The sequence below is a fragment of the Larus michahellis genome, chromosome 1 (genome assembly GCF_964199755.1).
Source record: "Larus michahellis chromosome 1, bLarMic1.1, whole genome shotgun sequence".
Taxonomy (NCBI): Eukaryota; Metazoa; Chordata; class Aves; order Charadriiformes; family Laridae; genus Larus; species Larus michahellis.
Genome location: NC_133896.1, coordinates 24524530 through 24668708, shown reverse-complemented (window position 1 = coordinate 24668708; position 144179 = coordinate 24524530). Strand labels below are relative to the sequence as shown.

At 41.5% G+C, this 144179-nt stretch overlaps 2 protein-coding genes, 1 long non-coding RNA gene and 1 pseudogene across 5 annotated transcripts; 3 read left to right on the top strand and 1 right to left on the bottom strand.

Annotated features, from left to right (window-relative positions):
- The first annotated feature begins 5725 nt into the window (after window positions 1–5725).
- LOC141740873 (hyaluronidase-4-like) lies at window positions 5726–10288 on the top strand (annotated as a pseudogene).
- A 37319-nt stretch (window positions 10289–47607) lies between these two features.
- Window positions 47608–67027, bottom strand: LOC141746154 (uncharacterized). Of its 2 annotated transcripts, XR_012588247.1 has the most exons (8): window positions 66989–67022; window positions 66314–66434; window positions 58096–58146; window positions 57896–57986; window positions 55518–55933; window positions 54750–54848; window positions 51648–51760; window positions 47608–51533 (listed from the first exon to the last, which is right to left on the bottom strand). It is a non-coding gene; the product is annotated as an uncharacterized LOC141746154 (long non-coding RNA). The 2 variants fall into 2 exon arrangements; XR_012588255.1 differs by lacking the exons at window positions 51648–51760; window positions 54750–54848 and having other exon boundaries at window positions 47608–49815; window positions 66989–67027.
- On the top strand, window positions 55474–62639 carry LOC141746026 (hyaluronidase PH-20-like). Its single transcript, XM_074593735.1, has 3 exons — window positions 55474–56442; window positions 57928–58017; window positions 59892–62639. The coding sequence occupies exons 1-3, from the start codon at window positions 55474–55476 to the stop codon at window positions 60549–60551; spliced, it is 1719 nt and encodes a 572-aa protein (XP_074449836.1). The 3' UTR covers window positions 60552–62639.
- A 173-nt stretch (window positions 67028–67200) lies between the features above and the next one.
- LOC141746072 (ADP-ribosylation factor-like protein 8B) lies at window positions 67201–96065 on the top strand. 2 transcript variants are annotated; one of them, XM_074593870.1, is made up of 7 exons: window positions 67201–67389; window positions 71823–71903; window positions 86366–86439; window positions 86796–86889; window positions 89066–89133; window positions 92748–92818; window positions 95669–96065. In XM_074593870.1, the coding sequence occupies exons 1-7, from the start codon at window positions 67201–67203 to the stop codon at window positions 95716–95718; spliced, it is 627 nt and encodes a 208-aa protein (XP_074449971.1). In that variant the 3' UTR covers window positions 95719–96065. The 2 variants fall into 2 exon arrangements, with proteins under 2 accessions (XP_074449971.1, XP_074450055.1); XM_074593954.1 differs by lacking the exon at window positions 92748–92818.
- Window positions 96066–144179: the final 48114 nt, after the last annotated feature.

Below are 144179 nucleotides of genomic sequence, written 5' to 3'. Positions count from 1 at the left end.
CATTATGCTGATTCTATAGCATAAGCACTCAAAATATAGTTCCTAGTGCAAAGACTAGCCTCTTTGGAAAAGGGAGATACTGGAAAATATTTGGGCTTAAAACAGGAGGAAAATCATGGTATGGACCACTGAGAACCTTGCCAGGCTTCACATAGGCCAAAGAAGCTTTGTGATTATTTCAATGTATGCCCGAACATGACGCAGTCACTGGCATTCAGAGCATCAGGGAAGTACGAGCTAAGCATAAAGGCTGATTTTACAGATGTTTCAGTGAGCCATTAACTCGATCCATCAAACTGTCTGCCTTTTTGCTAGGGCTAAGCATAAGTCTAATCTCCCAGGCTGGACAACTGTCAGGTGTAATTGTCTACAGATGAGAGGCAACTCTGAAGCACGGAGCAGAAGTAAATAGCATAAGGACACTTGAGCAATTTGCTTCATTTTCCACATTCAGGAGGTCAGAATGCAAGTGGTCTCACGTACATAATGAAAAAGTCCACGATGGTGGCACAAGGAGCTGAGATGGTGGAGGCCAGATGACTGTCCTGATGAGCCCCATGCAGACGTGTAGCTCATCTGCTAAAATCTGCTCTCCTTCGTCCAGCAGTGCCAATCTTTCACCATAATACGTTAAGTTTTACTAAAATATTGCTGTCGGTACCTTCCTCCCAACCTGCCATACGTGTGTTAAAATGCTGAATTTTAGCTTGTGATGCTTTATTCCACTTATTCCTTACAGGTGCTGCGGGAAATAGCTCTGCTGCAACAGATTAATACTTTAATTTGTAGCATTTCGAGGGTGCCCTAAATTTGAGGGTGCCCTGCCCTAAATTTGAAACACTATAAAATGCCCCTTGGCAGCTCATGCACTCCTAGCACCTTCATCAGGATCAGTGAAGCTCTGTATTAAAGGGGTTTGAATCTCAGCTATAATCAGCCATCAGTGTTACCGGGTCAGTCGGATAATTGTGAGGTGAGGTCCTGCTCCATTTTTATTATTCTTTATGCTGCACATTCCGTCCCTTGAATTCACTAACATGGCAGAGATACTCCGCTGAATCTTATCGAGGCAAATCACTAAAGGATGCCCTGGTCTAATAAGCCCCCACCCACATGAGGGAAGATGGAGGACGGCAGCGATGCATCCTCCCACACTGTCCTCCCTGAGGCTGCTGCAATCTCTGCAGCTCTCAGGGTCGCCTCCTCTGTCACCAGCCCCTGAGAATGTTGCCTCCAAACCCAGATCCGGCACGGAGAGCAAGATTCGCTGCTGACAGCATGACTTCAACCGGGCAAACCTGGTTCCAGCCCGTCAGACTTCTGAGTGCATCAGCTTTAGCTTTGCTGATAAAAAGTCAACAAAAGGATTATTCTGTAAAAATCCAGGGATTTTATTGGATCTCTGTGGGTGTGAAAATTCTCTTTTCAAAACCCATGCACGTCTTTGATAAGGGTATGTGGCGATCAACTTGCCCGTTGAGACAGTCTGGTTAAAGCCCATACAGGTTGTGCTATGTCAATATCATGTTGTTGCAATAATGTTAACTAGAAAGGAGAAAAGAGGATTGTCTTTATTGATCATTTGCCATTTTTATAATCCCTTACTATGAACAGTGTAACGTCACGGGAGAAAGATTTTTGTTACAAGATAAATGCCAAAGCTTGAAAGTACATTCCTCAGCTCTAGATTAATTGGGGAGAGGGATACAGGGTTGTATAATCTGATGAATGCTTAGTCTTTTTCTTATCATTTAGCCAGCTTTTTTTTTCCAGCAGTATCCTACGATCTCATTCAAGTACTCTCCATTCAGTTCAGAACTTGTTGATTTTGCTTAGTTTTAGAGCTGTTGGCTAATAAAGACATACAGTTTCTACTTTCTCTCTGTTGGGAATTGCTGCCCACTGTGGATTTTCACTGTCAGCTGGACACCAAGATGGGCAGCCTCCGTGTTGCTTTGGTTTATGGATTAAACTATAATTAGCAGAAGGGGTATAACTGGATACATTCATCCTGGGTTTTGTCAGCTATGACAGATACAAACGAAGGAAATACCTAGCAAAAAGAGGAAGGGAACTTTTCAACATGTTGTAATCTTGCACAACTAGAAGTAAATATGAAAAGCCTGGATAAATGGAAAAATACTGATCAGAGTTTGGGCATAGGGCATCCTTTCTGCATGCTGCAAACGAGTGACTTCAGAGCCTGCCCTTAGCTGGAGCACGTGTGTGCTTCTGTCATGGCTAAATGCATCAAATGGAATAAAATCGTGAGTGAACCTCAGTGATTCACCCTCACACCGAATATAAAATGGCAACTGTTTCCTCCTTAATAACAGAGTGAGTACAAATATCTTCCTGTGTTAAATCCCTGTTATGGTTTGAAGAACCCACAACAGTTTATTATAGTTTAGACAATTATTATATCACTCAATGACCCCTCCGTACCCGGGAAGAGGAATTGGGAAAAAATAAGGAAACCCAAGGGTGGAAATATAAACAGATTTAATAGAATAGTACTAAATAATTAACATTAATAATACTAAAGAACCAATATTGATCCCGATACCAATATAAAATACACGTGGATTATACTCAGCCTATTCTACCAGCAGGAAGCTGTGCACTCCCAGCAGGGAACAGCAAATGTGGGACACTGTGAGCGCTGTGGCTTTGGGAGGAAGGGAAGGGCTCAGGGGTCCAGCACTGCGGCAAGGAGTTCTCAGGATCACAGCCATCAAGGAGGAAAAAAACTCCTCAGGAAACTTTCTAATTTATATTGAATGTGACGTTCATTGTATGAAATAATCCTGTTGGCCAGCTTGGGTCAAGTGCCAGGGTCTTGCCCTTCCTCATCCCCACACCTGGTGAGCTCAAAAACACTGAGACCTTGAAACCCACATATCACAGCTGGCTATAAAGTCAATATTTTCTCAAATTCAGACACTAGGGTCTTCTAAAAATGTAGCTTTCCCTAGCATTAGGAGACACCTTACTGAAAAGTAAAATTACTGAAGGAGAAATTAATACTGTGTTGATCAAACCAGGACAGTCCCCCATGACAGAGAGATCTGTCTGGGGGCTACACCTCCCTGCAGCCTTCAATAACCTATAGTGGTATTATTACTGTTATTGTTATTATTATCATTATTATTGTTATTAGGAGCAGTAGCAGCAACAGCAGGAGCTTGAGGTTACTGTCTTTCCCATGTGTCATCTCCGAGGGCCTTAGGGCAGCAAATCATTACATCCAGCACGCAGTAAAGCATAGGGCTAATTACACTCCAGTCCTCCCCACTTCCCACCAGTGGGTAGACCCCAGGGAGAGCAGCCCCCTGCGAGCCACCTGGGTTGTGGCGCAGCCTGGCTGGGCAGCGCTGGCCCTGCCTGCCCCAGGGTTTGCGGGGCTCTGGGCGATGCCACGAGATGCCCCAGGGCACGGGTGGCCGCCACGCAGGCTGCTGGTGCGTTGTGCCAAATGACACGGGTCCTGCGTGGGAAGCGCTCCCTGGGGTACAACACCCGAGGGATGGGTCCAGCCCAGCTGGGGACACCTCCCGATCCCGTGACAGGCGTGGGAGGAGAGGGGCAGGATGGTGGTACAGCTCTCACAGGGGGAACTCAACATGCTGCAATTTAGAATCACAGGCTGCAATTTAAAAAAAAAAAAAAAAATGTAGGGATTTGCTGCCCTCTGGCAGGATTTTCTTACAGCTCTGATTCTCTGTGAACTGCGAGAACAGTGCTCAGCGATGGTGCTCCAGCACAGCAAGGCCTCTGTATTTCCCAGCTGGTTGTAGGCGAAGCAGAGGGAACTGCTGGGCACCACCGGCCTCCCTGCAGCCCTCCTGGAAAGCCCATGCTGATCCCAAGCAGGGGCTGGTAAAAGCTGTTGGACTGGCAGGAGTCCCCTGTCCCTTCTCTCCATCGCTCTGGGGGAGATGGGGCAGCAAGCCTGGCTAAAGCTGGTCCTTTGGTTGGTTGTCTCCTCACAAGAGCAAGACCACCATCTTCCAGCTTTGGCTCTACGTCCTTCTAGCAAGAAACTTCAGTTTGGCCTCTGATGCTGACAAGCCCTGAGTGGCTTTGCTGAATTTGATTTATTGGTACGGTATGCGCTTTCTCGGAGATACTCAGCAAATTGGGGTAATTTTCATTAACATCATTTTCCAAAAGGCCCATTAATGCTGATATGACACTTATGGATATATGGATAGTGGTTTTGAAAACCCGGGCCTCCTCTTCACTAAACACAAAGTGTTGTGTGTCTCATGGGGTGCGATTTCTCTGTTGAAACATTGAGTTCTGCAGTGTCTACACCGTACCGCATTGGTCCTGCAGACTGCCTGCCTGGTCCGCAGGAGGAACAGGCACATCTTGGACGCTTCAGAGCGTTCTGATGTCTCACGCTGTCGGATGGCTGTATTCTAAAAGCATCCATGGCTTACTAAAAGTACCTAGGCTGGCTATCTTGAATGTTGATATTTTTGCTGTGGGTACCTGAAATTAGGTTATGCCCGTCATAACCTAAAATAGCAAAGAAATGGGGGAGTGGGGAGGTCCAGAAAAGTACCCCAGGTACATGGCTATAACTGGTTGTTTTTCTGTTTTGAGATAAAGAAGGATAACATAGATGAGCCGTATCTATCAGTATATGTAACAGTCTGGCTGCCCTTATGAAACCCATGACACCCCTGCTCACCTCCAGCAGGTCACAAACCCAGGAGAGACAAGCAGGTAGGCACGGGCTGAGGAAGAAGAACAAGTAGGACTCAAATACAAATCCATGATCATCCCTGAGGGCTGATTGTACAGCTGTATGGGATTTCCGCAGGGTTTTGAATGCAGTGGGGAGCCTGGGGCTGGAGGGTGGATAAGACTCTCTCTCTTACATATAAGTATCTAGGTTTTTGCAGTATATCTGGTTTCTTTTCTGCTTAATACACACATAATCAGCAGGGACCTTGTGACTAATGATTCTGCTCGTAGCACTGGCCACAGGCCTTAGCATCAAAGCCCACATTGCACAATGCAGTGCTGTGCAGAGCTATCGTAGCCGGTCTGGGAGGCGCTAGCTCCGTGTGATAGAGCAGCCAGGCCAATAAATAGCTCAGAGCAAGCATTCATGTATCTATCTGCTTTATAGATGTCAGGGGGTTGAACTTGTATCCCTTTATGGTACTGCATGATGGCAGTGAAATATGTATGCTTGTTTAGAGCTATTTGGAGTATCTCTGGCTGGCTCTGTACTAGACAGGTCAGGGATGTTCACAAAGCTGTGAAGATGGTGATAAAAGCCAAGGTTTGATTTTATAGTTACCTTTGTCATTACTGAGACAGCTTGAAGAATAAGGAAACCATTTCTTCATCAACCTTTCCAGCAGCAACAGCCACAGTCGCTAAGACATCCTGGGGCCCACTGAAGTGATGGCAACATCCACGGTGATTTTAGTAAGACCTGAATTGATGAGACAAGCAACTGGGGGTGCACTGACTTCCACAGACCTACGCTGATTTACTTCAGCTGGGAATCTGCCCCTTTATTTGAATTAGATTGCACCTACTTTTTTTCTTTAGTGTCAGCATGGTAGATACTTTAGAAGTGACTGGTACCAATTCATATAGCTATATATGGAATAAGTACTAATGCCTATTCTGTTGTATTCTACAGACAAACTGGGAGATCTGTCTGGTGTTGTTGCTCAAGTCATGAAAATACTGCCTGAAAATGGGGTACCGTTACACATCATTCACCTTTCAGCCCCTGGCATGGCTGTGCATAGCACTCATCTGGACTTCCCTTGCTATGAAACCAGCTGGTTTGGGAGAGGAAGATTTTCATAGCGACCTGACAGACCTCTGCTCCCTGAGGTATGATGTTGTACTGAACCTGGAAATGTTCCGTATGATGGGAAGCCCGTTAGCTAAAGCAAGAGGGCAGAACATGACCATATTTTATTTTAATAGTATCGGCTATTTTCCTTGGTACACACCAGAGGAAGTCCCTGTTAATGGTGGCCTACCCCACAACTTCAGTTTGCAAACTCATCTGGAAAAAGCTGTCCGTGACATTGACTGTCACATCCCGGCTAAGGACTTAACGAATTAGCTGTCATAGACTGGGAGCGCTGAAGACCTTAGTGGGCCTGCAACCGGGATGCAAAAGATGTCTACAGAAGAACATCCAGGAAACTCATAACTGAAATGGAAGGGAATATTTCAGCAAATGATGTTGAACATTTAGCCAGATTTTCCTTTGAAGACAGTGCAAGAGCTTTTATGAAGGAAACAATTGCATTAGGAATGAAAAGCAGACCAAAGGTCCTGTGGGGATGCTATTTATACCCTAACTGTCACAATTACAGTTTCCGTGATCAGAACTACACTGGTTCCTGCCAAAAAAGTGAAGTTTTGAGGAACAATGAACTTTCCTGGCTCTGGGATAGCATTGCAGGCCTGTATCCTTCCATTGGCATTAAGAAATCCCTTGAAAATAGTCAAAACTTTTTGCATTTTTCTTGGTTTAGGGTGAATGAACCCGTAAGGATTACCTCCATGACAACATAACGTTATGCTTTGCCTGTATTTGTGTATCCTTGACTAGGTTATAGAGATGAACCTTCATTATTTCTCTCTATGGTAAGCTGTTCCTGGAACAATGTGGGCTGCATTTATGCTTTAACCGTTCTTGCAGATGGTGCATCAGAATGGAAATCCTCCTCCTTGTGCCAGCTCTGCTGGTTCATGTTAATTGTCCACATGCTTTAAAGACCTCAATGTTCTGAAGAAAAAATGCAGCCTCAAATACCTCTTTTTTTTTTGCTTTAATTCATCACTATGCTATACTCAGACATGCATTTGAATGGATTAAAAGGGTTTCAGCAATTTGATGTAGTCCGTAGGAGGCAGTTAATGTATTAATCCTCCCAGATGTACTTTCTTCTGCGCAGGTATGCAATCGCTAACTAATCCCCAGATAGCTTCCCCTTTTATAGAAGGGAAACTGAGGCAGAGATGTTAACAACTTTCTCAGTGTTACATCAGAACGGGAAATTGAAACCAGAAGTCTTTCTGCATGCCTACATCTCAAAAACATTAATTTAGTCCCATACCTACCTTGGAGCAGGCAAATGGTGCACCAGAACCAAGGAGCACTGCTCACGTCAGCTGGACACACACACAAGTATTTTCAAGGTAAGTGCCTTACCCTAGTCCCTCTTTATGTGATTCTGGACACCCTTCCAGAAACTGAAGACAGTAGATTTCCTGTGAAAATGCCTCATAACCCACCTGTCACAGCCCTGGCTTCCTTCTCCCCTACAGACAGTGGCTGCACTACGAGCAGGTCCCAATTTCTGTGTTTCAGAGTTTAGCAAGTGAGCTGTATGCACTTTTTGAAGGCTATGTTCAGTCTTTCAGCCCAGGTACAGAGTCTGAAGTTCTTTCTTGTCTGGGAAGGGGCATTAACTCTCTCTCCTATTAGGTCCTGCTGCTCACCTAGCACTGCCATCGACACCACACTTCCCAGTAAGACACTGTGCTTCTCTCCATCTTGAAGGCTAATGCGTATTCTTAGGCATTAAAGGAGGTGCAGACACCTGCTTTGGTGGTTTTATCCAGCTTGCCCTTCCTTAGCTTTGCAAGAAGAGGACAGATGGACATCAGTAACTGCTGCAGGCTGGTGTGCATGCCCTTTGCCATTTTATGCCCAGTTTCTCCCTCTTTTCCCCTTCAGTCAACTAATTCCTGTGAAGTTTTTCTGCTTCGATTGTTGATGTGCTGTGGCCCTCAATCCCCCTTAAATTGATGATGTTGTCTAGAGAGTCACTTGCACATCAGTGGCCTTTCATCTCCAGTGCTTGTGGCATTGTAAGTCACTTGTTGTTGATCCTTAATCGCTGTTCAAATTAAGGATAAACATCTGAGCACCACATCCCAGCTCTTACATCCCTGCAGCCTGTGATATGAGGAGAAGGTACAGTGAAAGACATCTCTCTGAAACAAACTTAGAAAGAGCACGGAAATGGGAATTGAAGATTTGCCAAGTGTTGCATTTTCCCTTTCATTTAAGGTTGCACAGTGCCCACATTCTCCCTCCTATAGTGTGTGCCTATTTACAGTCACCTTTTCTAAGGTTTTTATAAGAATCTGAGCGAGTTCCTAGGGAAAGCAGCAAGAACAATGCACGCCTTTGGAATCACAGTTTTCAAATTGGAGAGGGAGTGGAAAACGGCTGATTGACATAGCAGAATAGCTCTCTCCTTCCCCTTATCAGCAAAAACAGAACTGAGGGAATGCTTTGGGGAATTCTCATGTTAAAAAAATCCCACTTTCATGAAAAGATTTCAGTTGCTTCTACTAATTGATGAGATACCAAATAATTATAATTAAATTTTGCATGAAAGTAAATTAAAATGCATTTTTTCCCAGTGTTTGTTCACTTGCTTGTTGCCAACATCTCAGCCAGTACCTAAATTTGCAACTTTTGTTTAATAATCTTTGTACTGTAGACAGCAAACCTTTAGCCACAATAAAATGTAGTTCACAGGGACTAGAATGAAAAGAAAATGTAGTCTGAGGGACAGACACATAACAAACAATTGGATTACTTTAGGAAGGCTGTGAAATGCTGAATTAGCCTGACAGTGATATCTTTACTCTTTTCACTGCAGCAAGATCTTATTAACACTAATGGAGAGAGCGCCCTGGGAGCTGCAGGCGTTGTTATTTAGTGAGATATGAATTTAACTTCTTCGGAGGTAAGCCGGTGCCTGATTTAAATGCAATGTGTAAGATCCTCATTTTATTCTATTAATAGACTCTGTCTGACTGCACCAGTTCTTAGTACTCGGCACCACAAAGCCGACTGCTTAACGAGCCTTTGCTGTCCCCCAGTCAGCATGACCGTGGAACATGGTAAATCCTTCCTGGCTCAACAAGGTCTTGTGAGGCTCACGGGCAACCAGTGGTAGGAAAGGAAGCCAATGGCTAACACCAGGCATTTTGCAATAGTTCCTCAACAGTTATCATCCTGCTCAGATTCCTTTCCAGCTGGATAAAACACTAGGAAATCATCTAGAGCCTGATTAGCACATCAGTCAGACCAGATTAGGTGTACCAGTGGTGCCCAGCAATTTGTCAGGTTACGGGAACTCTATTTGTGCCTGTGTGTGGGCAAGTGAAATGAAGCACGCTGATGGGATCTGATGGAGAGGCTTTGTATTACGTGGTATCAGACCTAGCCACATTAAAATCAAAGAGTGATTTCTGAGGCTGCGTCACATCCTGGAGCTTTCAGACAGCCACACATCAAACTTTGTCATGAGAAAAGACTTTGTCCTTAAAGCTGTGTGAAATGGGTGTTCTGGGCTGCTTTTCTCCTGGCAGATAGTATAGAAAACGCAGCCAGCATGAGAATGAATGGCTGAAAATAAGTGTTCAGTTGTCCTCAGCAAATTCAATTACTTCAGCCAATTTTTGTAAATATTCAGCTGTGGTTTCTGTCAGAGTCAATGTGAATAGGAGGGTGAAATTCCTTCCAACTTGGTCAAGTGACAAAGGCAAGCCCCTGGAGAGCTTCATCAGCTCCAGACCCCCACAGTTGTGCCACGCAGCCATGCTGTTGTCACCCACGTTTCTAGCATACATCATGGTTTCTTTGTAGATTTACAGATTCTAGAGCTTTCTGTGGAGTGCAAGTTGCTAAAGCCCTTTGCACCTCCATTAGGTTGTATTTTCTGTATAAAACTTCCTAATAATAATCTTTAAATTAGTCAAATTTAAGTTATCCTGAATAAATTCATTAATGCAGGCTGCTTACATATTGCATATTTTTCAGAATGTAAAATGAAAAAACAGAAGGGTTAGTTTCACATCAGCTAAAATTTCTTTTTTTACCATCTACAGAGCAACCGTGCAGAAGTGCAAAAACGCATTGGTTTCAAAATAGGTCCCTATATTATCAGTGTCACAGCAGCATCTTTGTCAGGACAATGGATGATGCCCGTGAAGAACCTGGAGAGCCTCGACATATCTACATTCGAATCATAATTGCTGCAGGATAGATGCCTTGGAGGACCAAGGACTTATTGTGAGAGGAAAAGCATCAAATGAAGATCTGGAAATAATGGCAAAGACATTTGTCTGCCACTGTTAGCAGGGCTATGAAGGAACTGACTGTGGGGAAGTTAAAGCTGCTGATGACCGTTCAGGGAGCTCTGCAGACTCTGTCTCACGCAGAAGATTTGCAGCGACCTGCCTGCTTCCTTTGCCTTTGATGTGTCTTCTCTAGCTGCTGTTTAGTCAAAGGGCCGGTTTCAGTCAGTTGAGAGGGGTGGTAGAGTGGATCCAACGAAAAGTCTCACATGCTCTGGAGCTGGGGACTGGAATGTCATGGTCTCAGATGTAATCCACACCCTTCACCTGTGCCTTGAGGTTTAACAAGGCATGGAGACAGTGGGGCACCTTGAAGACAGGTCATAGGAATATGTCTGGCCCTCGATCCCGTCTCCTGAGATTAGGCTGTTTAGGAGGCTAGAAGCCAGGTTTCTGCCAAGCTGGCAGCCACAACCAGCACAGCAGAAGCCTGCTACTACTGGAAAAAAGTAGCGCAAGCTTCACCTTTTCCCTTTGTAAGCAGAGGAAGAGTCTACCTGTATCTACCTCTTACTTGATGGCATACTGGGAAGAACATCCTCCCAGAAAATGAAAGATGAGGGGAGCTTTCCAGTTTCTTTTCCATTTGAGTGAATTCAAGCCCATGTTTTCCTCTTTCATGTCCCACGTGGTGGTGATGTTCATACTTTGAGACCTCCACAAGGTAGAAAGGAATGAGAGAGTCAGGAGATTAGTGAGAAAAAGGACAAGCCACACTCTGTTGATTAGTATATTTACTAAGAAAGGAATGTATATATCCTAGTCCAACAACAAAGGGTCTTCCTGTGTTTTTTTTAATGCCATGACTATTTAAAATATAATTAATTAGTGGTGCTGGGAGCAGCTGCTCCATCTCAGCCAGGTCTACTTCCATCCTGAATCTATGACAATACTCCAATGGCTTTTAAATTTAAAGCTAATGAAAGCACCCCACGGTGCAATCAACAAGGATCAGGCACGTTTATCATCTTTGACAAGAAATTTATTTATGACACAACTGCCATTATAAGATCCGTCCTCTGGGGGGGATGGAAAGCTCCCAGGGCTCTACTTCCCATCAGCAGGGAGAAGAATGTCTTCTAGAGGTGACCAAGAGCAGAAAGCATACCTGGCGTGTCTCCAAAGTACTCTGTGAACCTCCAGCTTCTCAGCTTCCCAGCTTCTCAGAGGTTAGGTAGTCTTGAAAGAGAATTTACTTCAATGAAACAATTACAAACCATCTGGTTATTAACAATATACACTAAAGATGCATATGCACGCGTATAATACATATCTGAAATAATTGTGTCTTTATATTAGAATATCTGTAACTGGAAAAAGAACAGACAAATAGCTATAAAACAAATATGGGATATATGAGACCTATGCTGAGTTACCTGCTTTTTTCTATTTGACACAGGCAAACATTTGAAACACACCATCCAGCTCCCACTGGCCTCCATTACTCCTTTTGTCTCAGACCTGTAAGGATCCCATCAAGCTTAGACCTTTGTGATTTTGCACCTCTTAGCAGCTTTTCATTCTCCAAACATATGCTATTATCCTCATATCTAACCTCAGTGAGTTATTGCCATAATAACTACGTTAAACGAATGATTGTAAGGTGAACAAACAGTATGTTAATAGAGCTCTTAGCGAAGCTCTATTAATAGAGAAAAACTCTCATTAATTTTTTTGACAGAACTCCATTGTAGAAAGAAATATTTTAAATTCCATTTAAGTTACGGGAGACTGTGACTAAACCACAGCCAATCAATAAGAAACAAATTGAGTTTAGAATGATCCTTCTTTAAAAGAAAAAAAAAAGAGAAATTCAGGCTATTTCTTTCAAAAAAAAACAAATGCAGGAGATCCACTAAAAATTTCTAAAGCATATTTTTATAGTGAAGAAAATCAGAGATATTTTGGTTGATTTTTTTTTTGATGGCTTTCTCAGAAAAATGCAGTTTGTTAAAATCCAAGTGCTGATTGTGGTGGATTTTTCAAGGGAAAGGTGTAAAAATGATTCATTTGACATTCTGCTTGTGCTGCAGGACTGAAGTACATGCTAATAGGAAAGAAAATGTCTCTTACTGTTTTCTGAGCAGCATTGAATTAGATGTTAGTTTTGAGTCTTCTTGCTATCTTCGTTAAGGTCACATCTTACTGCTCATAGTAACAAACAATGGGAAAGAGAACCAGCATTTTATAAAATCATATTTCATACTCTTCTGTGACTGTCTTAAATTAGCAACTGTTTGTAATACGTTAATGCATCTTATACAAATGTTATGATGTTCCTTGGTATCCAAACATGCGTCCAGGTATGCAGGCCCAGATTCCTCCCACTCAATAAACACATTGAAGTGGGACAATTAAATCAGAAGCTAACCCATTGGGAGGGAGGGCAGCTCCTGAGGACCACTTCAGGTGCGGTGTGGGGTTTAGCAGGTTTTGAGGCAAGTAGCCCTTGGGCAGATGTTGTTGGAGGTGGCACTTTTGGTTGGAGGGCCCTATATGCCACCTCAGTATCAATCCAGGTACATAAGCCTTGATTTGGATCTAGGCCACATTTCTTCTTTAGGCAGAGGTGCAACGCCTATTTACCAAAGCACAAATCAACTCTGTCATATCGCTTCCTTCCATTGAGAGACAGAGGGTTGGTGGGTTGGTGGGTTTTTTTGCAGTGACTCAATTTTTTTCAAGTGCTCTCCTGCCATTCTGCATTCAGAGAAATGCCTCAAAATCCAGGCAAAGAACGAAGTGCAGGCCAGTACAATGAAACTGGGCCGTCAGATATTTCAGGAGTACCTATCAAGTTTCAAACTCTCTCTCAAGAGCATTGGCAGGCCGGATGATTTTGTGAGGTTCAAGTAGCCAAGATCTGCAGTGTGACGGTGATGACCTGCAGGATGGTACCGTGAGGAGATGCTTCCCCAACCACAGCAGGGTACCCCGCATGCAGAGCCTTCTCATGGGGAAAGCTGAACCAGGTGCTCCTTCCGACTCCTCTGCCAGCATCCCTCTCCTCTGGAGGCTGGACACTCAGGCTGAGGGAGATCTGGTATGAATTTGTATCAGCTGCGCCTCCCAGATCAAACCATCTCTCTCTTCTGTTCTCCTGTGAGGAGCATTTCTGATTTCCAGTTTCAGAACTCTTTGGATTTCTGTTTTCTTCTTTTTGTGTTTCCAATTGCCTACATTTCGCGATCCTCAACTGATGTGTTGGCATTTGCGAATTTCTTTCCCAGGATTCAACTGTCATAGAGCACCCTGTAAAACTGCTGAAACTTCAGACTGTGGGTTCCTCTCGGTGTCCATATCCTTAAGACTTAGGCATGCCAAAACTGAGCACTGTGGTGACTAAATTATTTTATGGATTTCAGCAGGTGTTAGACACCTAAACAGGCTTCAAAATCTGCAGCTGGGCTCTCAGCAGCTGCATGGTTAAAACTGTCACACGTGGTATGTAGAATGTAATGCAGCATGTCATAATAAAACTGATGGTGGGAAAAATTATTCTAGCTGTAGGCTTTTTCCCTGCAGAGGATTAAAGTTCAATTTATGTTGTTATACCTACTAAATGGCAGTGATAAAATTAGCTAATCTCTGTACATCTACAAGAATGGATACTTTTAAATATAACGAACACACTTTCTCTTGTTATAGTACAAATTGTGATTCTTCCTTTTGTGTTTTGTGAGGCTAAACATTTCTTAGTAATTTCATGTGAAACTAATAATATATGAAACTAAAAATCAGAGGACAGATGATAAGCACAGAAATATTTCAGTCAGTGCTTTTGATGGTTTGACCCAAAGTCATACGAAGCCAACGGCAAGCTTCCCTTGGTTTCAACAGGCCTCTCATCCAGCTGGGGTTCCGCCCAGGGAATTACACCACAAGGGTCTCGAGACCTTGATAGGTGCCTCTTCCATGCTAGAACATTCCTAAAATAGATCAGAAAAAACAAGTTTTGGAGAAGCTTGTGCAGGCACCTAAAACCAAAAAATATCAAAAAGCATCTAAAAGAGCTTATTATCTAAGTTGTTAACGTTTTTGATAAGCTACTAAGCATTTAGATAACCAATAAATGTTCTATGTGATTTGGTATTTAACAATATTTATTAGTATAAGGAACAGGAATAGCCTTAAATGTTCCTTCACCTAACCAAAAGATTAACAGTCAGCTAAAAATCTGCAGGTATCTCACAAATAATTGAAACCGTGTACAATTTTCAGTACGTCTAGTCTTTTAGCAGAGGCAATCAAGGTTATTGAAATGGGTTGCGGTTGTGAATGAGAACAGGATATAAGGAAAACTGCTGTAACATTATTACCTGCTGATGACCCTCCCAGGCTCTTCTATGAGTCTTTTAGAAATGGGGAATCTGATACTAATCCTGAATTTCAGGTTATTTGGAACTTCCATTTGTAGTAATTCTCTGGTATTGACATGTTGTACCACGTTTCCCACTGGCTTTATGTTGACAAAGATAGCTTCTCTTTCTGCTTCTATTTACTGTCATTCTGGCAAAGGACAAAGATGCTTGAAGCTGGCACCTGGTTGCAGGCATACCGTGAAGCGGACGTAAAATTCATGGCCTTGTTCCTTCATCTAGATCCAATCAGGCAAACCCCATCTGGATGCGTAGCCAGTTAGGAGGTACGGATCCAAGTGACAGCAAGGTTAAGTTAGTGTTTTAAATTAAATCAGAAATTCTGATCTGGTGTAGGCAGCCCTTGTCCCAGTCACCCTAATTTATTCAGTACTAAACTCTTTTCCTCCCATTAGCCTGGAGGCAGCTGAAGGGTAATGCTGCACCTTCTTGCCCATTTCTGCTGCTTGATCTTACAGACAGGAATTTTTCTTTATCACTCAATGAGTTCCAGATGTCTGGATGTTGATCTTAATCCCAGGCTGCGGCTTTGCTGCAAATCAGTTTGACCGTCAAGTGCAAAATAGATTTGCCTTGGCATAATTCAGGTGCCTGACTCCCTGAAATGATGGTTAAACTCAGCAATAACGCTGTTAAATACAGCATTTTAAACACTGTACATTCATTTTTAATTGTATTCTGTATTGAAATTGATGGGAATAGGCCTCCTAAGTACACTTAACGAGTCAGATTAATAGTTAGGAGTTTGTTTTTATGATTCGCATTTTCATGTAGAGGGGACTAAAGAGTAACTACCTATCTGAGCCCTAGTACTCTCAGTTATAACAGATTATTTTATGTTTATATTGAATAATTTAATCACCACTGTCATTGTATTAAGAATAGTGGATCAAATTATGGATCTCTTGTATCTTTTTGCATCTACTTCCACCTTGTCCTCCACTGGTGGAAGTCTGAGCTACGTCATTTTCTGAAAATTACAAAATTACATTTAAATCTTAATTTATCTTGAACCCTAACCCGCTGAATTAGTACCTGAATTTTGTACTGGGCTCCCACTTTAATGCAGGATTTTCTGAAAAGGCCTGCCTTAAAAAAAAAGAAAAATAAAAAGAAAAAGAAAAAAAGAAAAAGAAAAAGAAAAAGAAAAAGGAAAAGAAAAAGAAAAAGAAAAAGAAAGAATACAGAGGTATTGTGGCTTTCCTCTGCTACGTGAACTTAGCCAACAGGGTTGCTTACTCAGATCACTTTTCAGACTGATATATCCTAGGAACTCCCTACAGAAATTGAAGTCTCAGCTACACGTGACTTTCTCAGTATTTAGAAGCAAAATATTAACTGTTGTTACAGACTTCTGTTCTTCTGATTCTTTGGGAATTTGTGTATGTGTTTTGCCTACAAACATGTTTTGAGAGAGCAGGAAAGGAGAAATACAGTATGAATGAGAACAGCTGATAATCACCCATTAACACACGTGGCAGGAGATTCGGACTGAAATTCTTTCCTTGTTTTGACAGAAGTGTCACACCACCATCCTACCCAAAAAAAGATGTTTCAGATCCTTATTCAAACAAGATTTGTAGTTCAGCCCATGCCTCTCTATAAAGTAAAGGTAAGCCTTCTGAACAGAAAGTCAACACTCTGCTACTCCAAGGATAGTAAAACCATATATCTTAATGATGGCAATGAATTTATTTTCTGCTAGGATTCTGGGTAAACAGTAATTCTTGAAAGCTGGAGCTTATTAGCCCTTCCTGAAATCCGTGTTTCTGTAAGTATTCTCTCTCCGCAGACAAGCAGGATTATGTTGAAATCTGCCTGGGCTGGCTGCAGTTACACCTTAGATGTGACTGTAGAAAACCTGGCTCTTTCTTTAACCCTCACTGGATGTGGTTGGCGAAGGCTTGAGCGCTGATTCTCTGAGATTTGTTTAGAGCTGGAGCAGCTCTACAGTTTCCTGCTGGACGGGGAGTTTGCTCTTCAGCAAAGAAAAGCCTAGCCTTTCTCCAAATCTTTGGGCACAGGTTGTTGAAATGATCACAGTACTGAAGACAAAGGCTTTCCCAGCCATCGCTGCATCTGTCAGAGCCATTGACATTAAACAAATGGGATACTGGCTTGTTTCTCCCAGAGAGTGGGAGGAGGGATGGCAGCGGAGCATTTAGGGAAAGGTCCTTAGTTTAAAAGCCTGGGTTTCTGAAATAAAGACTACTACACGCTTCTGCTACCAAGAAAATCACTCTTTATTAGAAAACAACACAGACTCAACTAGCATTCAGATAAGGCAACATGAATACAAAAGACTTACTTGTAACTCCTGGGAGGGAAGAAGTGGGTGTTTGTATAAGCAGTAAAATAGTTTTCTCCACTTTCTGAGTATACTGTTTTTATTTTAATAATACACATTTTCTCACACTTTTTCATATTCTACACTGTGATTTATAGTACTTGAAATATAAAAAAGGATCTGATTCTATTAAAGTCAGAGAAGGCCTTGGTTATTTTTTAAATGAATACAGGATAAAAGAAAATGTGTAATTTACAGCCTGGTCCTGCCTTTATCTAAATGATTATTAGAGGTTCTGGCTGGTACAATGAAATATCACCAGTCTATATCATTATCTTATCTTGATTGCAGAACGTTGTGGAGCAGATGGAGAAAACTTAGTATGGCTGAACCTCTGTCCAGAAATAAGATGTGTACACCGAAGAGCAGCAGCCCCAAACCAGTTCTGCTTCATTAGGCAACTGAAGGAAACCTAGAAAAAATTGCAGTCAGAACTACCACATTTACAAAAGTTCCTTAAAATATATAGATGTTAGAGGCAGGCAGATATTAGGCTTCCCAGAAGTTATGAAACAAGTCCAGGCAACGTTTGTTTATCTCCCAAGACAAAGTCTTTGTCTGTTACCAGAGAAAAGGCAGATTCTGGACCTTTCCTGGCCTTCCTTCACCACCCTAACTCTCCCAAGGCCGATCAGTTCCCGGGGCTTCAGTTTTATTAGAACATTTGTCTGGGACAGCAACGTGCTGAACGTTTTGAGAAGCAGAACCGAAAAGAGAAAGGAAACAAAAGTGCAACAACTGTGCTATGCACAGAGGCGATACCCACACCTGCTGGGGAACTGGGCTTCGCGAGGGATGCAGTCGGCTCCCACCGAGAGCTAGCAAAATCCTTCCAGTCACTGTGACAACAGTGGCAAACTTCCATCCAAGAGCAGTGCAAGACTCTCAAAATCTAATTTTGATTCATTATGATAACTAACACACATCTATAAAGGCTCAAAATGTAAAATTTGGTTCCACGTTTTGACTTTTATTCCTAAAACTTATGTTGAGCAGGTCCACGGCTTTTTATTTGAGTCATTTTTATTTTTTTTTAAACCTTCAAAATGTTTGCTCTAGCACTTGTATTGATTATATCTGGTCCATAAGGAACACTTAGTGTCAAAGGGCATTACAGAAAATGTGCTATCTTTCTGAATTTGAGACAGCTGCTTGATGTATAACATCGCAGTTTAAAGCTCCTGCTGAATTTTTAAACAATTTGGAAAATAAATCAGAGACTTCAGTGGGACTTCTCTGATTTACACCAGCTGGGAATTTGACCCTGAGTGTTTTAGAACAGGCTAATTGCCAATCAATAGGAAAAACTTTCAGTCGGTATGTGAAAAATAGCATTCAACTGCCAGTTCAGTCCCTGGCTTTTCTGGTGGAATTTTTGCAAGGAAAATTGTCTCAATGTTTTTAGTGGCGGCCCAGGTAGCAGTGACAGGTTCTGCTCAAAGCAGCCGCTATGGCCTCACATGCTTTTGGGGCAAGGGGGGGAAGGAGGTGAACGGGGGAGAAATGGGAATACAGCCACAAGGAACTTGTGTGCCGGGATCATTCCTCTCAGCAGGTGGGTAGGGAAAGGCAAAGGATTGACTATCAACACAGAGCCAAAGGAAGGAGCCCGGATGACTGTGACAAACTGATATCCCACACACATCATCCTGGGAGCTGCTGTGAGTCGAAACAGGTCTAACTTAGCATAACAGCGTGCCTAAAAGTAGCACCAGCTCCCTGGTGCTAACCAGATTCCTAAACAAGTGCGGGAAGAAGGGCAGTGCCAGTGAAGGACGATCTGTGTAGGGTGTTGAGGCATTGGTACTCAGTGTGCGGACCAAGTATACAGCAAATAAACAGCAAAAGTCAAATACCCAACCTCAACAAGTGCTCAGCACAAGTCTGGCCACCATCTGCCCCCACTGGGGGCCCACAGTGTCCCCCGAGTACGGTCTCCTACTGGAGGAGCTGACAACCATAGTTTGGGTAACAGCCTCAAAAGCATTTATAGAATTTGCTGTAAATGGTTATAGCATTTGCCCAGGGGCTGGAGCCGATCTCAGCACCAAGCCGTAGAATTCAGCTTTTTTCTTGCTTCTGCTGTCTATAGTCATAACAATTTATCTTGCTGACTTGATAGATTAGGCCTATGATTGCATGGTATTTTGGATAAAGCAGAATGTTCAAGGCCAAACAGAAGACCTCAAATAATCTTAGGCCTGGTTTTCCACTTTTCCCCAACGTCCGTGTATCTGAGGCTGCTGATGAGCTGCTCTCATCAGACACCCCAAAACTGATATAGTAACCCAGTAATATCATTCTTTTCATCTGTTCTTGCTAGTATTTTTTTTTAGTCATGTGGAGGATGGGTGGAAAAGGCTGTTTGAAAGATGGCATCTCCCCATCTTGGATTCCTACTTCTCAGCAGCTTGGCTTGTGCAGAAGGTCTCCTGTTCTTGGCTGGGTCTGGAGCAGCAGGCACACAAATGGCCCAGGTGGAATTACCGATTTTTAAACTGTTTTCTGCATCAGCAGAAACTGGAAACTGATCTGTAACTCCAAAAGAGCATCAAATCTCTCTCACACCCACTCCCACACTGCGCTCACATCCCATTTCCCTGAAGTTAAAGCTTTACTCAGAGAAATCAGCTCCAGGTGGATGAGTTTCCTAGAATGTGCATCATTAGTTACTGCTGGCATAACATGGTGAAGGTGGAGAGTGTTACACAAGCAAGTAATAATGCTACTAATATGTGCTATTATTAAGGCTATTAAAATACTAACTGGCATTGCAGAAAATTTGGTGTCATTAAATACGTATTAGGGCTTTATAATGAACTATCATTGTGACTGGTCCTGTGCAATCTTGGCAGAGAGAGTTTTAGAGTAACGTGTTCACTTCACAGCTTTGTAGTGCTGGGACTGTAGTCTGTGGTGGGATCTGAAGCCAGGGCAGCACGGGCAGTGGCGACCATCACTGTGGAGCCAGGTCTCGGGTGCAGCCCTGCAAGCAGGCTGGGCGCTCCGGGGCTGCCTGCGCTCCGGTCCGTGACACTGCCACACTCCGTGTGCTGGTGAGCCCCCGGGCAGGGAGAGGAATGGCCATGACACGCACCCGAGCTGTGTCCAGATGGAGTGTCTGGCCAGTGCAAAGCTTTGGAGGAAAGGGGAAGGTGAGGGTGAGATGCAACGTCCGGGGCCCCATCTGCTCTGCAGTGGGGTGAAGCGCTGACATAGTTCTTCTCAAGTCAGTGCAGTTATGGCAGCGTACGTCTGTTGAACTCCAGCTTCTATCTGTTCTCAGCAAAGGCAGCTAAACGTGAGGAATGGTACCAGAAATGGCCTATGGACTATCTCTGCTAGGCACCTTCATTCATTAAAAAAAAAAGAAATTAAAAAAAATCACAGACAGATATGCATAAAAAGAACTAAAACCATGAATTGCAATCAGCAGGGGTTTTCCAAGAGTTTGCCAAGTGAAGCTCTGAGAAGCTTATCTCTCTCAACTGGTTTAGCTAAACCACATCATATCCTTTCTTGAATGCTTTTTAACTGGTAAAAGTAGCTTTAATTCACCCTGCCCCCCTTTAATCCTGAAGTGACATGAAGCAACTTGAGCCCTTTACTTTTAAATAAAAGTGCCACATGAGGGTTTTAATATCATCAGTCCCCCTCACTTCAAATGCACACCTTTAACTAGTCCACAGCATCATTCCCAGCTTTCCCCATCCGCCTGCTCCCAGTTCCAGCTGCTGAATAGAAAAGTCCTAAATTACTGACTCCTGAGCCTGTGGAGGCAAGCCTCAAAAGACAGTCCTCAGGCTCAAGATCTAGAAAGCAAGGAGGAGCTCAACTGAAAAGCACCTCCAAAATCTCTGGAAAGTGAGGAGCTCTGGTGACCTGCCTCCCTGTCACAGGCTGTGCACAGGCCAGCGCTGCTCTCGTACAGCCCAGTCTGCAGCGGTGGGAACAAAACCTCCCCGGGCACACAGCTTCGGGGGGATGGCACCCCTGGGAGAAGAGCTGTGAACCTCCCATGTGGTGCCTGGTTAATGTTTATTTCGTTCACAGCATTAAAACCTGAGAAGTGTTCTGTCTACTTGCTGAAAATGTTCTTGCATATACAGAATTTTACATAAAGGAACTACAGTCTATGAAAAGATATTTATTTATTTTGCCACCAAACCAATGAAATAGAAATCTCCTTTAGCTGTAGCAGACTAGTTTTGTTTACATGGTTTGCCTACTACCTAAATATAATGCAGTACCTGAATTTTACATTAAAATCTTTACATTTTTATGTTCTGTCCTGTGTCGGGATGGGTTAATGAATAATACCCACAATTTTATCATGTTATCTGAGGAGTGACTTGATCTCTCTGACCAGATCAATCAAATTCTTTTCATCAAGCTTCAAGGCAAGCGTTAATGGGGAAAAATGTAAAATTTACATTTTAGAAATTTTCTGTCCTTTCAAATAAAATTTGCTGTTTCCCCAAGAGGTTCTTCGAAGAAAACTTGCTCATTAAAATATTAATTGGAAACGGAAAGAAAAGGATCATGAACAGTCACATATCTATTGAAACCTGCCTAGAGGAATGTGATTACCTAGTTTCTCAAATAGACTTTGTAGCGCTGATCAATTCATTGCATTGAAAAACATGGCACGGTAACCTTTCTAATCTTCTCTTTGCTGAGCGGAAGATTTGATGGTGGAAAAATGAACAAATATAGTGAGAGTTATGACTTTTTCATATCTTCTCCTGGGAAAGCATCACTTCCAGCGATTGAAAATAGAAGTGATATGACCATTCCTTATTCCAAACTTCACTATTGAGTACATATTTTTACACAATGCAATCTAAATCTTTTTCCAGGATGATTCACGAGATAGGAAACAACAAAGATGCTTTTCAGCTGGGTTTGCCACGGTAACTCTACTTCCCATTGCTGGCTTCCAGGGCTCTGCTTTCCGAATGGTTCCGAGTCCCTTGCAGTGCCATGGTGCCGTGAGCTGCTGAAGCAGCACAGCAACGGGGTCAACAAACCAAACTCCTCTGTGGGATTAGCCTGGACACACAAGGAGAGGGAATCAGAAATGCAGCCCATTTATGTTGGCAGAGGTGGGCACCCGTTTGCTTCGCTCCCGCTCCTGAGGAGCAGGATTCGTACAGCTCCTTGGCAGCTCTGCCCTGCTTCTGCTGGATGGAGTTTCAGAGTAATCAGAAAAGAACATTTCTGGGTCTGCGGCAGCACACTGGCATATGGGCTGGGCTTTCATCAATGTGCTAGGGCTGCCCAAGCATCCCCATAGCCTGCCTTACCTAGCATTGCTTGCCAGGGAGTTATGTCTTGCTTGACTAAGGAGGCCTGGTGCCTAGTTCAAGAGGAGTTCAGTAAAAAGTACAAACACACTCACTTCAAGTCTCCATCTGTCTGCCACACTTCTGACTCGTGCCGACGTTTCAGGAGCTTGCAGCTGTTCCAGAGGTCAGTTTTCATTCTTTTTACATCTCTAATCAAGGACTTGAGGTTTTCACAAAGCACCGAGTGCTTCCGTCTGCATACCAAGAGCCCTCACCCCTCTTGATTTCGGACGCTGGGAGGAGGTTGGGATCGCTTTGTTTACCGTGCCAAAGAGTACATGCTGTAACAAGTGAACGTGGGCATAAGTGGTGAGCCACAAACTTCACTCCGTGCCACTTAGGGAAGGACTGGAAGAACTGGATTTCTGCCAGCCCGTATAAAGGTAAGGTAGCCTGGGAACAGGCAGTTCTGGTAGCTCTCTCCTGCAGAGCCTTGTAAGCAGCAGATCTCATCAGAACCAGGTAAAAAAACTCTGCATGAATTTGCTTATTTTGGTTTAAGCCTGCTACTGTTTGAGCTGGGTCATTCCTAAGCTAAGGGTGGGATTCAGGTATATCCCACCTGGCCTCCAGCCACTCTCCCAGAGGGACATGGGACTCCTGTACATCCTGTGTCATACCTGCTAACCCCATGCAGATACCTTGGAAAGAACAGGGCAGTCATAATGTACTGCATATAGATAAGTGAATCATCACCAAGTGGTTTTACGACTGTTTGCACTGGGGTTTTGGGGGTTTTAGTCCGCATAAATTTGCATTTAGAAAATAAATGTCTGTGTCCTAATGCACAGGGACACTCACAAAGGTGTTTTGTTTTGCTATGCTTACTAATAGATGTGCACTGGTAGCAACCACAGTGAGCTAAGATGCTTACATCTAGCATGCAGGTATTACCAAACTCCTAAAAAAACTCTGCTCAGGTATTTCCTGGCGCTCTAGACTGCTACCTCCCTTCAGCACATCAGGCTTTCCTAGTAATGTCTCATCACCACCTGACCCCTCTTGCTGCCCGGCTACTTGGAGACCTATTTCACGCTTGCGACTTGGTGGGATTCTCTGGAAGTCTCATCTGTCTGACTGCCAGAGGGTGATTTGCTAAGTGTCCTTAGAGCATATCTGCTGGGCATCTGAGGGAAAGCCAGCTAGTACTGATAAATCCCAACTCTACCTCATTTTATTCAACAGGCTAGTATTGTAGGAAACGTACTTGAAAGACCTCTTTGCCGATCTTCTTTGGGAGCAGAGACTTAAACCTAGGCCTGCTGCACTTCTAACTAAGCTTGGTGAATCCTCTAGATAGTGATGCAAAAAAAAGAAGTACTTTAGCTGAAGCATTGCAGTGGTGGGAAAAATAGAGTGCTTTTGTTCTTTGTACACATAACATGATTATTTGCTCAGAACAGAAAGCCAAAGGTGCGTGTGTCAGGGTTGTGAGGGTGCTCTAGGAGGAATGGGAAGCCAAGGGTAACATCAGCATGAGCCATGCCCTCAGCAAAAGGTGCAGTTCCATGGGGGCTGGACATGGCAGAGCCAGTTGCTGGTAATAGGGCCCACTGACAGCCCCAAATGTGGCAAGTGATGAGCCAGGCCCAAGGGCTGTCCAGAGAGACCAGTCAGGAACAGCAGGAGATGAGGCTGGAGATGAGACAACAACATGGACCCAAGGGATACACCCAGGAGACAGGGCCAGAGACAGGCACCCCTGCAGTGTCTCTGGGACAAGGATCGAGACCACCAGGCTGAGCTGAAATGGGGCTTCTGGGCCACGGGTTGGGTTGGAGAAGGTCCCAGGGGAGGCTGTGCAGGGCCAGAAAGGCCATCAGTGCCTTCAGGGCTGTGACAGAGAAGTGTTCGAACCCCTTTTGCTGAACAATCACCAAGACATGGAAGATAAGGGCTCCAGGCGTGAGATGAGCCATATCCATGAGAAGCTTTGGATACTTGGACGTAGATACCTCTCCTAACATCTTGGTGCAGCAGGAAGAAGGCTCAAGTTCCCTAAACTCCCAGCAATGTTCCCTGTCTGGGTGTTTATTTTGAGCAAGGCAGGGCAAGAGAGTTTTTTGAAGCCTACAAATAACACGTATAAAAGCAGGTCCTTCCCTGTAAGGTGAGGGCTCTGCGGGCTGTGGATGAAGTGCTGGATTAAGACCTCTTGGAACTTTGCTGGCTTCTGTCCTTAACATGTGTTGTGGCCATACAAAGGTCTATGATTGTTTTGCACCATCAAAAACTTTCTTAATTCATCATATTAATGAAATCTGCTGTGGAAATACTAGCACCGATTACTCCTAATATGATTTCTCTTTCTGACTGGAATTTACATATTTATTAAAGCATTGTCTGCCTCATTTAACCTTAGGATTGGATAGAGAGAGGTCAGGAATGTAGAGAAATAGAAATAAAATGAAAATGAAAACCGATTTGAGGGAACCTCCTTTACTAACAAGCTAAATTAAGCAAAAGAGTAGCTCCATCACACAGATTCTCTGTTGACAAGCTTGGAAACGCCTCCAAATCACTTAGCATCTAAAAGCCATGAAATTCCATTTGTTTATGCACAGTCCCCTCACTTTCAGCTCATTTTAGTGCAAAGATACTAATATTGTAAATAGCCAGAAAAAAAAAGAAAAAAAAATCAAGAGCTTTATGCACAGACATAGCGAGCAACCTAAAATATATATTGCTTCCTTTGGGAAAAAACCAGCTGAACTACGTGAGGAGTATCTACTAAAAGATGTTCTGGAGGATACTGAGCATCCTTTCACAAATATATTGCTCAATCTGTCAAATTTATTTACACATACACAGACAGGCCTGCTATAAACATTACCACATTGGTTACTGCTCTTAACAGCGTTAGTGTTGATAACAAGACTGTGCGTTTGACTTTTATCGTGTACATTAATTCCCACTAGTCTGGCATTGCATGCATTAAAATATCTATTTAACAGACCGTAAGTAGGGGATACAACACCAAAAATAAGTCTCGGAATTGACACATCCTCAAGATGTTGTCTTCCTACTAAACGAATGACAACAGTAATGGTGGCGAGATTTCAAAAAGCCGTGCTCTCAGAGCTCTCTCAGAGAGACACAGTTAGGGAAGGAACGCGGTGCTGGCAGGTAGACAAACTCCCTCGGCACAAAATGGTAGAGCCTGTTAATCTTTGCCAGCTCATTGTGTTTGTACACGCTAATGGCAATAAAGAAAGTGCTGTCACTTGGAAGTATTTATATCAAGGTCCTACAATCATCTTTTATGCAGCTAACCAATGTACGAAATAGAATAGTTTTTTTGGCTGTTATAACAGCACCTGGTTTTGATGTAAGAAAACAGCTTTCAGCCCGAGCAGGGCCCGCACTGTCCCTGTTTTTCAACACATTGGGGTGGCACAAGTTATGATAAATCTGTTTTTACCATTAGTTCAACTTGTAAGCAGCGTAAAGCAGCCCAGAAGACAAATCAACAAAACAAGATTTTAGAAATGGGAATGCAAGGCTGGTGTTCTGTTTTTTGTTTTTGTTTTTTTTTTTATTAAATCATAAATAAAATGTCGCCTGTCAAAATATACCTCCTCCCATTCCTATTCCTAGGGAGACGAGTAGAAAAACAAGCGCAGCAGGTAGGGTAGAAATGCAGGCAATGGGTTAGGAATTCAATTGCTTTTCCCCCAGATTAATGCCCCGAAGGGAAAGGCTCTGGCCATGGCACGACCCCAGCTCACAGCACCCACCAGCTGCGGGGGAGCCACCGGAGGAGGAGCTGATCCTGCTCCTGCTAAGGTGAGGTGCTGGTGCCCTGGGACAGGCGTGACCCCCAGAGCCAGGGCAGCACCAGGGCTCCTGAAAGAATCCCCCAGGTAACAGATGAGGCTTGGGGGGGAAAAGAAAAGATTTGGAACAGCCGTGAGAGATCTTAATTTTCACGATCATACTCCAGCAGTTATGTCCTCTTATTTCCAAGGGATTCAGATAATGCAACCCAGATGCTTCGCTGGCTATCACTTTAAAGACTCCAAAGTTTTTTTCTCAGTCAGGAAATGAAACAATCCTTTTATAGCTGTTTCATTTCAACAAATGATTTTGCCTTCACTTTTTAACTTATAAATACATACAAAATCAAAATGAAAACGAAAAGTAATTTAAAATGGCAAACTTTTTTTCCAGTGTATTTTTATGTTGTTGCAACTTTCTCTCCCCTTTTTGCTGAAATTTTATGTTGGAGAAGACGTAAACAATTTAATACAACTCAGAAATATGTTTTAATTAAAGTAGTGCCCCTTTCAAAGCAAAACAGCTTTTCTAGCAGCTCTGCCTCCTGCACTTTAAATACTAAAATCAAACTACTCTTTAAAACATTTGCTCGATGCATTCTGCAGAATGCTACATATCGTTTGGTCATTTCCACCCGTGCAGAGGGTCTTTAACATCTCAAAGCTGGAGATGTTTAGAATGCAAATAAACGCGAAATGGGGATATTTTTTCTAACATTTACACTGCCGACTCTATTATCTGTGCTTAAGAATGTATTTTACCAACCAGCTCCAACCGATTTAAATAGAATTCAGGCTTTGAAATCCTTTAAATGCTTAAGTGGTTCTGCAGGCCTAAACCTTACTCCCTCTTGTTTCATTTATATTGATATTGGTAATTCAGGGATTACAGGACCAAAAATAGGAATGAGAAATACCACCCAAATTCGAGTGAGAACTGGGGCCAGAGAAGCGGGTTCAGTAACAGTCACCTGCACTTTTCAGTGATCCTTGCCCAAAGCCTAAAGAAAACTAAGTTTGAACTCTTAGGAAAAAAAAAACCAAACGAGAGTTTCCTTTCAGCCCGTCACAGCCCATGCTCCTTGCATTAATTTCATTTTTTTAAACTGGAAATAGAAATAGCAAAAAATGCCACAAGATATCCTACTCTGATGATCCTACCAAAATCAAGAACAGAGGAATTACAGGAAATTGCATTATAAAACCTCACCTAGGAAAGCTGCCTGGTTCAGGAAACAGAAGAGTTTCAGTTACAGCTGAACAGCTTTTTGCAAGCTGAACAAGGCTTCTGAATATTCAGGTCTCTGAATTTCCTCTTACTTATGAAAACATTGTTTTTAATATTTATACTTATGTGTATAGACAGCAGGTTTTATACTTTAACCAGCAATTTAGGCAACATAGAAAGTCTAGCACGTAAAAAGGTCACAAAACCAGACACTGAGTTGACTGGCTTTGGGCAGAATTGAAGGTTCTTCCCTTTGGGGCTTGAATGCTGTTAGCTTTCCACACTGCAAACAGCAAATACCTCAAAAACCTTCTCCTTTAAGGGTCACAAACCAGCTGTTCCTTCCTACCACACATAAGCTCCAACACCCAACAAAACATCCCTATCCCCTGCTACTCTTGCATTCGCTACTGCTTCACCAAATCTATTCTTCTTCTCCCTCAATTTTCTGCTTTCCTTCTGCAAGAATTCTCTCTATCCCCTATCAAGAGGTTATATCCAGCCGAGTTCAGTGACAGACATTCACCCACCGGCAAACATAGCTGCTTCTGAAATTCTGCTTGGCTGAAATATATCCCTGTGAGGTGAGCAGGATAATAAGGTTTTCTTTCTCGTAGCGAAACCTTTGTGTGAGTCTATTCCCCATCGTCCTGCAGGACTGAGCTAGTTAAGAATACCAACAACAGCCACAATAGCTAATGGGCTTGCAATCTGATTTGCATAATGAAAAATCTGTATTAATGTTAACTAATTAACTTGGAAAAATGACATTTGGAAAAAAATATATATATTCTTCCCTTTGGAAAATATTAAAATACGTGGAAAGTTCATGTGATCACTTTATTGTCAAAAAGGCTGAGTATCAGGCTAAAGGTGTGGGGCGGAAATTAATATTGTATTATGAAATATGGTGATCCAAAAGAAAAATGTAGGTCAAACATTAGGAAACTTTGAAAATGAATCCAGCAATACTGTGAATTCTTTGTGCAGAAATCTTCAAACTGTTAACGTCCGTACAGACGTGGCAGAGACACGGTTATCAACTCCGCAGGGAATGCAGCTTGCCCAGGACCACAGGCTGCTAGGGCCAGATTTATAACGATGGAGACAGCACAAGAGTGAGGACTGGGGACGGGACAACTGGATGAAGACCTTGCACCAGGACATGTGCCAGCCACTCAGTACCTCTGTTTGAGGGATTTTACACACCAATGCCCCTTCGCTTCCTTCTGTAAATGTAAATCCCACACTCTTCACCAGTGGAGTCATAGTTGCTATTACTCTGGCAATCGTCCGTAAGGACAAAGATGGGATAAAGAGAAAATTAGAGGAGGAGTGGAAGCGGAAAGGAGGTGTTCAAGAAGGTTTGGAGTGGTTCCCTTCAAAATATCTTATACTTTCGACCCTGAAGGGGCAGGAAAGAGCAGGGATTTTGTCTGATGGTCACGGGTCCTGGGTAGCCTCCTCATTGTGGTAAAGAACCTTCAAAGAGCATCCTGTCCCCTCACCCGGGGGCAGCCGGCCAACGTGGACTATGAAAGACGCTTGAATGTTTGTGGCTTTGGGCGTTTTGCTGCCTGAGACATCTCATCTTTTACTGACCTAAATTCACGATTTTGCAGCCGCTTCAGGGCATTCACAGAAGGCTGCCTCCATTTTGAAGACGGAGATGTTTTAAATGTCAAACACCCCTGTGATTATTTGCATGCAAATTTACATCCTATCAGTCATTTACATTCTAGCAATCAAAACGATAAGGTCAGAATTCAGCAAAAGGTCAAAAGTCAGCATTTGCTGCCTGAAAAGAATGTGCCGCTGAAAAATATTCGACCAGCTCTAAGCTGAGGTCAGGTAGAAGGACTGACAGGTATCACACGTCCTTTCCTCAGGCATGAGCCGTGAAGCTTTCAAAATTACAGTGAAGTTGTTCCACACTGCCTTCCTGTGGCTCCTGGAAACATTGTCACCCCGAGTCTCGCCAGAAAAAAATGCATCACTGGAAGAGCAGTTGTTCCCGTGAACCATTTACAAAGGAATCCTCTCCCTCACCCCATGGCAATTTCACAGCCCTATTCCACTAAATTCTTTACATTCTGAATTTTCAGAGCCTGGACCTGCTCATAGTACAGTCAATGAAAAAAAGTAAGTTATTTTGATGGCACAGGATCAGATCCTTAAGCAAGGCATTTTATTAGCTTTTTTTCAGACCTGGTAATTAATACAGTAAATAAATATATTGACCTCCTTAGTCAATATACATTTATTCTCTTTCCTTTGTTCCTTTCTATTAGCAACCTATAATTTTTTACCATTTAGTGAAAAAACATTTTTACCTTTTTTACCCTCCCAATCCTATTTCTGAATTGCTCCTTAATTCTCCTGCGTAAAGCCAAGTTCCATTCCTTTCTCCTCTTTATTAAGAAAATTTGTGGTATAAGAGGGTGCTGGTTCTTTTCAACCTATACTTCCATTCTGCAGTATTTTAGTTTTACCTTGCGTGAACAAACTTAGAGTTATTCACAAATAAATGCAAGAAAAGATCTATCTCTGCTTGATTTTCCCTCAGAGACAAGAAGAGCCACTGAATAAGTAAATTGCATTCGCCGGGAACCAGAGTACATTTTCTGAGTTAGTAGCAGTTCTTAGGGAATTAGTTGTATTAAATCGCTGAAGTTTCACAGGCCAGTGGGCATAGGGCAAACTTCACGGTAGCAATCAGAGGAGGGAAAATCTTTCTCCCTCAAGGAAAGAAAGATAGTTGGAGAAAAATAATAAAAAGCACGTGCTCACTGGAAGAGCTGTATCCAGGAAAAGAAATGCTGACAGAGAATAACAAATACCAGTGGCTGACAAACTGGTGGCTTCCTCTAACTGCAAAAAAAAAAATACCAATCAAATTTTGTATAATGGTGGGAAATCATGAAGCAGTACCCCTGCGTTTGCAATATTGCACACTGATCTGAGCAGGGCCCTACCTCAAAAATAGGTTAAGCATTATAAGCAATTTAGGGAAAGAGAACATGAACAGGAACTGAAGACACCACCATACACATTAAAAAAAAAAGATAAGAATGGCTGATTACACAGTGGTAAAAGAGGACAAAATCATAGGCTATAATGAAAATCGCTATAGATACAAGGAAAAGGAGGATCTCTCTTGGGTGATGTCAAAGGTTATAAACAAAAACAGTGGACTAAACCTAGAAGGAGAGAAAGTCTGGTGAATATTATGGCAAAATGAAAGTTGTAAGATTATTTTGTCCTATGGGAAGTATTTGAAAAGAAAATGCGAACTGTTAAAGAACAGACCAGGTGACCTATTAAGCTTTATCTCACTCGTAAGACTCTGACAGCTACATTCAGAGAATGAAATGTCATTAACTTCAGTCATTGGTACTTTCAGGAAAACAAGTTAATCTGGCACCTTGTTCTGTATAAGAAAAATAGAAAACATTTTATTTGGTATGCAAATTGTCCATGTCTGAATTATTTTGGATGAGAACTAGAAGAACCGAAGCATTTTAGGCCATCACAACTCGTTCTGCAGTTTTCTAATCCCTGCGGTGCAATGCAGAGACATTCACTTGCGCCGTAGTGCCACGATTGGCAAAAAGATGCCAGGCTGTTTCCTTCGGTCCATCTGAATTCTCTCATCCTCCCTTTGCAGAACTGCTGAGGGGAATGATGCTCATTGTCAAACACACTTCCATGCGCTGGGACGAAGTTAATTAGACAGGATTTAGGCTGGCTTAGACCTGCTGAGGATCCAGCGCGTGACAACGCTTGCTATGTTGGGAAACGAATGACGAGCATTACCCTGCTAACACATGATGTAACCATTAACTCAAGGGCAGTCACAGAGAAAGCTATAAAGGAGGCAAAATCAGTAGAGCATAGACACTATTTGCTAAGTGCCAGCTGTTAATCCAGGGTAGCGAGTTAATTTTTAAATGGAAGAATTTGCCATAAGTGAGTTGTGCATGTTCCCACAGCTCCCAGACGGATTGCACCTTGCTGGGATATGGAACCCAGTCCGGGAGCAACGGCGAGGATGATAATGGTAATATCCCAGTCTGAGAGCAATGGCAAGGATGGTGCAAACAATTTTTCGTCCTAAGCTTGTCTGCTGTCATTACCTATTTTGCTACATTTTCTGACTCCTGCTTCCAGATGGCAATTTATAGCTTAGCTGAATAAAAAAAAAAAGAAGGGTAATTTTTCTCCCTGTTTCGCAGATATATTCTTTTGTGGTGATACACAACATATATCGCAGCAAGTGTATATTGTGTTTTCAAGTGCTGCTGACACGGGACGGGCAGTACACGAGGGTGATTTTTCCCAGGCACGTTTTTACCTATGGCGCAGAGAACTGCCGGAAGAAATGCCAGCTCCTTTCTTCCTCCTCCTCCTTTATGACTGCCTGATATAACACATTCATGTGCCATGGCCACGATCGTGGGGAAGGGCAGCCACCCCGTATAGATCAGGATGGCATCTGCTGCTGGGTTTCTACTGGGCAATTCCTTTGCTTTGGTTTGGTTTAGAATCTGTTTTTGAAAGTAAATTCATTTAAGAGGCCAGTTCCTTTGCTTGCAAAGTATTTCAGCCCCATCTTTGGGTGATCAAACTATTTCACAAACCAATTTTGAGCTGTTTCCTTTGGTTTAAGTTACGGGGAGATGAACGAGTGCTTGGCAATGGCACTAATGAAGCCCTCAGGATTTGTTAGCATTCCTGATTTTCTAAAACTGGATTTCTAGCCCCCACTAGTGTAACTAATTAAACCAAAGGGTTCGTACATGTGCACGCTTGTAGTGGTGTCTGCATTTGTTTTCTTCGAGTCACTCACTATTGAACCTGGCCCAGTTGCTGCTCAGGCCCTGTTGATGGCCACGCTGATGTCCTATATTTGTTCTTTATAAAAATAACTTGTACAGTATATTTATATACTGCACCAATTTGATAATAATTGTTTATATAGTGTGCATCTTTAGAGCTAACTTGGTGCAGGCAATGCTTTGATTAATCTGTCTAATGCTGTGTGGTCTTTGGAAAAATTATCATTATCCATGTTTTCATTTAAATTTTTGTCTTTTTCCTCATTTTAAGTAGGTAACTATTAGAATTTATGTAATTTTATTAAAAATTAGGCTAAAGATCAGGTATTCAGTTATGCAGTATCTTGGAGAAAATCTAGATGAGCCTCTAAACCAGACAGTTGCTGCCCCAGTGGGTGCCATCACGCCTTCAGCCTGTGCGCTGACTCTCAAATTGAGTAATTTTGTACGATGATGTTCACATTGTCCTTTATCCCATCCTGAGCAGCGCAATATAGTGCAGAAAGTGCTTCCATCTCCTAGGGAGAGAAATTGCTTCTCATTTTCTGTGTGAATAACTGACTATTTAGGTCTTGAATTCATCTACATACCTTACCTTTCATGCACTAATTAGAGGCCTGCTCTCATTAGGTACCATCTGCAGGCAATGGAGAGAGACAGGCACTTCTACAGGGTGATTCCTCACCCCTCCCCCACCGTTCAGGATTTGAGATGAACTTGAGAGGCTCCTGCGGATCAAGTCTTTGAGGACTGCATTCCTACAGCAGGCACCTCAGCAAAACGCCCGAAGTTACCTGGGTAAACTGCACTGTAGCATTCAATTCTTACCATTTTAACCCTTTAGGTGTTAGGTCTGTGTGCAGCTATATATCCATGATTTACTCAGTCATTAGAGTGAGAAGGTATCTCCTGGCAAGGATAACTCTACTAGATCGATGTTCTACATAGATGGTATGAGTCATGCTCTAGGGGCTTCTGTCTTTTTCTGTCAATGATAAAGAGCACCTGGAATAACTAACTTGGAGCAGCGAACTAACTTTTAGGTGGCTGAGAGAAATCCCATCCTAAGTGATACAGGAAAGTATCAATTTGGCACCTCCATAGTCATCTTTCAGCTTATCCAATAGGATAAAATAGGCAGCGGGATGCAAGCTTCCCTGTAATGTTCTGTGAGTGTCATTCAAGGTTATTAGGCTCTGATTTGCCTGAAGAGTGGCAAAATAGCTCAGTCTTCATTACTCAATTACTTTCAGCTGTACTGCAAATTTTATGACTGGGAGCTGGCCATTCACGATGCCAATTTAACGTCCTGCAGCAGGTAGCTAAGATACCGACTAGATAGCCTGGAACTGAACTTTCAATTTAGTTGCGATGCCATGACAGAGGAAAAAAAAATAGCTGCAGATACTTTGAATCCATTAAGAGAAGGGATGAAGAAAGGACCAGTGGTGTGTAACTATGGGGTAAAGACTATCGGTTTCAGGAAGATTTTAATGTTCTCAAGTCTTGACCGTGTATTTTTGGTAACAATGCCTGCTGCAATGAATTCTTAGTGGTTTTTATATCTTATGTTTATAGCGTCTAAAGTCCTTTAAGAGCCCTAATAATTCTGTAACCATGTTGCATGCAAGAGTAAACAACTGGCTGCTACGCTGAAAAATTACTCACAAGGCTACGTAAACCAGCCTTGGACAAGTTCTTAGTATTGGCCTGTGTAGTCTTGGATGAGTTCTGCAGCGCAGAAAATCAAGTGTGTTTAAAAGTTTTAGTGCGTTTAAAAACTATTACCATGTTTTTCTAATAATCTTTAAAGAAATGCCTTTCATTCCTTCGGTCCTACTATGCCGTGTTTCCTAGACTTCTATTGGTTTCCATGTTCTGCTGCAGAAGGTATTCTACTCAGTTGATTTCTTCTACCTCAGTATAAATTTTTGCACCTGTCTCTACTGAGTTGAACCCAGCTTTTTCCTGGTCATTCCTTCCATATGACAATTTATTTTTTTTTTTTTTTTGCATCCTGGGCTAGACCTGTAGGCCACCTGTGTTATAGGCCATGCGAAGCAAAAAATAAACACTTGTCTAAAAACACAGTTAGGCCTCTAAGAGGATTTTGAAGAGGCCGTGCATGCTGAGCTGGCACATAGTTTTAGTGCACATCAACACACACGCATATGTATATATAGTGCTATTGCTATACGCCTCCAGCAAACAAGAGCTATCAACTGGGCAACTGAGTATTCCCATTTAGGGAGTTTTTAATATCTTTTTTTATACCAGTGTACTTTTCCTGATAATTTTTCTGTATTTTCTTGGCAACAAATTACTTCAGCATAATCTTTCTGCTCCTATCTATCCAGTACGGAAATATTTACAAGCAAGAAGAAGCTGTTTGTTTTAGGCCAAAGGAAAGCTATAAATTAGTAATCACGTAATTAAAATGAGTGGCGTGTTTTGGATTCACAATAATTACTCTGGCCCAAAGAAGCTGACATAGACTGAGTTTACAGAAATTGAACCAGTAGCTCCGGACACGTTCTGATAAAACAGCTCCGTCTCTGCTATGGATAGGTGCTACATGCTTTAGCACCAACCACGTAAATGCTTCCTCCTGTGCAAAGCTGCAGCAGGTATTTAAGGCAGGATCAGAGCAAGGTATATATTAAATACATCTAAATCTACCTCTGAGATATCCAGCATCAGGTTATACATAATGATGTGTTACAAAGCTGTTTGAAGTAGCACAGAAGAGACGTTTTACTAATTATGGTTATCAAAAATGATCATGTATCCTGTGAAAATTGGAAGGGATTGACTTTGCAAATCGATTTTGAAAATTCATTATTATTTCTGTAATCTTTCCTTGAAAAATTAGTATGATAAAAGCCCAGTTCAAGGAATAGGAGATTCTAACTATTGTCTAATCCATTATTAAGTTCCTCTTTTATCTGGAAGCATGTGAATTCAGAAGTACTATGACAGGAGAGGGGATGCTACTTAACATTTTTGCATTGCTGATCCAATACAGTGAAATTCCTACATTTGTAGGATTTCCCCAGCTTGCAAGATCTTTCCCCTGTTTCAGTAAACTGATCGTTTCCTTTATGTTCACAGAAACATCTGCCCTGGATGATTTACTCCAAAGTTGTTCAACAGAGAAGCAAGAAAATAGCAAAAAACCCCTACCGTCTAAAACAATCCTACACACAGTTTTTAATCTCTGTCTCGCTTTCACGTTCTGTTTCTCTCATAGTGATCTAATTATAGGTGGTTCTGTTAGCAAGTTCAAATACCTGCAGTTGGGGCCTGAAAGACAGAATTGGAAATAAATTCACTCTGTTTTATACAGGTATTCCAGAAGTTCATATATCATTTTTATATAGACAGTTTCCGTGTAGAGTCAAGCATAGAAGAAACCGTAATGGTTCCCAAATGACTAGTTGAAGAGCATAAAAAATACCCTCCAGAAATTCTATTTCTATATTGCAAAGAATTAAACTGTTGAAAATCAAACGTCGTCTAGACGCAAAATTCTCCTGGAAATTGCCATTTCCCAAAGCTATTCCTCCAGGGCCTAAAAATATTGCGTAATGCCATGTTGACGTGCAGTGTAATTTTCAAAACACGCAACAACATTTTAAGACTATGTAAGATAAATACCCCACGAACACTGACACGGCTGCCCAGAATCACCATTTCACTTGCCGTGGGTCTTTCTGAATTTGTTTTGGCACTGGTCTTTATGACTCCAAGCAGTTCTTTTTATGTCTTTAATATGTAGATTGCTAGCCTGGGAAGACACTTACCTTTTCTCTACTGCTTTGCAATCCAAATGAACTGCTACCTCGGCAGCTTTCAGAAGTCATTTAAATTCGTTTCACAAGCAGGTGAATGAGTTTGGAGGCAGTTTCTAATGCAGATTGTCTTTAAGGCCACATTCCAGCTGTGTTAGGTGTGGAAAGTCGCTGGTATGGGAGCTAGCTGGGAAGCAACCTCCTATCCCAGCCCTTGTGAAAAGCCTTGATTTTTTTTTTGTTTTTAATTCAAATTCAGGTAGTCATCTTCACATAGAACGTTTATGACCTACTTTAATTAGCACTTTTCTCAGCAGGCTCAGTAAAGTGGACTCTATTTTTTTGAGGGTAACACACAGGTGGATCTGCTTCTTCAAGCGTTCTAATAAAGTGAGATTCCCATTTATTTAATTAATTCATTGTTTCAAAGTTATTTTACAAGTGCATAAAGACTTTGTCAAACTGGATTTACGATTATTTGTTTTATTGTTCTTAATGAGGAAATTACAAGGAAAATTCCCTGTGTTTGATTCCTCTATGACCCTGGGAGAAACAAATCGGGTAAAGTTTGTGCAAGATGGACAGACCATTTTTAGATATATCTAGTTAGAAATACTTATTAATCTATTTCTGACTTCTGCAGAATTGATACGTAAGCCAGCAACAGGTAAAGAAATAAAGAAAAAAATAATTAAAAGGGAGTCCTCTGGAGCTCTTGAACTTCTTGTAAAACAGGGCAAAGATTGATCATCACCTTTTAGTACCTGTACCTCAGAACTTCCTTCCAGCGCATGAATAGTTATGGCAAAGCTGTAATGAGTTTTTACTCTCTTTGACTTAACAAGCAGAGTTGGGGGGGGGCTGGGGAAAAGCAGACTCAGCAGGGAAGTTTTCAATGTTCAGAAAAAAAGAGCTAATTTAACTGCAAGAAGGTCTCAGAAGAAAATCCTTGAGATCAAAGCCCAAACCAAGCTCAATACATGCAAAGGTGAAGAGAACAAAAACTTATCCTTCAAACACACCATAAAGTACTGCTGGATGGGAACCGTTTGATTAAACTTTTTTTTTTTTGATAGAAAATGCTAATTTATTTAAAAAAAAAAAAAGAAAAAGCAGACGAACCAAACAGAAACTAGTAGGGAATATACTCTTCCCAAATAAATTCATGGCAGTCCGCACTGAGTACTCAAATACTAGTTTCTCATAGCTGGAAAAGTGTAGTTACAGAATCATGGAATCGCCTAGGTTGGAAGGGACCTTTTAGGTCATCGAGTCGAACCATCAGTTGCAGCAGAAGAGGCGGTGATGTGCCAGGCTGCCTTCAGAGAACAGGGAGCTGGAGGAGAATTTGGCTGAGGAATGCTGCCTACATGTGTATTGCCAGTCTCTGCTGCACATGGAGAGATCTTCCAGCTGAGGGAAAGAGGGGAGGGCAGCAGGGGACTGTAACACCTTCAGTCACTCCAGCCAGAGCTGCCAGAGCTTATTTCCAGGAACTCTCCTTCCTCCTCTCCTGCCCTCATCTACCTCTTTTTACACAACCTGTCGCAAAGCAATAGCCAGGAAACAAAGCCTCCTCCCTCACGAGCTTTGCATGTGGCTTTGCTTGGGGCAGTGATGTCTCCGAGTTTGGGGCGGAGGTCAATACCATTTACCAAAGATGGTTTATTCCTCGTCAGTATCATATGTGATATTTTCTACCGCATGTTATTCTCTGTGACTATGGCATGCTTAAGAAAATCATTAGTATTTTAGAAAAATGTGGGTGGAGAACATTAACATGGATTTTGCATGTCTTCCATGTGAATGGCTTCCAGGTGAATTATATTTCCGTAACAGAAAAGAAAGGTTCCGGCCCATAAGACACAGTCGGGCACAAAAAAGTAAAGTCTGGCAGCTGAGAGCAAGAAGTAAGATTTGCTGGGATCCAGTGGTCCTGGTATCCGAAGTGGCAAGAATTTAGGAGTACAGGGAAGACTGGTAAGTGCTCTTTGTAGTCTCCAGTCTTTGCAAAGGAAAGGACGCGGAGGGGTCTAGTTCCTCTTCTGTGCTGTTGTGGCGAGGTTGTGTGCTCCACTCTCTTCTGCCCTTGTGTGCTTTGAACTTGTCCGTGTGGAAAGGATCCTTTTCTAGACATCCACCTCAGTGCACGTGAACAGGCCAGTGGGCTTATTCTTGCTAAAGGCACGATCCCAAATGTCCACTGTATTAATGAACATTGGCTCATCGGTATAAATTCACATAAATGCACCAGAGCTACCTGCGCTGTATGGATTTTCATCCATGAGAATTTGGGACTAGATAAGCTTCAGAAGCATCCTGTGCTATTGCCACTGGTTTAAGCTGGAGCTTAGTATCCCAAACCTTTTTGCACTTGAACTGGGTGAGGGAAGGGCGTCTCCTTCTTTACTCCTTTATTAAAGCTGTTGCTTTCAATATGTACGCATGGCACACAGGAATATATCTTTCTTGACATAAAACCATTTCACTCAGATTGCTTTTAGCGTTCACATTTGAAGATATAACTTGAAAGTGCCTTGGCATAGATTGACATAAAAGACAATGAGACATGAAAGGCAATCAGGTAAAAAAGAAAATTCTTATTTACTAATTTTTACAGTGCCTATTGTCATGGCAGCTTGGCAAGGGATTAGAAAGGCTTAAATGTAAACTGGATGTGTCATTCTCAAAACTAAAATGAGTTAGTTCAAAATTGGAGGGGAAAAAATGAAATGAAAAGGCAAAAGAGCCTTCTGTGTTGCCTTTAAAAGCTTAGATCTGAGTCCTGGAAGGCGCTGAGTGCAAGCCACATCGTGGGGGGCCTCCCGGGGGAGAGCCGTGCTGCCCATCGTAGGATTTCTTTAGCCTGCACAGAGGAGCACAAGTCAGAGGCAGCCTTGCATACGCAAATGTGCCAGAACAGGAAAAATCGCAACTGCAGGAGTGTGGTGCTGTGTCCAAACTAGAAGCTCTGCAGACACAGCAACAGCAAAGCTGCTCTGCAAAACCGAGCGCGGGACTGAGACCTGCCGCTTCCATCCACGTGGGCTTTTAGGCTTAGAAGGTGCAGTGCAGAACCGTCTCACAGAGAGACCAGCTCAGGCCCCAAAAGTAGTCCAGGCAAACTAAAAACCTTCACTGCTGAATAAATAGGCTGCAGTTTTTCATGCTTTACCACTTTGAGGACCCAGGCTGGTGTCTCTGCACCACATTGTACCGTGCAGGTGAACTGCTTTATTTGGAAATGAGAGGAAACTCTTCTTTGGGCTCCATTTCATGGTACAGACATACCCACAGGGCAGTCAAATGGCACAGAGGAGAAGGGGAGTTTTCAGAATGACTTGAACTCCTGTAACACAAAGAGGGCTCTGGCGCTCAGACCCCCTGTCTTGCCAGCATTCAGGAGATGCTTCCACCTGGAAAGTTTATGCACACGTAGGAAGGAAAATATTCTCTCAGGTTATAGGACAAGCATGCTCCCAAGCTCCCTGCTTTTGTTATATGCTTAACCTACATCCTGGGGCAAGGCATGGGGGTGCTCCAATTTCCATGTCTCTTCCCCAGTGCCCTGGTTTCTGCAGTAGGGAAACCTGGTGACAAAGGCCAGAACGAGCCCATGTGAGTTCAGGTCAGATCCCTGACGCAGATGCTCAGAGAGTAAGATTTGAGGATGTCCACAGCATGTGCTTGTTGATAGATCTCATGCAGACCGCAGTCCTAGAGAAAGTAGGACTTGCAGCTTCACTAGCACCTAAAGTGGCTCCTTCAAGCAGAAGAGAACGCAGGTGATAGTTGCCTATGATGGCCCACCTCAGTGGGTAGCTGAACCCTCTACCAGCTGGGGGGTTTGGTGAAGTTAAGCCACAGTTCTCTAAAAAGCAGTTTGAATTCTTTAGGCTGGAGCTGACAAAGTGCTGTGGAAAATATCTAGAAAATCTTGACTAAAGAGAAAGAAGTGGCAAATTGTGACAAAGGCTTGTGACAAAGCCATGTCTATGTGTGGAAAGCGAATCCCAGGTGCGCACAGGGCATGCCAAACATATGTGGTGCTAACCAAAACTACCGGTGCAACCTGAGCTCCCATAGTTTGCCTGCGAGGGACACAACGCTGCCTGGGTGAGGGCAACGCACACCACCATCAAGAATCCGGGGAGTGAGTTAGGGGAGTCAGCTCCATATGGCGAAGGGCTGAAGGATGAGGGATCCCGAGGGATGTACGCTGGAGGACAGGCTCTGTCCCACAAACATTGTGGGTGAGCGTACTATAGAGTAGATCCTTCTGCCTGGGGGGTGTGGAGGTTAAGATGGGCACTTTGGAGAAATGAAGATTGGAGGTCGGGAGTCCCGAACTGTGCGGGAATAGAGAAAGAGAAGGGGACCTCGTGAACAGTGGGCTTAGGAGAAGGGGATATGGAGTGTGCAGGGTAGGATCTGGCATGTGTGACTGAGGTTCAGATGACAGCTGCTGAGAAACAGGGTACGGGTGCCTTAATGCCTCGCTGTGCTGTGAGATGAAGTGCCGGGGAGGTGGGATTCATCTCGGTGGAATCAGAGTGGCTGGAGAGCAGGGGAGGTGCGGAGAGAAGGGAAGGGAGGCATCACATCCTCCGCTCAGCCCGCTGTCTCCCTTCGCCCTGAGCACCCTTGGCCTTGCAACCACTTCTGCCAAAATGACAATGTTGAGTTTTGCCACTGCTTAATAATGGGATCAATTCCTCCATCCTTCATTCTTGGGGCAGCAAGAGTTAATTTTTTGCCTACACTGCTGAGAAGCTTTGGGCCACCTCTGCCTTTGCACAGTACACACCATATTTTTTTTTTTATTTGTAGCATTCAGTGATATAAACTGGGTGGTATTTGCATATCTTTAACAGCTTCTCTTCCCATCTGGCTTCAGACATCTCCTCTCTTATTAGCTGCCAGCTGTGGCTTTTCTATTTTTCCATCTTCTCCTGCTGCCCCAAAGCCAGCAGGAACACCTTCCAATTTGTGGTGTTATATCAAAGTGAAATCAGGAGCCACCCAAGAGCCCTGGAGGAGCACAGGCACATTTAGCACCAGGTTATTGGGTTGAATCCATCTCATTCAGTAGCAACTGGAAATTGTTGGTGTCTGCTGATGGGCTGGCAGCTGTGGGGCGTGACAGTGGTGGCTCTCCTCCAGTTGCTAATGGACAGATGTCCACATTGTAAAAACACAAACAAAATTAACACTTTTGCTGGCAGCCTCAGCAGGGGACACATTCAGTGGACAGTGAGGCTGTTCTTAATACAGGGCAATGCCCACGGAGAAGCCCGAGTACTGGCATGAATAATTTGCAGACCACCCCTCTGCTGGATTTGTTCTGGGGTTGGAAACCTTCTGTTCCAGTGACTGCAAGTCTTGTTTTGAAAGAAATAGAGTCATAGAATAGAATCATAGAATCATTTAGGTTGGAAAAGACCCTTGGGATCATCGAATCCAACCATCAACCCCACTCTACAAAGTTCTCCCTTACACCATATCCCTTAACACCACATCTAAACGACTCTTAAACACATTCAGGGATGGTGACTCCACCACCTCCCTGGGCAGCCTATTCCAGTGTCTGACCACTCTTTCTGTGAAGAATTTTTTCCTAATGTCCAGCCTAAACCTACCCTGCTGCAGCTTGAACCCATTCCCTCTTGTTCTATCGCTAATTACCTGTGAGAAGAGACCAGCACCAACCTCTCTACAATGTCCTTTCAAGTAGTTGGAGAGAGTGATGAGGTCTCCCCTCAGCCTCCTCTTCCTCAAACTAAACAGTCCCAGCTCCTTCAATCGCTCCTCATAAGATTTATTCTGCAGGCCCTTCACCAGCTCCGTTGCCCTCCTCTGCACTCGCTCCAGCACCTCGTTATCTCTCTCGTATTGAGGTGCCCAGAACTGGACACAATACTCAAGGTGTGGCCTCACCAGTGCTGAGTACAGGGGGACAATCACCTCCCTCCTTCTGCTGGTCACACTATTTCTAATACAAGCCAGGATGGCATTGGCTTTCTTGGCCACCTGGGCACACTGCTGGCTCATGTTCAGCCGCTTGTCAATTAGAACCCCCAGGTCCTTTTCTGCCAAAATAGTTTGATGATAGAAGCCAGAGGGGATGTCACTAGATGTCTGAGACAAACTAGTAGGTTAATGATGTGTAAAGAATGATTTGGTCATAGTTCTCTACACCTCTTCTTTTTCTTTTGTTTTCCATACCTCTGCAGACCCATTTCCATATCTCCTCAGGCTCCTTGACTTTATTTTATTCCACACCATCACTTCCACTGAGCACAACAATGCTTCCTTCAAATGTTGAGAATTATTTCACTTATTTAATACTGCAGCCAGCCGGGGCTGGCTTATTCTGGGAGGAAATTCCTATTTGACTAGGGAAGTGGACGATAGACCACAAAATGAGCGGTAAAGATGCCGGATGGGATTCTGGCCGTAAGACTCCTGTGGGCTGGATTCTGTACCATAAAGATGCAACGTTACAGGAGAGAAAACCGCTGCTATAGGTCAAGTGGAAAAGCCTTGTAGTCTGTAGCTTGGGCTGAAACAGTTATTGCTGGTCTCTCAACAGTAATTTGACCTACATCGTCTCATTATTGTGTATCTTATTTTCTTTCTTCTTCTGACACATAAAGCTGGCTCTGTATTTTCCATGGAGGAGGATAGTATTTTCTTTTACAAAAATAGCAGGTGCAGGAATTCAACCCAAACAAAAACAAATTTCAGCATTAACATTTACAATTCCTAAGCTTTATTTACACTTTTTCTAGACTTTTACCAATCAATATTGGTGTAAAATTCATATGTAAAATAAAAGTACAGTAGTGTATCACTGAGGAATGATAATGTGAAAATACATATTTTGAAAAATTCTGTTCCATCTTTCTTCATCATGGCAAACTGCTGTCTCATAATTTTAGTATAGTTTTATAAACTATTATTTTTAAATGATTTTTTTTCTAAATTTTTATTCTGCTGACTTTAAAAAATAAGGTAACAGAGTATTTTGACTATTTTGTCATTTTTGGGATTTATCACTATAGACATTTAAGAAGGATATGCCATGGAGTACCAAAAGCTTAGTAAAAATATTACGCAAAGAAAATGATGTATGACATCTAAAATGACAAAAAATGTTTCAATATTGAAATGGAAGTCTTGAGACTGAAATCACTTCCAAAGACAAAATTGATTTTATGCTGAGGGAGAAAAGAAACAGTTTTAAATTGCCATACTGCCAGTATAACAGAGGGTCCACAGCTCAAAACGGCTCTTGCCCCTGGCACTGCCCGCCGTCCCATTGCTGTGGGATGCCCTCAACCCAAAGTGCTGTGGGATCGTAATCAGAGCTAGGAGCTTAATGACAGGTAGTGGAAGGTTGTTTAATTACCTTTATTTCTCGAATGAATCCAGAGGAAGGCAACAAAGCTGGGGAAAGGGCCGGAAGGCATGTCCTATGAGGAAGGGCTAAGGACTTTGGGTTTGCCTAGTTTGGAGAAAAGAAGGCTGAGGGGTGAGCTCATTGCTCTCTACAGCTCCCAGAGGAGGGCAAGTGGAGATGGAGGTGCTGAGCTCTTCTCTCTGGTATCCAGTGACAAGATGCGTGGGAATGGTTCAAAGCTGCGCCAGGGAAGGTTTAGACTGGACATTAGGAAGCACCAAGAAGGTGCTCAAACACTGGAAGAGGCTTCTTAGAGAGGTGGTCGATGCCCCAAGCCTGTCAGTGTTTAAGGGGCATTTGGACAACGCCCTTACCATCATGCTTTGACTTTTGCTCAGCCCTGAACTGGTCAGGCAGTTGGACTAGATGAGCCTTGTAGGTCCCTTCCAACTGAAAATAGTCTATTATTCCATTCCATTCCAATGTAGGTGTTAACAAACCCTACATCAGCATCTGCTAGGGATGCTCCAGTGATCTTGCCTGAATCTCTATGCGAGCAACCAGAGGGCCAAACGCGGTGCTCAGTTCTGTGACCTCCAAGCTTAGCAACCTCAGTATCCACCCCAGTGGAGGATCTCCTCCTGTGACATGGTTTCACACCCCGCATGGATGCACCGCCTGGGGGTACTCTACACTTCGGCAACACAGAATGCAGTTTTGCTCCTCCCTACCCCATTTCTCCAGAGCCATGAAAAAAACTTTTAACCCCATTGGTCAAACCACTGCTGCATCAAAGAGCAAAATTAAGTCAAACTATAAAATATTTCTTACTTTAGAAAAAAAAGAGATCTCTTTCAAAGCATTGGTTTGGCATTTGTTCAGCAGACTGTAAAACATGGTGTAAGATCTCTGACAGGTAATGTGTTGTCATACTACTTACTGCAATCAGCTGTGGCAGGAGACACCTTCAACCGAGTACCCTGTAATTATGCTAAGGTTTTCACCAAATGACAAACCCCAATTGGCTGGGCCAGAGCCCTGCCTTTCCAGACAAGGATAATTATTTTGTCCACTCACCCGTTCATTCACTCCAGCAAGCCCCGACCTGTGGAATCATGTAGGTGAGTATTTACTTCTTATTTTTACGTTGCTTAAATTTTTACTGTTTTGAAATTTAAATCTCAGTGAGGGAAGGTAAATTTCAGCAGGACTTTCCAGAGAGATTGTCAGGAATCACGAGGTGTAACCACCGCTGTTACGAACCATGTGTGATACCATCACCTATTTCTCTCTCAGCATGTTTTAACTTTTTTTTTTTTTCATTCCAAGTGATTCATTGAACTATTACACACACAAAAGATTACTTATAAACTGTAACTATACAGCTGTAATAGGTATTGAGTAAAATCTATGTCTCCGTATCAACAAAACTGCTAAAACGATTTTCCATTAAATAACGCTTGTTTCAAGCTTTCTAGGTTAAGTTGTTAGTCTAGGCAATTTTTCTCTAGGGGTGGGAATAGGGAAGAGTAGTCTAATATGGATTTTCGTATCTTTAGGAGTCTCCTGGAATAAACTTATGGTTGGGGAAGTTTAGTAAGAAGTTATTTGTCCCTAGTGAATGCTTCTAGTCAGGAGTGAAAGAAAAGACACCTGAACTTTCAACTCAGGTAAATTATACGTTGCAGTGTAATAGTTATTTTTATATGAAGCTACAGATGGGCAAGGCAATCCACAAAATACCTGAGACAAGAGGTTTGAGTCAGAGTTGCTTAAAAACAATTGAGCACATGCTGGGCAGTCCCTGCCCAAGGTGTGGGTTGGTGTGGGTCTCTACTGAAGCCTCCAAGGAGGAGAAGCCTCGGAGAAGGTGAGGACACGGGCGACGAGAGCCAGGCCTGAACGGCACATGCCGTTCGAGTCCCAGCTCCCATGGCGAGTGGTCCAAACTCACTCTCTCAGCATGCAAGACATTAAGGCCTTTAACCCTTAAAAATAGTAGGCTTCACTGTGTCTCTCAACTTCGCTGTTCAGCCCAAATTTGTGAGGGTTCGCACATTATTTCAGTTAGCAGAGGTGGCGCGGTAGGGTATCCCAGCTGTTTGTTCGTAAGAACCTCACCAGAGGCAGGTCCAAACAGAAATTGCTGTTTGCTCAGAGCTGCAAAGCCTCTGCTTTCCAGCTCCCTCACTGCAAATCCTTCTCCTTAGGCTTTCTCCAAGGGTTATGCTAATCTGCTTGCTCAGGCAGGTCCAACCGCTCCTTTCTTCTTTTCAGCTGAAACTGTTAATTCTTTGCATAACCGTTTCCCAAAACAGGGCTCGATAATGCTAATGCCTCCTTTATAAATCACCAGTGTTCTGCATAGCTTTGTACTCACCTTTGTTTTGAGACTGACATCTGCTTACCCATCTCTCTCTCTCGCTTATCTCCAGGGATGGGTGGCAATTACACCGGCTCCTCGCTATTAGGAGGTTTATCAAAATAACAAAAGACTATGAGGATTGTGAAGAAACAGCAGGTGAAAAGGGACACTGTAGGAAAGAGAAATTATTCTTGAGGGAATGTTCATTTCTTTACTGCAGTTTCGTATTTTCCTCCGATTGTATTTATTTATATACAGTCATGTGGGAGAAAGGAATATGGAATGAATTACAGTCCCGGGAGTGGAAGTTTTAAAAGAGAGAGCATTCAGGTATAGCAAAAAAGAACTTGAAACCACATACTGTGAAGACAGATGTTAATATATAAGCTGGTACTGAGGTTAATAATACATATTTATTTCCAAGGATTTATTCATTTATCTATTTCCCCTGCCTCCGCCTCCTGTTGCTCTAGCTATGAAGCTCTGCTACTGAAAATCCAGGAACAGTTTAATTTGTGCAGGTTGGGTTTACTCCAGGGATACATCTGCTCCCCTACTTTTAAAAGGGAACATCACGATCATCTTTCTCGAAAGATCCTCTTTTTTCAAAAAAAGAGAGCATAATTTTGCGACTGAAACAGTTTCACATTTGGAATTGGCTGCTGTGTTAATTTTAAAACTGCATTATTTCCAAGGACTAAGCAAAAACCAAGTTCTGTCTCTTCTGCAGACGTCCTCCGGAACACTCTCACTTCTTCCAAAGGCACAGCTATTTTTGTATAGTGTAGATAATTTTTTCACATTAATCCCTACAACAGGGTAATGATTGGGGAGGGGGGCGCAAAAATGTATTTTTAACACAGATGTGAAATGGCATCTGCTTTAACCAGAAATGTATTGCAGATATTTACGTGGTGCGTGAAGGCTTAGAAGGAAAGAATATCGTGTATTTTTATGTTCAGTTCAGATTTCTGGTTTTCAAAACAATACTCCTATGGGGAACGATGAACATACATCCTCTGTATTATAGGCTCCTTTTGGTACCCGTTACACACTTGTAGGTATAACAATATTTTGCTTGGAAGAGCTCACTGAGAAGATCTAGTAAATCGCTGAGGAAGCCTGTTTTTGTACTGTAAGTCCAAATGTGCAGTCATCTGCACGGCAGCTCTTCGTGAAAACTGCTGTCCAAAAGAGTTTACAATGGTAGTGGAATACAAGATACTGTTGCAAAAAAACCAAACCACGTAGGGCATCTTAGGTGGAATTTCGAAGCATGATCTTGATGAAGCCATTCAAAGATTATTTAATTTCCTCAGTCGATGTTCCATAGAATAGGGGAATCAATGAAAATTTTGCCTATGACTTTGTCAGGCAGTCAGAAGAAAGAACATGTGGAAGGCTAAACCAGAGAAAATAGGGGTTGGGTTTTTAATTGTTTTATTTCAAGTCTTCTAATTAGAATTATTCAAGAGGGTTCGGTGTGATGCAGTGAAAAATATTTAACTAAGAACAAGCAAAGAAAACCACTAGTTGCTTTTAAAAATTGGGTTGTGACTTGCCCAATATTCTATGCCAGGGTAGTAGTAGTGTAGTACAGGAATGTGATCCAAACATGCTCCCAGGTTCATCTGTGCTTTAATTAGCTGTATACTAATCAATATTAGTGGTAGATGTATGACTATATTTTTCATATGATATTGACTAGTAATGCATATTTTTAATGATTTCAAATCTTGCTAGAGAGAGTGGGTTTGGATTTGTTTTGCCATAAAGCACTAGAGATTCAGCAGACAGTGAACATTCTGCAGAATAACCTTAGTGAGACGGAATACTCTGCAAAGTGACACATGATGCACTCTTTGTCTTGTCCCTGATTCCTCTGCAATGGAAACTGTCATTACAGAATGTGAGTTCTGCCAAGCCTAATTATACACAATACAGCAAAGAAAATTTTCCAAATACTCTTGGAAATGTGTTCAGACAGTTTATTTGGCTAACGTGCTAAAAAACAAATTAGAACAACAATAAACAGGCTGTTAGGATATTAAGAATTTTTATAAAATTGAGAATTAGAACTTGGAAGAGAAAAAAATTAAAATGGAGAGAACAGAGTTTTTCCTAACATTTGAAATTAGTCATGGAACACTGCGGTAATCATCGTAAAACTATAAAAAATAATTGGGACATATTAGTAAAAACATATAGTGGACTCAAATTTAAATAACTGAATAGTAGCTTGACTAAATCTTGTGCATACACATTTTTAAGGAGGGCTGTCTACAAGCTGGATGCTCAGCTCCTGACCTTGAATCATTGGCTTATTTTGATTTCTTCCACAGGCAACAGTTCGGAATGCCAGCACAGACATTTGTTTGGAGGTTTTCTCAGGCTTCAGATCCTCATGCACTCATTGCCCTGTACTCAGAACTCAAGAATGGGAGTAAGCGATGATGAAAGAGGTGGTTTGGCAGTTCTTGATGATAAGGACAGCCACAGCACCGGGGTGTAGTTTGACAAGCAGTTCTTGAATCAGACATGCTGGCTAAACTAGCCAGTTTTGCTGGTTCATGTACTTAGTCATAAAAAAAACCTCCCTCTCTTTTCTTTTGGCTGAGGTATTTTTAACCTGAACAATCCATTAGGTGGCCTCATAAGCAGCTGCCCTTGCCCAGTTGAGAAGATTTTACTGAAGTGAGGGTGGAGTTCTAAAAACCACTGTCAAAGTAAGTGCTTACCAAATTCTGGCTTTATAGACAAGCGCAGCTTAAAGCATTCATAACAACAAGGCCACATCCTACTACGCAAAGACCATGCTTCTCACTTAATGTTCAATTAGGTTAAACTTGCTGTGAACTACGCAGCGCAGATGGTTCATAATTCCAGAGGTGGAGCTTCTTTCTGAGCAGCTTCCTATTCCTCACAAGTGTTAATGTTACCCTCACAACACCTGCGTGTGTTTGTGTTAATTGAGTATCGTTGCCTTCTCTTTTAGAAACGCCAAAATGACCCGAGTGGGGAATGCAATGTAACTACAAGGTTATCCTTCCCTTTCTTCTGTGGCTGTTTCATGACTCTGACACCTGTTTATAATGAACAGCCAGCCTCTAGCCCAGGACATGCACCTCTAAAAAAAGCAGGAGGGTTTAAATCCCCTCTAAATTGGAGTTCCAGCAGCAATACGGTTCCCTTCATCCAGAAGGCGGCCCCCTCCAGAACAGAATGGAAGAGAATGGTGCCATTTCTTACAACAGCACCACCTGGGGCAGCCAAGGACAGGGCAGGAGGGATGAGAGACACATGAAATATTTCCACTGATACATGGAAAATACAAATATTGACCTCAGACAGCTCTTTGTTAGCAGTGCGGGCTGCTTTGATCCTGTTCAGAGAAACTAAGTCTATGGACTGTATCAGTATTGCTGGTACTTTTTTTTTTTAAAAAAAAAAAAGAAGCTTTGAATTCTGCTTCAGGTTCCAGGTTTAAATATGATAATGCTTAATTAAACATATCCTATATCTGCTGCTCTGCTCCTTAGGAGTCTATTCTATTTCTCCTTAGGACTTAATCAGTGCCGATCTCTTCACAGAAACTGGAACTGAATCTTTAGATATCTTTCACAACTTTATATTTTCACAGCCTTCAGATAAAGGAAGATACAACACAACAACAACTTAGAAAGTCACACTGTAGTACCATATTTTGTCTGTAATGTTGAGTTACTTTTACATGAACGTAGCTAGTGTTCATATGAAAATGAAAGAATAGGGACTAAATCTTCAATATTCCAGCGCCATCTGCACATTTCACCCCGTATTTTATACCACAGGGATTTAGAGACTTTAATGTAAAGAAAAGAGCAGTTCCACATGCAAAACTTCATACCCATATTTTCCTCAGCACAGGGAAAAGACCAACCAATTTTCACATCAGCATTTTTTATGTAATTTCACATCGGTTATTATTTTCTGTCGTTAATTAGCAGGCAGTGACACACACACGTTGTTTGCAATGCAAGAAGCAATTAATAAACATTTGAAAACTACGCTATCTATAATCTGATAGTTATACTGATGATCTCAGGCTCAGAAGTGTCCTTACATGATGTTGTTCAACCAGATCCCACAGTAACACTCATGTTCTCCTTCAGAAGTCAGGAACAGCACCCCTGCTTTCTCAGTGGTCAAACTAGAACACAAAAAGTGTGAGATTTTATGGACTTTGCTTGAAATTTGAGAAGTGCGGTTAAGATTATTAACAAAAGAATGTCAGATACCGCTTGTGCTTATTGGCTTAAGTTTATTTTTAATGTTAGCAGATCTGACTTGACTAAGCGAAGTCTAATTATTTCAAGGTTAAACATGGACTCTAATGTCCAATTTTCATAAAAAGCCCAAAGCTGAATTCTTCTAACATTTAGTGGCACTTGCTGAATATATGTCAAACAGTTTAATTAATGATTTTTGATGAGAAACGTCATCTGGTTGTGATGCATAATATTTGTGTGAAGTTCAAGCACATATATCATACTCCTCTCCCTTTTAGTTTCTGTCTTTGGCCAAATGGGGAATCTTTTTTCAGGGTCATGTGTCATGGCCCAGATCTATGACTGCGTAGCTACCGAAATACGGGAGCATACTTGCATTTTCAATTGTGTGTGTTTCTGCAGTCCAGTTTATGCAGTGAAAAATGACGAAATAATTAAACCAAGAAAATTCATATGATTTCCTCTAATACATAACCTTTACAAATGCCAAATTCGGGAAAATGTAAAGCATAAGCTATTTCCCTAGACTAAGGGCATTTAGATCCATCAGTATGTACTTCTAGTCAGGTGGCCCCAGGGCAATTAGTGTTAATATATTGTAAAGATATTGACTTTTTGACAAAGACAAGGGCAGCTTTATGACTCAGCTCACTTAGACTGACATTCAAGGAGACTGAAAAGAGTAGCATTTATCAGAGCTGTCATTGTTAGGCTGGGCCAAAGGCAATCCTTTTAACTGGAAGCTATCAGGTAAAATAATCTATTAACTTATACCCAGCAGAGTACATTACAGCAAGATTCGGAGGAGAACCATTTCCCAACAATCAGTTAAACCAAACTTTCCAAGATTAGCCAATAATAAATGAGTTCTAGCTAAACCAGTAAATATAGTATTCTAAACAATGCTTTTCTCTTTTCTTCTACATCAAATCAGCCTGTTACTAAAACCCACTTATAAAAGAAGCTTAAAAAGAATAAAATTTGCATCATGTAGTTTTCTGACTTGGAGACAAGAAATCTTTCATAACCAGAGCAAGAGGCATAGTAAAATCTGAACTACACCTACAGCTCCTTTCTTAGGTGATCCCATTTTGTTATGACAAAACCAATTACATAAAGGATCACAGTCCTGGCAAATATGAGCATACCTCAGCTCTTTATGTGTGATAATTTTATTTCATTTTAATCAAGCTGTATTTACATAAGTGAAAAATATTTTCCCTCACAATTTCTGTATGGAATTATTTTATTTTGTCCTGGAAGTCTCAGTCTGTACCATCTCAAGAAATGTCACTTTGGATAACGTAGGAGCCAGCAAGGTGAGATGTTCTGTTGGACCTCATAAACAGGGAAGGTGAAGGCTGGGAGCAGTCTTGGCTGCAGCAACTAAGAGATGGTGGAGTTCAGGATTCTGAAAAGAGGGAACAAGTCAAATGGCAGGATCACAACCACTCCCTTAAGGAAAATGCACTTTGAAGTCTGCGGGGATCAGCTTGGGAGAATCTCATGGGAGACAGCTCTGGAGAGAAGAGGGGTCCAGGAGCTGGTTGATTTTCAAGAGTGCCTTTTTCCAAGCTCAAAACCAGTTCATCTCCACATGCAGAAAATCAAGCAAAGGCAGGAGGAGCTCCTGACAAAACTGAGAGGTAAAAAGAAAGCACATATAAGGTGGAAGCAGGGACAAGTGAGCAGGGAGGCATACAGAGACACTGTCTGAGAGTGTAAGGATGGGGTTAAAAAAGCCAAAGCCCACCTGGAGTTTAGTGTGGTAAGAGATGCGAAGGGCAACATGAAGGGCTTCTACAGGTTTATCAGCAGCAGAAGACCAAGGAAACCATGGGCACAGTGCTGAATGGGGCAGGAGATCTAGTGGTAAAGGACATGGAAAAGGCAGAATTACTCAATGGCTTTTCCACCTCAGTCTTTACTGGAAAGACTGATCTTCTGGGATCCCAGGCTCCTTAAATCCAAGGGAAAGACTGGAGGAAGAAAGACTTACCTCCGCTGCAGAAGGATCAGGTTAGGGAACATTTAAACAAACTGGACACACACAAGTCCATGGGGCACGATCGTATGTGCCTATGAGGAGCTGTATGTGCTGAAGAAGCTGGCTGATGTTGTTGTAAAGCCACTCCTGATAATCTTTGAAAGGACATGGTGATTGGGGAAGGGTTCTGAGGAGTGTAAGAAAGCAAATGTTACTCTGATCTTGAAAAAGGAGGATCCTAGAAACTATAAGCTGGTCAGCCCAGCCTCACCTCAATCCCTGGGAGGTTGACAGAGCGGATAATTCTGGAAAACATTTCCAAGCATTAAGGACAAGACCGTGATTTGAAGCAGTCGGCATGAATTAACAAAGAGGAAATCATGCCTGCCCAACCTGACAGCCTTCTACAAAGATACAACTGGCTTAGTGGACATACATGGATACAACTGGCTTAGTCTCCTCTTGGAGGAGAGCGGGGGATTTTGTTGATCTTGATTTTGGTAAGGCTTTCAACGCTGTCTCCTGTAACATTCTCACTGATTAAGTACAAGCTACATAAACGGATAGTGAAACCAAAAACTGGCTGAACTGCCAGGCTCAAAGGGTTGTCATCAGTGCCAGGAAGTCCAGCCGTAAAGGAGTGAGGGGGGGAAAGCTAAACCAAATAAAAAAGTGCAGAACTACATTTGACCAGAGCTCAGCTATTTGCAAACCACGAGAGAACTCTTTGCAGGTGTGCACATAACACTGCGGACACTCAAGTGTGGCACAAAAGCACTTTGTATCAATATGTTGAGGGAATGAGGATGACAGGGCCAAAATCCTAGCTGAAAAGAGGTGCGTTCCTGGTACAAAATGGAGAATGTACTTTAAGTTCCTTGACTTACGGTCAGAAACTGGGCTCCAGGGGCTCAGGGGCAGTGCAACTGAGGAGACAGGGGTGCTGTCATGGCTGGTGGGAGGAAGCTGTTGCAGTTCCAGCTCTACTGTATGTTGCACCTCACCACCTATGGTACATTTTGCTTGCCTTCCTCACCTGTTTCATACACCTGCAGATGAGTTCTGAAGGGATGTGTGATACTGCTCGGATGTACTTTCTGTTCCTTCTACATGCACTTCCTACTCCCGGACTATAAGCTTCTGTTTTGAAAAAAAAAATTCCTCCTCTGCTGCCAAACCCTCTTCCAAGAACCCTTGCCATGGGTGCTTGTTTGCCAGTCTTTCAGCTATGCGTGCTTGTGTCTTTGAGTAACCAGCTTCATTCACATGTGCTGGCACCTCTAAGCCAAGAAAAGTGAATTGGCTGTTGTTCCCTCCTCAGCTAGGTTGGGGACCCGGCACAAGGAATGGCTAGCAGCTCTGTGCTTCTCCACTGACAGGACGACCAAGAGCTGGCAGCATGCCCAGGAAGAAAAAGAATAAAAAGAATAAAAGGGAAAATATCCCTATTGCCTGTTGGCATCTGAAGTGATGGATGAGGAAGAAGCAAAGTGGGGTCTGATAAACAGTCTTGCTAATCTGGGATGCTAAGTGTCTGGGTTCTGGCACTTTTTGAGGAGCCCTGTAATACAAAACCCCTCCTCTGTGAAACAACTCCTACAGATCTCCTCCTTCAGTACAACTTTTACGTCTGTCCTTGATTTCCTCCTCAGAAAAGGCAAGCTAACTCTTGAATGAAGAATCCCAGAATCATCTCTAGGCAGTGTTAATGTCTGTGACCAGAGGCAGGATGTGGTCCATTTGCTGACATAGATTCTTTCATTGTTTTGGTCCCCCAAAGGTCTAGATTTCACCATTCTGGCAGAAGCTATGCTGCTATGCTATCAGTCACACTGCTTTCTTTTTTTTTTCCTTTTTTTTCCCCCCATGATAGTTCCTTTCACACATACTTTTTTCCCCCAATCAGAGCAAATCTGGAGTTTTCTATAGGTTCAGATGCGATCAAACTCAGTGAACACGCAGGGAATCTCAAACAATCTCTGCTGTGAACCTGGCTTGAGGCTGGATTTAAGAAGGTTCAAGTCTCCATCAACCTCTCATTATACTGTCAAGCCTTTCTGGGTATGCGACAATTTGATGGATGAAGGCATTCTGCCACTTTATTGAAACAAATTAAAGAAAAATCATGCATCCAGAGGGACGATGAAAAAAATGCAAATGGGTAATAACTGCAACCTGTTGTCTGTATGCACTGTTGGGGAAAGAGAGATCTACGATTCTGTGTCCATACTGCTTCTGAATTTTACACTAAGTAGACATAGAAAAGCCAGGGGGAGAGAGACAACTGAAGATGTAGGCACCAGAGATTTGTGGTTTCCAATCCTAGCTGAATTCAGTAAATACAAACCAAAACCTTGTTTGCTTTTTTTTAATCTGTCCTCAGAGACTTTACATTTCCAGCCACCCTGTGGCTCACTTCATGGTGACTCCTATATTTTTGTGCACGCTTTTATATACTCCTTAGATACTCTATGGCCTCATCATGAGGTCTGTATGGAAAGTGACAGATACAGGTTTAAACCATTTCAAAATCAGGAGGAAATTGGATTCAGGTGAGTTACTGCACAGAGGAATGCTTTAGCTACTGGGCTGCTGTGTAAAAGTTGCTGACCGCACCATGACTACCACCACTACCATTATGTTCTTGAATAAAAGTGTGACTGATCCCTGTTGGCTGTATGGACAACCTCAGCTTTCCTACTGAATTACACTCCTGGGCAATTAAGTGACTTAGGGTCATTTAATTTGTAGATCTCAAATGGCCTCCAACAACACATAGACGGCAATATACCACAACAATACACATCTTTTGAGCCTGTTTAAAAGAGCTTTGGACAGAAGACAGAATGCCTATAGTATTTCAGATACCTTACTAGGTTAAATGAGTGTACGTGGATTGTCTTCTTGCGTGAACTGGAACATTCCAGGTTCCATTTTTCTGTTATTTTGTATCTTCCCTTAAGTGCTCTGTAAAATTAGTGAATTAAGACCTAGAACTTTATTTTGAGATAGGTGAGAAATGTTACATATAAATTACTGTTGATTAAGAGAAGACATTGTGAGACTGCTCACGTTAACAGACATCAGTCACTGGCACAATCAGGGCTACTACCAAGCAAGATCATTCTGATCCATGACTCACTGGATACCATTCTACTGTGAGTTTTATGTCTACTTTTTATAGATATACAACTTTATATAGAGAGAGTTTATTTCCTCTACGATTATACATTGTGCTTTTCCTTCAAAAGGGAATTTTATTCAAAGATTACAATGTATTCAAAATCACAAATGGTATTTCTTTCATGGTTACAAATTAAATATTTATCATCTCTTACTTTACCTACATTTCTTTCTTTTTCTGCATTAGGTCTCAGAAGTTGTTGAAAGGTCTCCTGCAGTCTGAAACATCAGAAAGCCTCATATAAAGGACACCCCTATTTTACACCTAAGGAATATTGCTAAATAGGTGTTAATCTGAAGAAATATACTGTATGGTACAGCTTTGGACAGACTAACAACCTTCTGAAAACCCACAAAATATTTAATTTTTGGCTGATCAGAAGCACCTAATGTCACTTCACATGCTACAATGGAAACTCTGAGACAAATACAACGTTTTGGCATCTGTGTTACCTGTACGTATCCTATAGCATCCGGTATGGTGTTCGCCACTCTTCTAGTTTCTTGCTGCTCATCTCTGAAGACAAGAGCTCGTCCACTTGTTTCTAATTCACCTTTCCTTTCTATCTGGAATGCTCCTACAGAACTTTGTACTGAAAGGACTGGAGTGCAGCTGGACATGGAATTTTTTTCTTTCATTGGAAGCACACTGAAGACATCCATTGGGCAAAACATCACTCTCTTCTATCCAGACAGACTTGGCTACTATCCTTACAAAAATGAAGTCACAGGAGAGGCGTTCAATGGAGGACTCCCCCAACTCTCACTGCTGGAGAATCATTTGAAAAAAGCCAAAGAAGACATCCAGTTCTATATTCCTTCAGATGAACAGTTTGGATTGGCTGTCATTGACTGGGAAAACTGGAGACCTGTGTGGATAAGGAACTGGGGATCAAAAGACATTTATAGACAGGAATCCATTGAACTGGTTCAGCAGAGAGACCTCAGTCTATCAGAAGCCGAAGCCAGGAATATAGCTAAAATGGAATTTGAAGCTGCAGCAAAATCAATTATGTTGGAATCTTTAAAGCTGGGCATAGAATTGAAGCCAAATCGTTTGTGGGGATACTACCTTTATCCAGACTGTTATAACTATGACTACAAACAAAACCCACATAATTATACAGGAACCTGTTTAGATATTGAAATAGAAAGAAATAATGAGCTTAAATGGTTGTGGGAGGAAAGCACAGCACTTTATCCATCTGTCTATCTAGAGACAGCCTTAAGATCTTCCAGAAATGCCCAACTCTTTGTTCGCAACAGAGTTCAAGAAGCCATTAGAATTTCACATGTCTCTAATTCTACTCATCCTCTTCCAGTTTTTGTATATACACGTCCAGTATTCACAGATGTATATGAGGAATATCTCTCCCAGGTAAGTGGAGCTAGATCTTAAATATTTCAAATTTAAGTGGAAAGAAATTACCAGGTGACACTTATTTAGCAAATATGCTAACTCGTATGAGAAAAAAAGTGTGTAGATTTTGTATGAAAAATTAAATTAATCCATCGAAGAAATACAATCAAACAGAACGCTGAGATCTATTTTCAAACCTTCCTCATGATATTTGTCAAATAGCCTTTTGTTCTCTGAGTAGTTCTCACATGTAGAAAAAATATTACAAAGCTAGAAAACACATCTAGTACATTAAGTCAGAGGAGAGAAATTTCAGTAACCTCTTCCAAAGTGAATTAGTAAAACTGGGTTAGCTTAATGTCTGCTTTTTAGGTTATAAGAAAATACAAGAGAAGGGAGCCTTTCTTTTCCTGAAAAAAGGTTTAAAAGCTTGTGAAAAAATTCTGTCCTCAGCTGTACTCAAATGGCTTTCTAAATGGTATTTCAGCATCTCATGAGTTAGTCAAGGTTAGGCTCTGATTAACGTCTAATCATCTTATTGCTGTTCTGGCTACACTCTTCCCTTCACATTTTTACATACACCATCCCTATGAGATACACCACCAATCTGGGGAATCTCTTCCTGGTCATCCACGCCATGAGGAAGCGGAAATTAGAGGTTGTGGTCTTGTGGTCCTGGTGACTGCATTGTGTCTGGTGTTGATGTACTCTCACATCCTGGATAGAGCATCAGCAGGCATTGTCCCCCAACTCCGAGGATACCTTCAGGGAGGAAGGGGTGTTGCCAGGGTCCCTGCTGGGCTCCTAGTTAACCATTTAAATCCTGTAATCCTAACACTCTTCCTTTTCATGTGTTGTGCCCCACTACTAAGTTGTTTTTTCCTTGCTCTCTTTCTACTCATAGTCCTCTCCCATCCCAGATGGGCTGAGCTAATAGCTGACCCTAAAAGGAGAACTGGACAGAAAAAAATTTCCCAAATCGATCTCTGTAAAAGGCCAGAGCCATTCTCTGGAGAAAAGAGATTCCTGTTGGTTAAAGGTCTTTCTCTTGCTACTTTTCTGCCTTAGCACTTTCTGGTAACTGAAATTAAGTTTTTAAAAAAAACAAACAACTGTGCTTTCTTTCCAGCGCCTGCTTCAGGCAGCATTACTGAAACCAGTTCTACCAACTCTCAGCAGCCAGGAGGCAGCACAGCAAAATAAAGTGGCTGGAGGAGCGTATGTCATACGCCTAACCACTGGCTCAGTTTTACCGCCTTGTTTTTCTAACCAGATGACATATATAAATTGGATATAGTTGGCAACATTTTCTGGCATCACCTGTGCAACCCAGTCCCAGAATAAAATAGCGTAATTGAGAGCAGAATGTCTGCATCGTGTGTAACTGCTTGCTGTCTTCAAAGTAGTTATTTTGGATATGTACTTTATTATATGCATTATACCTTTTGCCCTTACATTATAGCTTACTTACATTAGTATCATCCTTTCCACATTTCCTCTCAGGATGACCTTGTAAACACCATTGGAGAATCTGCTGCACTGGGTGCTTCTGGAATTGTGATCTGGGGTGATATGAATTTAACACAAAATAAGGTATGCTAGATTAATTATTATATTACATTTTTAAAGAGTAATAAAGTGAAAAGGATATAAAGCATTATGATTACTTACATCATATCTTCTACTTTTAAAATGATGACTCCATATTGCCAGCAGTCTTCTCTAGTTAAAAACCAAGCACATTTAAGGCTTAAAAATATTGTTGTTGACTACACAGAATAAGAGTTCAATCTTTTAAAACATCAGTGTTGGCTCTGAGTAACCAGACAAGCTACCACAATAACTCTAGGCAAGTTAGCACTTGTTTAGTTAATTTAAGGAAAGAATTCTTCTATCTTCATTGCATTCTGGTCATGAGGTACAGAAAAAATTACTTCTGCTTGCCCAGAACAATTTTTTAAAGACGTTTTTGCCTTTTTTTTTTTCCCCCTGCCAAGTGGTGCACTTAGCTATAATATTTAAAGCACCAGGAGGAGTCAGTCTGTGAAATTTCAGCTCTGGCCTGTTCTGTGTGTTGTAAAGTAGTACTTTGATTAATTTCATTGTAAGAAAGATCTGAGTCAGAGGGGGAAAAAAAAATCCAATTTGTTTTAGGAAGGCCAAATGCAAAGTTTGAGAAACATTCTTATAAGGATGTTCACATAAATCTTTTGAACTATCTATCTCATTCATACCCAGCAAGCTAGATACAGTAAACTACCGTATGGGAAGACTTCTGAAGTCTTCTAAGAGCAAAGAAGTGAAACTCTTCAGCACTACTGGGCCTCCTGTCACAGAAAGCACGGCACAATAAACCTCCGCAGCTCTGGAAGGGTCAAATTCCCCAAATCATCCCACTTTGACTCTTTTTTGTATGTGCCTGCCTTTGAGAAAGCGTATCAGTTGCACTTGAAGATTTTTTTGCCCCAATAACAGAACATAGAGGAGCAATATTTTTATTGCTTGAGTTTTGAGATTTGTATGAGCAAATAGAATTTTCCACAGCCAGCAAACAGAATTTTCCACAGCCCAGTCACATTATGTATTTGTGAACTAATCACACCTTTTTTTCACAGCTGTCAGAGTCAGCAATGAAATATTACTGTGAGGCTCAGTTCTGCAATAATTGCATCAACCAAAATTTTCAGGCAGGGTTTTTATATATATACATAGAGGAAAAACAAAAACCCAACGTATAGCTCAGATTCAGTGAAGTGATCTCCATGGGTGCAGGGACTAGCTGTATCTATGTGTGGTATTAGGCCAATGCCCCAAGGAGACATAGTGTCAGAAACAAAGGAAGAGTTCGCAAAGTCTCTGGTTATTAAACTGTGCTAAGCGTACACACAATATATGCCAACTCCATGATCAATTAAAGTGATCAATTCTCTTAGCATACTTTCCACTTGACCATTCTCCCAAAATGCTTTCCATTCCAAAATGCCGTGAAAGGTTCCTACTCCTACAGCCTAGCTATTCACTTCAGGGGAAAACTGAAGAGACTTACAGAGACGATTTGATAGAAAAAAATATTTGTTCAGGCTGAAGAAGTGAGATTTTTTTCAAGATTCTTTCAAACCATTCAAGACACATAAAAAAGAACTTCAATCCTCCATGTAACTTCTTTAAATGTATCTGATTCAAAATGCTACATGAAACATACAGATAAAATGAAAGCTTAAAGTTGTCTGCTTTCTGATATAAGTGCTTTTCATTAACATCTCCAGCAACCACCCAACATAAATTTGCTGTGATCCTTGAGCTACATAGCAACTTCTCAGATAAATGTGGTTCCAACAACCAGTTATAACTATTATCAAAACCCCGGGAGAAACATTCACAGACATCCACTATGGTACTGTTACTAGAACGACAGCATTTCAATGGTTTCCATACTAAACATCACAGATATGATGCTCTTTTCACAGAACACCTGTAGGACTCTGGACAACTACCTTAGGAGGACTTTGACCCCATACCTCATCAACGTCACGATGGCAGCCAGAATCTGTAGCCAAGTGTTATGCCAAGATGCTGGTGCTTGCGCACGGAAAAAATGGAATTCCAGTGACTATCTTCACTTGAACCCTGAGAATATCGTCATTCAAATGACAAAGGATGGAAAATACATGCTGCAAGGGCAACCAGCATTTCAGGATCTGCAAACGTTCATAGAAAAATTTGATTGCCACTGTTATGCAGGGCGCAGTTGTGAACCTACAGCTGATATAAATGACATCCATTACGTCCATGCTTGCATTTCAGAAGATATTTGCATTCACGTTTCCTCAAATTCACTTTCTAATATAGAAGCCTCTGAAGAAAAGATCCTGTCCAACAGAACTGTATTTTCATTTACCTCTCAGAGTAAGGTGACATTATCTACACATCCCGAAATAGAAGATTTTCAATCTACCTTTGGAAATAATATATTCAATATAACATCTGCAGAATATAACTCTGTCACAGCTGCCACTGGATATAATTTAGAGGCAAATGACACTCGTACTTTCAGTAGTTCTTCATCCTATAAGACAAAGATGTTTAATTTGTTTTGTTTAATTCTAATTTTGAGAACCTTAATGTAAATGACCCACAAAAGTGAGAATATTCTTTTCTAAAGGTTTTATTTACACGGAAAAATCATTCCTGAAAGGTATAAAACAGCTGCAAATCTGAGGTCTTATCTGTATGAGGTAACCTTTTCTATTCCACAGGTGACACTTCAGCTTCAATGTATTTCTTCAGTTTAGTTCTATAAACTACTATTTGTGCCAAAGATATACTGGCATGTATACACTGATTTTACCGTATGGAAGGATAATCCAGAATAAGGAATATTTTTTTACAGTTTACATTTTTAACAGTTATATTAAAAAAAATATTGCTGATAACGTTGTTTTGTATACTTCCAGTTAAGCCAGTTAAATACATCTCAAACTGGATTTCCTTGAGTCTCAGCAGTCAACAGGTTTGATGTTCTACGTAGGAATTAATTTCATTCTATATGAAAATTAGCTCTTAAAAATATTTGGCTTAACTTTAGGTCTGTGGGGCTTTGCAGCACAAAATTTATCTGATTACTGTAAAGTTTCTTCACTTTTCACAATATCTACGGGGACACTGTTTTTTCTTTTAATTAAATTTATTGATAACTCTTCAAACGGTTCTAACTTTAGTGTCAATCTTGACTTTGAATATTACAGCTTTGTTACTCAAAATTTGAGCCGCAGGGGTTTATCCTTCTTTCTTTCTTTCTTCTCTTCTTCTCCCAAGCCCTCCCTCTTATTTCGCATGTCCCCTCCCTCACTTTCAGTTGTTTTGTCTGGCCAATACTCACAACTCATCTGATCTGCTCCTGCACTCCCTATGGCACTGGCCGCCCATCCTAGTTTTTCTGTCCAGCCAGCCCTAGCAACTGGATAAGACTGTCCCTGCCATGTGGACAAAAGCCTGCAAGCGTGGAACTTCGTCTATGCCTGACTATTTCCTCAACATTCCCTTTGGTGGAAACCAGTTTGTTCCTTAGGAAGATGCAGCAGTGGAGGTTGAAAGATGCAGTGACGCTGGGAACCTGGGGCTCCCTTTCTTCACTCCCAGTGCCTGTGATCCCCAATCTCAGGACCACCTTTTTGATTCAGTCTGCTGACGGAACTAAGACTATTTGCTTAATATTATTTCATTGCCAAAAGCAATGTTAAAGTAGCAGAGATACCTCGGAAGAAAATCATTCCCGGTTTCATATCAAGAGTCCAGTTATGATTTATGTATAGTCAGTTCAAGCATTTAGAAGCAATTAACTGTAGTTCATTTGATAAAATATCCTTTCCAGAAGATTATGTCAGATGCTTACTAGACAGTTGGACTTCTGGTGGGTGAAGAGTGGCTGCTGGCATGGATAGATTAAGAAAGACTCCCTAAAGCTAGGCATGATCTGCATAAATCACCACCTCCTACAGATACAACCTGTCTCACTAATGGAAATTCCTGGGATTTCAATACAGTAGCCCTTTCTTTACAAGAAGTTAATGCCTAAATTTAGCAGAAAACACATATTATGTCCTCTGCCTTTGAACTTACAGGTTGTCAGTCATAACAGACTTGCAGAAAAATAGGTTTAGATTTAACCTCTCTAAAGCCTAAAAGGCTTTAGATTTAACATGCAGAAATAATGTTTTATGGCTTTTGGACAACAAGTTATCAAGAGGAAGTGACAATTTTCTCATCACAGTTATGGTGTTGAGTCCACAAGTCAAAACTATTTCCGCCATTGATGTTCCAAGTAGAATAATGATAAAAAATACATATGTAGTGGACTGTCCAGCACAAAAGAAGCCAGCTGGTTTTGATTACCTCTATAAAAACATAGTTTCTTCACTGCAAGCTTTTGATTGTGGGTAAACAAAAGCCATGGTATGTCTTCTGAATAATTCCTGCAACTCAGGTCCTTCCCTTTCACACTAGACTTGTGACAACTATCAGAGAGTTTCTAAAAACCGGAAACGTCACTGGTAATGTCTTAATATATTTTGTATGACTTATATGAAGTTTTATTTTTTTCACCAGAATGCTTTAACATGGTTGAAGTTTTATGTTGACACACAGAGTTCTAGTTCAAATGCTGCACTGCTTTGTTAAATCACAAATTGGCAAAGTTTCCTGAGGTTAGGCTTGTTTGTATCTAGTGCTCCGAAAGACACCAGATGTGTGATACGAGAGCTTGCAGGTTCACAAAATTTACAAGTCTTGCCATAAATATTTTTGACTATGAGCCAGGCAATAGCAAGCAGACGCATTTGTGATGACAAAAGTGTGAAATCACCAGAAAAGGAGGAATGAAAAGTTAAAAACACAGAAGAGTTGCGACAGAGCACCCAGGACCTCCCAGTGGATGCAGAAGAAGTGAACTGCAGAAGTGAAAGAGTGAAGTAACAGGGAATGTGGACAGACCAGTCTCTTACCATTTAACAGTTTTTATCTACCTGGTATTTAATACAGACAATCTATCCGCAAGGCCCACTATAAAGATAAAGGTACGCAGTAACTGATACGTTACATTAGACCTATCCACCTGATCCCACATCTTCTTTTCTTGAGAGCAGCCAGGAGCAGAAAAGTAAAAGGAAGATGAAAGGAAAGTAGACTATTGCAATAAACTGTCCACAGAAACGTGTATTCCAAAGCTTCCAAAGTCCCTGCCTTAAAGTTTCTTGCTTCTCTGTATTAAAATAACAACATGGGGAGAGATTTTGAGACAGACCAATAAGATCACTTTGTAGACAGCCTAGGATGTGACTAGCATCCCAAGGAGTCCAACAAAATTTGCTTTAATCCCTGCACTGCACTGGGACACCCTGTTCAGCAAAGAATCGTGTGGAAGATTTCAGACGTGTGCAACATGCACTAGCCAGCTCCCAGACACAGATTAGATTTGTACCTGTACCTATCCATCACTTTTCAATACAAACAACAAACAGCAAAGACAGTTACATAATTTTAAAACATATTCAGTTACGGAGCATCGATGATCTTTTTAAGAAGACAACTAAATTCCAGCCTTCAAGCATACACACTTAAAACTTACTTGAAAGGTTTTCACAGTGTGCTTGTGCAGGCCCCTTTGCGCTGGCAGATACTCATTCTGCCAAAGCAAAACAGCCTGCAAGATTGGGGTCTGAGATTTTAAGACAAGGTCATGAGTTTCATTTCAAAGAATAACACTGATAAAAAATAATGTTTACTGCCTGGCTTTAAAAAAATTACTGCTTTACTAAGCAGTAATTTCATCTTTTCTGAAAGAAAATTTCTTTTTTGTTGTTCTTTCTTGGCAGGTTTTTGCCTGTCCTATTGAAAACCATTGTATAGGTGGCTGGGAACAGATTCAAAAAGCTTATTCGTCTAACTTCATCCCTTAACACTTTTAAATGTTTCCTGATGTGTGGCAATCCCAGACCCCTCTGTCTATTTTTTCTAGAAAGACCCCACTGAAATTTAACCCAGCATCATGGCATTTTTCTTAATGATGATAGTCAGGTAAACATACAGTATTTGAGATCAATTCTAAGTTTTTGTGTACACCAGTAAAGGATCTGGGTCTTTAGAGAACAGTTCTTTTGTTCTAAGTGTTCTGAACCTTTCGCAGCTACTTTTCTCTTTACTGTCAGTAGTACTCAGGACTACAAAATCTTCCTGCATTTGTTGTCCCCTTGTTACATATGAGAAAGTAAAGGGCAAGGAGGTAAAGGGCACCTATCAATATTAGCATCCTTAAGGGAATAACTGTGGATTTCATTATGTTCACTAATGTGTTACCACCATCATGGTGTATTGATTATAGTTCTCCTTGGCCAGTAGTAATTAGATGACATTTTTCAGTGTATGCTTATATATCCCTTAGTTTATAACTGATAAGGTATTTATTGATTAGTAATCAGACACAAACAGACAGTACGAAAATTAATGGGAGTCACTACTTCATATATTGAGCCAACATTGTTTCTGTGCATGCAATTCCAGAGCGTGATGTTCAGCCACATATATATGCAGACATCAGACAATATGCAGTCACCCTTCTCTGCCTTTGTTTTCATCTCAGAAAATATATTTATTCAACCGAACTTCAAGAAACTGCAGAAGAAATATACCATATGTTGGCAGGCTCCTTGTGGAGCACACTGCTCCCTCAGGCTACCAGCAGGTTGAGACAAGATGATAGCTTGCCAGTGGCAAGTAATGATTTCCTGAGGCAGGGACCTAACAACTACCCTTTTAAAGGAAGGCTAAGGGCTCCCTGCAACCCCATAATGATAATATTCTTAATGTCACAACAAAGCATGAAGCACCTTACTGCTGGGACTAATAATACACAAACTTAGGCTCTAAGTCCTATGTGTTTTTTCAGTTTTCATGCTGCATATACCAAACTTAGGTATCCAAAATGCAAAGTTCTTGAGTTAAAAACCTTAATGTGCCCCACTCCGTCAGCATAACAATCCTTACAGAAATCCCTTTTCACTCCTTCCTTCACTGGAGCATGAGAGAAATTATTAAGATACATACGCTGAAGAGTCACTGACGCTCCAGCCAGCAGAGGGCATGGATGATGCACATAGACACTGGCGGGTATAATTACAATGCTTTCACTGAAAAATTCAATAGTCTTTCTATTCTCTTTAGCAAAGCAGCTGCTTGACTCTGGCCTACAAACAGAAAAGACGGCTAGTCTCTCACTAATGCAGTGCCTCATTAGCAGAAAAGATGTACGGCTTATTCTACAGGTTTTTTTTCCCAAACATCTGGTATATCAGGACAAACCTGAAAATACAGGAGTGAGACATCACCTCTTCTCATGCTCTTCTCCCTGGAGATTTCATTCAGCTGAAGGATTCTTCTCATTAAGATCTTCAGCTGTCACTAAAATCCATTTTTAAACGACAGATAATGTGATCTGAACTCTTTGGTAGTACTCCAAACTGGAGATGTGGATCCCAAACATCTCATCTCTACTCAAATATGGAAATATCTGGATACCCAGTGTTGATGCAGGTCAAGTTTTGCTGACTACGTATTTATACCATCACCACCATCGCCATCCGAAACATAAGATCCATTGTTATAATCTTTTATAGCACAAATAAGTCTCTGCAATGGAGTAAGCTGCTTTACTATCACTTCAGAGACAGAGCACTTGGAAGACTCAATACCCTAGGTGCTACTTGGCCCCGTAACACTGCTAATTTGGTCCTGAAGTGTGTAAATCTCAATAGACGAGACAGAAAAGTGAAATATTTTATCAGTGGTTAAATGTTTCCCAGAAAGTTTAAGTGGATTGTCTACAGTCACACAGGATAATGAATTGTAGCCGTCTGTGCCCCAGCTCAGGCTTTTAGCTACAAGAACAAATGCCCTCCGAGCTTGAAAAAGATATAACAGATCTTTGAACTTGGACAAACCCTCTAAGACTTTTTCATATATTATGTTTTGACCCCTTAGACACTGTAAAAGACTTCAGCCAGTGTACAACTGAATTAACGCTTTAGAATTTACCTGCCCATCCTCTGTTGGCCTTTTATAAGGATATGACCGAAATGTATTTTTTCAGAATATGTTACTGTATCTGCAATATATTGTTTCTTTAAGCTTCCATCACTATGAGCTTTAAGCACTATTGCAGAATTTAAAAACTCCTGCAAAAATTCTTACAAAAATAGACTGCTCTAGAGCACCAATTTCAGTGACAACTTCAGCGACTGGCAGATGGATCCAGGCTAAGTGTTAGCTCTTTATTTATGGGGAAAACAAACCCTTCTCTAATGCTGTGTGGCAAGACTGTACGCTAAATGTCGCTTACCCAGCGCGGGCACATGATTCCTGGTGAAGCGGCATGTCCCGTCATTGCCCACTGCACAAAACCACCATCACAGTGTCTCTTGTTGAGGCAAAGAAGAATGCCAAGGGATACTCTATGAAAACTGTCTGAGAAGAACCCAAATAAAACCAGGGTAAGCCCTCGATCTGAACGCCTGTCCCTACATGATGAACAAGAAGAGTTAATTCAAGAAGAGTTTCATGGGAAGAGTGGAGGTCTTGGGGCGTGAGAACCGCCACCACTAGAGGCGAAGGACCTACAAATTCGATGCTGTCAGGGAGATCAAGTCCACCATCTGCCGGTGCTGCAAATGTGGCCCTCGGCCATCCCTTGTTGGGACAGCCAGCCCACGGTGGCCGACCAACGCCGGGCTGCCCCGTACTGCCACACTCCTGCCAGGGACCAGCTGTCCACCTCACACGACCCCCGCGGTGCCCGGAGCCTCCCCGCTGCTCCCTGGCCTTGCGGTCCCTCCATGCGACCGCCTCAGGCCCCGAGGCCCCGCCGGACGCCCCTCCGCCCGCAGCCCTCGCCCCGGGCCCGGCCCCGCCCGCCATTTCGTGCGGGAGCCACCTCCCCGCTGCGGACGCGGCTCCGTCACCTCACACGACGGACGCCTCCCCGCCCGCCCCCGGCCAGCGCCCGGCCCTGACTCACGCTCGCCCGCCCGGTCCCCCCGCCGCTCCGAACCACCCCAAACCCCTCCCCTGTCTGCAGCAAGTGGCAGCGGGAGAAGGGCGGCGGCGGCGCCATCACGTGAGGGCCCTGCCTGGCGCTCGGCTGCGCGCCCAGCATCGCCGCCGCCGACCCCCGGCCCCATCCCGCGCCTGGCCCTCGCCTCGCTTGGCCTGGCCTCGCCCCGCGCTCCCATGCCCAGCAGCGAGGCGGTGCCGCTGGGGCTGGGCGCCTGCCGCAGGTCGGGGGCGCTGGCCGGGATGCTGGGGCTGGTGGCGCGGCTGCTGGAGTGGCTGCGCTCGCTGTTCTGGAAGGAGGAGATGGAGCTCACCCTGGTGGGGCTGCAGTACTCGGGCAAGACCACGCTGCTCACCGTGCTGGCGGTACGGTGCTGCGGGATGGCAGGGCCGGGGGCAGGGCGGGGGGGTGCTCGGGGCGGCGGCCGGCGGGAGGCGTGGGGGGGGTCGCGGTGAGGCGTCGGCCCGGAGGTGTGGCGTGGCCGGAGGGGGCCGCCCGCCCCGAGCCGGCCGCTCCGCTCCGCTCCCCTTCCCTTCCCCCGGCAACAAGTGCGGGCTTTGCCCCCGGGGCCTGCGGGGAAACCGGCTCCTGTCCTGAGGGGAGGGAGGGAGGGCGGGGGGCGGCGGGCGTGAGGCAGCGCCCGCATCTTTTGCGACCTGGGGAGTGTCACAGCAAGCGCCGATGGGTGTGAAACTGATTTAAAAGGGAGACGGAAAATGTCTCCTGTGTCTTACTGCAAAGTGCGCCCGTCTCAAAGCAGATGGCTGGGCACGGGGCTCTTGCCCGTGGTTCAGAGTGGGCTTTTCACGGCCAGCATGTCCCAGAATTAGCTGGGAATATATTGTGCGTCCTCCAAGGCCACAACTCCCCTGTCGCTGAATTCTCCCCCCACCATCGGTTGCATCAATACTAATGCCTCCCACAATTCCGTGATGGTTCTTTCCCAGCGTTTGAGTCTGATTTTGCCTTCTCTTCCCACCCTGGTGATGGCCTCGCAGCCTTGTCCCTCTCCAACGCTGACACCTGCTGTGACGTTTTCCATTTTGTCACCATCCCAAATACATTCCTCATGTTTGTTTGCTGTGTCCTCCGCCCTTCTGCATTTGGGTCCATCCCGAAGATTTACTTTCCGTTGGAAGACAGAAACAAATATATAGGTTAAATATGGTTACTACTAATCACGAAGCTTAGTGCATACCCTTTTCTGCAAGGTGATCGCTGTTGTGAGGTGCATTGCAGCTTCACCTGCCACCAGATAAAGGTTTCCAGATATTCTTCAGTCCTTATCCTGTAAAGTTACTAGAACACGAATCAAAACCAGACTGGGAGGTGTATGGCCTAAAGTCAAAGAGATTGAGGCAACAATGACATGAGTATATGGTATTTGCAATTTGCTTTCATATACAATTACGGATTAAGGAAAAAGTAGGAAACGTGAATTAGTGTGAGTGAAGAAGTGGAGAGAGAGACAGAGAACAAGGAATGGGGTAGGGAAAGAGTGCAATGAATGTATGTTTTTGGGGGACATCAGCAATCAATAAACAGAAGAGATCTGGAGCTGGTATTTTAGTTAGTTTGTTAGGCACTCAGGCGGTCTTGGTAACACGGGCCTCAGCACTCCTCATGGCCCCTGGAAGTGTTCATTTCCCAAGGGTGAGCTTTGCTGAGGAAGGGGGAAAAGACGTGACAAATTGTATTGCTTCTTGGATTGATTTCATAAGTGGAGCAAAGAAGAACACCACAATTCAGAGAGCTCAGTAACAGTAGTGTGTACTATTAGGCTTTGTGCGTGTAACTGTTTGTATGCTTATACTACAGCACCTGTGGAATGGCATCATGTGTGTTTGTCTCTCTCGTGCTAATATCTTGAATACCAGAGCACTGCTGTTACTGCAGGTCTGATTTTGCCAGCAAACATATTGCTTAAGAATATTCTACAAGGCATCCATGTTTTCTGACTTGGGGAGTGTCACACATTGCAGGTTTTGTAGCTTTTTGAGCTTTGAACCTGGAGATGACACACCATGATAATCACTGAAGAAGAGTGGCTGAAGAATTTGGGAGTAAGGCAATGGATAATAGCTTACTCTTGAAAACAGTTGATGCAGGGATGGCAAATAGATAGGGAATTCTATGTGTGTTTGTGTGTATGTGGCTAGAGTGCGACAAGATGAAAATAACCGTCACAAAATAGTGGCCATTTAAAACGCAAACTGCAATGGATCATAAAACCAAAAGATAGGAAATTACTCTTTTTTCCACGTTGCAATAGTATTCAGAGATCCTATCATGCTAACACTGAATAAACACCGTTTGAGACAGTCTCTTCCCAGAAGAGCATGAGCCATATTTAGTCCTCCGTTACCGGTGGAAACCTTGGATAATGTCACTGCCTGCTACTGTGGATGTGCACTGATGTAATGGAGTAGAGTCTGGGCCATGGTCGTTAGTGTAAGGGGTTACGGCAGTACTCATTTTCAGTTCAATATTTAGCAACGTTTAAAGAGGACATTTCAAACTTAGCATCAGTTGTTTTCATCTGTGTCAGGGTATAATGCCTTTTTTACTGAGAAACAACAATAAACTTGTTGGCACATCTTGAATATTCACCAAAATAGGTAATTTGTCATGTAAAACTTCCTTAGCAAGCAAAACGGAACAGGTCTTTTGCTTTATGGTGCTTACAGCACTTGAAACAAAACACAGTAATCAGAGTTTTTGGACTAATATGCTGGTGAAAGATTCAACATAGTACTTTCTTTTCTTCATTGTGTGGGAAAATAAAGAATTGTAAACAGAATACTTTCTTTGTATCTGTTTCCATTCAACCAGAATGGCAAATTTTTAGCGGAAAAGACTAAAGACCAGTAAAGGGGACACTAATTCTTTGCATTTTATCCCCAATACCAGAGCAGTTATGATGGGAATTTTTGATATTCATCTTCCAGTTTAGTGTATTATATATGGTGTATAATTTACTGACAAAAGCTGAATCCTGATTTACTGTGAGTTTGTTTAAACAATAGCCTCCTGAGTTGGCTGGCCTGTTTTCCAGGCATTCCTCTGCTTGAGTAATGATGCTACATTCCCAGGATGTATGTGTTCATATGTCTGTCCTCCACAAATAAATGTACTATATATTTTAATAAATTAGGCCGGTACCTGCTATAGGAGATGGTTACTGATTGGCTTTGTCTTACTCCATCCAATTAAAAACTTCTGTCACTGCTGGGTACGTGCATCTGTATGAGACTGCAGGTGCATTTGTCTTCACTGTTTTTTTCCTACTGCTTGTTGACAAGCAAGGAAAGATGAGGGAAAAAAGATACTTTCAGAAACAAAAGATGGGGAGGATGTATAGTACAGAATTTAGCAAGAAGGTTCGCATAGGTAAAGTTGAAAAAGTGATTGATGGAAATTGTTTCTTGCCTGAATCTGATTCTGATCTAATTCCAAACCCCAAAATCTTGCAAGAGGATCAAGTAACTGTCAAAGGTCATACAGCTTTTAAAGTCCCAGATTAAAAATAATTAATCTTAGTTTGTGGACACGAACTGGAGTCATAGTGTATTTGCACTCTTCCATGAACAGCCAAGAGAAAAGTTGTGGAAAGCATACAGGGACCAGCAATAGCACTAGGAATAGCTGGTGGTGATGTGTGCACGGCAAGGCACGTAGCTGCTCTGGTGCACCCAGAAGGTCTGATCATCCAGTCGTCACATGGGAGGGACCTGGTGGAGCATGTCTGCTTCCCTCCTTGTCCACATACCCATATTTTCTTCAATAAAAACCACCCTAGGGCACATGGGATGATGAGATTTGTGAAGGGAATATGGGCAGATAGATATGGAAGGACAGTGGCAAATCCAGAAGGTCCTGCTCTCCTTTCTGGATGACTGGTAACCCAGGACTGCCGAGTATGTTGCAGAGAGCACCTGGACCTCCACATAGACATGACTGTTAAGTAACCATCTGCATATCTTAATGCACCACGTCTAGGAGACACAGTATCTTATTAATGATAAATTTTGAAAAAGAAGAATGAATAATTAAATGCTTAGATCTGAGTTTCACCTTTCTCCTCAAAAGCTGTCTTCTGTAGTGGGTAGATATCTGTGAGGTTCTTGTTGGCATAATGACAAGCATCTGTCTTGTAAAAATATTTCTCTGAACTGGGAGAGGAGGCAGTGCTTTGATTTTATGTTTTGGGTTTATGGTGTGCTGAGTTAGTACCTTGTATTTTTCTGTCTTAATGGCGTTCTCTTGGCTTCCACAGCGGGACTTCTCTGCTGTCACCTACTCAGAAGGAAAGGGTCTGCACGTAGTACTGTCTACATGAGAGTACTCCTTCACTGTTTATTATATTTCGAGTTAAACCACTGGTAATGGTAGTGAGAAACTACAGGGAAAAATCCTGGTATAGTCAGTTTTATTGTATTTTGTCATACTGGGGGTTGGACTAGATGACCTTTAAAGGTCAAACCATTCTATGATTCTGTATTTTGACCGTGCTGCTTTCTGGTTTGCTGAAGGATCAGATGAAAAATTATCTGAAGTCTCGTGGTTTCTGGGGTGATCTTTGTTGCTGAGGAGAATAAAAGATCGTTTAAAGGGGCTGAAATGAACAGTCTTCCTTGGCGTGACAATGCATTAATTGAAGTGCTAGCCAGTGCTCTTCTAGAAAATTAATGTGATATTTTACAGTGTTGTAAAATAAGAATTTTCGATTGCAAATGAGAAACGTATCTGCTGTGTATCAACTATTTTATAATAAATATAATTTTTTTTTCTATTTCAGTCAGGGCAGTTCACAGAAGATATGATTCCTACAGTAGGCTTCAATATGAGAAAAATAACAAAAGGAAACGTTACCATAAAGGTAAGTGTGCATGTTTGAATTAATAGTGAGTAACTAATAGACAAAGTGATTTCAACTTGGAATGTGAAAGCTTAAGAAATGTCTTTTAAGATGGTAGGATCATTTATCTCTTTTTCTAGCTCAGAAATAACTCTTTAAAAAATATAGACGTATATTTCTCTGTTACATTAGTCTATTTGATTTCATTATATCCGTGCCAGGCAGAAGCTTTGTTGCACTCTTTTGGGTTAGAAAGGTCATAAAATTCTGAGATATTAAGGGAGCTGAGTTGACTCCTGGAGGTGCCTCTCTCCTCTCTTTCCCTCTCACAGCTGTAAGTGAAATCTGAAGCAACTTTACTCCTAACTTAAGCATTTTGGGAAAGAGTGTGGTTTAGCTCACATAATATTAGCTATATGGAAACAGAACATCGAATGTTAGTCAGTTGTCAGGGAACCGCCTCTTCAGTGGTGGTTCAACCATCGCAACCAAAAGATGCCATTTTGGTTGTGATTCATGCCATAGGCATCAAAATAGAGATAAGCCACCGTAGTAGTATTAAGGTGCTCTTTCTCGTTTGATTATGAAGACAGCCTGATTGATTAGTCTAGATCAAATTCATGTCTTCTATCTAAAATTAGGTGAAGGAAATACAGGTTTTTATCTTTACCTTGACTTTTCCCTCCTCTTCCTTTATTTTCTTTCCTTTCTCCCTCGGTTCTAAAGATATTATTTTTCCTTTGGTTTGATGTGACTCCTAAACCTGGGGAGGATTTTCTGAAATGACTTGTAACATGAATATAAGTAGTTGTTAACTGTCTTCCCATTCTCTCTAAACAGTGAGCAGGTAAAGGGTGGTAAAAGGGATAATTGACTTCTGTTGGTTGGGAGATGTTAAAGCTAAACTAAAAAACCCTAAACCTAAAATGACCATAGTGGTGTGAACACTGTGACTGCCTGTCTGTTTCTGGTTGTAGTGTCTTGCTACACTTTTTGAAAATTTCCCATGGCCATAGTGCCTTCAGGTGTACATTTCACTTGTGTATCTACTTCTCTGTTACGAGCTTGCAGAATAATCAATAAGTTCATCTACTGCTTGTATGTTACAGTGCCTAATAAGCCAGTCTTTTGAAAGCTATTGAAATGGAAAGTCGGATGCCACACAGCTATTTCCTCTCATCACCCCAACCCTCCTTCCCATATAACCTCTTGAAAGTCATGTCAGGTTTGGCTGAAATAAAAACTCTTAACATTACCCATATTTTGGTCTGATATTAATTTTCCAGGAAATTTTGGCAGAGTACCAAAAATAAATGATAGTGAGTATCTTAAAACTAGGTCCACAATAAAGGGTTGAAGAGTTTCTCACAGGAAAATGAAGTAAAATGTAAAATGGAGTAAAAGCGAAGTGGAGAAGAATCATTATTGCCTTGGTAACCTCAAGTTTGTGACTTTGTGCATGATCATTATGGTGAGTACGTGATTAGAGCCTACTTTGGGAGAGAATCTGACCTTATTCTTATCACAGAGCAGGTGAGCAAGAAGACAAAGCATTTTTAATTCATGCATTTCCTGAAAGGTAAATGATTGATAGAAGCCTGAACTACTTTTTTTTTTTTCCCCAGTGTAGATGGCATGTATGTATGTGTGTGTGTTTGTGGGCTTACAAAAACCAAACTGTCACATGATGAGCACTGCAATACTCAATGCAACGTGTCCAAACTCTTCTTTGAAGTAAAAAGTCAAGACCAGCATTACTTTACATAGTGGCCAGCTCTCTGAAAACACAGAGGAATTTATATGGCAATATGAGTAAGCCTGCATCAGTTGGACTGCATCTGCAGAAAACATAGGTGACCAGAATCAGAAGCCTTATTTTGGAGACCCAGGAGTCATAAAGACTAAAAGGTAACTGAACTGGTCTTTCAGGAGACAGAAGTAGCGCACAAAGTGCACCTTCTGCTGAGTAACAGTTACACAGCTTTTCTTTGTAAATGGAGGCTATTTCACGACACTTTCTGTTAGTTCTTATGAATGCTATGTTTGGTGAAGAACGAGAGAATTTCATCGATGATGAGGTTTCACTTCTGGTCTTGGCTCTTCTTCACCTTTATTCTCAGTATGTAGAAGATGATCCAAGCTCTGCTTCAGCTCTGCTAATTCATTTCTCTGTGGCCAGCTCTGCTTGTGGTAGTACGTACGCTACGTGTAAGGTAAGGTTGGTAAGGGGAAATTTCAATTTATGGGAACATCTGCTTTGATTGCAGTATTCATGCTACGCAACAAGAAGGTATACTGATCAACAGAGAGCTGTTTCTTCTCTTTTCTTGCTATGGAGTTTCCTTCCAAGTCTCCTCGTGCCTGTTATCCTCTCCACATCAAACACGTTCCCCTCTTCCGCTGACTGGTTTTGTGCCGCATGCATTTGTGTAAACACAAAACAGGCCAAACCCCAAACACCTCATTCCTCAAAATACCTGCTCCTATCTCTTAAAGAGGAAGCAACAAATGTCCTTGCTTAGTCCAGGAGTGAGTTTGTCAGCAACTGAGAAAAAAAAAAGAAATTCTAGTCTTGGGTCCCTCTGCTGAATGTGTCTCAACAACCATCTACATGTTGTTAAGTGAAGAGCTGAACTCTCCTATAGAAACAACATGCTTCAGCCTAACAGTAGCTGGGTACATTCCTGTTTATCTTCTCCCAAGAGAGTACCGTTTTAATCAAAATCCGAACTTCTGAATATTTTTTCCTTTGGAGTCCAAGTTCTGCTTTCCAAACAGAATCTTTCTTGTAAAGGGAAATAAAACCAGCTCCTCCTAAAAAAAACCCACGAAAAAACCCCAAAAGAAACCATGGCAAAGCAGTAGTCAGATCAGCCAACTGATACAGATATAAGCAACCTCTAAAAAAACCCACGGACCAACCAAACCAAACCCACCTCCATGCTAGTTTCTCCCCAGTCCAGTTACCTAAGTAGTGTGCTTGCCAAGCTGCTGCGTGAGTGCTGGTGCCACCACTGTGGGAAAGCAGGATACAGACAACAGGGGAAATGATGTATTTTTTGGGGACAGCCTGGATGGATTGACTTAGGTAGTTGCAAAACACCACATTTAGGGCACAGAATCCGGGCAGGAAGAAAGCAGTCTCTCCATTTGGTGAGAAAAACAGAGTTTTCCGTCATCCTTCCACTCTGGTAGCTGCAAACTTTTAAGCACAGCTAACACTGCCTGTTGCTAGAGGGCTGTCAGAATTATGCGTTCGGTATGCACATACAACCTGCTTATGTGTTCAGATGGATCAGTGACAATGTTTTTTAAAAAAATGTTTAATGCTATATTGTTTGTATATACAAACTTTGTATTGTTTTAAGTTTTCTAGTCCTTACAATTAATTCATGATTCATATTAGTTATGAAAGAGAATTTATGGAGAAGTCAACAGGCATTGATATCAGAAGAACAGTCTGATTGATGTGCTAATTGTGTACATTTTCTTCCCCAAGATTCTGTTTGTTATACACAAATTAACATGTACACTAGCTATGACAGCAAATCAAATAGTGTACTTACAACAAGAACATCAGAGGCACTGCCGCACTGCCTTACAAGTGCAAATGCATCCTAGGGCCATCCCATGCTTTCTTGACCTCTTACACCTCAATGGCAGATGTGTAGAACGGGACCAGTGAGAAAATTGTGATTAGCATTGAACAGCAAATGCAGACTGACAAGCAAAAGCTGTTTCAGTTTAAGTAGTCAAACTATCTTAAGTTTTCACTTATTCAAAGAGGTATTTTTCTTTTATTGTACTTTCAGGCATGCAGGTGTTTTGTGTCCTCCTGCCTGAGTCTTCCGTTCTCTTTCAGAAGAGTACATTTGTACTGAAGCAGTACCTTCCACTTGAGCTTTAGCAATGCTTCCTAATTCATCCAGGAGAGGATTCTATTTTAATTATTTCTTAATGTCAGTTTTGTACATTTTTCATCACATCTGCCTTGGTTTACAGCTAATCAAAGAAGTCCATAGGTGCCACAGTCACGAAAGTTGCCACATTGAGCCATAGTTTGTAAATAATCCATACAAATAGAAATTTCCTTTCAGTTCCCTTGTTTTCTGTCTTTTGCATAGAAACAATAAGGCTGTGATTTAGAGTTTGTACAGAGAAAGCGTAAGGATAGTTGGAGTGCTATACTGATGCCACTACAGAATTGTCAGACATGGAAGAAAATGAGAAAGCTGTTTATGGTTCATTCAAGGAGACAAACAGAAATCATTTACAAGTAGACAGAGTCTTCAAAATAAAGTATTTTTTGAGCCAGGATAGTTCAAGTAGGTGACTGAAGTGACTAATAAGTTGGTACTGGAGTTGTCTGCACAAATGATATTGGAAGATCAGGTTCATGCAGGGAGGAGGTGTATGAATTTCTGTGGAACCATGCCTTGTTCTACACTTTGATCTCAAAAGTTGTGTTATATATAGTTGTCATAATAGAGATGTTAAGAATAAGGGGATAATGCTAGCATTATTAATATGCTTATTACTTTAGAAAACAATACTTGGTTTGAAAGGCAGTCTGCACAGGAATATAATTTATTTTAACCAGTTCTCATGGTCTCTCTGCTGCAGTGAGAGCTACAAAGCGTACAGTGAAAGTAAGAGGTGTAGGGGAATATGGTTCATGTATAGATGCTTATTTCCTTAAAAGCCTGTCAAGAGGAAGTACGTCACTATTCTTGTATCTAGGTAAGCTGTTAAAATCTTACAGCCTAATTGCTAGATAAAGTTTCCAAAACTATTTTACAGTGAGACGAAGGATGTAATTTGTTGGTAAGTTGATGACTGAAGAATGGTGAGAGGGTGCCTCTTGCTAGAATCCTGCAATGAGCTTTTTGCAGCCTAGTCAACAAGAATTCGGAGTGAAATTATCCCAACAAATCAGGTTACCTTTCTCATAGAAATACTATGATACCCAACTGTCAGCCATTATTAAAATTCCATGAAAAAGTGTTATTTTACTAAACCTGTGAAGTCCTTTTCAAACATGGCAGGAATGATCTCCAGGGTAAGCGGATAGATCTTGCGTATGACCTTTTTTAAAGGTGTCAGGGGATATTGCAAAACAGAATGAATTAAGCTTACTGTAAGAGTGAGGCTGAGAAACCATCTGGGCCAAAAAGTCATCAAGTGAAAAAAAAGCATTTCAGAAGTGTAAGACTGATCGCCTTAGGCAAAGTGAGTCACAACACCAAGAAGTAGGTGATATTAATCCTTTATCTGGTTTTTGCTGTATTCTGGGGTAGGAAGGAAGATCCTAAGAAGGAAGTACTGTGCTAGTGCAGCATCACTGCGTGGTTTCTTTACTACAGTTCTATCTCTAGTTTCCATGCAATTCTAGAAGGCAACAAGAACTAAGGAGGCCATGGTCTTTACTTTCTTCTGATTTTGGCAGTTATTTCCAGAAGCCAGCAGATTTATTCTCATATTTAGTCTCTAATCCTAGTGTGGTCGCTGGCATGCCTCTGTGTGTGTGTTTATCTGAACCACACTGAAAGAAAAACAGTGATTGATGCAATCTGAAAAATTTTGTAGGAAGATGCCGATTTCATGTGCTGTTTAATCAAAGTTGAGAATGATCAGAAATGTAAAGCTTTCAGCTATAACCATGAATTGTCAAATTTTGGCTTGTCAGTGTATTTAATAAAACCTGTCGCCTGTTATTTCTGAAAAAAGAAAAAGCAAAGAAGAAAGTTTTTACCAGGCAGTATTTGAAATCTAAGCAGGAAGCTTTATGGATTTTGAGGTTGTGGTTGAGATATTTAATTACAGGATGATTTTCAACATCAAAACACCTAATGTATTACAACTTAAGTATCTGTTAAAACTATTTTGATGAAGTTCATAACAAAGCTGATGGCTATCACTTCTTTTCTGACAAAAAATCTATGGCTGAATTAATTTGAGGTTTTAATTCCAAGGAAGTTTTGTTATTTGCTGAGTGATTTGGTTTTGATGGTATTTCTCTATTTTTGGATCCGCTCAGTATTGGTAGTCTTTTTGCTTTGGTGAGATTTACTGTTCATTAAGCTAGACAATAGCTAAAAAATTTCTGTTAACAAACCGAATTTTGAGAGCCTCAGAAGACAAGCATCGCGAACTATTTTAAGAGATTGTGAAGCTCCAGCTGTTCAACCTTTGCTTCTCACAGTGATGTTCTTAGAATAATCTCGGGTATAAAAAAGAAATAGAGCAACACAAGACACGGATACGCACAGACAATGCAGCAGCTTCATTTTCCTTGCTTGTGCACTTCCTTTTCTTAAAAGAGCATTGCCAGTTTCTGCACCCCCCTGGATACTGCAGTCTGGAGGGAGCAGTGAGCAGCTGGAGCTGGGGAGGTGGGACTGCGGCACCCCAGCTGTCGCCACTAGAGGCCAGCGTCCTTCCACGGGAGCTGCAGCCCGGGCCCGTGCAGGCCAGTCTGCTGCAGGGAGGGCAAAGCCAAGCTTCTTGCTACTTGCTGTTTGCTCTGATGTGGCAGAGAGGAGGAGTGTCCCAGCTTTGTGCGTGCCTCTTCCAGCTTCCTTAGTTGCAGGACTCCCCCCTCCTCTGGATAGTAGAGTTTCCAAGTCTCCAAACATCGTTGGAGAACAGAAACAGTCCTCTGGCTTTGTAATGCTTCATCCTGCTATTCAGCAGCAATTAAAAAACACCCTACCTGTCATGTCATCATCTCACGTGTCATGCAGTAGTACAAGCCTCTGTGTGTACTGCCTATATAGCTACAGCAGTGTTTCAGCAAGTAGTGGCTATTCCACATGGCTTGGGTCACTCTGAAAAGGCTGTGATGTATCTGGGCTGATTTCAAGTCAAAAGTGGTTATTTCTATGAAGAATTTTTGTGAGATGTCCCAGTGATTTATGATAGTTGTGTGTAAGGAAAAGCTGTACTGCTGGACTCAAAAGGGCTGTGATCCACAGCAGGAAGTCCAGTTGCTAGTGATGTACCCCAGGGATTGTTTAGCATCTTCATTAGTGACTTGGATGATGGGACAGGGTACACCCTCAACAAGTCTGCTGGTAGTACAAAACTAGGAGGAATGTCTGATGCAGCAGAGGGTTGTGCTGCCATCCAGAGGGACGTCGACAGGCTGGAGAGATGGGTTGACAGGACCCTTCTGAAGTTAAAGAAAGGAAAGTACAAAGTCCTGCACCTGAGAAGGACCCCAGTCAGCGCTACAAGCTGACTGGCTGGAAGGCAGCTTTGCAGAAAGGGACCTGGTAGTCCTGGTGGACACCAAGTTGACCACTGTTGAGCAGTGTACCTTTGCAGCAGAGATCAACAGTATCCTGGGCTGCATTAGGAAGAGCTTTGACAGCAGGTCCAGGGAGGTGATCCCTCCTTTTTACTTAGCACTGGTAAGGCCATACCTGGAGTACTGTGTCCAGTTCTGGGCTCCCCAGTACAAAGGGGATGTGAAGTTACTGGAGGGAGTCCAACGAAGGGCCGTGAAGATGATTAAGGGGCTGGAGCATCCCTCATATGAGGAGATGCTGAGATAGCTGAGGCTGTTTAGCCTAGAGAAGAGGAGGCTCAGGGAGATCTCATCAGTGTAACCAGACTTTTCTCAGAGGTGCCCAGAGACAGGACAAGCAGTAATGGGCATAAACTGAAATATGAGAAATTCCATTTGAACCATCAGAAAAAGTGTTTTTACTGTGAGGGTAATTGAATATGGGAACAGGTTGACCAGGCAGGTTCTGGAGTCTCCGTCCTTGGAGCCGTCTGCTCTAGGTGACCCTTCTTTGACCAGGGCAAGTTGGACATACAATCTCCAAAGGCCCCTGCTACCCTCAGTCGTTCTGTGATTCTGTGAAAAGGAGTTAAATGAGGGTTAGAGGGTGTCTCAGAGAATAAGTATGGAGCATACTCAGAATTACTCAGTGATCAACTAAGAAGGAAAAGTATGAAAGCACTCTCTCATCTGATAGTTTGGGCAGAGAAGCCTTGGAAACTATGTCTGTGCTGGGAGTTGTGTGCTGCAGAGTGTGAGACAGGATGGTGCATTAGGTAGGAACCTCTACGGTGGTCGGGACAAACACATGGGGCCAGAAGTCAGTGTCCTGAGTCAGAACAGGGAGTGTTGAATGTAGCACCAGTCATTCAGAGTAACTGTTAGGACTCCTAAAAATGAGGACCAAGAGTTGATCTCAAGGAATCATCTAAACCAAACTTGTGCTCTGAGGTGAATCAGATATTTACCCAAATAGGTAATTGTTTCTTAAAATTGGTTCTTCCATGAAGAAGGTTCTACAATATCATTTGTTTTGCACAATGTTCTTCCACTCTAAGTGTTAGAAAGCTTTTTTCCTAATATCTGACATGAGTTGCTGTCATGGCAAATTGAGCTGCTTTTTTCTTCTCCTCTATATCTGGCAGCCATTTCCTGGGAAACATTATGGGTTTGCTCCCTCCTCCCCTCTTTATAGGTTATATTTTCAAAATCTCTTTGCACCCTTTCTTTTCTCATCTGGACTTTTTCAAATTAGTCTGTGTCTGTTCTATAGACTGATGCTCAAACCCAGTGTAGGAGCCTCTCTGACACTGAGGACAGGGCAGTACATACTTCCAAAATTGTACATAAGATGCTTCTGCTAGTACATGGCTGATTTAAGATCTGCAACACTGTGGAGACACATATTTAGTTTGTGAACTGCTCAGGCATTTTGTCCTGCACCTCTACGTGGTTATTATCCATTTTGTGCTACTGCATTTAGTTCTCGTGATCTAAACATAGCATTCTGAACTTGCGCGTGTTAAATTCCAACTGCCTTATTTCAGACCATTCCTCTAGTTGGTCCAGATACTTTTAAGATTCTGATCTTCTCTTTTTATCCACTCCCAGCTTGAAGTTATCCGCAGTTTATATAAGCATGTGTTCTATTCCAACATCCTGTTGGGACACATGGGAACCATAAATGCTGCCCCTGGTTAGCTCTGTCCGCCGCAGCTTTGCCTCATTGGTAACTGCTGGGAATCTGTCAGGATTGCTCAGACTTGAGATGTAGAGGGCAAGGGGGACACACGAGGAAAGTGCCAGAGAGCCGCTCTGTGGGGTTATATCTGTCATGGGAGAATGTCCTTTTCTTGTCTAATTTACCAATATTAGATTACCTTTTCCCAGCACACACACTGTTGCACATCCTCCTGGCTTTTCTCTGCTATTGAGCAAATACTAATTATTGCTTTCATGGTTATATGTTCTTCAAGGACAAGCAAAATTAATAATCGCTACAGTAGTTATTGATCGGCAGTTTTGAGCTATCATTGTCCTTGCCTCTGGTCTCCTTGCCCTTGGTCCTCCAAATGCAAGTTTTGCCTACAATTTATAACTTCTCTGTGCCCTCTTTCACCATAATCTCTTGGATTTTGATGTCCAGAGACTGATTCATGATCATGTGAAAAGAGGGTTACAAAGGATTGCACATGGTCACGCAGAACCAGGGTTTTCTACTTTGGGAAGGACACAATATTGAGGCTAGGGTGGGTTGGCTCCTTCTTGATTGAGGGGATTACAGTTTTATCTCTAAAGCAGGGTTCCCTGCTACTCTCCTGCCTTAGAACACAATGTGGAGCTAAGCAGCACAAGGTTAAGAAAATGGTTTCTGAGGACAGACTTTGCTTTTATGTCCTGTTTAAAATCCACCTGTTCATCTTTCCAACATGGTACCCTGTGTCTCTGACAAAATGGCAAATATAACCCAGTCATTGAGAAATAATCCCTTCCATCAAAATGCTTCTGGACTTGTTTTCAGGAGTTGAAGATGTTCAGCCATTTTGTGTTACAAGTCTTAAGTCCATTTCTCATTCTTCAGTGAAAGTGCTATGATTAAATTAGGTAATTATAAACCGTGAAGTGTCCATATAGTGGTTTTTTCTGTCTGACATGACTAAAAAAAATACCCAGTTGCAAAAAATGTTCAAAAGTTGGACTTTATTGCCAGTGAGGAGTGACAACAGGGTTCTTTAAGGAACCAAGACTGACTTCAGAGACATAGTGTTATGGGAAATATTGCCTGCAGAAAATGTAGCCACGTGGCGTGTTTTTTTCAGCTTTAAGAGCAACTGTAAAGGCATTTCCAAAATATAGTGTAGTAGATAGGTAGTAAGTATTCTAAGGTAGTAAGGTATTCTAACTTCCATAATAGGTTACATGGCTGGTACTACAAGTAGGGCTGTAGATTTTGTATCCACACAGCAATTTATTAAAAATTGTAAGGTTATTTGATTCAGCTCTTTTTATTCTTCCTGTTTATTAGATGGGGAAGCTGAACATTACTGACTGAAGATTCCAGTCTAGAATAGGTGACTATTTAGGGTTTGTCTCCCCTGAGCTCAGCCAGGTGAAAAGGAGGAAGCCAGACTGAGCCAGCTGTCTAAACTTGATAGAGACCAGTGAGTGCTTTGCAGGAATGGTTCACCTGGTGGGCAAGGTGGGTAAGCCAGATGGAATCGTTTCCTGCTGTGGGTGCCCTCTGAGCTCTTCAGTAGCCACAGAGAGAGTTTAGTCGCTTAGACTAGATACCTATGTTTTAGGTAGCTGAAGTGGAGGGAGATGAATCCCATGCTTTCCAGGTACTCCCTGTCATTGCACATTGAGTTGGCTATGAATGCTATGGCTGCTTGCTGTCTGTGCATGAGCTCGTTAGTCACGTCCAGTATATGTGGACTTGTCTGTGTACAGTGTAGTGGTGGATGTTGCTGATGCTACGTTACTCTCCCCAAGTATTCTTATTTGTTTAGAATTTCCTCACCTGTTTGTTCAGGTTAGGTTTTATGGCTGATATTTTCTGAATCCTGAGCAGAAAGATACATTTCTGAGTTCAAGTATTTGGAGTGTTCGATGCAGTTTGCAAATTAAGATGCCTGTATGTAAACAGCTATATGTCTCCAATGAGGGTTAAGCTCCTTTAATAACAGAGGAGCTCTAGACAGCACTGGCAAGCCTAGAACGTAATTCTGTCATCCTAAAGAAGATGTTACATCTGGTTGGTTGAATAGCTGTCTAGGCTTCACTGATTACCATGAGATCATAGGTACTGAAGCCACGTCTTGACATCAAGATACAAACATGTCATTGTACATATCTCTGTCCCTACCCAGCATGTCTGAAAAAAAGCCATGTAAAACTGACATCTAGAAAATATTTCAACTTTGTCATTAACTGTCAAGACTTCCCACAATATAAGCTAATTAAAAGAAACCCAACTGGAGTGTTAATGAACCTTCTTGTAACTGAAAGCTTTTGGAAACCTTTGAACCTATTCCCCAGATGCATTTTTTCTCAACTGTCATGATACCACTCTGTGCAAAAGAAAAGAATTTTCTCCTTAAACGTAGCAGTCTTAAAGAGTCCTAGATCCGTGTGAAGAAATTGAACAAGAGACATGTCCAGAGAGATTCCTGTTGTAGAAGAATTTGATTTAACAGGTAAGTATAAGCACATATATATGGTAAATGATGATTCCAAAGTGTGGAGTTTAATCTAGTTTACAAATTAAAACATTGCATTATTTTATGAGAGCGTAGACCTGCAAGCAGGATAAGAATTACTACTCTATAGGAGTAGACAGGAAGAAATAAAATTGTGATTTATAAAATACAGTAGAAATAAGATATATGCTTTTGAGATTGAGCCTAAACAACTCCTTGAGATTTTAATCTCCTGTGAGGCAATGGTACTGGGTATCAAAGAAACTTTTTCTCTGGTTTGGTCGTTCTATAGGCATTTTCTGATTCTTAAAATCATCTGGTCTTCTAGGGATAAAATTATCTCTTAAATACTATGAAAATTTTATTCCTGAGGGACCAACAAAAAGCCACGGGAGCAGTTTGACGCCCAGTCTCTTTTTTAAAGCACCCAGACAAAATAAACTTCTTTTTATAGTTATCTGTGTATTCTGCTGTTAGGGTATAGTCTCCTGCCTTTCCCAGTTCACACCCAGAATATACTTTTTACCTCTGTGTTAAATACTGGGATACAAAAATAGGTGATGTACAAAACATGCAAGACTCATGCAAGAAAACTTCTTTAATGCTAAGACCTCTCCCCTTTCCTTCCTGAGTGCCTCTTGTATTCTCACAGTTCTGTCTGTTCAGTCATGTACAGTGGAAATGGTTCGGGGCAGAGATTTGTGTTTTGAATAAAGTAGTCAACTCTGTCATTGTCTATTCAATATAATAAAGAGTATTAGAAAGTTACTACTAGCACCATTTAAATTTCATAGGCAAACAGGTGAGGATTTTTTTTATTCATTTATTTCATGCATTAATTTTCTTTCCCTATATCAGATAATTATAACTTAATATCTTGATGTAAACTGGGTTCCCAAGCACTATTAAAAACACTTAAGTCTGTCTTCTGTCCTTCATGTTGTACTTTAATGAATAGCTGAAAGCCTTATTAGAGAAACTGACTGGAAATGACTTATCTTTCCATTGTTTCAAGGTGACTCTCCTAATGAGAACAATACTTGTTCTGCAGTGCAATTTAATATAGTATAGATATAGTATATCATCAAACTAGGACAAAACCAGTATTTCTTTATCTTGTATTATTTATTTGGTGATTAGTCTAGGCTACATCATCTTGTAGATTTTTCTGACGACCAGGAATAATCGCTGTCAGTCTGCAAAAGTCTAATCTTACTACTGGCCTTCCCTGTCCTCTTTCACCTTCTTTCTTCTCTGATCTACCAAGAAAATAATTTTGTTTCTTTTTCCAGATGCACAGATGTGCACCAGATGGTTACTGATAGTTTGAAGGTCCTGATGAGTTATTGAAATAATTAGTGTTGGTGTGAGGTTTGTCATCTAACTATAATACTGAAGTGTATACTCATCTTTTTCAAGCTTTTAAAATAAAAGTTTATTTTATTAAGACTTCTGAAAAAGTGCTTCAGATGTCAGTGCAGATAATAATTGATATTCAGTTCATGGTCAGAAGATCACTCAACTCTCTTTAATGTGTAAAATTCTTGATCTTGTAAAGGGGTTCAAAGGCAATCTACATATAGGTGATATACTAATTTTATGCCAGAAGGAAGAGTAAGATATCAATCAGGGAATTATTTTAATGGTGAATTGGGAAATATTTCTTTAAAATACGAACTTAAGGTGTTGAAAATGATAGATAAATTGATATATAAATATTATGTATGGGTTGTGGAATTAAAAATGTAGTCTGCATTAGTTGAAGAAGGCCTTATTATCTCAAGAGTCTATTAAGTCTCACTCTTTTGTGCAAGTCTTTGTTGCCACAGCAGTTTTAACACGTTTGGATTTATATAATATAAATATGAAAACAACTCTTAAGAAAATTTGCTTCTAAATTTAGTTTGTGCTGTAATGGATATGCCTCCTACATCTGGTATATTGTATCTATTGTTTTGATAGCTAAATCTGATTAAATAAGAAATAATTACTTCTTGTCTTGGACATAGGAACAAATCCATTCCTTTTATTTTTCAGTGTTCATCATTATTTTAATAGATGTGTCACTTGCAACTGTCTTTGGATGTAGCTGCAACAGCTACATCATCACACAGCCCTTGTCTGCATGATTTAGATCCTTTCCAACATCCTAGATCTTGGAAACAGCTTTGAAACAAGATTATTGTCATCCACCAAAAATACTGAATTCTTGCAAAGAAAGCAGAATAAGTAACTCCTGTACAGAAAAGTAATGTGCTAGCCCTTAATGACAAGGAATTCGGTGTGATTCCTGGACACTAGTAGCATGCAGAAGTATTTGCAGGATTGGAGCTTTATAAAATCCCAAGCAGAATTTGAGCTTCCTTTCCTTAAGATTCACTGATTAATCACTTCAGGCCTACCCTACACTACTGTTTCCTTTCTGTTTCTGATGGGTTAATCCATGTGTCATTTAAAGCACATTTGATGAACAAATGGGAGAACTGTTGGAGGTATTGGAGCTCCCTAGAGTATATCATCCTTTACGTGGGCTCAATCTGCTCTCTGACCAGCGCTTTATTTACTTAATATCTGTCTTTATCCTGGTGAAGGCCGATGCGTTCTTAACTGAGGTCTCCCTACCTCCGTAAGAAATGCAACTTCATAACTGTTTACATACAACGATGCTATTCTTTCTGTGCATTTGCAGAATTCACTTTGGTATCTGAGTAAGACTTTTCTTGCAGTGAGTGGGAAAGGATAGAGTTCTCCAAATGGACATTTGGAGCTGTTAAGGTCACAGGACTGACTTGCCCTGTGAATGTGCCCGTCCCCTTTCATTGACTGGAAGGGGCTGAGAAGACCAGTCTCTTGAGGAAGGTCACTTAAAAATCTACCTGCATTTAGGCATCGTCAATACAACCAGCATGCTGGATGTAAGAGTGTTATTGTTCTGTTATGTTAATACTTTGTAGTTCAAAAACATTTTGGGGTTGGGGTGTTCTTACCTTTTTCAGGTATGGGACATTGGAGGGCAGCCAAGGTTTCGGAGCATGTGGGAGCGTTATTGCAGAGGAGTCAACGCAGTTGTGTAAGTTTTTTTGTGTATTCCCATAGAAAATGTATTTTAAAATATATATTATTAATATAGAGATGCTTTTTTTCCTGTCTGCCTGCATCACATAAGAAGACCCAACATGATAACACTAGTGTGTTTTACACATCCAGCAAACCAGGTATATAATTAATTGCATGTTCCATGCCATTTTTTCCCCACAGCCCATATTTAATCTGTGTCTTCACGTATTAATAAATGCAGGGCTTATACAGCTCAGGACTGTTTTAATGCTGTTGTCAATGCGAACACTTTTGTCGCATTTCAGATGTTTTAATGCAACTTTCTGCAAGTAATGGACAATACCATAAATAACTATATTCCCATTGCAGTTACATGGTGGATGCAGCAGACTTAGAAAAAGTAGAAGCTTCAAAGAATGAGCTACACAGTTTGATAGATAAGCCACAATTGCATGGAATTCCAGTAAGTATTTTGATTATCATTCTTACCTGTATGTAGACAGTGTAGCCTAAATCCTCATGAATTCCTTATGGTTCCTCTGGGCTCTCGAAAATATGAGCTTAAATGTGATGCAGCCTTGATACATTGAGTGCTCTTAGAAAAATTATTGTGACATTTTTTCAGAGGACTCAGCATCTTATCAGTGCTGCAGTGTGTTGGTGCCTTTTCTAGTCTAAAGGTCAGAACAGATTTGGAAAAAATTCATTTTCACGTGTGACATTATCAGACAGTAATTACTTCTAGTCAGTCCCCTTGTTGGCTGGGTTTGAACCAGTGACCCAGATATGTTTCTGGCAGTATCTTAAGGCATGCGGAATTTGTCTTTCTGAAGGTTGGCAGGCGTTAACATCAAATAGCGTCCTCTGCTTCCAGAGATTGTGGATGAGCTTGACTTTTTCTGTGTCATGGCTTCTTATTTTTCTTGACTTTTTAGTTTTTCAAACTAAACTGTATGGAAAAAATGCAAATATGCATCTGTTCTCCAGTAGGAAGTGTCAAAGAATAGTATATTCTGCTGAAATTTTAGTGAGGAATTATGAAGGTGGAGACTAATGTTATTTAATTAAATGTAATCTGCCAATTTAGAGCTAGTAGGAATCAATCTGGTGAGCACTGATCTTTGATGCTGACACCACCAAGCGAGAGTTCATACCTTTGATCATAAAAAAGAAAACAATGGTACCTACAGATCAGGAAGAAGTTACTCACAACTTGATGGCTCTTGCTTGGCCCCTTTTTTGTAAGCAAGTACTTGGACACTTGGCCAGTGCAAGTGATCGAGGTAATCTAAGGATGAGTAGACAGACAACCAACATGGAATTGTTTTGAGAATCAAATTCTCACACATCCGTTCTTGAAGGAGAATTTTTCAAGTGACTCTCTGTCTTTTTTATAAGGTTTGCTATTATTGTTGCATTTTTGGTAAGTACATATTGAACAAAACCTACAGAAATCTATAGTCACACTAATCATGGCGAGTGACATTGTCTGTCCTTTGTACTGTCTTCACATTCTGTTTTACTTCGCGCTTTTCCTTCCTGAAATTATAGTTCTCTCATATCTTCAGAAGTATTTAATTAAGTTCCTTTCCTTTTATATGTTATAATATCACATTCCAATTGCCCAGCCTGACCAGCAGAGTAATTTCCAAGCTGCAGTAATGTATTTTTTACTTATTTTTATTTCATAGGTAGTAACTAGTATTGAACTTCTTTCAATTTATTGTACTCAGGCTTTGGCATTATAGATCTTAAGGTAGCTTTATTAATCTGAGGCTGCAAGTAATGAGTTTTAATGCGTTGCAGATTCATGGGAAATAATGGGACATTCTTGATTCAGAATTGTAACACATCTGGAAAACAATAATGCAATCATAATTAGAAAAACCTTCCATTGCTTACTTTATCTTAGAATGTACTCAACCCATTCATCTGACCTTAATTCATACTCGAAGCCTTAACTATTGCACAGGAACTCTGAAGTTCCAGCATCTATTCAGTAAATTTTCTGCATTTCACAAAGTTAACTCCTAATGACTGCCCTTCTGATTTCTACCATGGATGCTCAAAGGGGAGGGAGAGGAATCAGTCATTTGGCTGGTGCTTGGGTGATATATGGTTTGGTAGCCTGGCTGTTTAGTGAATGTTAAGAAGCAGGGGAGCAAAACCATAGAGAGAATCATGTCTGGGTCTTGAAGACCCATCTTTTCTTCTGGGGCCCTACTTTTGATTAACATTAGTCTGGTCCTGTGGATTAAGTGTCTGTTGGTGGCTTGGGTGCACCTGGTGCATGTTTTCCTCCAGGCTTAGCTGCGTGGAGAAGGAATCCACTTAGTGCAGTCTAACACCATCCCGTAATACCATCTGGAATGGAGAGATTCACTTCCAGAGGAGACTTCTGATACTGATACACCCAGAAATAATGGGATCCAGTTTTAAGGGGTGCATCCAGCACCTGACCCTGGCTAGGAGCAGGATTTCCATGATGCTTCCACTGTCATTGGTCATTTTGAATATGTATGCTATTGTGTTCTAAATACTTGTCTACAAGTTCCAAAATAATGCCAACAAATGGTTAAAGACAAAAATAAATTTTTATTGCTCCTGGATTTAACATGAATATGAATGATTTCTTTCAGGTGTTAGTCCTTGGAAATAAAAGAGACCTCCCAGGTGCACTGGATGAAAAGCAGTTAATTGAGAAATTGTAAGTAGCTGGTCTGTGTAAAAAGCTGAAACACTGTAAAATTCATAGAATTGTCTTGGTTGGAAGGATCCTTTAAGATCATCGAGTCTAGCCATCAACCTAACAATGCCAAAATCACCCCTAATCCATGTTCCGAAGCACCACATCTGTATGCCTTTTAAATACCTCCAGGGATGGTGACTCCACCACTTCCATGGGCAGCCTTTTCCAGTACTTGGTAACCATTTTGATGTGTAAGAGAAAGTAAAGTCATTGGTAGTCTATGGCAATAACCAGCTATAACAGCTTCAATTTTACGTTCTCAGGTACTCCACTTTGAGCTCTGATGGCAGTTGAAATAGCAATCTAGGCTTATAACTGACTACAGTAGATTTGAACCTCTCGTGATTATTATTTTGATTGTATAAAGTTGTTTCAGATAATCCTGTTTTCCCATCACTGAAGATACAACTGCTATAGATAGTAATAGGCTCACTTAGACTTTTCAGAGTACCTTGTAGTGGCAGTTTAATGCTCGAATGGTATTAGAACAGAACGATTCCAACCTACTGTCTGTAAATTTAAGCAATTCAGATATTTTTGGCATGTATCCAAAGTATATACTTATGGATTACTGAAACTAATTTAAGGGTAATTGTAAAGGAAATACACAGTTTTGTAAAAATGACCAGTATAGCAATAATTTTGCAGAATAGGATTCTGTGTCTCAAATCACATAATTTTAATCAGTAGGAAGTGCAAGCAAAGTGAAGTGAAGTGAAGCTTCAGTATAGAAGGATGGTCCAAAGACTAAGCAACTAAACGGGGACTTAGGAAACAGAGAGTCACAGAATGGCTGAGGTTGAAAGGGACCTCTGAAGGTTATCTTGTCCACCCACCTACTCAAGCAGAGCCACCTAGAGCTGAATTCCCTGGACCATATCTAGATGGCATTTGAGTATCTCCAAGGGCGGAGACTCCGCAGCCTCTCTGGGCAACCTGTGCCAGTGCTGAGTCACCCTCAGAGGTAAAAAGTGTTTCTTTATGTTCAGAGGGGGCCTCCCATGTTTCAGTTTGTGACCATTGCCTCTTGTCAAGTCACTGGGCCCCATCTTCTTTACAGCCTCCCTTCAGATATTTGTACAAATTAATAAGGTCCCTCCTGACCCTTTTCTTCTCTATGCCAAACAGTCCCAGCTCTCTCAGCCTTTCCTTATATGTGAGATGCTCCAGTGCCTTTATCATTTTAGTGTCCTTCCACTGGATTTTCTCCGGTAGCTCCACATCCCTCTTGTGCTGGGGAGCCCAGAATCGGACACAGCACTCCAGGTATGGCCTCACCAGGGCTGAGTGTAGAGGGGAGGATCACCTCCCTCAACTGGCTGGCAACACTCCTCCTAATGCAGACCAGGATCCTGTTAGCCTTTTTTAGCACATTGCTAGATCATGTTCAAGTTGGTGTCCATGAGGACCCCGAGGTCCTTTTCTGCAAAACTGCTTTCCCAGACAGTTGGCCCCCGGCATGTGTTGGTGTTCCCCGCCAAGGGCAGGACTGTGAACTTCCCTGTGTTGAACTATGTGAGGTTCCTGTCAGCCCATTTCTTCAGCCTGTGGAGTTCCCTCTGGATGGCAGCACAACCCTCTGGTGTATCAGCCACTCCTCCTGGTTTTGTGTCATCATCAAACTCTGCCCCATCGTCCAGATCATTGATGAAGATGTTCAACAGGATTGGACCCAGTATTGATCCCTGGGGTGCACCGCTAGTTACTGGCTTCCTGCTAGCCTTTGTGCCACTGATTGCCACCCTCTGGGCCCAACCATTCAGCCACTTTTCAGTCCATATCACTGTCTGCTCATCCAGTCCATACTTCCTCAGCTTGTCTGTGAGGATATGGGAGACGGTATCAAAAACCTTACTGAAGTCAAGGTACACAATATCCACTGCTCTCTCGTCATCTACCAAGCTGTAGATTTCATTATAGAAGGTTATCGAGTTGGCAAGGCATGATTTCCCCATTGTGAATCCATGCTGACTACTCCTGATCACCTTCTTGTCCGTCACGTGCATGGAAAATGTTTCCAGGATTAGTTGCTCCATCACCTTCCCAGGGATTAAGGTGAGGCTGACAGTCATGTAGTTCGCTGGGTCCTCCTTCCTGATCTTTCTGAAGATAAGAGGAGGGGCATTTGTTTTCCTCCATTCTTCAGGCACCTCCCCAGTTGCTGTGATCATTCAGAGGTTATCAAGAGTGATCTCATGATGACATCAGCCAGCTCCCTCATCACCTGTAGGTGCATCCCATCAGGGCCCATGGAATTCTGTATTTCTCGTTCGCTTATGTATTCCCTGATCTGATCCTCTTCTATCAGGGGTGCGACTTCCTTGCTCCAGACTTTCCCCTTGGTCTCTGGGCCTGGGATTACTGAAGGCAAACGTTGATAGTAAAGACAGTGGCAAAGCCAGCATTCAGTACTTCTGCCTTTTCCATGTCCTGTGTAACCAGGTCCCTGTCTCATTGAGTAGTGGGACCACGTTTTCCCTTATCTTCCATTTGTCACTTAAGTACTTATAGCAGCCCTTCTTGTTGCCTTTGACGTCGCTCATGAGATCAAATTTCAGTTGGGCTTTGTCTGTCCTAACTATCTCTGCACGCCTGGACAGTGTTTCCGTATTCCCCCCCAGGTTACCTGTCCCTGCTTCCACCTTCTGTGTGCTTCCTTTTTGTGATTGGATTCTGCCAGAAGCTCATTGTTCATCGACTTATGCCTCCTCACTTTTTTTCTGGACTCGTTAGGATGCCTGCTCTTGAGCTTGGAAATGATCCTTGAATATTAACCAGTGTTCCTGTTACAAGGCCTTATCCTATGGGACTCTTCCAAGCAGATCCAAGTCTGCTCTCCTGAAGCCCAGGGAGGTCACTATTTAGTTCTCTTCTTTATTACAGTCTCTTGTGTGATCCCAAGAGTCTTTCCTTCTCCATGCCTCCACTCCTCATCTGCTCCACGAATGTAATCTGTTTCCTGCATGTCTGTGTCACTTGTGTGAGGATAAATAAATGAAAAAATAACAAAGTGCTCAGAAACTCTAAGGGGATAGGGAAATTCCCAGAAAGAAACAGAAGTTAATTAAGAACCAGTTTCTTCCTAAATGTATAGACATCCTTTCAGTGGGAATCATATCTGATATATTTAAGTATGATATAATGAACATTCTGAAGATTAATGTTGTGATCATTTGAGTAGTGTCAGTTGATTATAAGAGTTACTAGAGATAAAAACTCTGAATTCTACGTGAAAAGAGTAAAGAGTGAAGGCCAAGATGTGGTAATGTTACTTGGTTACCACTACTAAATGTTATTTTCAGCTTATGGATTTATGTGTTTTTATTTTTCACTATTACACTGACTTAATGAGAAATTTGAATTTTTGTGAAATTACTTTATATCCTTTTAATCTTTACAGTTTAAGAAATGTAGATTTTTTTGTGTGCAGTAGCATATTTTAAAAATCTGATATCTGAGGATAGAATTGAACCCACTGAGTCGAAAGCAGAAAACATGTAATTTAATGGAATTTCCTGTTGTCAGTCTCTTTGAACTTATAACACTACTATTTTATAATTGTTTTTCTGCAGAAACCTTTCAGCTATTCAAGACAGAGAAATCTGTTGCTATTCTATTTCCTGTAAAGAGAAGGATAACATCGGTAAGCTTCTTTTTCTTACAGCATCATCAGTGTATGCTTTCTGCTTTAGATCGGCTGTTAAAAATGTTAATGAGATTTGAATATCTAACTCCAATATATAACTGAAAATCTCAATTTACTTTGAAAGATTGTGTTGCAAATATTGCATGCAATTGTATTTGTTTTACTATAGAATTATGTGTAATTTAAAAGTCACTTCAGTTCCATGAGAAGTTAAGTTGACAGGGACCTTGGAAAAACATATTTAAAACCCAAAGTAATCGAAGCCTTCACAAAAAATGTGTTACTTTTGAAACAATAGTAACTGGATATGAAGGCCTTCCAATTATTATGTGATACTTAATAAATTTTGGTAAGTGTTTTGTTCCATACATGATTTTACTTGTAAGCAGGCCTTATGGTGGTGTTCCTCAAACTGGGGGACTAGTGCTTCTGTCTTGCTGGGGATGCGCGGAGCATATCCTGAAGTCAGTGAAGTTGTCTCCCATCTCGCCTTTGCTTCTTGTCCTTTTGTTCCAATGGCCAGTCCGGCCCAAACCATGGCAGACCTTTTCTCTCTTTCTGCTCACTTTCCTCCGCTTTCCTGATGCTTTCTGTTGTCATATTGTCCCCTTCCCTTCCCTCCACAGGGCAGGAGAAAGGGGTGAAGCACAGGCTGAGCCAGCAGCAGCAGTTGCCTGGGGCACACTGCCTCTGTGCCACCCTTCTGCCCTGTACGCTGCTAAGAGAAGTGGTGCTGGATGGGAGGGATACAGCCTGGGTAGATATTTATAGCTGCTTCTTGAGGAAGCCAGACTCGTTAGAAGAACTGGGTAGCTCTGTAGGGCTCAGATGAATGAGAGACAGTGGGAGTGGGAGGAAAGCCAGTTTCTCCCAGCAGCAGCAGGGGAAATTTCCATCCTAGGCAGAGAGGACCAGGTAGTGGAGGTGGTGAGGAGACTATACCATGACACCTGGGCTTCAGGAGGCTGGAGGAGATGTCATCTGTGTGCAGGGACATGTTAGGCAGCGAGGGCTTCTCTTGGAAATGGTGTACAGCATTTGGGTACGTTGGTTTGAAGGAGGACAAACCTTGTTTTGCTGCAGCTTGGGGTGCAACAGCAATCTCTGAGTGAGGGAAATACACAGGATGTGCTGTTAACGCTGGGGAAGATTAGACTTTGGGATATAGGGACTGAGGACACAACATAGTCAGGAATATCTGCATAGGTGAAGGGCAGTGAAGGTGATTGAGATTTAAGAAATGCAGTGCTCGATCCTCATCAAACTAGCAAGGCTGCAGTGTAGGATCTCAAAAGTGGTATCGTGACTAGAAACTGGTAAAACCAGCTTAATTTCTAAAAGGATCTTGGAGAAAATAGGTTTTGATCCTGATTCATTTGTATGGGTGGCCTGGAGGGGAAAAGCATGCAAAAAAAGCATGCTAAAATTTGCAAAGGGGTGTTGGAACTAGATGATCTTTAAGGTCCCTTCTGACCTGAACCATTCTATGATTCTATGGTTCTGTAATAATAAGAATGTTCGCTAATGCAGAACCATGTAGATCACTTAACTTGTGGAAGTCCTGGCAGTAGTGATGAAAAAGACTCAAATATTAACTGAGAATCAGTCAAGTATCTTCCAGTATAACATTTTGCCAAGAAAGTGTAACCTGGTTCCTGACTACTTGCCCAAAGAAATAACAAATGGGAGCAGACTGCGTCTGTCAAGTGTGTTTGGAACTGCGCGGGCATTACTGGAGCACTGTGTGCTGTATTTTCAGGAAGACCTTGAGAAACTGCAAAGAGGTTAGGCAAGAACCTAGGGAGATCAAAGGACTGGAGAACGTCATTTATAATGAAAAACTGTAATGAAAACATATTTAGCTTATTAAAGTGATGAAATTACTAGGCTGTTAAGGAGAAGACTGGGAGCTGTCTTCTTCCTGTGCGTTTTTGATTGATGGCAATGCAGTTGAATGAGATGATAGTCATTTTTCAGTGCAGACTGCAGCCTAGCTAACGGGTCTCATCAGGAGGTGTAGGTGTAGAGCTGCCCGTTTCTGTGTCCTGAGAGACTGAGGAAGATTAGTGTATAGTTATTAGCTTTGTTTTAGATGCCGTGGGATGCTTTTGTCTGCAGTCTCAGTGCCTAAGCTGGTCTGCCAGGATATTCATGGAAGGCTGTCTTGCACTTAGGACAGATGTGGCAACAAATTCAAATTTGAGGGCTAGAGCTGTTGCTGCCCCCTGACAGCCTTCCTACCTTCCTGACAGATGTTACTGCCTTGAGGCAAAACCATCTAATCTGCTCATGAATCAGTTTGTGAACTGCTGCAGTTTTCAGCCCAATGCATTAGATTGTATTAGGAGGGGTACCAATTTCAGCTATCAAATTCTAGTCTAGTGTTGCGTGTCTTTCAGAGACCTTGGACTCCTGCTACCTACCTAAATGGCTTCTTAATGCTTTGTCAGATGTTTGCCCTTCTATTTCCTTCTGGTCGTGTATTTCTGCCTTTGTTCTCACAAGGTATTTCATTCCAGTCTGGATTTTACAGTTCATTTTATGGTCATCTTAAATCTTTGCTTTTCCAACAGTTCATCTGTGGCTTAGAGAACTTGATGTCAGTCGTCATATTTCAAGAATACAAAATGCACACAGTTTAAAAACAAACAAAAAACAACAGAAAAGAACCTACCCAGAGTTTCAAGTACCAAATTTTTAATTAGGTGTAAATTAAAAGCTTGTGGTTTCTGATTTTGTTTGTTTAGGGGTTTTTTTAGTCGTATTAACCTGCTGATGTTCTGTTGTCCTTTTACACTTTGTGAACAGGCTGTTGAGTTTTTCATTTTGTTTTATCTGTCCTGGCAGACATTACATTACAATGGCTTATTCAGCACTCCAAATCAAGACACTGTTGAAGAAAACTTTTGCTGAAGATAACTCTTTCCCAATCACTTTGACTCCTATCAGCTATACACAACTGAAAAGATAAAGAATGCAGCTGCGTACTACCAGGACTCACTTGGGTTGTATTTGTTAACAAAAGTAAAACTGAGTTATAGCTTGTCTCTCTATTTTGGTTCTTTTTTTTAAAAAATCCAGATACTTGTCTGCCTAGGTGAATTTCCTAAACGCCTTAATACAAAACTGAAAGAAATCAATACTTTTTTGGGCTGAAATGTTTTGAGTTTATGCATGTGAATTGTGAAACACTTAGTAATTTTTTTCTAATTTGAAACTGAATAAACTGCACAGTGGAAACAGATATGACTGGTTTTTTGGAACATATCATATAATTATTCATACAGAATGCTTTCCCTCCAAACACCTGTAGTTAAGTGTCAATAATCAATTAAAACGATAATTAAAAACATCTTATTTTAACAAAGTGCCGTTAATCGGAACACTTTCAAATACTCCAAGTGGTGAGAAGTTATTTCCGAAATTGTGTATCTGTAGTTATCTAGTTTTTCCAGTGACAAAATAGAGAGAGAGAGAGCAGGTGAGACCCATGTGCATCTTTTCTGACATTATTACCCACAAAATTCATGGATTTCCTAAGCTTTTTTATTGTAAATGAAGTAGTTTTCACAGTGCTTCTGGACTACTCCTTCCATTCCTGAACCTTGCAGAATTTTTGAGCCTAATATAGCTGGCTCTGAAGTAGGATTAGTTCTTTTGAAACAGATTAAAGGAGCAATTCACTTTTTTAAATTTTGATGCATTGCTAACATCTTACAGATATCTGCTTCCAAGTGCTTCACTTAGAAGCACTCTGATGGGAATTCTTCTGTGAGTTTGGAAATTCTATTAACTACGGAAAGTTCATGTCAGAAAGTACTTGATAGACTTAAAACTTGCACAAGATAGATCAGATGCTCAGTGGTCAAGTGTTTCAAGGACACTTGCAGACCTAGGAGGGAGAAGTTCTGGGATGCCAGTCTAAAGATGTGATAAATCAACTGATTGCTATAGTATTAAAAAGGTTTTAAGTTGTTTATGCAGTTCTTGCACCTAAGTATATGAACTATAAAAATAGCAGTGCTTTTTGTCAATTCTGTTTGAGGATGCTTTTATGCTAGTGGCTTTGATAAGTGCTAAAACATGCTGCACAGACTTGGTAAAATCTTTCTTGAGTGTTACAGGAATGTTACTAAAAGCATGACAGTCAGGTTATAGCACTCGTTCATAAATGTTTGCGGTATTACCTGCAGAACTCTGGCCAGAGGGGCTAATTTTTCTAAAGTTTCATGACAAGAATGTGACTATTTGTTAAGTGCTGAGTGCTCAGTAGGTAAGTAACGATCTTTCAGTAAATACGTTCCTGAAACAGGATGTTGGAAATAACCTTCCAGAATCTGACACGTAATCCATCTAGTGACGTTTGGCTGAAAAACCAGCATTAGATGGCGAAGATGATGAATTTTGAAGACTGTTGTTCATGTTCTTTTGAAGTAGTAGAGATGTTGCAGAATGCACTGGACTTGCAGTCATTATGCATGAAACACAAGAGAAAAGCCACTTCTGTACCAGTGGTCTTGATAGCCTTCCTGTAGTCGTGCTTTGTGGTGGTAGGGCCTCATCTTCCGACCTACTGTCGCAGCATGCAAGGTCATGCTTCTGGCATAGGAGCTCCGTATCAAGTCTTACTGCATCACTCCTTAATCTGGACCTGTCTTGCCCCTTTGCTGCAGGCTTTTTTTGGGGTGGAAGCAACCTGTTTGTAGGCTGATTGGAACCAGCCAGTTTTCCAAGACGGCACTGGTGAGAAAAGCAATGCCGGCTCCTATCCTTCCCTTGCTTTGTTCAACGTAGTATTTCCTTGGGAGATGACCAAAGAAGTGAACTTCCTATATGTGCTATACACATCACCAAGTACCAGTGCGAACTAAAGACAGTCTGTGGAGGGAGGAGGTTAGGTTCCAGGTTGGCTGAGTGAATCTGTGAATAAGAGATGAGAATGAGCAATTTTGTTATTAAAATTATCCCATTATCCAGCATATGCTCTTTTTTTTCTTCTCATTTCTCCTCCTGTGTGACCTTGTATCTGAACCTAAGGCAAATCAGCACAGGCACTGGCCTCACTGTTCGCATTTGAGGCAGCCTGCGTGTTCTTCAACAATTCGCCTTCAAGTAATTTTTCAAAATGGGCTTAGCTCAAGATGAGTGTTTACTGTCACACTCAATAGCTTTGTGGGAAAGATTAATTGTAGCTGACTGACAACTCTGACATCCTGTTTCTGAGATGACATATGGCCAGAAAGCGTTACTGAGGTCTAGACCACGGGAGGCAGTATTGCAGCAAAGTTGTTTGGAGAGGTCACAAACTTTCTCTGCAGAGGAGCTTCTGTGCAGGGAGTGTCCCCTTGCTCAGACAGCAATACGTAATGCAGTGCCCTGCATGGCTCCACGGTAGGTGTGTTTCAGAAGCAGGGAGGGCATGGAGATACGGGGAGTGACCGCACTGTGATTACTTTCCACTTCTCAGCGCTCCTGAGAAGGTGACTGCAAGAGGGAGCAGCAGAGGCTGCTGTCATGCTCTGGATTTGGTTGGGAGGTGGTAGGTGCCATGCTGTGCCCGGAGGTCCTGGTCTTTCCCCTGGTCCGTGCCAAACTGGCATGCGTGATGGTGGCAATCTGGCCTACATGCGCAGCATCTCCAGGCTATGGGAAAAGAGCAGTGTTGGGGGCTGTGGGCAGTTGGGGAATCAGGACTAACCCTGAGTTTAGGCACAGATAGTAACCCCAGACCCCACAACGTCAAGAGCCTAAAATAGCACAAGTGCAACAGTGATATAGACATGTTTCCCGTCCCTTTTTTCCTTCTCCAAGCGTAGGAACAGCTTAACTGTCACCCAGGGCTATACAGAACCACCAGGTGCCAACCATCTGTTTTACTTCCAGCACATATTATTTATTAATTTTTTTCCTGCTAGCGATGTAATTTTCCCCATATTTCTTCTCCATTTGCATTATGCGTTGTAGAACGCAATCACGAACATAAAATTTTAGTTAAATGAGATAAAAAAAGCCAAACCAAATCAAAGTTGAGTTTTTTGTCAAGTGCACTATAAAACTTTCTACATTTATTGCAGAGAGCAGTGACACATACATAATTTGTTCCTGAATAAGCTGTTTTGTAGAATGCTGGTACTTGAGTCACCTGAGCAGCATACTAAATTGAATGCCTCTGTCCTGTGCTTTAGGACAGGGTGTACGTACCGGCTGTCACGAGACTTTTGAGCAGGCTCATGGAACATATACAAGAATTATGTATAGTGGTCCCAAAATTTTAAAGCTTGTGAAACAGAACGGGCTGTACCCTTGGCTGCCATCTCCAGCAAGGCTCTTCTGCCTCTTGCTATGAGCCAGTCTGGTGTGTAGCATGCAGGCTGTGACCCTGCAGGGTCCTGCGTGGCAAACCCTGCCTAGCTCAGGCCATAACATCATGGCTTAAAAGCACGTAAGGGAAGTGGGATACGGGTGAAGGGCTGGCTTCTGGCTCTTAGTTTTCTGCACCTTGGTTTCCAGGCCAGTCCATGCCTTGGGGTCACTATGTGGCAGTCTGTACAGTATGGCTGTGCAGCGCTTCTTCCCATGGCTTTGTCTTGCCCAAATGCCTTCAAAGAGCAGGACACATTTCTACTTTTCCCTTCACAGATCCTGGAGTACACTGACAGGAGCCGTGGTATCTCTCCGTTATATTTTTGTGCTTAGGATCTAAGACACCAACACCGTTTCTTATGGGGAGTGCCTGCAAACCTGGTCTAGAGCCCGAGGTCATCAGCATGGAGTGATGCAGGACGGGATATTGAAAGCAAAGAAGTGTGAGGAGGGGTGTCCTTACATCCTCCTTACTTATGGGGAAGGATGGTTTTAAGATCTGTGGGGCAATAAATGAGAACAACATTATGTGTCATCAAATGTGGGATGATCAAATTTTATTCCAGGCAAGAAATGGTGTTGTATTATGGTCTGAATCAAATGATTTGTGTCATCATGCAGTCAGCTAGAGGCAACGACCAGCCATCACTGGTAAACAAAGAGAAAACAGTATTCTAGCTCCTCAGAAACTATGGTCATCTAAAAGCCACCAGGGTATGGGACAGGTTGGAACAGTTTTCTTCCTCTGCTGCAGAAGACACTGAAATGGGACATACGTGAGGAGTTACACACTGCTCCCTCAGCACAGACACAAGGTCTCCGTGAGACATGGAGCCTCTCATGGACTCCGTGACAGACTGCAGTCTGTCAAGTCTGGACAGGCTGGATGCTGTCCTGTTTTCAGCTTTAAGCAGAAGCCTTTACGGATTACTTGTGACCTACTGGCAATGGTGTTACCCTCAAAACCACTGAGCTCTGCCTTTCTCGGTTGGCCCCCTGCCAAGACAGCCATCTTCTCTTGCCGCTCAGGAAAATGACCTCATACTTGTCCCTCCTGGGTTTAACCCTTGTTGAGGAGCTGTTTGCATCACTAGCAGGATCTAGCACATTTCACATGGCTTGGCTTGTGTGAGAGACAGATTCGGTCTTAGTCAATTCCAAGGTAGGTCTGGGAAGGTCTTGAACTCATTTTTACGTGTTTTTTGCACAAAATGAATAGACTGTTCTGTTGTTCCCATTCTGTCTGCACTTAACTCTTTCCTGACAAAATGGGCCTAGTTCACAGTCTTCTCAGTCACCTTGAAAGAAAACATCATGTGCCACTTCTTGAGGCCACTCTGTCTTCATTGTGGCATCACATATGGGATCCCAAGAAGAAAAGGGGCTAACGAGGAACGTTGAAGAGGAAATGCAGTCCACGTGTGAGAAAGGGTATGTGAGAAAAAATGAGCTTGTGCTATACCGTCAGAGACAGTTCCTTCACCAGCCCCAGTTCTGCCAAGACTGTTGATGTGCATCATGGCGTGGCCTGCAGCATTTTTGCTCTCTCCCAGAACGTGAGCATTATGCTGGAAAGGTCGTTACATGAGCATCTTGCAGATACATCTGCCATGGAAGAATGTGAAGACTGGGCAGGCAACAGATCCCAGTTTAGTAGCCCTCTTCTGTCACAGCAATCTCAAAATGGATAAACAGGAGCAACACAGCTGACCCGTGGCATGAACTGATGATTATCGTTGCTCTTAGCTTGACTACAGAGCACTTTTTGTCTCCTTTGCCTTGGTCAGCATGGTCAATTGCGTGAGACGATACATTCCAAGAGCTATCCATGCAATATGAACATTTGCAAGCTGAGTACCCAAATGTTTCTTGGAAAGTGGACTTCCCTTGGAGGAAGACTCATAAATCTGCCTGGGGATGTGGATAAGACAGTTGGGAGGTAGGTGCGAGGCAGCAGGCAGAATGTCTGAGTTGAAGAGGTGCCTTATGCTGGCTCCCATCCCCTATGTTCCTCTAAAAGGGGGGTAAAGCCATCCCCTCATGGCCCAAATAGTTCTGCTCTTTGTTTCTGATGTGGTCTGAAGTAGTCAGCACTTGCACTGGAAATGGAGCTGTTAGGGTTGTTCATGGTCATGGTCTCTGCCACCAATGCCCAGCGTGTCGGCAACTTTGGCCTGAAGAACAGTGGGAGCAGGGTGAGAAGAGCAGACTGAGAGCCGGGGCAGAGCCCAGCCGCGGGCAATGGCAGCGCCGGTGTGCTCCATACAGTGTCCAAACCCCCCGCTTTTCTTAGCCTTTTCTGTGACTGTGCCTTCTATGCCGACTGGCTCTGGCAAATGCTGCCTCTCTTGCCTTTCCAGGTGTGGCTGCTGAGCAGGGCTCTGCTGGCCAGTGGGAAAGGGAAGAGGGATGATGCCACCACAGCCATGTGGCAGCTAAGAGGACTGAAGCCAGCCAGCCCTTTGAGGCTCAACGCTTGCCGAGCCTTGCCGGCCTGCTGGCTTGCAAAGGGAAAAGGGCAGGAGATGTGCAGCTCATGGCAGCCATTCGTGGGCCTCTGCTCGTCACTTGGGAGGGAGAGGGGGAGCAGGATGAGGAAGGCTACTGCCCTGCTGTGTAGTCTCCCTCGGGGAATGAAAACATTCAGAAGGGTTAGCTGCCTCTGTATGGGTTTTCCTAATGGCTCTCCAAGGCCACAGTATTGTGGACAAGGTATGGGGCATTGTAGCAATTCAAGTATTTCTTTGGGCACCTAGGCCCTTGCTTGAGACCTGCTGCTCTGGATGATTCTGCTTTTCCTGGTCTGTGCTGCCATGGCCAGCACATGCTGTGACGGCGTGAAAGCTCCACACTCCTGAGTTGAAGAAAGAGGGAGGTGATTTCTCTTGTCATCTCTGAATACCTAATCCTTGCTGCCAGTGACAACTCATCCCTGGGGCTCCCAGGTAGGCATTTAGAAAATGCTTTTGTTTTTTGACTGAGTGGACCAGATGATTGCACGTAGTGCGCATAGTTTTGCAAAATGGTCCCCAAGGAGGCTAGCTCATCTGCCTTCCAGTTTCAAAAATTGAAGCAGTGTGATACATCTATGTAGGCAGTATACATTTTCAGGAATAAGATATTTACAGATAAGTGCACTTAAAGCAAGTGGGTTTGTTAAGCAGTATTGCCCGACTCTTTGCTCGTTGTTATCTATAGATTGCACGGAAAGTATTCTCACTGAAGTGGAAAACAAGTCAATATGTTTCCCTAATCCGTCTTTCAATGTAAAAGCAGGCACATGCACTGCTGGTATTTAAAATTATTTACCAATTAAAGGACAAGGAATGCCAGTTTGCAGTATGTCACTTGATTTGGAGGCTGCACGGTACAGCCATATTGGACCGAGAACCTTGGTACGGAGATTCAAGAATAAAAGAGCTTCCATGTTTTGAATCAGACTGTCCCCCCTAATGCTGATAGCATTACAAGTAAATCCCTAAGCACGGTTCTTCCCCTTCCGTGCTATGGAGAAGCTGTCCTCCAGTCTGAAGAAGAGGCTGGAACAGATCCCAAGGCAATCAAAACCATTTATGCAGCATCTTGTACCTTCCTTCAGCTTATTCCTGAGTCGTCTTATTCCCCAAGTTTACAACAGTAGGACTTGAATGGAGTGTTTTAAAACACTCAAATAGCTGTATTTTAGTTTTGGCAGGTGTGGTGAAGCTTAGTGGGGAGATACTGTTTCTTTCCCATTCTATTCACATACGGACATAGAAATCTAGGGATGAATAGATTTCACAGAGAGTGAAGACCTGCTTCTGTACCCAGAAATATAACTTTGTGGCTAATGAAGAGGTGATCTGATGCCTCTACAGTTCAGCAGATAGCATGGAAAGATACATATTAGTGCATGAAGTGACAGAATGTATATCAGTGATAGGCAAAAATGATTTCTTGACATCTACTGGACAATAGGTAAGTGTATTCTTTGAAAAATAGCTAAAATAAGACCTTTAGGAAAACAGTCATTCATTTTCAGTCTCTACAGAGGAGTAAACTGGGTTTTGAAGACTTACACTTTACCTTTATTTTTAAACCTTTAACCAGAATTCGCACACCAGGTCTTGATCTGTGCACAACCCCAAATGCACATGCAGCTACTCGTATTGGATGTGCAAGTGTACCTCCTTGTACTTTATATGTAGTTGTAAATGCAGGTGGCTAGTTGGCTACCTGGCTATTTGGAGAAGGTCAAAATTAATTAGATTTTTAGAAGGACAGGTCATCAGTCACAAGGAAGAAAGAGCCCAACATGTCCTTTCTTCTGTAGAGATTAATGGGGATTAACTGTAAGTATTTTTGCTGTACTCATGCTCAATGGCAGTCTGTAAGTGTCCCACAAAGAACCTATCAAGATGGTACAGGTAAAAATCAATATTTATTATACACTGTGCCACAAAGTTCAGCTTCCAGATCAGATTAATTAAGAGCCTGTGATACCGCTCCACATCTGACAGCCTTCAGTATGTGCCATCTTGGATCGAAGTCCCATTCCTTGTCACTCCAAAGCTCAGCTCCCAAAACACCGCTCTGCCCATTTCCTTGGTGCTTGGGATGCGGCAGAAGGAAGATGCCTTGAGCATCCTGGGGCTGAGCGTTAATCTGAAGACTGCCACATTACGACTCCTTTCATGTTTCTACAGCCTCAGCTTCCATACCGAGTGAAGGAAAACAGTGTTATCATGCACCTGTTTATCAGCCAGTTTATTCCCTTGTGCTTACAGAAAATGCCACCAGTTTGCTGAAGGACCTCCTGAGGAGTGGAGAAATGGCTTGGTCAAAAAGCAAGTTTTACTTGCCTTACAAAACTGCATCATCTTTGAGAAAGGAGAATTACTGACACTGTAAAGCAAGTCTGCCGTGAAATTAAATGGAAATATGTTTTTATTATAAACTACTCCGGAGGCCTGTCTTCTATTTTCAGGACCTGAGAGTTTGATTTTGTTGGTTTTGCTTGTAAGGAAGTCAGAGGCCTTAGTGAGGCTTTTAACCTTTTTATTACCTCAGGTCCTACCTTTTTGACTCTACACAGTCTTCCCTGCACTCTGAGATTTTCTCAGTGATGGCCCAACCTGTATTGAACTTCTGAAACTTTATGAATTGTGAGTTTCAGCCTTAAGGTTTAGCAGCTGCCTTTTTTGTAAATGTGCTAAATGAAAAAGAAATGGATATAACATAAAATCGCTGTGTTTGGAGATACTTTTTAGTTAACATGGTGATACTTAAATATGTGCCTAACACTCCGAAGTACTTTGTGTTTTGCCTGCAACCATCAGAAAATGCACAGGACCTGTTCTAGATATCATCCGTATAGCTGCTAATATGCTGGGTCTGTTTGTTGGGTAATCTAGGAAGTAAAGCTATTTTATCTGCAAAAAATTAAGGTCAGCATATCCATTCAGGCTTGGAGGTAGACAAGGTCTGAGTATTTTTGTGCATTGGAAGAGCAAAACCACCTAACATGTTCTTCACCTTCTTTAACTTCTCAAATTTTCTTCATTCTCATTTCTCCCGTAACTAGAAAGTCCTAAAGCCGTTTCTCATGCATTTGACAAAACACTATTACATGCTTCATTTGCATCAATTACACAAAAATCAGAAGTGAATGGCCTGTAAGTGGAGGTAGAATGATACCCCTTAATGCTTCAGGAAAGCAATATTTAATAAAGGCTACTCAGAAAGATCTGTAGTGCTAGAACCAACCATTCTTTCTGAAAACCTTTTGTTTTGGAAATACAGGAGTGGCGAAGGAGCGTGGAATACATTTATGACTTACACTTTCAAAATACCGCTAAAGAGATGAGCAATTAATCTTATACACAGTTGCAATTTTGTTGCTTAGAGTATTTGGTTGAAGTCAAATTACAGTAAGGTCATTAAAGCCCTTTTTGCCTTTATGTTTGTATGACCATCGTGAAATATTCTACAAGTGGGTCTCTATGAAAAAGGCAATTTAAAGGAATTGGAGAACAAGGAAGGCTTTATTGAAGGGAGGGATTATCATTCAAAAGGACTTTGTTTTTCTAAGAATTTTCCTACTGGTGTGTTTTAATTGGTTTTCACTGAGAATAAAGTCAAAGCCATCACACTGCCTTACATGTAGCAAAACAAAGTTCAAAGTTGTAGTTCAATCTGTGTTGAACTAAGCATAGAAGAGGGAAACACTAACAAAATAATGCTGCAGTATTTGAACTATTGGAAAACTGAGTCCTAATTAAATCTAGCATAACTGTCAAAATAACTGTGCAGTGCATTTGAGAAATGAGACTCAGAAGTCACACGGAAGAAGTCTGAGCATCAGGCTTTCTCAATTTACTGAAGCTGTAAACTAATAAATCAATGTCTTTAAAACAAGAGATGAAAGATGAACAAACAGCAAGAGATGTTTTCACACTGTACAGCACAAAATGTATTGGTATTTGTAATGGACCGTTTTAATTACATTTAATTGTTGTACTTTAAGTCTTTAACAGAGGGGTTTTAATGGGCACAGTAAAATCTTTGCCATTAGTTTTTAATGCATTAAAATGCAATGCCTGATGCTGAGCTGTTATAAATCAGTGAAACGCCACTGAAGTCACTGGAGTCACAGATAACACTGTTTGAGGCTCATGTCCCCTGTTTTGCATCAAGTGAAGCCAATCTGCTCTATTAGACAGTGTAAACAGCGAAACATGCTGTGCAAAACCTGAAGTGCGGGAGCGGCACCTTTCGGGGAGGAGAGTTGGAGGTCATCATCGCTGGCTGAGGTCTGCTGGTCCAGGGGCTAATGAAAACTGACAGATTAGTCCTCAGGAAAAAAAATAATCTCCTCGCAAAAATAACAACCATGCAAATTAATATGATACACGAAGGGGGTGAAGATTTATGTGACTGTTTCCCTCATCCCTTTCATCTGGCTTCCTTTTTTTGTGCTGTTCCCTAACGATGCTCATTTGTCTGCTTCACTTACCGCTGCCTGCCCGTCCTCCCGTGCTGCTCCTGTGTGCCGGGCTCACACGGGGCTGCACCTTCCTGGCCTCTCATTAAAGATCCCAACTGATTGTTTTTTGATGGGAATCGAGCTGCTGCAGCTGAGGAAGCTGCTTTGCCCATCTCCTCTCTGCCGGAGTTGATCTCCTCACAGCAGCGGTGGTAGGACGGGCAGCAGCCCCGCGCCACGGCCGCAAAGGATCAATAGCCTCGGCACCGCATTCAACAGAAATGGGTGACAATTTCAGTTAATGTACCGGGCCGCCAGGTGACTTGAGCCTCGGCTAACCTATTCCTGACAGGCTTAAACCCGGCAGAAACGGTGAGGCAGAGCCGGGCTGATGAGGCTTCAGGCCAAGTCTGCGGACATCGGTGGGAAGATTCCTACTGCTTTTAATGAAGACAGGACATTGGCTTTAGATTATCTGTGAGACTCAATTCTGCTGTGACATTTACAAAGAATAAGGAAATCCACTTGAGCAAAACATGCCATATTTCTGTTTCACCACGTCGCACACAAGTCTCTGCTGAGAAACTGAGCGATTACCTTTCTCTACTTCCATCTTCCTTCTTACAGTCTTTCCCTATCATCCCTTCTCTGCTGCATCTGAAACGAGGGTCATGCTTCTTAGAAGAGGGTCTCTGGCTTTCCATTCATGTTCGCCTTTTCAAATGTTGTGAGATGATAAGCGTATCACGGACAATGTGTTTTCTCCACTGAACTGGAGAGTAATTCTGGATCTTTTTCCTTCCTTCTGGAAATGGTATATCAGCGACTTCCCCAGGATGAGAGGCAATTGGCAGGAGGCAGCCTACTTGATGAAGTGAGATGGACAGTGGATTTCCCTGAAGATAATGATACTGAGTGGGGTCTAACTGAGAAAAGATGGAAGCAGAAGGGAGGGAAAGGGAGGAGAACCAGGCCATTGTCCCCTTGTTCCTCAAAGACAGCGTTCAGGGAAGAGCTAACCCAAAAGGTTGTTCCAAAGTGGTTGGTTGCTGTCCTGGACTCTCTCAGTCTAATGCAGCAGAACATACGTAAACAATACATATGCAGGTAAACACATACACACACACACACACGTACACACACACACATATATATATAGTATGATCATTGATGCACTTTTTCTTTAAATATGAGATATACCCTGAAGTTTAAGCTTTTCACAGCACAGTGTGAAGGGCTATTGTGGTGAAAAACATCAGAATTAGATAACTTGCTAAATTCCTTACTCAAATATGGGATAACTACTACAAATATGTGCTCATTTCGTTTCTGCATATTTGTGGCTTTGTACTTTGCAAATGATGTTTTCTGCTTTGCGTTCAGCAAATAAGCACTTCTATTTGCTTTCACCTTAGCCTGCCGTGAGATAAAGCTATTTTTAAGGTCACTTTCAAATGTCAAGTCCTCCCTTTCCTGCACGCGTTACCACCTTTTGAAGCAGGAGACTGGGAAACATAACAACTGCCTGACTCCCCAGAGCATTGCTCCAGGGTGGGCAGTGTTTAAGAGCCATGGACATGTTTTCATATTAGCTGCACAGGTTGGTTTGAAAATCACTGGTGTGGGAGTCCAAGAGGTAGATGTCTCTTCCAGTGACCAGCAGAGTGCAAGAAGCTGGCTGACCTATTATAGCAGGGTGTGAGGCATACAACATGTGAGAGCTTTCAAGGTGTTCACGCAATCACACCACTGGAAGTTTGAAGTTGCTTGTGAAAACTGCTGTTGAATAAACTTGGAGAGTTTGTCCGTGTTCACAAAAGATTTGGGAGTGCGAAAAATGTTTTATGCAAATGTTGCTACGGTCTACAGTAAAGACCTCCAAACTCTTCCATAGACTTGTGTCCCCTGTCTTTGCAAAGACTTCTGTTAAATACCAAGTAGGCGGGAAAAAACCCACCTACCAGTTCACAGATAAAAGATTGCGTTCATTAATCTCACCAAATCCACAGTTTTCTTCCTAGAAACAGAAGCATTAACAATCTACATGTGTGGAATAACATTTCCCTGTGTCCTTGGCAGGTCTACCTCAAGTAAAAAGACTTCAGAATGTGCAGATTGCAAAACCAAAACATGTGCATAAGTTACACATGCTTTTTACAATCAAAGAATCGTTTGGTTTTGGAAGCTTCAGCAGCACAGCGTAAGCTGGAATTTATACCTTAGGGGTTGTTATCAGACAGTCCCATGAGTCCACTTCATTCGGTCTCTTTTTCAACAAGTGATGATCCTTTTAACATGCATATAACATGAAGTTGACATAGCCAAGAAGAACTCTTTTCTGTCTGTTGGAGAAACTTCTTTTCATTGGCACCTAGAGACACTTGTGTCCTGCTGTGTTTATTAAACTGCTGGCCTAGATATTGCTGACATAGATAGCTTTGGGGTACCAAGGGGCTATGTACCAAAGATATTTTTTACTGCTCATTTGCTCTAGCCGGGGTTACATGTAGAGACAGCAGATCAAAGAAAACTACATACATATTATTTTGCAGTCACAGAGAAATGAATTTTGCTTTGTAAGTCAATTGACTGCTAGTTTTATTGCTTGTTTTTCTTTTCTACTTTCTATTAGAAGCTGAATATTTGAAAAATGTAGCTCAAAACTTAATCTGAAGAAATTCTCCTGATAAATTCACTATACCAAAACCAGTAAGCAATGCAATGTGTGCCTCCTTTCAGCAGGAGGAAAATAAACAAAGGTGTTTCAATATACATATAGGCGCCAAAACAAACTTCATCCTGCCCTTGATAACGCAGTCAGCATCGAGGCTGGATACCACAGCTATATGTTTGCAAGCGAGGAGGGTTGAGCGGCAGAAGGATAAATTGGTTATCTGGAGTCATTCACTTGTTCTGTTTGCCACACGCTGATGTACCTTCATCATTCTCCCCTGAGACTAATAGTGAGAGTGGTAAGGCTTGGGGCTACTCTTTTTTTGGTTTTGTTTTTTTTTTTTTTTCTGTAGGCTTTCCTGGACTCTGCTTGGCAGTCTCTTAGACTGTATGCTATGTCCATTATTGGACAGACCAGTAAGTTTGCTGAAATACTTCCTCTTGGGTGAAAAGAACAGGAACCAGCACTCCCTGGTCCTATGTTTAAAATCTGGGAGAAACAGAGAAAAAGTTGAACTCTTTGTACTCTACGGAAAGTCTGTTACTCTCTTAACTAACTGAATTGGAGAAAAGCAGTGAAAACAGGGCTTTTGTTGGTTCTTCACAATTCTTTGAAAATATTAGATTTTTTTAAAATATGCAATCTTAGAATGGTGGCTCTTAGCAAATGCAAGTTGTCCCTTCATGCAACGCTAACTAGGATCATGCAATACTCAAAGAAAGGCAAAGAGAATAGTTTTCAATGGAACTGACTTTGTTCGCAGTGTGACAGCGACACACAAGTTTGGTGGAGGATGTAATTGATTGTGAGACTGACTTTTATAGAGCAGGTACCAGGCAGATCCTGCTGGAGCTTCAGGCATAATGGGATGAAAGAGCCCACAGATTTGGGATGGATCAATACTGTCTCTGCTCATGCCATTTCAGACAAAGCAGTTAATAATTTATTTAGAATACCTCTGGCACATTTTGGACAAACACAAATAAAAAGTGTTGGGTGCTTCTTTATTGCCATTTTGCAGACTATAATCACTGATGTATTCAAGCTAACAACTGTCCCTCAGCTTGGTGTGTCATGATAAAATTAACATCCTTTAGTCGGGAACACGTTGGACAAAGATTCATTTTTCTGTTAAATTCCATTTTTTTTTTTAAATTTCATCTTCCTACCCCAGCATCTCATCTATTTTGTTTAGCTTTGGGTTGTGGTTTTTTTTTTGACTACCCATAGAGAGCCGTAAATTCTCTGAATAGCTGTCAGGACTGCATTCAGGGTTTTGGAGGCCATGGGCACAATACTTCTGGAGCGATCTCCATCATCCCAGACAGGTACTCTATATGTGCAGAGGACAGTTATATGACATGCACAGTAAAATCCAGTCAGAGTCTTTGAGCATATGGCATAGCAACAACTGTCTGCCTCCATGCACAGATGGAGCGAACGGGGTGATTTATCTGTCCGTGTGCAGTAGCCGCTTCTGAGACGCACTACAGTCAGTATGGACATGCAATTCCATGTAAGATGCTAGCTGGGATGAACAGCCATTCCAGTACTGATTGATGTGTCCTGGTGACCATTCTGAGCAAGCATTCAGCCTTATACCAAGAGATTACGTTAGCCCTGTGTTAGCTGCGTATATGATGTCTAGCGTAATAGGGACCCTGAGCCAGGTTCACAGGTGTTAACATGGTAGAGGGAAACAGTCTTACATTCAGTCTTGAAAGTTACCTGGTCATGAGAGCCTGGCCTCAGCGTTTCTTTCTACAAGTCTTCTCCTGGGGATCATTGTTTTATTAAGAGATTGAAGAAGCGAGAGAACTCAACTGTTTTAGGAGTATTTCTTTTGTTGCTTTAGTCAAGCTTTTCCAGCTTCCTCTACTTGGCGATATCTCTTACAGGCCAAGAGCTTTTGCATCAACTTATGTTTTTATCAGAATAGAAGTAAAAACTAGGTTATTAGGAATAATAATAATGGCAATTGTGTCACTATCATATTTCAGAAGACCAGTACATATTTCAAATCTGTGTTCCCAGTGTTTCAAGAATCCAGCGAAGGATATTAAACCTCTAAGGGGTAAGTAAGAACAATAGGGATATAGGTGAATAATTGTTGCAGATTTAAATTCTAATACTTTTTTCCAATTACTTACAATCCTCCCCGTTGCTCAGATACTCAAGAAGATGCAATAAAATCCAGCATTATGCTGTGATCAAATAACCCTTGAAAATATTCTTTGTAATCCACAGCCTGAAAGCTTAGGTTCTTTGAACCTTTTCTTATTTAACTAAAATTACTATGGATATTCGTATCAGCTTTGTAACTATTCAGTAATTTCCTTAAGCTCAGCAAAGCCTTGTAAGGTTAAGTTCCACAAACTAATGGTGTGTCGTGGGAGGGCCCTTAAAAACCTGCACATCTCTCTCCTGTCATAGGCTGCTTTATCTCAAAAGCTACTGCATGGGTCAAAAGACCTGGACTGCTGAGTAGGAGCGCAGGTTTTTCTCTGATGGGAGAAATGAACAACTTTAGTTTTACTATAAAGCTCCAGGCATTATAGGCAGCCAGGTAATAGCCTGACTCTGCTTAAATCGCTGGCAAAATGCCTGCTGACTTCAATAAGGCCAGGATTTCATCCACAGCATCTTTAATAATCTGTGTCAAAATGAGATCAATTCTTTGCTGTGGGTGGGAAGACGTGAAATTGTTCTAAAATGGAAAATGGACAAGTTGCCAATAACTAAGAGACATCAGAGAATTTGAGAAACTTCCATCTGGGAAACATCTTCAGTTAGTCTTTCATACATATTAAAAATATGTTTCCTGTTTTCTACAGCTAATTAACTGGGAAAAAAAAGATATTCTCCTGGTGGGTATATCTAGTGATCAGCCTATGAGATAAAATCAGCTACTCTATCAGTGCCAGAAATATTGCTGAAATTTTTAATTGAAGCATCGTCATGCCCTCTTTTTCATTCATCTGTACATCAGGCTGTGTGCACTGAAGCAAAACCTAAACCGCTATTTAGAATTCATTTGTATTATCTAATATTACAGCAAGATATTTTATAGAATAATTAAGGTTAGCAGGTAGGACTTGAGTCTTCCTAGGTTTCCAATAACTTGAGCTCAGATCCAGAAAATGCAGTATATACCACTGTTATTTTTGTCCCAGATGAACTGGCAGTGAAGTACCAACAGACAGAATATGATATTTTAAAGTCCTGTGAGTGAGGAACTAACTTTTCTGTCTTCTCTGAGAAGTCAGTGACACGCAGTTACAAATCTCATTTCAAAATGGTATGCGCCAAAGCTCACAGTTTTGCCATTCATTATGCAAACTAATATCATCAAAGAACTACAAGGATAAATGAAGTTCTCCAGTCTTACTATATTAATCAAGTAGTTATTAAGTTATTTATATAATTTTATATCAATAAAGAAATCAGGCAGGCTCTCTGGTAAGTTTTTTACCATTCTGTAGACTTTTAAATATATCTATTAACCCTGAAGTTAAAATATACTGACTTTGCTGTAAAAAGCAACCAGATTCCTTTTCAACTGGTGTTCAAGATTTGCCCAGGAAGTTTTACTTTGCACCTTTACTTTTTAAGCAATAGCTGGTTATCCATCTGTGCTCCTCTGCAATACTCACAGCTGAGTTTTTTTCTCTGTTTAATGGCAGTGATCATAAGTAACTGTTTCCTTTATCAAAGTGGCTTTCTTTTCAATTCCCTTTTCAGTGGAGATTCTAAAAAAAAAAGTCAAACACTCTGTTGCACGAGGAAATATTTCCAGAGAAGCATTATAGCTACAGTTTGAACAGAGAGCATCCTCTGCTAAACTTCTGTGGCAATGCAGTGTGTGAAAAAGAAAACAAATCCAATATAGACTCTGGAAGAGATGAATTATGCTGTGCTGCGTGGTAAAGGGAAGAAAACAACACTACAGAGGTCTGGAAAAAAGAAGCGTGTTGGTTTCCTTTATGTATGTGCCCTTTTATCAAGGTAATCCCTTCAGCAGGAAAACCACAATCTTTGGAAGAGGAAATCCAGCATCTACATCCATTAGTTTTATAACAGTTGCTAATATAGTAAAATTTAAAGTCATGCAAGAGAGGGCCTTTATCTTGTCTATTGTTGCTTGCAAAGCCAAGGTTTCTGTAGTGAGATCGTTATGCCCTTACTGGTCTTGCCATACCGCAGCAGAGACACACAAAGGTACAATTATACAACCAATGAAGTAATGTTATGTGTCAAGGAACATCGTGTTATCCAATGATCGGGCAGAAACATTGGATCTATTGCATGACCTGAATAGACTTGCAGGTCAGAGTCATACCTACCTGTAAGAGTGTTTATGCATCTGACGTGTAGGCCAAAACCACAAATAACCCAAAATGTGCAAGGCTTCACATGATTTGCCGCCTTCTAATAAGAGTATAATCCTCTAGGTAAAAATCAGACTCTCTCAAGCTACGATTCTTCCAGGTCAAGTCTTATGCTCCCCAGCAATACAGTGGTCCAGACTGAGCAGGGAGGAGTGTTCCAACCATCAATGCCTCATCTGCCGATGTGTGGGTACCCTCCCCAAACAAGGGAGCTGTGGCAGAGACTCTTCCAGGCTGTGGGCAGCCCAGATTCAGGGCTCTTGGCAAGGGTCCCAGACAGTAGGCTGCCATGCAGGAATGGAAGCAGTCGCACTGCTGCATTCACGAAGACGATCAGAGGGCTGGAGCACCTCTCCTATGAGGACAGGCTGAGAGAGTCGGGGTTGTTCAGCCTGGAGATGAGAACGCTCCAGGGAGACCTTATAGTGGCCTTCAGTATCTGAAAGGGGCCTACAAGAAAGCCAGAGAGTGACCTTTGACAAGGGCATGTAGTGATAGGATGACAGGTAATGGCTTCAAACTGGAAGAGGGTAGATTTAGATTAGATATCAGGAAGATATTTTTTACTATGAGGGTGGTGAGACACTAGAACAGATTTTCTGGGGAAGTTGTGGATGCCCCATCCCTGGAAGTGTTCAAGGCCAGGCTGGATGGGGTTTTGAGCAGCCTGGTCTAGTGGGAGGTGTCCCTGCCCATGGCAGGGGGGTGGGAACAGGATGATCTTTAATATCCCTTCTAACCTAAACAATTTTATGATTCTACGATTTCCTATGGTAAGAGAAGGGCTGAGGGCCTCTACTTAGTGTTTGCTATTGATCGGCTCTAGCTGGCAGCCTGCTTGGCAGTATGGGGACAAGTGGCACTTTGAGTCTTTATGTACACTGAGAAGTTGAGAGATGCTAACTCCTACTTTAGGCTCTCTAAATTGCTCTCTGGAGGTGTTCAGAGCTGTCTTGTTGTCTCTGTTGTACATTTAAAGCAGTTGGGCACGTTTTCCTTACAGCTTGCATTACATTTAAAAGGACAGTTGCCTGATTTTAAGGTTAACTTAGTTTGGACACAAGCTTGGTATGGGATACAGTCCAATTAAGGTTCACTGTGCCTATGTTCTCCACCTGTGAAATGGAAATGACAACACTCTGCTTGGAAGTTGTGTAGTTTTGTATACATTAAGAAACTGGTGTTCCTCTGATTATGTTGATGTCTCCGGTTGAGAGAGGGAACCCCTTCACACCCCCAGCTCATCTGGGCTGTATTTTTCTGCTAATCTTAATGCCCAAAGCAGTTTTGTCCAACTACATCTTTTCTGTGCCCTTAATGAAACATAACAGGAATATGATTGCAAATCTATGGCTACTGGTGAAATGTAAAATCCGTGGAAAGGAACCGGTCTATTCAGGCTGTATTCGCTGCAATCTTTTCTGTGAGAAACATCACATATGCCACTTAGCAATTGTTAATAGGAACCAGAAGCCTAATTGGCAGCTCACCAGATGAACAAAGGATATAAAAAGATACCAGCTCCCCAAGGATAAGCCTAGATATCTAGGAATAAGAATACACATTCCGTGGCTCAGTTTTTATAAATAGTGAGTTTGTAGCTGAATTCAGCAGTTTCATGTGGTCAGTAGCTCTGCAATGCAGGGCCCAAGCAATAACGTATTTCAAAGTTACACCACACACTCTTGCATTTTACTCTAGCACTAAGTTGCGCTGTGCCACACTGCAAGGATGGACACAACATAACCACACATAACCCCACTCAGGTAATAATGCTCAGGGTTCCTGGTTTTGCTTTCTTTCTGCATGTTTTTGTTTGAGAATATGCTCTGAGACTGAGACAAATCAGCTGGAAGTATTTAAGACTCAAGATAATGTTACAGGTAATTAGCACTCCAAATGGATAATAAAAGACTAATTAAGGGCTAAGGGTCAAACATTGTAATTGTTAAGAAATGCTCTTCATTAAAATACATCACAGTCTCTGGGATTATGTTTTATCTCTCTTCTGACACTGATGACAGAACGGGATCTCCCATCCCTTCCCTGTGTGTTTGGCTTTGGCTTTAATTAGTCTGTGTATGCTTTCGAAAACATACAGCAAACTTTTTAAGGTCTGGATGTATGGTGTATTCAACTTTACAAAAAACTAATCTTTTTTGTTGTTTTGTTTTGTTACGGAAGACATTCCAAGAAGCTGGACAGTTGAGTAAAGTCCAAAAGGGTTTAGGAGAGGGTGGCTATTTTTAAGAAGAGGTGAAAGCACTGATGATAAGTAAACTCATTGTCTTAGGAAGAAAGGAACTGCTGAAAGTCATTCAGACTTCAGGAAGGGCCTTGCTTGGTCTTAATGAATGGAGGAATGCAATGCTGAGTCTAGACAACTTCCCTTCAGATTTAGTATAACATGAAACAGTTGGTGTGCCTAATAAAAAGCTCTCTCCTGGAAAATGTATGCCTACTGCCTGTGTCAATTTGTGCTAATTAAATACACCTACAAAAAGCTGCAGTTGTTCTTATTACCAAAGTGATCTTCAAAACCCTTTTGTCACTAGTCGTTGCTTAGTATCTTACATAAAAAACTGCCAGATCCCTCCTGGATCCAGGTTTATGCTTTTCTTCCCTTCTCCCATAACCACGCAGATGTGGTGAGTGCTATTATTGCAGGAGAGCAGAGCTCAGAGCTCTCAGTCTGCAAGCCCTGCTGTGATAACGTGCACTGTAGATCACACCAGGTACCAGAGTGAGCACCTACAGCCTGCTAATATGTAAACTGACTTTGCCTCAGATATGTAAACTGAGGGGAAATCTCAATGGAGTATTTGTGCTTAAGAGAGAATGACCTGCAGTGGTTGGCATTACTTTTTGGAGGTGATTTAAAGCAATCAGTCAAAAAAATATTATTGCATGAAAGAATGTACAAAAACCCCAATAATACTGCAAAGAGGTTGCTTTTGTCATGGCTTAAAACACCCCCATCACACATGGCAGGTGGCTGTGTGTGCAGAGTGTGGCAGTCAGTGATGGTACTGGCACACAGCCCGTCCTTCTTATGTGCCATCCCTTCATTTGCTCAAATTTATTATTCAAAATTATCCTATTTTTAAACAGGTGCCCATGATGTTAAAATGCAAGCAGGCCCACAACAGATGTCGACGTTATTTTGTTGTTGGCATATATCTGCATCTTCTTTTATTTGCCATGAAGACATTTCTAGCAAACAATGAAGGGAAGATAGTCTTCCTACCTCAGTGGATGGATGTTGATAGATGGACAGTCTCTTGGAGTAGTTTTTAACATGGAGTATCAGGAATTTGTTGCTGGAATCCAGTCAGCTTGGCTCTAAGATCAGAGATTCAGTCCTTCGTTGTAACTCAGAGAAATAAGGGACCACGCAGAATATCTTCAGTTAGCAGAGGTAGCTCCTCTCATCTTCACAGGGGAACGGGCTCAGGCTTCCTCTCTCTGCTTTAGCTGACAGAGCACCATCTCTTCCAGATGCTGTTTGCTGACAGATTGTATTTGCAACAAGATGTGTCATCTCAGTATTCTATTTATGAATACATTTAATTAAAATCCATTCATGCAGATGTAAAAGCATTTACCATTTAAGGAGGCTATGACAAGGACATAGAGAGGACTTCTATTCCTGTAACTTCTTTGCCCTTTACTTTGGGCTTTTCAGTCCCTGTTTGAATTTTCCAGGATATTCTTAGATTACCTGTTTGACTAAAGTGGCTTTCAAATATAGATGCTACAAATGGAAATGCTCACGGAGAAACCATTCAATAATCAAAGTCTTTCATTTCCCATCCCTCAGCTATCTGCTGTTTTTGAAATGCAGCCTCACGAGTCTGACAAGGGCTCCATGCTTAATTGCCAAGATTGAAATTGATGCACCTGCTGCAAAAACTAAACCACCACTTCACTGAAGATTTAAAGATATTTAAATAACCACAGCATGTCACAAAAAATTCTCAAGGGTCTCATCCAAATTATATCTAATCATACAAGACAAAGCAATACTCTAATTGTGTTAAGCTGTGAAACTAAGCACTCCAAAGTGGCTAGCGTCAAGGATACCTACACGCTCCCAGTTGTTCAGGGATCTCATGGTTCTGTCTTTGCTTACTGGAACATAAACTATTTTTAGAGGACCTTTATGTACGCTGCATTGGGAATGGCCTGTGATGCCTGGATCTGTTAATCTTTCTCATGCCAGTCAGAGATCTCCTCCTGGTATTAACGGTGCAGAAGGCCAGAAGGGTGGAAAGGGATGTTTGCACAATATCTGCAGGCAGCTGCAGATTATCCTCCCATGCTACCAAAGCTGTTTGAATGTCTTGCCCTGCCTGCATCCAGATAGGACCAAACATAAACAGAAGTTATTAGGTTTGAGTAGAGGAGCGTTGGTAGCTTTTGTAAGTGCTTGGTTAGGAACAGAGAGCATGACACAGAGGAGCTGATAACTAGCACCAGAGCGGCTAGGGGAGTTTCTTGAGTTTCAGGGATAATATTGCTCATTTGAAAGAGGAAGGTAAGCTTCCCCATTTGAATGAGCTCCAATCATGGGGGTACCAGGTGAGCAGAGCAGTTTAGAACATTTTTGCTAGATAATATGTCTCCAAAGTATGTTTAATTTAAGCCAAAATGTTTCATGGAAGTGTAGAAGTGCATTTAAAGAGTTCATCAGACACTCTGTGCTTGGTGATTTGGGCATTAGGGGAAGACATGGGAGAGTTCTTTTAATTTCTTAGCCTCCCTGGTTGGAAGTGATTGGGGCAGTAAAAGAAAAATTGCTTTGAATCAATATTATGGCTATATATGCCTGGCATGTTCCATCTCAAGGGGTAGATCCCTCAGTGAGTTTGCAGACAACACCAAGTTGGGTGGGAATGTCGATCTACTTGAGGGTAGGAAAGCTCTACAGAGGGATCTGGACAGGCTGGATCAATGGGCCAAGGCCAATGGTATGAGGTTCAACAAGGCCAAGTGCCGGGTCCTGCACTTGGGTCAAAACAACCCCATGCAGCGCTACAGGCTTGGGGAAGAGCGGCTGGAGAGCTGCCCGGCAGAAAAGGACCTGGGGGTGTTGGTCAACAGCCAGCTGAATACGAGCCAACAGTGTGCTCAGGTGGCCAAGAAGGCCAGCAGCATCCTGGCTTGTATCAGAAATGGTGTGGCCAGCAGGACTAGGGAAGTGATCATCCCCCTGTACTCGGCACCGGTGAGGCCCTGCCTCAAGTACTGCGTTCAGTTTTGGGCCCCTCACTACAAGAAAGATATCAAGGTGCTGGAGTGAGTCCAGAAAAGGGCAACAAAGCTGGTGAAAGTCTAGAGCACAAGTCATATGAGGAGTGGATGAGAGATCTGGAGTTGTTTAGTCTGGAGAAAAGGAGGCTGAGGGGAGACCTTATCACTCTCTACAACTACCTGAAAGGAGGTTGTACCCAGAGGTGGGGCTCGGTCTCTTCTCCAACGTAACAGGTGATAGGACAAGAGGAAACGGCCTCAAGTTGTACCAGGGGAGGTTTAGCCTGGATATTAGGAAAAATTTCTTCACCAAAAGGGTTATCAAACATTGTAACAGGCTGCCCAGGGAAATGGTGGAATCGCCATCCCTGGAGGTATTTAAAAAACATGTAGATGTCATGCTTAGGGACGTGGTTTAGTGGTGATTTTGGCATTGTTAGGCTCGTGGTTTGACTCAATGATCTTAAAGGACCCTTCCAACCTAGACAATTCTACAATTCTACGATTCTATAAATACAATTTCCTTTTTAGCAAAATATTTGAAATATTTTCTTTTAGTCTCATATTAAATAAAAACCCCTTTCACATTTTGGAAGCTAAAAAATGGATTATCATCCCCCTCTGCTGAGACCTCTGCTGAGGGCACTCTGTTTAACACCAGATGTGAGGTTAATCAGCCTCTGGCTGAGACCAGTGTGTGTTATAGGGTGAGTTCTGGGAGTCTGTACACTCCAGACATGAAGATGGGCCACTTGGTGCCCTGTAATGGACAGCAGATTTGTGATGTATAGGAAGGCTTCCCGAATGTGCACCAAATTTTCAGCAAATTAGGAAGAAGTCTAGAACCCCAAAACATTTAAAGGACTCAGAATTAATCGACTGGTTTACCATGCCAACTAACTTCACAGTCTGGTGTAGGGTGGCTTCAGTGGATGGCTCTGAAGAGAACATTTTTTTAATGTATAATACTGTTTAAGATAGAGTTCTGAACTGGTAGTAAACAGAGATTTTTTAAAAAAAACCAACCCACCTTATATCAGTCTGACTCACTGGAAAATGTCCAAATGTGCAGAGTAAGTCATTATTTTATAAAAAATAAGCATACCTGTCTCTGAATGCTACACAGTGAGCGGGCATAGGCAGACACAGCAGAAAAAGCCGTAGTTCCTTAAACTGAAAGGAAGAGATGGCATCTGGCTCTTCTGCCGCCACAGTTGCAAAAACACAGAAAAAAAAGTCGTCCTTGGAACCAAGATGAAAAACATTTGGGATTCTGGTAGCAAAAGAGATAATGGCATTAAAGAAATGTAAAACTGTCCAGAATAATAGCAATTTGCTACCGTTGCTGTTGAGTAAACACAACAGATTCTTCTGCCCGTGACAGTTCTGCCATTAGCACAAGAGAATCATTCATACCACAGCATCGAAGAAAACAAACAGAGATCTGTACTTAATTTGCAGCGAAACCCTGCGACAGCAGCCTCAAGATGAGGACAAAGGACCTTGACAATACCCTCCACAAGCTGCACCTATAATATGAGTGAAAAGAATGTGTGTGTGATCAGAAAATCAATGAAACAGCATGCAGATCTGCAAGAAACAAACGAAGACACTGTCAACCAGAAGCCGAGGAGGTAGAGTATGTGTGTGCTGGGTGGGCTCACCGCACGTTCAGGGTAAAGGAGGTAAAGCACTCCTAGGACCGAAGAAAAGTTGCAAGAGGCAGGGTACGCTACAGAGGATGGAGGCAGAATAGTCTGAAGAATTATCAGAGAAAATCAGACTGAAGGGGACTTGGAGGGGTCACTAAATCCACCCACTAGTCCAAGGCACAATCAAGCTTTCCTCCCGTCGTCTTCCAGAACAAGCAAAGAAGCCCTCATTGTAGCGGGTGCAAGGATGCTGATACCCACATGAAATCCCAGCTCCTTCGCTGAACCAAGTACGATCATTTTGCTTTACTGTGGAGGCTAGTTGGTATTTTCAAATGTCAGACAGCTCCTGCAGTCCCTCTCTTTATTAAGACCTTTCACTTTGTGAATTATCACTTCGACTCCAGCCCCGAGGTCAGACAAAATAACTACTCATCAGACAGATGTCCATTTCTAACGCGAGCGAGCCCAAGTGCCCAGCCCCACCGTGACTGACACAAGCCCATTCCCTCTTTCAGAGGAGCTTGCAAGCGCTCAGAAGACAAACGGTTCACCTCTGGTGAGCTCTCCACCGAGCCACGAAGCAGGCGGAAAGGGCAGAGCAGGGAAAACAGCCCGTGTCACGTCTTTTTCTGGTCAAATAAGACTTTACTCACCAAAGCTGACAAGCTGGCGCTTTTGACAACCGCTTGAACTTATCTGTGAAAATGTAAGATATCAGTGACACTACTGATGTGGGTACTGCTGGGGCTGTCTTTTCTCATGGACTAGCTAGTCGCTAATGAGCAGTGGATATTTTGCATCTTGTCTAGGATTAATTGCTGCATCTACAGTTACTCTGGCATGTAAGGGCTGTCTAATGGAAATGGCTACAAAGTGCTGAGGGAAGCTGGGCTTTGAGATGGAAGATGATGAAAACTCAATCATTGACTCACCCACCTTTCAAAAAAATGTCATTTTACTACTGGAAGTGAATAATGGTAATGATTTTTACCTGAGTAGTGCTGGGTGGAGATTCATTTTATTAAAAAAAAGTCTATTTCTAATCACTTTGTTGCCAACTAGGAGTATATAATAAAAGGCAATAAATTAACCATTTCACTCTAAACAAAATCTAAGAGTTACAATGAAAAGTCAATTGCAAGAAAAGTCCTTTGACAGTAAATATAATTTTATAGCCCATGTAAATAACCGTTCAAGTGACTCAATTTAGCAGTGACAAAAGCTGTTTTCAATGCACAGTAATTGTTCAAATTGCCCCCTTTCACAAAAAAAAAAGCAGTTAAAATGAGCCAATTTATGTAGCATTGACAAGAATTGTTTTCAACTGTAGGCATTCTGTTAAAGCTGTTTAAAATTAAGTAGATGGTTGCCAAATTGATGCCATTACTTAGACATCATAAAAAAGGTTTTAAAACTATAAATGCATCTGCTAACAGTATTAAATTGAGGCAATTAGCCAACAGGAGTTTTAACCTTCATCTAGCCACCAGGAATCTATTTGGACTTGTATGTCTTACGATACTTTATATTGGTAATTAAGGAGGGGAATTACCTGGAGATAAATCACTGATAGGAGCTTCCAGAGGTGTGCCTATCTGCAGCCAACATTAAACCATGCGTTGCAGAGGCTGTGTTCACATTAATTGGTGCTGCATGAACTGTACTGATATTATTCACCATTATGTTTCATGTATGTACATTTTGTTATTTAGTCAATAAGTCTTATACCAGAAAGCACCTGGAAACAGACCAACCCCATCAACAGAAAGCAATTGTATGAAACAAGACCTGTGAAATTCCTCCAAATTCCATCTCTGGAGGAAAGCTTGGTGCTCTACAGACCAGGACCCTGTCTGGCTGTAGGCAGTCCCTTGGAGCTACACTACTGACTTGCGAGGCGCTCCGTGTGCGTGACAGCTCTTACAATGTTCTCAGAAAGAGAAAGAGTGAGGATGGTGGACTGTTGCTGGTCTTACAACACTCACTTCAAGCCTTTCTGGGTTGGGCTGTGTGTCGTTGGGCTTATCACATATGCCCAGAAACACCAAGTTACATCAGCGTCACTGACACTAATATAAGCTTCTTTAATCTTCAAAATTAGTTTAAGAAAGTGAGCCACAAGACGTTTAGGTAAACCCTCAGAAGTGCAGATTTCAGTTACTAAATTTCCCAAGTCCTGCTCTGGCAGGTGCTCATCCCAACCCACGGGGGTCCCTGGGTTGAAGAGGGCATCAAATCCATGTCTCCCTGGTTTTTTATCTGCAGGAGGAGATCATCTCTTGAAAGAGCTCCAGATCCAAAATGCTGTTCTGACATAGATACTTTAGTTCAGAAGAACTTTGAGTCCTTGCCCTGAGCCTGGAGAAAGTAAATTAGACAGAGTTGGAGTTTAGATAAACTTTTTAGCATTTCGTAATGGCTATCTGAGGCAGCTCCTAAGATACGTTATTGAGTATAACGGGTCTTGTCAACCCTATTTGGAGATGCTTGACTTTCCCCACACACTGCTTAAGCATTTCTGAGCAGCAAATTCCTGTCTGGGATCGAGGCACCTTGCAAGACCCTTGCAAGTTTCAGCATTGCAACACCTAAGCCCATTTCAAACGGTTATCTCAGTTCCCATCTGTCAGTGGGAACAACAGACTGTCTTATCTTAGAGGAGTAGTGTCAGACAGGTAAGAAAGGATATCTGGTTGTCAGATGTTTTAGCAAAGGAAGCCATGTGAAGGAAAAGGAGGAACAGCTGAGTAGGACCTGTAATTTAATTAGCCTGAATCCTGATCAATTCTGTTCAGCCATACTCTCTCCTGGGGGGAACAAAAATCTCACAGAAGAATAATACATGCTCAAAAAAATTCAGTTGTCTGAGTTGCATTTCCCTGTGGGCCTTTTCTGTGCATCTTGATAGGAGTTTTGAAGTTCAAAGTTCTGACACTCTGAGTGGGCTGCTAGACTGGGGAGGACAGGGATACCTAGCAGCAGTCAACTTTGGAACTTACGGAAAGTACTGCCTTCTGGAGCTGAGTGTTCTCTACTGATACCAAATGACTTTCAGTTCGGCTTTTTTGTGTCTACCATTTTGTGTCCACCATTTTGTGTCCTTTCATTTTTTTTGTGTCCATCCATTTCGTGTCCTCCAGTTTGTCAAACTATAACAAGGCAGAGGGATTCCCTTATGGGTTAGAGAACCAGGTAAGGTGTGTGGTTACACAGAGATCATTCTTTCCCAAAGTGCAGTTCCTAGTGCATAATCTTCTTGCAATCTTCTAAATGACCTCTGAGAGTTGCACCCCATGGCACAGGAGATAGGTCTGATTGAGAGGACAGTAAGAGAAGAGCCATTGGCCATTGTTCCAAGTAGAGCTGCACCTACTAAAGAAAGAGTCATCAACCAAAAAAGTGTGGCTGTCATCTATACAGTGTACAAATGCATAAAAAATAAGGTGGTTTAATGGCATTTCACACGTATTTCAGAGTGCTATTTTTTAACTGTAATGAACATAAGACACCTTAGAGATGTAAATTGAGAATTACAGAACATTATAAATAACAACTTGTGTTCCTTGTTAAAACTTTTTCCCCACGTCTCTGAGATTTTGGGCTAGTATTTTCCTCACGGTGTCTGCTCAATAATCCTTCCTACATGGCTTAGACCCTGATAATTTGTCTGATTTAGGTCATCAGAAAGCAACTATCAATAATTAACTGTCAGGCTGGAGAGATTTTGTATTGAGTAGAGTTCCATGGAACTCTGTCCTGAGTCAACTCAATATTTTCATTAAAGTCTTGGATATAGGAACTGAGAGTTTGCTATTAAATCTGCAGAAAACTTCTGGCTGGGAGGGGCCACAGGCACATTGGAGGAGAGGCCTAGAATTCAAAATTATCTCAACAAATTTGAAAAATATTCTTAAAAAGGAGGAGGCTCTTCAACAGGAAAAAATGGAAAATATTAGATATGTGTAGGAATCATCAATGGCACAAAATCAAGATAGGAAAAGAATCACAGTCCTCCAGGGAAAAAAAAAAGAAAAGAATTTTAGCAGGATATATAAGTAGGAAATAGTGTAGATCTCATTATCCCATTTAATATTTCTTTCATTATATAGCGTCAGCAGTAAATAACATCTCAACTGAAGAATCGTGTCCATGTGGGGTATTGCAGGTCAAGACAAACAGGAAAAGGTAGGAATCAAATTTCAGAGGAAATCATCAGAAAAATCAGGAAAACAAAATTTGTGGACTTAGAATGAAGGAGATAAGTTTGTTCAATGTGGAGAAGGGACTAACTCAAGAAACATTTAGTCCGAAAATATTTAAAGTTTTTTGCAAAGAGGAAGCAAATAAACATCTCATGCACACTGGAGATAGGGCAGGGTCTGAGAAGCTTGAACTGGAGCAAAGAAAATTTAGGATAGATACAGAGCAAAATCTTCTAACAGGCAGGAGAGTTAAAACTCAATAGACTGTATAAGGAGGCTGTGAAATCACTGATGGGGGTTTTCAAGAACAGATTAAATCAATCTCTCTGAGGCATGAGATACCGTGGACCTTGCTATTGGGCATGACAGAAGGAAAATTAAGTGACCGCCCAAGTTCCTTTCCCGCGTTGGTTTCTGTAATTCTTCACCCAAGAGCATCCTCAGCAAAAACTTCAGGCAAGAAGTCTTTCAGCCTCAGCTGATATTGCCCAAATGCTAGACTCTTCAGACTCTGCTTGTACGGACCCCCTTCTTCCATTTTCAAAAGAAACTCAGCTTTGCTAAAAACCTAATTAGTTTATTTGCTGCATTTATATTGTTGATCAGTTATTGCTGCCTGATTCAGCATAAGACATATAAAATTCTACAGGAAAAATACATTTGGAGTTCACAGACTTTCAATTTACCGGAGCATGTTCTCATCAATGGCAGCATGCAAGAAAACCTCTTTTCTTACAGCCTTTGCTTTTTAATCTTCTTCCACTTTTACCTCTTGTGGTATCACAGTTCAATGCAATTTTTATGAAGGTTTATTCTGGCTTCTTGTCTCCAGAGCCTGTTCCTGCGTTCCTCAGGCAGGCAAGCTGAGCCACTAGGATTTCACGACATAATGTTTGGCCTATTTCTTCTCTTCTGGAAAGAAACAGCTTGCTGCCTTCCTGCCTTCCTCGCTTCCTTTTCTGTGCATTCATTTTGTTGTTGTGCTTTCTCAGTCTGAGGAGGTCATTATATGAGGCAATGATATTTTAGCCGGTGTGTAATTCAAAGGAGTTTCTCATGTCTTGACAGTATGAATGACTATCAGTGTCAATTTAAACAACCAGCTTTTACCAAAAATGTTTTCTATTCATTTTTTCACTCTGACTGCCCATCACCGGGCTCTCTCTAAGTGGCCTGTGCTGACCTGGAATGGTGCAGCCCACACTGGACAGAGTGCTCCAGCTGGAACCGTAGCAGGTGTACCTTTCTTTTTTTAAGAAGGACCACATTATGTGCTGCAGTATGGTTAATCCCTGTTTGTTGGGTTTTTTTTTCTCTTTTCAAAAGTAAAGTCTGTAGTCATTCAAGTTTTAAGGTTGTTAAGGGGGCATTTCTGACTATTGCCATTTTTTTTCTAAAGTAGGAAATCAAAATCAAAACTAGTGATGTTCAACAGATCACAGAAGACCTCAAAAGTTGATGTCTCTGTGACTTTATGCAGCCTGAGCTCCTAAGAGTCTTTGTTACTTCATTTTGGCAAGCCTGACCGTATCGTACTTTGGTGAGGTTTTTTTGCAATTACATTCCTCTTTATATTGTAAGCTTTACAGTGCAACCATTGTCTTCTGTGTCTGTGCCATGCCTAGCACAGTGGGATTACGCTCTATTTCAAGCCTTGAGTACTTACTGTACTACAGATAATGAATGAAAACAGATCATGCTAGTTGCATGACCCAGATGCAAAGTAAAAAATAACCATGGAAATGACAACAGCTCTTTCTTGAGGTCTTAGTTTTCTCCTACGGTGCAAGAAAACCTCTTACTAATGAGAGTCTTGAAGGAAGAAGAAAGGTATTCTACTACTGATATTTTCATTCATAGTATTCACTGATCTGAAAAGATCTAAAGTGTAGGTGAAGTGGCCGAGCAGAGAAATGCTCCCTAGAAATGTCAAGAAACATGTTTTCCCTAAGAAGTGGCTGAGACTGCGGCTACCTGGTGCTGCCCTAAATTTGTGGCTTTTTGTGAGGTCATGTGGTCCATTGTGCATAAATGTCACTGTGAGTAGAGTCTATTGGATGCAAATGTCTATGAATCCCTCAAACACTTCAGTGTTATTTTTTCTGCTAGTGATTAAAATCTTGGACTTGTGCCTGTCATTCATTATTCATTATTCAACATGAAAAAAAGTTTGGTCACAGGCAGAAAACAAGAACAGTACCAACAGGCTTGGGTAGCATAATGTATAATTAAAATGAATAATTTCAGCCAACAAATTGAAAATCTAGTCCCTTAGTAATGCTTCCAAATAAACCATAAGTGGTGAGAAGAGATGGCATTGCAAATTTTTAGCAAATAGAAAATAAAAGGTGAAATAAAACTCAACATTCTTTAATAAGTAAGTAACCATTTGGTTCTTCATTGGCCCCAGCTTTAAGCATCTGTATTACTAAAGCTATTGCAGGCTTTAGGAACAGATTCAACAATTGGGTACATTATGTTTACTTTTCCAACATCCATATGAGTTAATGAATAATATTTTACTCATTAATTGCCCAACAATTGTACTTCTGCCAGTTATTGCAGAGTTAAACTTCTCACTTTCAAATGTGGTGGTGTTGTAGAGATAGCACCATTCAGTACAATGCCAAGGTGCAAGAACTTCCCTTAGGAGGAAAGAAGGAATAAAACAATTCAGTGATTCTGCTAACTTCGAACTTTTAGGAAAGATATTACCTAGAACTGAAACTTCCATTGGCAGATTTAAATGAAGATAATGTATTACTTCTGAATGCTGAAGGATCATATATTAATCTCGTATCTTTACTTGAAAATTCAGTATTAGAACTCAAAACACAAGTAGTCTCTGATGCTCTATTGCTTTAAGTCATAAAACTGTCACTGAGAGGATGTCATTGTATATTGACCTACTTTTATACCCTGTTACCCAGAAGCATCCCCTACTTTTAGCATACTGATGTCTTAAGCAAATTGCAGGCGCAGACATGATCTGAACAAGTTTGATGAAAACAGACTGACATGTAGCTTCTCTGAACCTCTCCTGAATGCAATTACAAAAAAAAAAAAAAGATAAGATTAAAAAATCAGCTTTTCTGAGGTGCATCAAACATATTTTGGAGTTTTGATGATCCCCATTATGTGCAGCAGTTCACAAATTATAAATTCAGAGTACATCACATAAAACTCAGGTCATTGCAGTGAAGGCCAAAATTTTTATGGTTAACTGGAAAAGATGATCTGCAATGAATCTGAATAGTAATTGTATTAACAGGGCAATGCTCTCTGCTCCTCAATTTGGATTCACAGAAAAGAAAATATGTATTATAATCTTTCCAACTCGCATTACAAGCAGAGTATTGTGGAAAGATCTTTGTTGTCTTTGTTTCTATTCAAACTGTTTTTTTAGATTGTTGAAAAACCTATAGCCTAGCCCCTTCCCCCAAAATCCACTTATAAAAAACAGCAAGTTTTCTCCAGAAGTTAACCCTAGCCATCAAAAAACACTTTGTCAGAGATACTATCTGAGTAGTCTCTCATCTGGCTAGAACAACCACTGTCATTGCTGAGCTAATGGGAGGATTCATCTGTCCTAAACTAGTCTTCTGACACTTAGACTTGTGTATCTTGAGTAACAAACTTGAGTTTGTTACCCTTGGGTCCTTTTGCATTCAGTGGAGAGAAATATTAACCTCCAGATGGTCATTTTATCCATCCCTCATAACGAAGACAGAACACATGAATCATCTGCTGGAAGCACTTTCACTCTGTTGACTACATAGAGCCAAGGGCGATCAGCAAGGCTTGGACATGTACCTGCTAAAGGACTTCAGTTAGGACAGATGAATCCCACCCAAAATGTTTTTGCTTAACTCTTAAAATTGTTTAAATTGGAGACTTCAGCTCTGCAGGACAATTACCAACGGGAGTCTTCTTGGCAGATTCTTACTGTGTATGCACAGTGGGTCGCTGAGCTTTGCTTTGGGTCATACTGCTGAGTGTTTTACTCTAAGTGATACCCCTCTGAAGATAATTACTCAAGGAGTAAAATGCCACACCATTTGCATAAGGAGAGAAAACTATGAAATGATAGCAGCATTTTTAGGCAGCATTTGTAAAAGTGGCTGAGAAGGGAACATCTCCATTTTCCTCCATCTGATACCACTGTATCCCTTAGCCAACTAGTTCCTTTCCACTTTCATGTATAAATATGCACATAAAAATACAAATATATCTTATGAGTCTTTTTAGCTCTGCCTTCTTTCTCTAAGCATCTTTCTGTAATTACAAAATTCAAGAGAATTTTGTGTTTTATACTTCACACAAATAAAAACTGCAGACTTAAGCGTTTCGAGGTACCAATTACTGAGGAAGTCTAGAGGCCTGCATAAGAGCAGTAAAGTTATAAACCCGAGGTGCTGTGTGGATACAGCCCTGGATTGCATTTTGACTTTGTGGTCAAAAAAAACTGAGAAAAATGACAGGAAGACAAGAAGGCTTCAGTTTTCAGTTGTGCTTTTTTTTTCTTTTTTTTTTTTTTAAAAAGGAAATCAAACCATGACACACGCTGATGTTAACAGGTTTAACTCAGGAATTCTTGAAAAGAAATATTTCAACTCCTTTCCCTCATTTTTATGGCTAACACTATTTGCTAATTCAACCCTAGTAGCTTCAGTTTCTCTGAATTTATTTATTTTTTTTTCAACAAATTGTCACTCCAAGAAATGTAGCCCAGCCTTTCTTCAGAGGATTCAGATTTAGTTGTTGTCTATATCAGCTTTTCACATGGGGTAAATCATCTAAACTTAGGACCTGATCCTGTATGTTTCATTGCCTGCTTTGAACTGTGAACCAAATAAATGGCACGTGTGTGACTTCCCAAAGCCTTAAAGCTGCAACAAGCACATCCATGCAGGGAGAACTGCAGGGCTACAGCCTTAGTAATTAAATGGATCCCAGAAGGCTTTTTCTGTGATTGTGTTACTCAGCTGTTGTGTTCAGGTTCCTGAATATATCCTAACACAGCCCTGGGAATAGTGACGCTAAATCTCTTGTGCTTTTGGTCTTCTTTGGATGTTTACAGCTATATGAGGTAGGTGGAGCAAACACTAGCTAATCAGAATCATAATGGTTTGCATTCATTTGCATCAGCACGTTTGTCTGCAGGGATGCAAGACAGTAGGGAATCCGAATAGGAGCTGAAAAGATTAATAAGAAAGAAGCAGGAGAATACTGGAAACTTCATATTGACCTTACCGTGGTGAATTTCACGAGCCTTCATGTTGCTTAAAATGCATCCACGGACACTTTTTAAAGGGTTTAACTAGAACATGTTTCTTATTGGCACGTAAAAAGATAGAACAAGCTGCATAAGGGTAGTGTTTAGGGTAGCTAAGGTGATAGCTTTGTCATGTTAGCCAAGTAAGATGTGTTTCCCAAGTAGAAATGGCTTCAGGAAGTGCTCAGCCAAACTATACACCCACTGGTTTAGGTACAAAGAATTTTTTTTTTATATCAAGAAATTTTTGGTCTTATTGTTGAGTGAATTTTGCTAACCCACCAAAAGATTTGACTGTTTTCAGGTAGATGCTCTTTTAGCTCAAGAGCTCTATTCACAGTATTCAAATTTCTTTAAAAATTCAGTCTTTGGTTAGCAAGAATTTTTCTTTTCATATTTATAGGTTAGCATGGCTATCCTACAGTATTTCAAATTTTAAGCCAGCATATGGCTTAACAACCTCAGTGACCTCTTTGACCACGGCTAGAATAAGAGACTGGCAAAATGTGTCCTCTAAATTTGGCTTGCCAAGGTTATTGTGCTGAAGGGCATCACTTGTCAGTATGTCCTCTCTTGATCTTCAGACACAAACATATTCTACGTTAGGAATACTCCTAATATCAGCAGTGCTGTCTTGGGTGATGATTGAAAGTCAGGTCCAGTATTAACGCACAGCTGTAGTGCACAAATGCCTGACAGAATTTAATGAATATGTTATGGCTCTCAATCTTTTACCTTGATTTTGTGATTCTTCTCATGATTTGCAATACCTCTGGAAAGACGGTAAATGATAGGATCCTACTTTTTCCCCCCCCCGTCCTTTTTTTCTGTCTTTTTTTTTTTTTCTGTGATTCTTAAGGCACTATTTATTTTGATGTTATTTCACTGCAGAGAGAAATTTGAGGTTCACGCTCAGTGTAACAATCAAAGGCAAGCTAATTGCTCCGGGAAGCGTGTTGAGTTGCTCCCTTTTAACACTAGAGGGAAGTGTATGTAAAGGCACTAAGGACCGTTCAGCCTGCACTTTGGTAATTTCTTAGATGAACGGCATTTCCTTTTAAATGGATGAGGATTTGGGAGCACTAATGATGAAAGGCAGAATACTATAATGTATATCGGGCAGTGGTGTAGGGTTGGGACAACCCGATCCTGTCACCAGCCCTCTGGGTGGTTTCTGGCTGGACACTTTACCTCCCTTTTATATGTTTAGACTGCCTGTTCTTTCAGGGCAGCAGTTCAGAGCAATTTTATAGTTGACAGGGAGCAATATGCACTCCCAGAAGCAAAAGCCTGCAACTGTCTGGAGAATAAGGAACAACTTGAAAATGAGAAAGAATAGAAATACTTATGGCATATCAGATGCAGTTCCCATAGCTGTCAGGATGGCCTGTTTTATGCACGGATGCTGTGGGCAGCCCACCAGTCAGTTCCGGAGCCTTTTCAGCAGCATTAAGAACTTCGGTGATTTTCCAGCTCGGCTTTGGTATAGGGACATGCAAGAAACCTTTGAAATAGAGGGAAAAGATTGCCAACTAAGGGTGTTGTAAGGATGTTTGCTCCATGGTATTTATGATGGATTAGATGTACCCTCCTCATTAACAATAAACAGAAGTGTTTAATCTCCTTTGCGGGGAGAGCTTTACCCCATAAGTGCTATTCTTCACTTCTGTTGGCAGATGATGAAGTAGCAGGCTGCATATAAGTAAAGGATCCCTTGGTAATTTTGTGCTGACCCATGTGAATCCTGATCCAATGTCCACTTCAGCTGGAGGAGAGAGTCCCATGTCTTCACTGAGCTTTAAATGTGTACATTGATATACATAATCATCCTGCTCAAGTGTCAGATAAAGCTGAAGAATGGAAGGAAAGCAGAAGAGGCTTAGGAAGAGGAATTGCATTCAGAGGGTAAAGATGAACTGAGAATTATTTTCCAGCTCTGGTCATCTGTGTGATCATCTGTCTCATACCAATATCTCAGCAGAGGATCTGTTCTTTCTAGAAATTTCACGTGGCAGTACCATGAGAGTCAATAGGCTGGTATGGCATACGGAGTACCTGATCAAACAGTGCTTCTTCAGAAGAGGTTCTTATAGTTTGGAATGGGTGATAAAATAGATGACTTTAATGGTATATGTTTTAAAAAATTAAAGACTCTGTCTTTTGTGTTAAATAAACAAATAGCAATACATAACATGAGGAAAGCAGCCATTTGTCATAGTTAGTGTTATCAGACTATGTTATAAGAGTATGTCTTCACATACATTGAAAATACTGAAATGGGTGACCAGGTTATTCTAACACAAATTAGCACCTGTAATAAAGTCATCAGTCCTTTGAAAACACTTATCTGTTAGTCTCACTCCTTCCTTACGTCTGTACTGCTTTTGGTAACTGCTCCTTCTTCAGATCCCATGCTGTTTCCGGCATTCCTATGTGAGGAATTCACACAATCCTACAATGCCTCACCTCAGTCGTCTGCCACATGTGGCTTCTTCGAGTGCTCACAGACTATGCTCCCCCAAAATGTGCTTGTACTGGACTCCACTGGACCTACGCCTGACCAGTGTTTCTCATCACTCTGTAATTTTTTAAAAAATCCTATTGTATTAAAGCTACAGGCCCATTCCATAATACTATGTGATTCTTTTTGCTTTTAAATGGAGAAGAGAAAGTGAAGACTTCAATTCTAATTGAAGGGAAATAAGAAATTCTTGGTTTTTCCTTGCCAAAATAGTAAAAAATTACAGTAATCCACTAATTCATGTTGGATGAAACATTCTATTCAGGCGCCCCCATCCCCCCATGTTTTGTTTCCAAGCACTTCTCACATAGGCAATAGAGACAAAGCTGCATTTATCATTACTGAGGGCGCATTAGTATTTTACTCAGCTACTGGTAATCTGGTTTTACTCAGCTACTGATTTACTCAGCTACTCAGCACTTGTTTCCAACGAGTAAGATGAAATTCAACTCTTTTCTCTACCTGAAAGGAATTGAAAGTGCATCTTCTAGAATCCAATAGCTACAAGCTGCTTGGTAACTCAAATATCTCTTCTGCTTGATATTATTCAGTGAAGAAAAGTCACCAAGATCTATCAAGAATACTTATTGCATGATATTAATAAAATAGTATGGTTAAAAAATCTGCAGGTGTATTAAGACATTTGCTGATTGGAAGATAATACAAATAAGCATGATGTTAGAGGACAGTTCTTTTTTATGAGTCAACAACATAATCACCGCATTTGGGGTACAGCAGTAAAGCTATAATCTAAGTGGCAGAAGAAACCTTTATGAGGACCCTTCAACATCATATTAAAGAAGCAACAGAGGGTGACAGCAGTCTGCTGGATTTGGTTTGCCAGGGTAGGAATGACGAATATTTCTGCCATATGTATGATGGAAGGAAAACCAGACCTCAAAGCCTTCTCAGAAAAAAAAACAAAAAAACAAAAAAACAAAAACCAAAACAACACTTCATCTAAGGGGCACTTTTTTCACAACATCCAAGAGCTGAATGTGCATGGGACGGAAGAGTTTGGGAAAGTTTGGATGAGCATTCAAACTGTGAAGCTCTTGAGACATCCTAGTCACTTGTTTTTCTGTGTCATTTAACCTGCAGCTGAGGTGCATTTGCATGTGCCTTTGCTGTCTTCAGGCTGGAATTTTAACATATTTGGTGCAATTTCATTTTGTTGGCTTCAATTTACTAACATATCATGTGGGGTTCTGTTAGGAAACAAATGGACATGTCGCCACAATACCATCGTGATTCATTTTCTTAACCCTCAAGTTAACTTCTTCTCAGCTGCCAGCCTATCTGTATAATTTCCCATCCCCTTCCCATTCTCCCCACCTCCAAATAAATACCCTCTGTGGAGAAAGCAAAGCAGTATGGGGAGAAACATGCAGTAGTAGACAATTTTAGGCCTACAGATAATGCATCAGACACCATTCAAGCACAAGTGACCAAATCAACCTTTTTAACCCTACTGCTATAAGACTACCTGTTGCATCTTCTTGTGTGACAGCAGAACCAACGTCTGTAATTCAAAGTCAGCTGGAACTTACAGTTCTCAACTGTCCTGTCATGCTGAATAAAAGCAGGTCAAAAGCTTCTTGTTTAATAAATACTTTTTAGTTCTCTTTAAGGCCATTTGGCCTCTTTTTTCCTCTAGTTTTCATCTGCCTGCAGGTCTCCCTTAACATTGTAGTGGTGAATAGCTGTGGTATCTACCAGGATTATCATTTATCTGAACAGGAAAGCTGAGTGGGTGAAAATATCAGCTACCCAAATCAGAGAGAAAACTCAATAACATAGCAATGGAAACAGTTTTCACTTCTGTATTGTGGGCACTAAATACTTGCACAATCTAAAGGATTATTACTTTAACTGTTCATGAATTGTAGTTTAGCCAGAAAGTGTGAAGTGCTATCATTTCCTGCTCTCTAAGTTCTAAAAGATTTTAAGTGTCAGAGCAAATTTTGCTGCCAGGAGTTAAAACACCCATAAACATATTGGCCTCAAATGTCAAGAACCCTAGAATGGAAAACGCAAAGGAATCAAAATATGGGTATCCATTTAGAACCGAAATGCATGCAGCTGCATACTCAAAGTGAAAAGATGGGTAACCTGCTAAAAGAGAAGAGGCCACCTTCAGATCTATTTTGGCCAGAGGTACCAACACTAGTGTGGAGCAAACCATTAGCAACTTCTCTCCTCTGCCCTAGCCCTGATGAACCACAGCTGCTCTTCAACTTTCCTGCAGTTTCTCTCAGAACCATTTCTGCCAGGCAGGTTTTACAGGCTGAAGTTTCTTTCTCCTACACCTAACACCTTTTTCTCATCTTTTGACGTATACCTAAAAGCATGGCAATGTCAGGCCAAGAGGGAGGTCAGCTAATAGGTAAATCAACGTCAGTTCAATACCTAGTTTCAAAGAGGCAGGGAAGATGAAGATCCTCCCCTTGCCCAAGATTATTCCAACTTTTTATTTATTTATTTATTTATTCTAAAAACAATTATGAAGGTTCCTGGGATCATGTAGACTTCTCTCGGGAAAGAGTCTGGCTTTGTTCTCTGTTCTGACTCCTCGCTGTCATGGTGCGTGATCCTTCCTGCCTACTGATGCCTCTTCAGGGATGCAGGAAAAGATTGCTTTTACCCTGCGTATCCCATGCCTTTAAGGTGAAGGTACCCCTGTGGAACTGGAGACATGTGGACACTGTTCTCCTCAGACTGACTAAAGAGACTCTTTTTCTGGTGAGATTTCAAGCAATGTGTCTTTCAAGGCCTACCATCATCCCCTTTGCTTTTTTTCCAGTTACCTTTGTAAGAGAACCCTTCAAATGAGATGCTGGGTGGATGAAGCTATCTAACATTTCCATTTGAGTCACTTGTACTCTCGGTGAGAATAGCAGTTTGCAAATCTAAGCAAAAGGGCTTGTCCTCTTCAGTCATGTAACTCACTGGAGAAGAGAGACCCTTTTCACAGAATCATAGAATCATTTAGGTTGGAAAACACCTTTAATATCATTTAACCATAAACCTTACACTGCCAAGTCCACCACTAAACCATGTCTCTAAGCACCACATTTATAAGGCAAACTGGACCTTCTGCAGCTAAACTTTTTCTCTATTAACTGGGCAAGAATTTCAACAGTTATTTGAGGAGGCTTGGAAAACAGGTCCTCTGCTTCCCCTCATCCAGGCCAAGATGAAGCCCCATTGAAAGTTGAGACACGAACTATTCAAATGGTATCCTACCCCTAAATTTCTCTTCCTGACTAAGATAGAGATCTAAGATAAAAATGGCACTGCAGGCAACAGGGTCATCTTCTGCTGGCTGCCACCCTGTCAGAGTATGCCAGCTGGTGCTACGTTTGCTGTACCAACTGAGCCACAGAATTATGGAGAGAAACGGATGTGTTGTATGAACTGCGTCATGATTTCTCAGGACAGAATATCTTCTTGGAGCACAAGAAAAATAGTACATTATGGAACCGCTCCAGTTATTTGTTGTTCTAGTGTCAAGGAAAGCTCTTTAATACAGGGAGATCTAAGAAACTTATTTTGGCTGGACTTCTAGCAAAACAAAAAAAACCCCAAACAACAAAAAAGGAAAAAGCAATTCCTGCTTTCTTCTATTAGCTAGTATTCAGTTGCAGCTTTATTCAGCACGGCTGGTAGCATTTTTTCTGGACAGAATAACCTGACTGTCTAGTGCTGAGCACTCAGATTTCAATACACAGCTTTCGATACAGCCCTCTTTAAGTAATGAGATAGTTCCTGGGAAACACATGCTCTTTTTGTATCAGAGGGAACATCTGTAGATAATCCCTTCAGGTAAAAACTTGTTTTTCAGCTACCTTAGCAAGCAAATAAACTATATGAACTGTACAACAGTCTGCCAGATGTGTGCAGTTGTGATGAATTGGTGCCACAGCTGATTCAGCTGTAGAACATAACCTTAGCACTTGCTAGACTTCAGATTTGTCAAGAAGAAAATCCCTTAGAGAAAAAACAAAAATTGATTGTATGAAGTGCATAGCACCAAGAGAAGTTTTTTTTTTATCATCATTTCTATCCTTGATGTATCTTGCTCCTTTTTTTTTTTCCCTTGTAAATATTATATTGATTGGTAATAATACTGAATTCTGATGAACGTTTATATCTAGCTATAGGTTGAATTGCTTTAGGAGATTAATTCCTAACCTGCTAATGATGGATGCAAGTAGATGAAATTGTGTGATCATCCACATTTTTAGCTGTGCTGCAGCATGCTTGATCAGAAATTACATCAGGGTACAACAGCTGATGGATTTTAAAAGGGAGAACAGACTGGCAAATTGGTGAGTTTCATGCCTTAAATGTTGAAATAACTTAAGATACTGAAAAGTAATAAATTAAAAAAGTAAATTCATTAGATGGCTTTTCTCCACTCTCGTATTTGTAGCGCAATAATCTGCTATGATTCCTTGATGTCCAAGCTCTGATATATAATTCTAATATAAATGTGACAACAGACCCAAATTAAAAATTTGCATTAGGAAAAATTCCTTCAGTCAAGCTATTCTATCTTCTTGTGCTGTTCTAGAGCAGGCCTGAAATTTGTTTTTCTGAAACGCAGTTTGTGTTGTATCTATAGACCACATCTACAAATCACTTACACTTGATCAGAATCTTTTTTTCTCTATCATCTTCCTCATTTACCGAAGCAGAACTAGAGTAATTAGATAAAAATCAATGAAATTAGACTTAAACCCCCAAAATCTCTGTTCAGCTTTGTGTTAAGTCTTGAGTGTATTTTGGTTGACGAGTGTACATTTACTCAGGCTAGGGGGAAACCTTCAGGATCAGCTTTCTGCAGAAGTGGGGCCTGGGGAGGGTGGTGTGGCTTTTGTGCATAAGCAGGGAAAGGATCACCAGGCTGAGCAGAGAGTCTTTGGTGATAGTAAGCGTCTAACCCAAACCACCTTTCTGTCTCAGGTGAATGGTGCTGAAGAACAAACTCACCAAGATGGCCTGTCGGTGGTGAAAAGGGAAAGGCGGAGAGTACAAGAGTAAAAGAGAGCAAAGCAGAACTTCAGAAGGAAGGCGCAAAAGGGTAAAAGACCTGGAGGTAAAGTGGAATCAAGAGTAAGTGATATTGCTGGTTCCAAGACCACCGGCGAAAGAAGTCTTGATGAGTAGAAGATGAGAGGAAGGCCAAAAATATTAATCATGGTGGCAGTTTGAATCATATTTTCAGATTATGTTCCTGTACTTTCTTGCAGCCTGGTTTCTTCCTGAGCTGTCTTTTCTTTTTCTTCCTCTCTTGCTCTCAAATAAGCTCAGTTGGAAGAGTTGAGAATGAAGAGTCAGTGAGATGAAACTGGAAGAAGTGTGAAGTTACAGCTGGTAAAAGTACAAATGAAAAACTATATGCCAGCACAGTATATATAATATCCTCAAAGAAATTGTCCATTAATACAGAAAGATCAGCATCTGCAGAATAGTTTTCTGCACATTTATCTCAATTCTTTCTCATTTTTTTTCTGTTCTGCTGCTCACAAGAAATGAACCTCAGTAACAGCAACTTTTGCTGTGGGAAGATTTTTAAGTAGTCATTCCTTGAAAAGGGAAAATAGTACTGACAAGAAATGAATCTTAGTGATTGTGGTTCATTCCAGGACTGACTACCGTAATACTTCGAAGCTCTGCAAAACTTTTAATAGGTCTTTGCAGTGTCCTGCTTATCAAAGTGTTCTGCATATTGAGATGAAGCTAAGATGATTATATGTCACTGAGACTCCTAAGCTGAAGTGACCTTTGATCTATTTTTATCTTTCAACAGATTTTGTTTATTTTATGAAGAACTGACTTAGGTGCATGACATGAAATTATCTATAGGGATTTCCCAGTATAGAAAAGTTAAACATCCTTGAGTTCATTCTATCATTTATCCATTCATTACTGCAGAAATAATCCACTGGATGTAAAGAATAAATTTTGGCATTTGGAATTGTTTAAATCATTATTCTTCATACAATCAATATCATTATTGTGCAGCATATCATTAATTTAGATGCAGCCATGCCAAGTACTAGTGAAATATTTTCATGAACATATAGAAATATAAAAATGGCCAGATCATGAAGCCTGAAAAAAAGCAATGACTTCCAAACCCTAATACTGATTAGAGATAGGCTTAATTCATTTAAATGCCATACGGAATTCAGCTCAACTAGTATTAGTTATTTAAAGGTCTAAGCAAATCACCTGGATCCTCTTTATAATCAGAGCCGAGAGAAAGTGCCCAAGCGAAAAGACTTTCTTTTTAACTGCTACTCTCCCTCATTAACTACAGCGGGAACAGTGAAACTTGTTCAGATTAAATTAATTGGTTGATAGGTCCAAATGCTACATGATCTTAAGAAAAATGAACATGTCAAATAACTACCAGAAATCAGCTTAGACAAAAGGTTTGGATAAGTTATTCCAAGACAGTGAGACAGTACTGCAAAGGGAGCTGTATGACCCTTTGATCCTGATTTAGTCGAGGATTACAAAAGTTTGGAATTTAAGCAAGAGTGGTCACACTTGAGTTCAGTTGTGTCCTTGTGGAAGCAGGGGTAGCAGAGTAGGGGTGTGACAGAATGAGTGGCAACAGGGGTATAATGTAGGGCTCTCATTTAAGCCTATTTTAACGAAGAATGGCTTGAAGTAGGACTGAAAGAAAAATCAAAGACTTTTTTTATTTTGCAAGGTATAATTGCTTTAGAATTGGACAGCACATATCACTTTGCCAGAGAGGTTTTTGAGGACTTCCAGCCTTCCCATTCTTTTCTTGTTGACATCCTCAGCTGCAGGACAATAAGTGGTAAAGGGGATAAACTCTCCAGAATCTAAAACTGGAAAATATTTTATCTCCCTGTCTCTCCCTGCCCAGATAGGCCATATGGAGCAACTTCTTTTTGATATTAGACTATTTAGTTCCAAAAATCAACTATGCAACAAGCCACCTAGCCAACAAACCTGCTTACGCAAAACAAAGCTTTGAACAAGCAAATACCGAGCTATTGCCAAATGTTATTCCCTATACTGATATTGGGAAATGCACTGCTCTTAGGTGCTCTTCTTGCTTATGTAAGGCAACTAGAATTAAACCCTAAAATGAAATATATATATTTTTACCAACAGAGTAAAAACCTAATCCAGTCAATTTTCCTTTACCCAAAAAGAAAATGAGGGAAATGGGCACTAAATAGAACTTTGCACAGTAATAGCTGCAGGGAACAGAGATTGATTGCCCTCTCAGTAATTAAAATCACATAATAAGCGTTCAGTCACCACCAATGCAATTCTTCAGACTTCAGCAAGTGCACATTAAAGGCTTGATAAAGTTTTTAGGTGACAATTGAATACAGTGTTAAGGATCCTTTCCCCCTAAAATGGATGCAATTAAAGATCTAGGAGTAGTTATTTTCTCTTCACCAGCAGAATAAAATAATAAATGAAAATTCATTTACTCAAATGAAATTTTATATTTTGGTTTGTTTTGTCTTTGCCAAACCAGAAAAAAGCAACGTGTTTACTGAAGCACTGCACTGAACTCGAAGAGAATATTTGATTTTCAGACACTTTAGGACAAGCAATGAAATGAAGAGCTAGACTTAATGATAATTTAGTCATTGATCTTCTTTACCCAATTTCTAGGGGTTAACAAAATCCTCAGGAAGGCCAAAGGCTCGTGTTTGTTTCTGTGCTTTACTTCAGCAGATTTGAGCCAATATATCTCAGGAAGCTTCCCTAAAGCATACCATGCTGGTACAAATACCATCATCCTACAGTGAGGTGTCTTTCCTCTGTCTCGTTGGTCATACGCTGCTTCGTATTAATATTAAAAGACTCACTGGAGTAGCGACTGGAATGACAACGTCCTACATCCTGTGAAGGTGCCCAGCGGATCGAGCTAGGTAGTGCAATAATTCACTTCTTCACATGATGGTTCAATGAATTTTAAATAGTTTACACTGAGGACAGCAGCTCTAACAGACTGATGGCACTTTATAGGTGTGTGGAAGATGTGAGTTCAGATCCCTTCAGGCAGAAAGGCTTGATCCCTGGTCTCTCAAGCGGTGAATAAGTGCCCAAGTTAGGGGACAAAAAGGAATGGTGGAAACACCATTCCCTCAAATACATTTGTTTGGCTATAAATCTTTGGAGAAATTGGACCAAGTTCATGAAGAATTTCTAGTTGAAAGAAGCAATCTTTTCAATGCAAAAGTTAGTCACATGACAATTAAAAGCAAACATGAAACACGAAGTTGCGTACAGGATCTCTAATTTCTTGTGTGTTAAAAAATGTTTAGTTTCAGGGGCACAGGTTGCTTAATGACTCACACTGTTCCATACGAGTCTTCCTTTCTTCACCATTAAAAATCATTCCCCCGGTGTTGTGCAGCATCAGTACACTGTATCAGCAATTATTTTTGGTATGACTCCAGACCAGCAATGAAAATAGTGAATGGTACAGGACCAATTACTGTCTTGAGCAGAACTCCTGAGACATACACTTCTCTGATAGAAAGCCCCATGAGCTTCTCACCTCAGCATCCTTTATATTCCTGTGCCTGAATGCTATTTAAAATCTTGTTGGTGGCCTGAAAACCATCTTCCGAGTGGATGGGTTCCCATAAGACAAAACTTTCTAACCAGGAACTGATCGGCAGGGTTTGCTAGACCCTTAAACACAGAGGAAAAAGACAGAATATATTCAACTATGTTAGAAAAGTGATTCCTATGTTTCATCTCTGAACCATATGGATGAAGCAGTAGGAGACAAGCTTTGTTGCTGTTAACCACACCATAACAGTTCTTCCCGTCTGTCTCCATTATTGTCAGTTTGGTCTCACTCATCATAAAATTATGTGGGGAAAGGGGGGGAATGAATATCTGAAACTCCACATAGTCGTTTTTCTAATGAGTTAGTTCCATTGTTGCTAGTCTGGCAAAATGCAGAAGAGAGCCAATAGAGACCATTTTAATTCTTTGTTCCGGTACACATGCAACCCCCCCTATTGTTACTTATTTTCCTGTAAAGGGACTTTTCTGGTGCTGGGCAGAGGAGGGCTCATCCAACGTCTGATGTGTTCACATGGTGTCACTGAAAATCAAACATTCTATACAAGAGACAAAATTGTTCTTAAGAGTCACGGGCACAATGAGATTTCTCTGTTTCCTTTTCTTTTTTCTTTCCTTTTTCAATATTTTTTTTTATTTGCCTTGGGGTGCGCAGTGTAACTAAAATCCTAGAGACTCACAAGATCTGTGAGAATGTATCCAAACTGACAGGAGAGACGGCATTACCCTCTGGGACTTTCTAGCTTTGTCACATGCTTTACAATGTAAATTATGGGTAAACAAGAGAGAGCTTTTCAATTTTAAATTAGAGTTTGGTAGGCCCAGTGGGAACTCTCACCATGTTCTGACGTGTGATAAGAAGGAAGTTATCTGGTTACTTCAGGAGTTTTACTATTTGATGAAGAGGCAGAGAACCCAGCTACCAAGACAGAAATTACTCGAGAAGATGGAAAAGCTAATTTCCACTGACTTTCCATATCACATTCACCAAATGACAATGATGAAACGAGCAAGGCATGTATTGGTTGTCTGTCCAAAGTACAGAGGTAGATGTTCCACATGCTTTTGCTGAGGTTATCATGAGAAGTTTTTATTTTTGTTATATTTAATAAGCTGTAGTTGCTAACAGTCAAAGAAAAAAAACACATCAATGAAAGTTTCTCCCACAGGCAGTTTAATTTTTGTAATGCATTTCCAAAAATTGTAGATGACAATTTTCATTGTTTAAAGAACATGCATCAATATAAGAAATTGAAAAGGAAAATATGTTTATGCTGATTTTAACCACCTTTTGACACGTTCACTCTACTGATTAGATCCACACGGATATATATCCCTCCTTCACCCTTTTCAGTCTCAGAACTGGCAGGTAAGAGATCCTGCATGTTACTGTCTCCTTTTTATATCTGGATGGCATCCTGTTTCTGTTACTCTGTGCAGCTTCTTGATCCACAGGACAGCAGACAGGAATGCTACCACCCTCCTCTTGCTGTCCCCCACGCCGACTGCCTGCAGATGTCAGCCATCTGCCTGTCCCATCAGCACAGCATCCCTGAGGTGGGCAGGGCTGCTGCCCTCAGTGGGCAGCTGCAAGCAGAAAGAAAACATATGGAGGGCTCCAGTCCCCAGAACTGGTCCCAAAAAGAATTTACTTTAGACAAACTGTTTGGTGCAAAGACATACTGAATAGTTCAGGGTACTGTGTCAAGTGGAAACAAGTAGAGATAAGGGACTGTGGGTGAATTGTACATTACTGCAGACCAGTGCAGTAGAAGCTGGAAGTTTGCATGCAACAAACCCAAGGAAAACAGCTGTTCTGGAGCCAAGGACAGACATGCTGCCTGGCCAAGGAGCCGGTGAACAAGCAGTCCTGACCAGCCCGGCCTGGCTCCCTTCTGCTGTCCTCTTATCTCTCTGTGCTGTGCCACGGACGAGAAACTGGCTGCTCACACCACCCATACCTCAGTGCAGAGCAGATCTGATTGCTTCGATGAGCTTTAAATGAACAAATACTTAGAGCTTGGGCCACCATATATATTTATACACTTTATATAACATATCGATTCATCATTCGGGATTTCTTAGTAGAACAAAACTGGACACCAGTAATTGTCATGGGTAAGAACTATTGACGGCAATATGGCCAGTCATTGAAGTTTTCATACGGGAGCTTGGCCAGGCTTCAAGGTCTGGTTATACAGCACCCTCTGCATATGACTTGCGTCACATATTACAAGCAAAAGCCGGTCCATGGTGCTCATACTTGCTGCTAGTTTTTGAAGACAGGAAAAGATAAAGTGACATAAGGTTTTGAAGCAAAAACATGACAATTCCTAATATATCACCCATGAAGTATATTGCCCAGCACACAACTTCCTTATTCTATTCCCTAACAATAGCAGTGTTACTGTTTGGATCATCCAAAAAGAAAAAAAAAAAGAAAAACGACAAAAAAATCAGACACTCATGGAATTGTAAAAATTATTGTGTTTCGTATGAGGTAAATTCTGTCTATTCTGAGCAATAAAGTCCCATTTTCAGTTGAATTATAGTATTTTACAAATGCCATAAATGTGAACATGCTGAAAGCAGACAAGTTCAAAGTACCGTTTTGTACTTCAGTGATAAACAATTGTGGCAAACCTGCCAAGGTCCAGCACTTTAGAGTAGCGAGATAACATTGAGCAAAGCCGAAGCAATAAAGCCAAATGCTCCATACTGATATGTCAAACTTTATATGCATTTACGTCAACACACAGAAAACAGCACCTCATCCCTAGTAATGAATTTAGACAAAACAAGTGTTTGGGAAACCTACACTGGATGCAAGTCATGCTTTAAAAACTGTCATAAAAATGAGAACCTAAACCAAATCCTATCTGTCCATGGAGACAGGAAAGATGACAACTTTTAGAGGATTACTAAATCAACAGGCGATTCCAATTTTTTCATTGTTGTTGTTTTATTCTCTATTGCTATCCTTCTCTCCCTCACTATCAGCAAGGCAGCCAGGCCAGGAAGGCGAAGCGCTCTTCGCAAGGCTTTGAGCTGGGCTGTGAAACCATCGTGTAAATCTGCACGCTTGCTTCTTCCTTACATCAATGAGCTTGAGAGAGCTGGTAATTTTCCCTAGTTCCACAAAAAGTTGGATTTTTCCCTCTGATTACTTTTACAGTCTTGTTGGGTTTTTTTGTCTTTTTTTTTTCTTAAATAAATTTACCTTCCATACAATTCAGTGGGGGGAACTCTATAAAGCCATGCCTTCATAGTGATAAGAGGGCATAGCACAGCATTGTCTTCTTCCACACAATGCTGTACAAGTCTCAACTCGGCAGTCGCCAGGAGAGGGAAAGCAATATTCATCGAGCCAAATAGCTGAAAACATGCAGCTGAGTTCAGCTGCCCAAGTGCTGGCATGCTGTGCTCTTTGTCAGACCACTAATCCAGTCATCTCAGCTT

Coding starts and splice junctions, on each gene's coding strand:
- LOC141746026 (XM_074593735.1), top strand. CDS start 55,474: ATGGAAACTCTGAGACAAATACAACGTTTTGGCATCTGTGTTACCTGT. Junction 56,443..57,927: donor ATGAGGAATATCTCTCCCAG/GTAAGTGGAGCT, acceptor ATTTCCTCTCAG/GATGACCTTGTAAACACCAT. Junction 58,018..59,891: donor TGAATTTAACACAAAATAAG/GTATGCTAGATT, acceptor CTCTTTTCACAG/AACACCTGTAGGACTCTGGA.
- LOC141746072 (XM_074593954.1), top strand. CDS start 67,201: ATGCCCAGCAGCGAGGCGGTGCCGCTGGGGCTGGGCGCCTGCCGCAGG. Junction 71,904..86,365: donor AAGGAAACGTTACCATAAAG/GTAAGTGTGCAT, acceptor TACCTTTTTCAG/GTATGGGACATTGGAGGGCA. Junction 86,890..89,065: donor CACAATTGCATGGAATTCCA/GTAAGTATTTTG, acceptor GATTTCTTTCAG/GTGTTAGTCCTTGGAAATAA.